At 38.4% G+C, this 125,353-nt stretch overlaps 4 protein-coding genes across 15 annotated transcripts; all 4 read left to right on the top strand.

The window, feature by feature from the left end:
* The first annotated feature begins 4,389 nt into the window (after positions 1–4,389).
* Positions 4,390–24,294, top strand: ZBTB38 (zinc finger and BTB domain containing 38). 10 transcript variants are annotated; one of them, XM_042878340.1, is made up of 3 exons: positions 4,390–4,739; positions 10,046–10,151; positions 20,696–24,294. In XM_042878340.1, the coding sequence occupies exon 3, from the start codon at positions 20,696–20,698 to the stop codon at positions 24,275–24,277; it is 3,582 nt and encodes a 1,193-aa protein (XP_042734274.1). In that variant the 5' UTR covers positions 4,390–4,739; positions 10,046–10,151; the 3' UTR covers positions 24,278–24,294. The 10 variants fall into 10 exon arrangements, 9 of the variants coding, with proteins under 9 accessions (XP_042734274.1, XP_042734272.1, XP_042734273.1 ...); XR_006180402.1 differs by lacking the exons at positions 4,390–4,739; positions 20,696–24,294 and adding exons at positions 5,226–5,651; positions 14,077–14,156; XM_042878338.1 differs by lacking the exon at positions 4,390–4,739 and adding an exon at positions 5,263–5,651.
* A 4,690-nt stretch (positions 24,295–28,984) lies between these two features.
* RASA2 (RAS p21 protein activator 2) lies at positions 28,985–73,892 on the top strand. 2 transcript variants are annotated; one of them, XM_042878398.1, is made up of 24 exons: positions 28,985–29,057; positions 33,790–33,895; positions 38,633–38,736; positions 39,688–39,782; positions 44,375–44,451; positions 51,780–51,863; positions 53,687–53,759; positions 55,001–55,077; positions 56,452–56,550; positions 58,056–58,212; positions 59,352–59,500; positions 60,344–60,458; positions 60,893–60,967; positions 61,574–61,697; positions 62,960–63,066; positions 64,286–64,372; positions 64,454–64,531; positions 64,954–65,027; positions 65,966–66,072; positions 66,840–66,922; positions 67,777–67,985; positions 69,244–69,347; positions 70,404–70,593; positions 71,562–73,892. In XM_042878398.1, the coding sequence occupies exons 1-24, from the start codon at positions 28,997–28,999 to the stop codon at positions 71,587–71,589; spliced, it is 2,463 nt and encodes an 820-aa protein (XP_042734332.1). In that variant the 5' UTR covers positions 28,985–28,996; the 3' UTR covers positions 71,590–73,892. The 2 variants fall into 2 exon arrangements, with proteins under 2 accessions (XP_042734332.1, XP_042734333.1); XM_042878399.1 differs by lacking the exons at positions 28,985–29,057; positions 33,790–33,895; positions 38,633–38,736; ... (2 more) ...; positions 51,780–51,863; positions 53,687–53,759 and adding an exon at positions 55,945–55,957 and having other exon boundaries at positions 55,005–55,077.
* A 6,594-nt stretch (positions 73,893–80,486) lies between these two features.
* On the top strand, positions 80,487–85,926 carry RNF7 (ring finger protein 7). 2 transcript variants are annotated; one of them, XM_042878574.1, is made up of 3 exons: positions 80,487–80,675; positions 83,177–83,224; positions 84,652–85,926. In XM_042878574.1, the coding sequence occupies exons 1-3, from the start codon at positions 80,498–80,500 to the stop codon at positions 84,768–84,770; spliced, it is 345 nt and encodes a 114-aa protein (XP_042734508.1). In that variant the 5' UTR covers positions 80,487–80,497; the 3' UTR covers positions 84,771–85,926. The 2 variants fall into 2 exon arrangements, with proteins under 2 accessions (XP_042734508.1, XP_042734509.1); XM_042878575.1 differs by having other exon boundaries at positions 80,487–80,668; positions 84,652–84,708.
* A 102-nt stretch (positions 85,927–86,028) lies between these two features.
* GRK7 (G protein-coupled receptor kinase 7) lies at positions 86,029–107,709 on the top strand. The gene is made up of 5 exons (XM_042878571.1): positions 86,029–87,723; positions 88,767–89,315; positions 90,056–90,493; positions 102,949–103,220; positions 106,694–107,709. The coding sequence occupies exons 2-5, from the start codon at positions 88,800–88,802 to the stop codon at positions 107,034–107,036; spliced, it is 1,569 nt and encodes a 522-aa protein (XP_042734505.1). The 5' UTR covers positions 86,029–87,723; positions 88,767–88,799; the 3' UTR covers positions 107,037–107,709.
* Positions 107,710–125,353: the final 17,644 nt, after the last annotated feature.

Here is a 125,353-nt window from a genome sequence, read left to right as displayed (position 1 = left end):
CCTCCTTCCCTTCCTTCCTTGTCTTTCTAAAGACTAACTGCCTTCTAATGCTTCTCTGCACTTAATTCAGCAGTGCTGAAAAACATCCCCACCTTAGCAGGTAGTAGCAGGAGTCTGAATTCACTTCTGCCCAGATCACATAACTACAATTTCTGATGGCTTGTTTATATGGACATGGCAATTAAAAATTGAGGTCTATAGAGCACTATGGGAATAACTAATTACAACTGTTTTGTTGTTTGGTTTTTTTTTTGTCCCAACAAGTAAAGGAAGAACTTGTCTAGCCATATAGAGACACAGAAGTAATTGTGGCACTGTCTGGGAGAACTGTCAGACACAACAGACTGAAATGATTCAGTCAGTATTTAGTCTTGAGGCAACTTTTGCAACATGCTTACACAAATTGCTTGCCTTTCGTTCTAGAAATGCAGACTTTAGATTCTATAATCAGTCCTTCCATTCTCACGCTTGTTTTCTACAGCCCAACAGCAACTAGTTGAGGTTTCAGTAATTAAGACAGCATCTTCTAAGTCGTGTAGCAAGCAGTAGATTTTTGGAGGAGAAGGCATTTCCAGCATGAAAGTAAGTGGATGATTTTCTGAATGTGTTAGATCAGAGAATTTACTTCAGGATCCAAGGGGTATTTTTCAAATTAATTTCAAAATGGTTATTCATCAGCTGGGAGTTTTTTTGCTTGTTTGTTTCAGTAGTATAGTAGAATGAAGAGACAAATGTAATCGATACTGCTATATTAGGAGGCTGAAATAGTCATTCCAAGAGCAGGTTTGTTGAAAGGCTGAGGACAGTACCGGTATGCACTTTTGGAAACTCCCACCCTGCATTCCCAGCTGTGCTTCATGTCCCCTTGTCACTGCTTTGCAGGGATGGTATCACAGAGCAGTTGACTACAGTTTCTTGAGACTGGGATTAATTCTATCCTTTGTTTTCTGAGTTGCTCATTTATTTGACAGACAGTTTAAAGAAAAAAAAATGTCTGCAATTATTTCTGTTCATTCATTTCTTTATTGAGCATAAATCTCAAATCCAGCTGTCCTCTATAGCTAGAGGGACAATTTACTCTTCTGGTCCAGCATAGGTCCATGTCAAACAAAAGCAGAAGTAAGCTGATCCATTTAAAACTGAATATGTCATTTATTTATTTTTCCCCCCATAGTCTGCTAGTCTTCTTCCAGATACTTATTTCTACAAGGTTTGTCCTTGGCAGAGCTCCCAATCTACCAGACTGCCCTCTTATGTTTGTTTAGGATGACATGGTGTGGCAGTGCTGTCAGACTAAAATCACTACAGTTTCCTGGAGTTTTGCTTCTGCTACCCAGATGATCTATCTGGGGGATTAAGATGTTTCATCTGAGAAACAGTAAACCACAAGTTGGAATACAAAGTGACACTGGGACTCCTCAATCCTCACCAATTTAGGTAAACTGTCATATGTAAGGAGAGATTAGATGTTGTTGCCCTAGAGTGGTGATAAATTGAGGAATCATATTTACAAGTAGGAAGCTTTACGGTGGAAAAGCTTTACAGTACAAATGGCCTGTGAGATCCAGTGAGGATACTTGAAATAGCCTCTTTAAGCTGACTGAATGAAGAACTGATACAAGCTCATGCCATGGGCTGACATGCTTCTGGCCCAGGAGAGGCCAGTCAAGATTCCAGAAAACCGGCGCCTCGTTTTGAGACTGTTCACAGTTTGGTCACAGATCAGGCTGGAGCTTAAACCCAAGCTTCTGACTGAGACACAATACAGTGTGTAAATATCTCCACAAAATCTGGGCCTACTGTGTGCAACCTGGAAGTGCAGTGTTTTGGACTGATTTACCAAGTTACACAGGATGCAGCTGTAGAACGGCCTAGAATCTGTTTTCTGACCTGAAATTGTGTTTAATCTGAAGCAAAATCCTTGGAAGTCTAAGCCTGGAAAATTATTACTAAGCACTAGAAACAAACCATTAAAGTGAGAGGTATGCATAAAGATTTGGACAAGCTCATTCCTCTGTTCATTTCTTTGCTGTGTTCACTACTGGCAAGCTTTTGCTATTCCCTGAGTCGTAAAACACCTTGCTGTGTCTCTGGTGAAACTGTGTTCTGAGAGAATGGGAATGCTTACCGCAAGCATGAAGGAGCAGATATATTTACTGAGATGCTGCTCAAATCTGCCTTTTTCAGGAAATCATTATCTTTAAGCAAACCTAGCACTTGGTTCCTATGCTGTAATACGGTACCTGTAAACTTAACACTGCTAAAAAGATCCGAATTTTCCCTTCTACAGATTTCTAGGAGCTCTCCCATGGTTTTAAACAGAGTGCGACAGGCCCAATAACATATATTTGACAAAGAGATTAACATTAAGGAAAAAAAACACTCAAAATGAATCTATACATAACAATCTTTTAAGTTTATATATACTGGCATGTATAAAATCAGACATCTATTAATTTTAAAAGCTCCAAACAAAAATATCCAAACACACGGTGGCAAAAATCCTAATTCTGTAATCATGTATCGGAATAGCAGTTGTTTTGGTTGGTCTGCTCTCCCTCTCTGCTGGCTGGATTCCCTTTCTGTGTGACAGATGTGCTATTTATGGAAGGGGATTCTGAATATTTTAAAGCACTGACTGCTAGGATCATCTCCTTCCCAGCCTGTAAAATGAAAGAGAATAAAAGCCAAATAATTTCCCAGAGAAAAATCTCCGAATATCTACCTATAAAATTATTTTTAAAAAGGGGGGAAATTGCCTGTTTTTGACAAGAAGCTATTTCAAATCTAATGCGTACATACCGTGATCTTTTGTTGTTGCTTTGCAACCTTTTCTTATTTAATGCAATACTTAGTAGCAGTTTTCACTGTTAAAAAACAGGCACTGCTTTAGAAAAAATAAATCATTGCATACTTAGGTTCCTAAGAAACCTTGAAAATGTGGTGCCTTGCTTCCCTAGCTGTATTGGCAGGTCTAATGAAAAATAGTGCTTCTCTGTACGTATCTGGCCTCTCAAGAATCTATGTGTTCGAGTGCTGATCAGAAAGCATTTATATCCACTTATATATACGTTCAGAAATAGTCACCTAAAGAAATCTCTCAGTTTATGTTTTCAGAGCAGCCTGCAGTGTTGACTATTCTGGCTGTGTATTGGATGTTGGCTCGCGCTGTTTGGGCTAGAGGGAAGGGAGCTGTGAGAAGGCACTGACGGTGGAGAGTGGGGGATAATTTGCGCTATTAACAGATCTTATGGTTTGTCTAAGCTTAAATGCTGGTTTACTCTTCTGGGAAAATAATTCAGGTCATAATAAACCGTGGCACGATTCTCATTCTCCCTTTGGAGATACACTGACAATGCAAATAAAAACGGTTTTATTTATTAGGCATTTTAAAAAATTCTGATAAGCAGTCTTCAATTTTTCTTTTTCTTTTTTTTGCTCTGCATTTTTTTCCTTAAGTATATGAAATATTCTAATGTATTTTGAGTTATTCTAGGAAATCAGCCTTTTTTTTAAACACTCCTAATCTATAAAAATCTAATTCCCAGAATTACAATCTCTGCAGAAGACGATACCAATTAAACGTATGCAGCAGAACAACGTGCATGTGGTATTAATCTCAGAAGGTAACGAAAAGATGTTAAAAATGAGACATGATTTTAAAAATTATTTTTATTTTTGCAGCTGTAGTTTAATATCTCAAAATTATTTTTTTCCTAAAGACAATGAAGCACTTTAGTAGCTGTACTGACCTCCATGATGTCAGAATGTCATTGTGCAACCGTAGCTAAGAAAAGCCTCTGAGGAAAAAAACAAAGGAGCTTTGCATCTCCCAATAACATGAGATGTGCGTACACTGTATGGAGCATTTTGGAATTTGGATTGTGGTAGTGAGTTGCTGCTTTCAGTGTGATTAGACAATCATTGTTTCGTTTTCCTTGCTTTGACAGCGAGGGTGCTTGTATGCTGCTTAAGTCTTCTTAGTGCTATCTAGGTCAGTATACTTATGCTTTTTTTTTTCTTTTTTTGGTCTGACGGATAACATCTGAAGGAAATTAGCACCAATTTTCCTTTTTTTGTTATATCTGAGGGGAGAAAAATATTTTTATAATTGATCAGAACTGTACACCACAGCACCTACCGTTTCTGCATTGCAGATATTTTTAGCTCTCACACTGCTTGTGGTTAACAGGGTGTAGCGTAGACACAGACAGCTGATCTTGCAGGCAGACCCTGTGCTTGTGTGGTTTGTCAATACTGCTCAGGATTTTGATGGACTGCAAAAGAGAAAAAGCAGAAAGGAAAGAAAAAGAATGTTTTATTTTCGTGAACATTGCATCTTTAGTTATGATATTTTTATATCACAGTCTTTTTATTTTTTAATTCTAAAACTAAAAAATTAGGAAAGCACAGCATCCAGGATTTAGTATGTGCGATACGACATCTTTCTGCATCGACAGGACGCCACCGTAGTCAATCCAGCCTTTCTCCAATAAGCAAGAAGATTTTCTTCGGCAGGCGGACTCAGCCACTGCACAGGCAGATTTTGATAAGAGTTTGAAATGCCTACTACTGTATCATTGTAGAATTTGGAGTTTGCTAACAGTGTTAGTGACTGGAGCTCATCTTGCATCACCAGTTGATGACAATTTTCTTTGTTCCCTCCCACCCAGTTGAACCAAGACTCTGTAGCTGATACGCAATGTCACTTACAACATTAATCAGATACTGCATTTAAGGTGAGCTGTCCCTTGCCTCCTCCCTTACCAGAGCTGTGCTGCAGTATGTATCTTACTCCTGCGAGCCTAAAATGGCAGGCAGGATTAACGTTGCTTGTGCTGTGTGCATGCTGTGTATTGAATTCATTATACCGTGCCTAGTATCTCAAATGTATGTTAAATGGTCTGTGTGCCATATCATGCAGTAGTGAAAACTGGCTTGTGCTTCATTACAGGCTTAGATATTTGAGCATCACCTTAAGAATTCTTTTTCTTTTGCAATGTGGTGAGCTGTTAGCTTGTCATCACATTCAAACTACGTTATTAGCCCTTGGAAAGGGGGAAAAAAAAAAGAAAGAAAAAAAAAAGCAAACCGTGCTTCCAGATGGTGTCACCCTTTTTCTTCTTGCATTTACTGTAGTTTAAATAATGTATATTGTATTGTTAATTAATGTGAATATCGAATTAAAGCACTTGAAACTTACATATTTATTATGCAGGTAGGAGGCACGTCGAATCTATTTTTAACTCTTACGCAGTCCACGTTGTGCAATGGGCTTTGGTTGTCGAGTTTATATTTTCAGCTGTGATATCAATAGGCTGATTTTCAGTAAATGTGACAAGTGGCCTTTGCAGTGGTCAGCTTCAAGCTCTGAACACTCTGAGGAGGAGAAAAAAAAACAACAACCTTGCGTTGCAGTTTTGGAAAACCTTGGATGAGGACATTTTTTTTTTTCCCCACTCCTGCTTTCCCTATTGATAAACTCAGTTCTCCTGATCACGGTCTATTCAAGCTGCTTCCCATCTGGTTTTTGACAACAGCTTCTAAAAAAATTTATCAAGAAGACCAAGAATAGAATTTCTCTCCATCGCTTTTCATAAAAATGGCTGGGTGCACTGCCCTGCTGGCACTGCACTGAGTGATACACGCAGGTAGGTTCACATTTGCATGTTTTACTGATTTCTTCGTCAGTGTTGCAAGAACATGAAATGGGCTTTGGAATGTAGCTTTCAGATTAAAAAAAAAAAATTGTTAATGAAAACAACTGTGTCAAACTGTTGGTTTCAAATGCTGGCATGGCAATTGTTTTTATCTGCTTTGGAAAAATTCTATTGTGAAAGTGGAGCAATCATGCCTGTTAAAATAATCATATGTACTAAGGGCGTGGCAACGCTTCTGCAACAAAAGAATTTTTGAAAACCCTATTGATTCAATCACATTGTAGAGCTGACTGTAACCATTACTGAGCAAAATGCAAAAGTAAAAATGGAGGGAGATAAGAAAAATGAAAAACATTCCAATTGCTGTGAGCGGTTTTCTGCGTTTTGTGCGAAATATTAAATAAAGATTAATATGCTGCATGCTTATTTTTTCAGTGTTGGCTACAAACATGAACCTTCAGTATTCCTTTTTATTTTAAGGTAGAAGGACTTCATATAGAGAGATTGATATAGATGGCCCTGTCAGCTCACACTGTGTATCAGTTCACTGCAGTGTGTTTTACTTCACAGAAAAAAAGGTTACGAAAGAAAAGCTGAACAACCTTAGGTGCAAAACCTGATGTTGAGCATTAAGGATAAAAAGAATTCTGAGTATTGTACTACTTACACCAACTTTTGTAATATGTTTGTTTCAGATTAATACTGGGCCAGAACCAGTTTCCTTGGCAACCAAATCCTTCTAAAAGATGTGATAGTGGAGATGTAAAATGAAGTTATAGTCTTTAATAACAATACCACAATGCAAATGGAAATGTCACAGTTAGGTTTGTTTGCAGTCCAAAGAGGGAATCTGATATTGTTTTGTGTTTCCACGCGGCCATCATTTATTAAACGATGCCGTGTTTATGAAGCTGTGCACAAGAAAAAGCTATTTTATTCCTGTTTTGCACTGGTTGTTTCCAGAAACGTACCCTAGTTTCCTTTTTTAATGTCTTGCATGTAGGTCAAAGTTTGCACTGTGTGTAAATGAAGTGATAGTTTCATTATTACAAATATAAAAGTATCACTGAAACATTTATTAGCAGAGAAATGTAGAAAATCAGAAGTATGTTTAAACCTCCTTCCCCCTTTGCTGAATTCAGCCATGGGAATGCTAATAAATCTGTCTTTAAACAGTGGACACATTCTGATGGTGCACTGAAGATCTGTTTATCCATACTGGAAAAGAACTTGTGTAAGATTGTAAGCAAGATTTTATAAAATAAGCTCACTTGTATTCTATGGTGATTTGCAGACCTCACAGATTTTGCAAAAATTAAGTATTATAATTCCTTATTCTATTTTTAGCCGATATTTTAACAGTATCAGTGAAGTCAATTCTTACATGTACCACAATAACAGATGCTACTAAGTGTCTCTACTGTACTTATAACGTAGTGCATCTCCTTGTGAATCCCCTTTGTACGTGACTTGAGAAATTCTCACTGCTGCAACGAGACTTTTGCAGCAGGGTAGCCATTTTCCTTTCATGTCCTTGACTTTAAAATGACTAAGAGTATTTTGCTTCAGATGAGGACCCAGCACTGCAAATTAATACAAAGGAGGTATTTAGAAGCACAGCCAGTTACATTAATAGTAGCCTTGACAGTTTCAGTACTATCAAACAAATCCTCATTTATTTCCAAATATACCACTTCAGTACATTATAAAGATGCAGAGTAAAACTGTTCAGGAATATGATTGTTGCCATCTATCTTGGCCGTGCTTAATAACGATAATAAAACCCATTTGATTAATAATTATGAGACAAGTTTGATGCAGTGCAATATTTTCCAGTTCCACCCAAAAAAACGGAACTGAAAACGTAATAAACAGCATTTCCCCAGTGATGTATTAAAGTTGGCTTTAATTTCTTATTTATTTATTTATTTACCTCCAGTAGTTTGCTTCCATTGATTTTTTTTTAGTCTGAAACATGACACGGAGTGCGCCATTACACGTAGGTCCCAAAACTGCATTTCCTTGTTTATATTTTGTGTGGTTATTTTTAAAGGAAGTTGCTGAGCTAATGCTATGCAGAAGCAATCTATTTATTGCCATTGATATTTATCTTTAGGGAAGACAGGGTGCTTTGAGTTAAACTGTTTTTATTCTGTCTTTGTGTTCAAATATATCCAGTCCAAGCGTTTAAAGAACGCATAGCTGTTACACGAGCACGCTTCACCACGCTTGTTCCAAATCTATTTGCAAATTTACTCTTTCGTTAGGGGGTGCAAGTCCTCTCGTAATTAATATGACTGGACTCAAGTGTTTTCATGATTCTGGAAAAACTCACTGGCAGCCTATGAGCAGTAATCTCTAGCTAAAGAAACTGAATTATTTATTAAGGAGGATTCTAGTAATTAGCAAGCTGTTTTCATTTTGACTCTTTTACATGGTTTGCTTGGTAGTTAAATCCATCTAATGCAGTGTCAGAACATTGCAGCCAGAGCCACAATACAAAATGTTGTGTAAATGCCATCCATTTTATTCGCTTTGGCTAAAGGGGCAACCAGGGCAGATAGAAACAGGTGCGGTTTTTCACACCTCTAGCACAGCTTCTCAGATGTTATTGTTGTGGGAGAGCATGGGGGTTCTGTACCGTTTTATCCCGGAAGCCTTTTAATAATTATGCTTTATCCATGCAAAGTCCATTTCTGCCTAATGGAAAATCTACACAAAACTTGAGAGAAGATGAAATGAAAAATCATTCAATTAGATGTTATCTTGCTTGCTTTTTACTAGCCTTTCTGATTAAGGTTACTTCTGGCTCTAAACTTCATTTTGATTTGAAAATGCAGGTCTCACAGTGTGGAACTATGTGTTGAGATAATATTTGTCAGACTATTATGCAGGGCTGTGGTAGTAAAGAACAGGTAACAACCCTCTGGGGGCATCTAGTGCCTCTGTTGTATTCTATCAGGGGAATTGTTACATTATGTTTTAAAAGGGCCTTTATTATGTATACTATTTGTTATCAAATTTGGAAATACTTCAGCTTTGGTGAAGTCCCTTTACCGCTGGATTCCTCCAGTGCAGTGTTGAAGTTTCCCATTCAGCACAACATTTAACAGTCATCTGTGTATATAGATGTGCTGATGACTTTATTGGTGTTTGAGATAATAGGGACTTAACGTTAGTCTCCTTCATTCTGGCCTTTGTTACAGGCATCCATGAGCTTTAAAATATTTACTGAAATCAAGATACACTAAAAAACGTACTAAAGTACGTAAATGCTAAAGTATAAAGCTCATATTTTTGCATTTTAAAGCCAAAGTAATGGATCTTGTAGTTCCTGTATGTTATTTACGAAAGCAGGATAACATGTTTGCAGATGAAGATGCATCTGTGTCTACTTCCTGCAATAAAAATGTCCGTCAGCTCAGTCATAGTGCCTTATCTGAAAGGTTTTTCAGTTGCTGTGTGGAACAATTTGATTTTGCTTAGTATATTTGGAACGCAGCCATGTTCTAAATAATTTTAAACTTCTACATGAAAACATTATTTGTGTTTGATGTACAGTAACATAAAATCTGGATGTTTCACAACGATTAGTCATTTAAGCAGGAAGTTATAGAAAGCATATTCCAGAGAGCAAGAGGTGTCCAGAAAAGTCTTGTGATAATAGCTGTGACAAGAGAGGAAAAAAAAAAAAGAAAAAAGTGGCAGAAGGGAAAGAGGAGAAACAAAAGGCCTTCTGAAAGACTGCAAAAAATGCATGGAGGCTTTCAAGATAAAGAATAAATCGTAATTGGTTTTGGCAATTTCGGTGGAGTCAAGGGAGTTGACTGGTAATGACAGTTTTTTCTTCCCGCACCATAATTTGTTTTCTAAATTGGCAAGCTGTGATAGCTAATCCTAGAAACACTGCTTTTCCACTGACTTTACCTTGTGAAACTCGGGAATAGACTGACTTAGAAAGTTGTGAAGCCTTCATTATTTGATATGTTACCAGGTAGAACTGTTGGGAAAAATTTGTAAATAGTTGAGATGGGGGAAGGGCAGTAGAGCTAGGCTTGGCTTTAGTCTAATTTTTTCAGTGGTCCCAATAAAATAATTGGTTTTAAACTTGAAATGATTCTTAGATTTCTTTTTAGGGTATATTTTGAAATACAGTGTCCAGTTTACACTATGCAGGTTAAAGCATAATGAAATAATGCAGGCAGAAGCCTCATTCATAATCCTTTGGTTAACAGTACTGCTTTATTGCTGGTACGTTACAGTCCTCCCAGACGTAGGTTTATAGTCCCACAGCAAAGAAAAACGTAGATGAATTACACAATGTATCTGGAAACCAGTACTTGTCTACTAATTTAGTCATTAAATTTGGATTTTCCACTTTGCAGGCTGACTGACAGCCACAGAGTTCACAAAATTACTGAGATGATCTTGCCGAACAAACCTGTCGATACCACTTCTAAAAGACTTTACTGAGGAACAGCCTGATTTTAGGTGGGTAAGTTTATGGGGTGAACATGGCAAGCTAAATCTCTTTAAAACACACAGAGAAATACAACTGAAATATGTAACCCTCTGAAACCACGTAATTACATGACTTTGGTTATAGAGCTACCTTTCCAAGAATCACTTACAAGACTGCTCTCACTATGGCACACTATGGTACATCACTCATGTAGCAGTTTTGTTGTATTTGTTCTGCTCCTGCTGGGCTTCTGTTGCTATAAAGGTTGGAGAATTAAATCAAACAGAATAAATGTTTGAAACAGGCTGTTACAGATTCTTAAAGCCTCCAAATGTACTGGCAGGCAAGCAAACCTCCTGAGCTTGCCATAACGTTAAATCTGGCAATGGATCCCAGTCACTACTGTTCATTATCGATCTGTGCCATATGGAAAAGGTAGAGGAACTCTCATTACACTGATACCAATTTCTAATACAGTTGTTGTGTATAATTCAACTAAGAACTGCTAATCTCTACCTTAATACATGACTGTAATCAGGGGTAGCAAAAAAGCTACTAATAGTGAGTTGTGAACAGCTCTTTACAAATTCAAGTGCAGTACTGTGATAAAAATATTTCAAAACAAGAGTTTTACATTTTACATGAGATCTACTGGAAATACTGGAAGTTTACTTTCTTTTTACTGTGAATGTACAATAATCATCACCTTGGTTAAATTAAGTCTGGTAGTTACGCTTTAGATTTGAGGTATGTATGCAGTAAGTGAAATAATCAGGGAAACTGATTAATTCATTAATTTTGAATGTAGTCTTTTGCATACAATCACAGAGTATCATTTACGTTACGGCAATTTTTGTTGATTTCCGTGGCACTTTTCACTCAAACTTCACTGGGAAACAGTTTGTTGGATAATAGGTTGGCTTGGTTGGAAGGGACCTCAAAGACCACCCTGTGATATTTCAAAATAGACATAATAATTAAGGCTACCAGGCAACATGCAGAATAAGGAACCAAATTTAAAAACCAACAACAGCAAAAATCTCTGGAATTCCTGTAACGTATCAAAATGTCTTCTGTAGATTACTTTTAATAGACAGTGTTGTAAGACATAGAAAATGGTAACAGACTTTTAGAGACTATAAGATGGCAGTGGTAGTTTAAATGAATCAACCAACCATTTAAATTAGATAAACGTAAGTGACCTGGACTTAAAGAAGCAATACGCTTCAAAATCCAAGTTGGACCTAATTTAAGTAAACTGCTACAGACTACTTGCTCAGTATATTTTAGGTACAATACTGGGCCGTAACCTGTTTCCTTGGCAACCACATACGAATGAAAGGTACGTTAGCAAAGCTGCAGATGTGTGCCACTGAATGCTTACTAAGCAGCCCAGTGCATTTACATATCATGCGCTAATAATAATGCATGCATTTTCAAAATCACCATATAAAAAGATTTCCGTGCATGGCCCAATGTGTATTCCTAATACTCAAAGGTTTTAACCCCCAGACCTTGTGTTTTCTGTGGAAATTTCTTTGTGATTTTGAGATTAAATTGCACTTGCAGTTGACGCACTGAGCTTGGTCTGCAAGTTGAAACCTTTCTCCAAGACTGTGAATGCTTACAGACCTTCTTCATGGCAACAAAATATGGAAATTAAGATTTCCGTTATCTTTCATAAACGTGCAGCCGTTGTAAATTTGAATCCTGCACCAGCACACAGATGCAAGTGTGGTCATTCTGTTCAACACCGTGACAAACTAAAGCCGCTCAAAAAAAAAATAGAGAGCCTGGTGTTGCTTGCGGCTCTCATTCTAACATAGCCACGCAAAAGGTATCACCAAGTGTTGTCTTCCAACAGTCAGTGACAGAAAGGAGGAGGAAAAAGGGAAAAATCTCTATCAGACAGAATGCCAGTTGTTCATGGACTTCCAGGATAAGACTAAGATGTAGCATTTAGGCAGTACTTTCTGTGCAATTGTTTACAATGTGCTATTTTGTTTTATGTTGCTTTATATATTTACATTTTTAAGATTCATGTACTTAAGATCAGTTTACTCTCTTCAGCAAGTTTATACACATTATTTTTGGCCTTTATTCTCAAGGTATTAATTTGTATTTAAAATGAAAAGCGTGTACAGTCCTTTGGGTTAACTATGCTACAACATGATGCATCTTGCAGAAGTCAGTCTAAAATGCCAAGCATAGATAGTAAAAATGGGAGTCTGCAAGTTCTGAGCTTAAATTCAGTCACTCTGGTCAACGGAGAAGTTGTTTGTATGACCAGTAGTTTAATTAAAGCCCTCTTCAAATCCATTAAAAGATTTCCCTTTGACTTTTTTTTTTTTTTTTTTTGAGTATGAAATAAGAAAGGTGGTTTCACACTTAACATAGCAATGTTCAGGAGTCATGAGACTGCTCGGGAGATGCAAGTTGACAGGTTTTTGTGGTTGTTTTTTTGTTGTTTTTCTTATTGTGCCCCATCTGATCTAAGCTTACTGTCAGGCAATGAGTTTTACTTGGGGTAACTGATGTGAGAGGCTGAGCATGCAACACAGACCAGACCTACAGACATCAAGGTTTTCTTCCTGCTGCCAGCTGCTGCCCGCTTACTGCTACAGTTCTCCGCTGCCTGCACAGAGGCCCCGCAACAGCTTTTAGGTTGGAAACATACAGCAGAACAGAAGAAGAGGAGGAGGGCTTGGGTTAGTACAGAATGGAGTCTAGGAACATTTAAGAGCACACAGACAAAGTTATTGTATGTGCCATAGAAACTGCCAAAATTAATTGCCACATTTAAGTGGTGATTCAGAGTAATAGCTATCACTTATGCATTGCTTTTGCTATGCTAAATTTTAGCAGTATAAAAGTAAAATAAATACATAAATAAAACATTTTTAAGGAATATTGGTGGCAAGCGGTGGCCGTTTAACAGCTTGAAGACCAGTTCTAACTTTTAAAATTGGCTGTCCAGCCATCCAGCAGGCCACTAAATCAGCAATTAGCAGGGAAAAGGATTTTGCTTTCAGTCTAGCAAGATTTGCTATGTCAGCTGTAGGAAATAGCAAAAAGTGCTGTATCTGCCTGGTCCCCAGCACACCTGACTGAGAATAATAGTGGCTCCTGAGCATACAATTGGCCTGCTGCTCTTGTCAATTTAGATACTTAGATTTAGATACTTAAAGGATGTTTCCTCTGAAAACTGGAAAAATGAAATAATAGTTGGACTACTTTCATCCTTCAGATAACCGAATGAGCAACAGAATACAACATAATAATTGTCCAAAATGAAATTACAGGTTTAATTTGATAATTTTGTTGACAACAGTAAACACAGAAAAATAGAAAATGCTATCTGTAAACAATAGTCTCAGGACTGCAGTCGATCTGTGCTAGCTGGGGACTCTGCTGTGTCCCAGGAGTGTGGGAGGGCAGAAAGTGGCTTGTCAGCAGCAGAGAAAAAAAATGAAGACTTAAATGGAAATAATGTTGAGAATGTTCAGAGACAGCAAGATGTAAGGTCAGCTGATTGTTAGTAGCCATATGATATAAGCTTTTCTATTTTTTGCTAAAGAATAATTTGGATGTATTTGGTATTCCAGTTGCTTCATTTTCTTATTTATTCTGGTGGAGTGACAATCTTAAATTTATATGTTCAAAAATTGCTTGTATGTGTTTGTTTAGAGTTAATGAGACATAGAATAAGCCATGCCTAAGATGAATTGTCAAAAGCCAGTATACCTTAGAGATATATCTGAAACATGCACAGCTCACTATCTCAAGAATCAAATGATTTCTGCCCGGCTTTCCTGTTCCAGCCAGATTTGGAGAAGCTGGCAGCTGCCACTGGTCTCAGTAACTGTGCTCCTTCCCCTGCTTCTCCCTTCACTCACTGGTCTAGGAGAGAATGAACATTATGCAAAGCAATGCCTTTCCTTTCTTATCTGACAGAAAGGGGAGTGGAACCACTTTGGGCTGGTCTGCCCGAGGCGTGAAGAGCTTTGTTTTTGATCTCAGCAGCATGGCTGGTTGCTCTGACCTCAGCTGTGAGCAGAGGAGAAGGCAGTCCATCCAAAGATCTTTCTCCTGGATAGTCTGGTCTGCTCAAGGCATTGAAAAGGACTTGTCACTTAAGAGTAATTTACTAGATCTGGTAATGCTACACATGTTGCTGTTGCTACCGTTAATAAGGAAAGCTGAGCAATACTGACCGGAGAAGAATATTGGAACACTTCCTCTTTTCACTAGGCAGCCTAAGCTTTTTCCTTACTCCTAAGGAAAAAATACCATGTGCCATGATTTGCAGAAGTGAGATTGTCAGACTCGAGCAAAGCATACATAGATAACCACTTCAGAAACCTTGGGACTGTTTAATTCATTTTAAAGAAGTTTGCTTACAATTTTCTTTACCCCTTGCAGTAATACTATGTAACAAGTAATCCATTTTCTTTGTGTACAAGTGGTTTTATAATGAAGCATTATAATGAGAAGGTAAAATCCGGGGTGTTGCCAAGTTGGCCTTGTAAAGAATTTCTTACTCTGAAAGAGCACATCTGTAAGGAGCTGACGGGATTGCAAATTCAAGTAGCTCAAATCTACATAAGGAAATTAGCACCTTGAATTACAGTACTGGTCAGAGAAAAAGTGATTCTTTTTACAGTGGATTAGCTAGAGTTGCCCTAAGAAAACACACAAAGATAACAATTAAAAACCCAATTTTCTTCAACTGTTACATTATCCATAGATATTAAAATGCCAGGACATTGAACAGCCAAGTACAAATAAGTTAATGTCTTTAAATTGGGGGTATCTGCTGTATGAGTTACTTACGTCTTTGATTTTCAGAACAATAGAAAAAAAGCAAAATTAATTAAGATGTAGTGGGAATTGAAAACCTAATCTTCCTTAAATTTATTTCACATAATCTAAAGAGATAGTTGTGTTTATCACTGCTCAGTAATGCACGGTTCTTTATTTCTTTTATGGGTTTATAACAGGTTTAATTTAATCCACATTATTGTACTTGTACTGACTAAATATTAGTCACAAATACTTCTGTGGCACTTCTTTCATACATCCTCATTAGTACACACTGACATTTATGTACATGCCTAAAACAATACTGAGGAACATTGCATAAGCGATACATGAAGTCCAAGATCCCATTAAAAGTAACCTGGATGTGAGTATGACAGTCTGCTCCATCACGTTCCAGGTGTTCTGCTCCTGACTCAAGGCCCAGCTTTTCCCTCAGCTTTGTGATTCCAAGGACGTGGGGAAGGGGCAGAGACAGAACACCTGTGGGAAGGCTGTACCGAATCTATGGGAGTGTCTGGCTACATCAAGTCCAACTAATTCCCTCTTTATTTAGGCAAACGTTGTTAGTGCTTCTGATGCACTGACAGTACTGAGGTGATAAATAACTAAGCAATACGCACAGAGGATCAGACAGCTGCTTGAAAGAAGTGTCTTCACGAAACCCTGTTTATTTCTGTTGTCAGGTAAGGAAGAGAAGGCAATTGCAAATTCACTTAAGGATCCAAAGAGAACTTATTGCAGGCATGATCATTTCAAGGAAGTATCTCCATTCTTCCTTCTTGCAGTTGCAGAAGTTCAGCGCTGAGCCGCTTCTCTCCTCACACCTTTCTTCACGCGAGAAAGGCTTTGAAGGAGAGTAAAGCAATCCTTCGTGAGGTATAAAGGAACAGGAAACGATATGGACAAAACCGCACTGATGGCAACGGAGCAAAGGGCCGGACATTAGGGAATCGTCCTCAATTCACAGTAGTTGTACATAAATAGCCTGACACGTTAAATGTCACAGATAGAAGCGTTAACGAAACGCGGAGCATTTGCAGCAGAACAAACACGAGACGCAACGCGGCAGCCAGCAGCGCAGGGCAGCCGCCGCGCCGAAGCCATCCCGTATTTCACAAGCCGCGGGCAAATCCGATTACCGGGATTAGCGCAGCAAAATGGCGGCGGCGCCCTCCCGCCTCGCGCCGGCGGGTCCCGCGCTGCAGGCCGCGCGCCGCTAGAGCCGGCACCTGTCAGTCCGCAGCGGCGGGACGCGCCGCCACCGCTCCGCGCCGCCGCCGCCCGCCCCCCGCCCTGGAAGACCCCGCAGGCGTGGTTCTAATCGCCATGTAGCTCAAAACAGTGAGTTGTTCTGCATTCCGCCGTGACGTTAGCGCTTAATCGTTTCTGTCGGTGCTATGAGAAACCATGCTCTGAGTTAACGCGCGTCGCTGCTTTAGCTCGAGATGCGATCTAGTCCGAGTGCGGCTACTGCCCGTAAACAGGAAGCGTCTTCGAGCTGTCTGCAGCTGACGGGCTGCCGAGCGTTTGATGTTTCAGGAGGCTGTTTCAAGACAGACAAGTGTACTGACGTGAAGCTGCCCCGTCGCGAGCTGGTATCGCGTGTACCTGGTAGGGACCGGCGGGCCGAGCCCTGAGCTGCAGCCGCCGCAGCCTTTTGCTTGCGGCCGCTTTAACCAGAAGAGGGCCCGGGGCTTCTCCTGCGCGCGGCCAGCTCCACCGTGTGGGCAGCGCGGAACCCCGCGGGCAGAGCGGCGCCGGCTGCTCGTTCCGGGCCGGGTGCGGGCGGCCGTCCTGCCGCGGGGACGGGGTTCCCCTCGGCTCTTACGGCGACGGCCATAACTGCAGGAGAAGCGCAAGGCTTCTCTGGGCGCTCGTGAAGCTTTAAGGCTGTTTTCGCTCCGAGGAGAAGCTGTCACAACACGTCTGGACTGGGAGTTGAGGGAATGCGTTAGGGATGTAATAACGACGAAGAGTTAGAAGGCCTTCGGAGCGGTTCCGGTGGCTGTGGAAACCTGCCCGCGCTCACGGTGCTGTACCCGAAGGTGCTCCCCTCCTGCTGTCCGAATAACGAGGCTGAGGGAAGAGGCAGGCTGAAAAACTCATCTGCAGTCTGGAGCACTTGCGAGGCTGCAACGTATAGAAGGAGGAAGTATGACAGGGTAGGCCAGGGTGCAAGAATCAGGAGACTGAAATAGGAGCGTTATCGACGTGCTTATAGAAATCATGGGTCACCATTCAGATGTAGCACTAAGCTGCAAACCATTGCAAGCTATTAAGGATAATTAAGATAATCATTAAGATTTCAGTGCATGCTTGAGGCTGTTGGGAGAGCGAGGGGAGCCCGGAGTGGGTGGCTGTGTGCTGTCTGCCCAGAGGGACCAGGGAAACAAAAACAGCCGTGAAAGCAATGGTTCGACATCAAGTACTGAATTAATATCGCTGTATAAGCGGAGATCAGGATCATAGAGCTGCAGGGCCACTTGTTTTTGTTTGCTTTTTGTTCTGTTTGCTTGGTCTTGATGCCTAACCCTGTTTCCGCTGTAGAGCAAAACTGTCCCTGTAAGACAGTTGGATGCTGATGAATGGTCATCACTGCTTGGGAGAACAGGCTGGAAACAAAACCAAGGTTGCCCTCAAAGTATGTTAGTAGCATAGAATGGAGCTGAATGTAACACTAGTATGGTGTGTTTCCATAGGATGAATACCAGAAGGCAGTAACATCTTCAGAATCCCATGTTTGGGATTAAAAACCAGATAAATTCAAAAACTGATGATATAATTGAATGTAGGGCAGCTTTCTGTTTTTTATTTTCCCTAGGTACAGGCAACTGGCTCTGTTGTTCTGTTAATGCGGCCAGCTGGTCTGTCAAGTTTGGGGTCTGAAGGGGAGTAACAGAGTCTGTCTCCATGTGTCACAGAGTGCACTTTCCTGACAATAGATTTCAAAAGTTTAGCAAGAATAGAAAAAAATATTCCTGGATTGCCACTTTGGTAGTAAAAATTTTCTAATTGTTATAGTTGGTGTTTATAGGCCTGAAAGATTTCTTGTGATCTCTTTGTTCGCTTCAAAATAATATTGATACAAAAATCATCAGTAGCTTCTTCTCTCTGCAGTGCCCGTAAGGAGCTGGCTGATGTAGTCCTTGCAGTTTGCTGTATCATCTATGAGGCATAGCTAGCCACATTTTTATTTGGGTGCATCCATCTCTGAACTGTCTGTTAACTTTTAGTCTCTTCATACAACTGTCCTGTGACAGTATTCTCTTGATGTCAGAAAAGGTAATGATATCTTTCAGTAAACCCAGTGACCAAGAGACACAGAGATCAGTCTTTCCCAATGAATTCTGTATTTCTTGATCACAGTAGCACTTCCTCAGAAATTGAAATGCTTTCCCTGTTTCCGCCATAGTAACTTCAAATGGAATGTAAAGTATTCCTAAAATATTCCATTTGTGTGTGTGCTGGGTAGGGCATTCTGATTTTACAGCATTTTTGACAAATGGAAGAAGCAAGACAGGTAAAAGGAAGTAGAGAATCATTACATGCATGAATAAATGGACTGTTTGGGAATTGCTTATTTGGAGATAGAACCAAAACCCACAGGCTCTAAAACTGTAATTGCTCCAGAGTTTCCTGTATAACTTTACAGTGACATAGGTACCAGATAGTTTAGCTCACAGCAAAAAAAAATTACCTGTCCACAAAGCAAGTGATGGTTTCTGCTATCTTTACAAAAGGAATCTGGTGTTTCACTGAGCATGCCTTTATATCCATGATTCAGAGACAACAAAAGCTGTCAATCTGTGAACATGCAAGTAGAAAATGAAAATACTTCTCTTTTTAGGAGGATACATTTTGGAATATCTAGTTGTATAGTAAAACTTGTACAATGTGTTACCCTAGTGTTTTTAGTAGGCCATGCAGAAACATGCCTTGTAGTAAAAAAAAAAAAAAAAAAAAAAGTCTGATATATTTAGCAAACTGTATGAGATGATGTGTCTTTGAGCTAAAACCAGCTGCTTCCTATACGTAAGCGGCAAGATCCTACAGGATAATTCACCAGGAGGTAGAGCTGCATCGTTTATTTCGTATGCTCAGGAAATAACTCTATCAGTAGCTCCTGTTGTGAAATGTTTTTGATGTCTGACAGTTGGTTTCTAGTGCTGTATCACATGAGCAAGTTAGATGTAATCTCTAACGTTGTCAATGAGAAAAAAGAATCAATTATGCAATAGTGGCTGCTGGCTTGAAAAGAAGTATTATTGTAGTATTCTTTCTGTCATAGACTTCATATGCTAGAAACTATCTACAATTACTTAGGGGGTTTCAGAAAGGAAATAGCTATACTCGGTTCCCACGAGCTTTATGTTATCACGCCAGCTGAATAAATATTTCCTAGGTCAAATAAGTGTAAAGAACAAACATGATAAACCATGATTTAGTAATTAAAAGGAACAAAACAGTGCATTTGCATTTACAGCTAGGGTGAGTGGCCAGATAATTAGAGTGAGTGGCCAGATAATCAAAATAATACCAGTCTACCTTTCTCTCTCAGTTACAGCGATGGAGTGATTTCTTGCTCTCTGTGGCATATATATAAGTGGTGTTTTTGAGAATTTGTAATTTGATTTTTCTGAAGTCTGTGCATTGAAAATTCTCAACTGTTGAACTGTCGTAGGAGTTTTGGCTGTTCACATGGGCAGTACCTCCCTGCTGGAAACACCGGCTATGTTGTAAGGTACAAATGTTACTTCAGAGCTCCATCTTAGATGTACAAAATTGTATCTTGTAGAACTACATTGTGTTGTACATGGTTTTTGTTTTTTTACACGATTTGATTTGCAGTGAAATACATGATGGATTTCTGATGAACTATCCAAAATGCAACTAGACCAGCTAGAGCGAGAATATATCACCCTCACATGAACCTTGTTTTCAACAAAGGATTACTTCTGAATATCTTGAGTGAGAGAGCCAGAGTATTCTCAGTCATTGTTAGTTGTTTATGAAAACTTACCCTGCAACTGGAACTTTATTTCATAGGATCTCAAATCCCTGTTTTAAATACCGTCTTAATAAGATGATCAAATGCAGTTGTGTTTTAAAGTCATTCTATGACTAACAGCCTCAGAAAACAAAGCAGTTGTATCCACAGGATCACGGCAAGTCAACCTTCCCCATAACCACTGCCAAATAGCTCAACCACGTGCTGGGGGAGTTTCCTCAAGGGTTCAGTGAGTCATTTAGAGTGAATCTGGGCAAATAGAGCCACTGGCACAAATGAAAGGTGGCAGAAAGCTGGCAGCTGTGGTTGCCAGTGAAAGGCACTGGGTGGGAGCTAGGCCATGCAGTGCAGGGAAGATCACCTGCCTCTTGCTGAGGAGCTACAGGTGTCCCTGCATCCTTGATCTGTGCATAGGTATCTGTTGAAGCAGTAGCACAGCTGGAATAAAATGGGGAATGCGCAGCTGGTGGATGTGATGATGCATCTAAGATTGTAGAGTCAGTCAGCTGGGAGAAAATGATTTCTACCTGGAGATCACCCTATGTAAATAATCATCCTGATGTTCTGAGAAGCCAGTTTACCTTCGATATCGCTGGCATTTGTGAATCTAAGTAACTTCAACATGAAATGCTATGACAAAAGTTGGTATGTTTAAAAGAAAAAAAAAAAAACAACTGTAAGAGAAATACAGAACTATAAATTTGATATGTAATTTAAACAAATCCTTTTTCTTTTTCCTTGTAGATGACAGTCATGTCCCATTCAAAGGATCTCAAGGACGACTTCCATAGTGACACTGTACTTTCCATTTTAAATGAACAGCGCATTAGGGGTATTTTATGTGATGTCACCATAATTGTGGAAGACACCAAATTTAAAGCCCACAGTAATGTGCTAGCAGCTTCAAGTCTTTACTTTAAAAACATATTTTGGAGTCGTACTATCTGTATTTCAGGTCATGTACTGGAATTAGATGATCTCAAAGCTGAAGTCTTTACAGAAATACTGAACTACATCTACAGTTCCACAGTGGTTGTTAAGAGACAGGAGACTGTAACAGACCTTGCAGCTGCAGGGAAAAAACTGGGAATATCGTTTCTTGAAGATCTTACAGATGTTAACTTTTCAAGCTCCCCCTGCCCTTATGCATACTGTGTAAGTGAGAAAGGGACTGTCAAAGAGGAAAAACATGAAAAGAGACACGAAGACTCCGCTGTGACAAATGGACCACGAATTACAAATGCATTCTCAATTTTTGAAACTGAAAATAGTTTGTTTTCTCCACTTGATTTGAGGGCAAACTTTAAAAAGGTATCTGAGACAATACAAACCCCCAACGTCAGCCTTGACAGAAGCAACACTTGCAAAGATGCAGAGCCAGCCAGTACGCTGGCAGAGCACTCCTACGCTGTTTCTTCAGGGGGGGATACTTTTCAAGGAACGCCTCACTTTGAACAGGAAAGCAGCTCTTCGTACAGTGCAGCTGAAGACCACTATGAAAATGTCCGAGCTACGCCACTCATTCAGCCAGTAAAACAAGCATGTAGTACTACTCCAAAAGCAGCCTTCAAGCCCCAGGGTACCAGTTTGGCTGTAGCAAAAGCACCAGCTTCTACGGTAGCCAATGCAGAAGCCCAGCCTGAAACTGTTAATGATCAGAGGATTATTTCCATTCCAAAACCTCAGAATAAAGCAGGAGATCTCCATTTGTCCAGAGAAGAAGAAAACGCATCTGCTAATATCTCTGGGTCTGTGACAACTGTTGTTCCACCTGCTTACAGCTGTAACTGCTGTGCAAAATCGTTCAGTGACAGGGCGTTACTCAGTACTCATCTTCAACTCCATTCAGAGCATCAGGAAACTTTCATATGCAAATACTGCAGCAAACAATTTGCAAATCTAAATATACTGGAAAGTCATGAACAAGTCTGCATGAGATCAAGTAGCTTATCTGTTCACAGTGGGAATGAACAAAATTTTTCAGATAATTATACTGCTACGGATGGAAGGAATGAGAGTTCATATGCAAACACAGAGCCTCTATTGTCTGAAAACAGCATAACTGATTACTCTAATGCAAACTGTGCTTTACCAGAAACGGATCACTTGGTTAAAGTTGTTGATGGGCAGATATTATATACTTGCATAGTTTGCAAACGTAGTTATGTAACGTTGTCGAGCCTTCGAAGACATGCAAACGTGCATTCGTGGAGAAGAACATACCCGTGCCACTACTGCAACAAAGTATTTGCATTAGCTGAGTATCGCACAAGACATGAGATCTGGCACACTGGAGAAAGGCGGTATCAGTGCATTTTCTGCCTGGAGACTTTCATGACTTATTACATACTAAAAAATCATCAGAAGTCTTTCCATGCAATTGACCATCGTCTCTCAGTAAGTAAGAAGACAGCCAATGGAGGCTTAAAACCAAGTGTGTACCCATACAAACTTTACCGACTTCTGCCCATGAAGTGCAGGCGACTACCTTATAAGTCCTACCGAAATTCTACGTATGAAAACGTTCAAACGAGTAGCCAAGTTAATGAAACTGCTTCTAGTAACTGCTTCCTTCAGAGCTCTCTTAGTTCTGAGCTACCACCGCTGAATTTTCAAAGTAATATATTATCAAACAACAGAACTCTTGTCTTGGACACTTCTTCATGTAATGATACGGCATCTTCCACAAATCCTCAGAACTCTTCCTCTTGGGGAGTAGGTATCTTAAATTCTGATCTGCAAAGAGACTTCTTCACAGCTGACAAAAGAGTTCCCACTGCTACAAAAGACTCTGGTTCTCATGAGTATGATTCCTCAGTTGTGTCTTTAACTAATGTGAACGAAAATTCAACCTCTGTAATCAGTTACAGCAGTTCTGCACCCTCTGTTATAATGCACAGTAGCAGAGTTTCATCAGTAATAATGCACAGTAAAACAATCACTTCTGTAGAAAACAGTAAAACAGATTCTTCTAATGCTGTACCTAGTCAGCCTGTAAGTGATGATTGTAAGAATGGGTCGGATAATTATGGAAAATGTATTACAAAATCAAAACCTATTAAGGAGAAAAAGAAAGCACTGCTGTGCAACAGAGCAGAAGCAGCTGAGGATACGCAGCACGTCCAAGGAACCGGAGGTTCATCTAGCAAAACCACTAATACTGCTGAAGAGTCGAGTAAAACTGAGACTTATATTGCAAAGCCTGCCTTACCTGGAACATCTACTGACAGTAACGTTGCTCCTCTTTGTCAGATAACAGTAAAAATCGGTAATGAGGCTATTGTAAAAAGGCATATATTAGGATCTAAGCTGTTTTGTAAAAGGGGAAGAAAATCTAAACATGAGTCCAAACAGGACAATCTAAATGAGGAATCAGAAACAGAGGTAAAAGAGAAAAGCCCATCAAGGCTGTATAGCTCAGAATGCCTGGAGCTGACAGAAATGTGTGATGATGTAAGTGATCAGGATTCCAGTGATAAACCCTGGAGACCATATTACAATTACAAACCGAAAAAGAAATCTAAACAGCTAAGAAAAATGAAGAAGACCAAATGGAGGAAAAAGCATGGAAGCAGGAACACCATTATGGAAAGTCACAGTCCGTGCAGTCGAGAGTATGCACTCAGGAGTGCTCCTGAAGACAAGGCAATTAGTCAAGAAGAGAACACAGAAATGCCCAGTCTTCATTGTGAGCTCTGTGAAGGAGATCAAAACTCCACTACAGAAACTCAAGAACATGTACATTGGCATGTATCTACTCCAAAGCCTTACATTTGTGAATTATGCCAAAAACAATTTCAAAGTCCATCCACCTTAAAAATGCACATGAGGTGTCACACAGGGGAAAAGCCCTTCACCTGCAAAACCTGCGGTAAATGTTTTTCAGTTCCTGGAAATTTACAGAAACATGAACGTATTCACCTGGGTGTCAAAGACTTTGTCTGCCAGTACTGTAATAAGGCATTCACTTTAAATGAAACACTCAAAATACATGAAAGAATTCATACTGGAGAAAAACGCTACCACTGTCAGTTCTGCTTACAGAGTTTCCTGTATCTTTCCACCAAAAGGAACCATGAGCAAAGGCACATACGTGAGCATAATGGAAAAGGATACGCGTGCTTTCAGTGCCCCAAAATTTGCAAGACGGCAGCTGCTCTGGGAATGCACCAGAAGAAACATCTATTCAAAAGTACGGGTCCACCAGATAGAAAAGAACAGTTCTGCAACGAAAGTGCTCAGCTGTTGGAAAATCAACATTTCCTTGGCTCAGAAAGAAGCGAAGGGAAAACCATACAAAATGTAACTCCAGAAGTTACACTCTGAGTGGCAGTTGTGCAAAAGAGAAGAAAAATACAAAACTATATATTGGAGAAAATGTAGGTTCATTGAATGGGGAAAATTCTCCGCAGAGGTAATTTACGAAGATTAAATGTCTTCATTTAAACACATGTCAATATATGCAAAGGAAAGAAAAATAACGCTGAAAAGAAAAACTAGTATTTGCAATAATACAAACTTAGTTTGAAAGACCCCAAATAGTTTTGCCAGAATAGACTTCTAGCATATGTGTAGAGAGGAAGAAGAAGAAGAAAAAAAAAAAGACCAACGAAACTGCTTCTACTTAAAGCTAGAAGAAACTAGCCACTGAACTGTTCTACAGTGCTGTTTTTCAGTCAGAATCATTCTGGACAAAATGAATATATAAGTTCAAATTATATACTATAGAAGGAATTTTTGCTGCAGAAATCATGTCGCTTTTTTTTTTTCTTTTAAACAAAAGTTAATGTGTTTATAAACAAATCGTGATTTAGTGTATTCTACAGTGAAGATGGGCAATGTTTCATCAGTTTGGGTATGCTGAAGTACAGTTGAGTTTTGGAGTGCTTTTCTGTAACTCAACATTTACAAAACATACACAGAAGTATAAACCTTTTTTCCTTTATGTTTTCAGTTTTGTAGTTACCATAATATGCATTAAGTCTCTGAATGCTTGTGCAGAAAGTATGCCAGATTAGAGGCATCTCTGAAACATTTAATAAAGATTCAGTGCAAATCATAGTAGCCAGTCTTCCAAACGGCAGAAGTTCCAAATGATTGAACTGTAAAGTTATTCAGGTCATCTGTTGAAAGAAAGTTGTTCTCATGAAGTAGTATAGTTTGAAGAACTCTATAAAGCATCCACCTCCTTGTGAGTCTGAAACTCCTGTCTTTTAGAAATATCATTCTTCTCAGCAGAAGGAGATAAGAGTCTTTTTCCACATCCTGGTGTAATGCCTGGACAACAAATGACAGTGCAGCTCACAGAAAATGCTTTGATTTTTGGGAGGAAGAGGTAAATCAGATTCTTGCTTCCAGGTATATCCCTGGGGCAGTTTCCATATATAACAGGGATAGGGCCAATCTGTGGGGTTCCTTGTCATCCCTGTGCCTTAAATGCAATATCAGTACTTTGTGTGTCTCAGCATCTCACCCCAGGCAAGCTTCATCTCAGTGTCCCTTGTCCAAGCACAGTAGGCCCAGAGCAGAGAAGTGCCAGCATCAGGTTACTGGGAGAAGCCACGCTGGCCTTTCTGCTTCCCTTCTGCCACACCAAAATGTCACGGTGAGCCTTCTGGCTGCACAGTTTGCATTCACCAGGAATCAGGAGGGTAAGCTTCTGAAAGAAGACATCACTGAAATTAACAGTACAGTTAATCACATTTTCACAAAATAGTGTTAATTTTAACCAAAATGAAGAGGTTTAAAAAGTTGAAGAGGTTAAATGTCTACCAGTTGCATATTATATCACAGGGCTCTGTTGTACTCTATCTGCACTTCCAATTTGTTATGTACGTTCATTGTTACAAAGTGTTAAAAATGTTTTAAGTCTGGACAATGGTCAGTGAACCTCAATTCTATGTGCAAATATGGTACACAATTTGTTTACTTGGTTTTCCAAAATATTCTAAAGGAAATTATAGCTTGGGTATGATAAAACTACAATTGAAATTATAGTACAGTATAGATTGAAGTAATAATGTAGTCCACTTATTTATCCTGTCATCGACGAACGCTGTGAACCCTTTGAGAAATGTTTGGTTTCACAGCAGTTTTGGTTCCATTTTCAATTAGGATAATAGTAGGATAAACACAGGAAAGTATGATGATGTTTCAAAGAAAGTACACGAAGATATTTTCTAAGTGGACTTGTATGATGATAATTATAGACCAAAGCAAATAAGGTAGAATATTTATACATATAAAGATAATTTTACAGATATTTTATATAACTGTATAGTTCATAAGAAAAATATTGATAGCTTGTGTTAGGTTTGGGGGGGGGGGTTTGTATATTTTGATAAAAACACAATGACTTTGTAACTCTGTATATTATCTACAGTTTATAGCAAAGGAGTTTTAAGATGGCAATGTCATGTTTATAGTTCAATTGTGGCACTTTTACTACAAGTAACACATTGAAGTAATGAGTTAAGTATTAATGACCAAATTAGAATTAAAATAAGTGTAAGAGAAAGTAAATACTGTACGTTGTCAAAGACTGTAATTTGCTGCATCTGTATTTTTGTTTAGAAGAAAATATTAAATGCAGATGTTAAGGATTGATAAAGAGTCTAATTTTATTTTTAGAGAGAGTTATTATAACTGTTTTTGCTTGATTAAAATAACCTCTTCCTATTTTTCTGTAAGTCTCCATTTTTTAAATTAATACTTAATCTCTACAGACAAGAGATATGTATCTTCTACCCAATGTTTCATTATAAGATTAAGCAACAGTTACCAAACACTCCCTCTGTTAAAGTCAGAACAGTGAATTGAAACACGCCAGAGCTCAAGGGAAGTGACAGCATCTGCTGGCATCGTGCAGTGATGGTGAACACTGCTGAGGTGAACAGAATCTCCTGTTCGGTACCTTAAAGGAGTCGAAGACAGGTAAACTGTTTAATGCTTTGCAACATCTTAAACCTGTTTTCATGATGACCCAAAACTTTAAAGATCTTACTTAAAATTAAATTCCAATGGTGTCCTTGTGTTACAGATCGTGTATTTTACGCAATGCACTTCCAAGCACTTGGGAATGCTGCCAATGTGCATGGTTTCTTAATTGCATCAGAGAATATGAAGATATGAACAAAACAGAAAACTCTGTACTCAAAGTACTTCCCCCTTCAGCTAGAAAAACTTAAGTTCAGCATTTAAAGTTAAATTTAAGCTAAATTATTTAGAGCACATTGGGATAATCCTCAGTAGAGATGTGTACTTATACAAAGAAAATCAGAAGTTGGCTACATATATATATTTTTCTGTCCTATTTAAAAATCTAATTAAAAGTTACTTCAAAGAAAGGTGATATTAAGTTAAACAGTGAACTCCAGCTGTCATGCAGCTTTCGAGGGTGTTATGGAAGAACTAAAGTCACATATCTCTAAAATATGCAAAATATCTACAAAATTGTTGCAACACAGCTAACCATACCTCTTCCTTCTCTGATCAGGAGTTTTCCATCCCAAAGCTCTCAACTCTGAGCCTGGGTTCACCACTCACAGGTCAGACAGAGCAGACAACCTACTGGAAGCCAACTGTAGATAATCAAATCCCTCAATCTGAGCTATTGAGGAAGCTGTCACTTCTAGCAGGTAAAAATCAGCTTATGTAAACTCATGTCTTTGTGCAAGTTTGTGTTTTGCATGCATACAAATTCCTACATTATGGGATGATGAAGCAGCTCATTGTCCCCTGAGCCGCTCCTGCCACATTTATCTCTTTTCCTTTAACCTGATATGGAGTGTGGGAATGAAGAGGGAATTTCACAGCTGCTGGAAAACCACCAAGCAATGGGGCTGATGTTTGCCTGACAACCAAATTACAGGGCTCTATGGCATATAATAACAGTGAGATTCATGTGGGAGAAATGAACGGTCATGGAATTACAGCAGATGACTCCAACTAGAGACAAATAATAAACGCTTCCTTGAAACCTTCTAAGTTTTCCTTTAGCAAACTGAAGAGCCTAAGGTGAAAAACGGTAGTCCCCTACTAACTAACTTTCTAAAGGAGCCTTTTCCTTGATGACCAGCTGAATGACCTCTTTGCTGTAGGACTACAGCCACTGCAGGGTTTTGTCGGAACGTGTGTCTGCAGAGCCTAGAGCTGCTTCACCTCCACCTTCAGTGCTGCAGTTCCACTGGACCATTCTGCACACAGGGCTGCAGCTGGGCAGAGTGTGGAGCCCAGGCACACCTGTCATAGGTGCTGGGACCAGGGCTCATTCCAGATGGCAGTGAGATCGCAGGGTTTCAGATTAGGATCCATAGCTTCAGGAAACACTAATGTAAACTGTAATGAAAATTAATTCTTGAGGAGGGTAGGCTGAAGCACTTGTAGTCTACCACAGAATCATGAAGGTTGGAAAAGACCCCTAAGATCATCTGGTCTCGCCATCCGCCTACTGCTAATACTGCTCACTAAATCACGTCCTCAGCGCCATCTACCTGAACACCTCCAGGAACGGTGACTCCACCGTCTCCCAGGGCAGCCTGTCCAAGTGCCCGAGGTGAACGCAGAGGTGAACAAGCAGAGGCCCAGCAGAACCCATCAGGCACCCGCGCTGGAGCTGAGTGCTGCAGCGCACCAAGACCGAAGCAGCTGCAGCTCCGTGACGGCTGCAGAACGCCCTATTAGCGTGACGAGTACGGGAGTCCAACACGCTTCGGCTACGACTTCTGTCTCCTGCGAAAGTAACACACGGGACAAAGATGAGCAGAGCCCCGGGGGCAGTCACAGCGGCCCCGTCAAGCGAGCGCCCAGCGCAAGCTGCACACACGGCAAAGGGCCGGGCGGAACGCGGGCAGAGCGGGGCGGCATCACCCGCCCAGGGCTGCCGGGACACGGACCGAATGCGCATGCGCGCTGCCGCCGCGCGCCTCTCTGTGGCGGCCCCCGAGGGCGGGGGAAGGCGGGGCGGGTGCAGGGCGGGTGTTGGGGTCGCTCCTTCCTCCTCGCTCCTCCCCTGGCGCGCAGTGCGCAGGCGGCGGCGCTGGCGCGATGGCGGCCCAGGACAGCGGCGACGAGGTGCGGGTGCTGCAGAGCCTCCGGGGCAAGATTTGTAAGTGCGGGCGGTGCGGGCCGGGCCGCGGCGCGGCCGCGTAAAGATTTGGCGGGCGGGCGTCGTGCCGGGCCGAGGTGCCGCCGCCGCGCCTTCTCCTTCCTCGCGGTTGGGGGGGCGGGGTCGGCTCGCTGGGGGGGGGAGCGCGTTGTGTGCGGCGGGCGGGGCGCCACGCGCTGCGGGCCGGCACGTGCCGGGGGCGGCGGGAGCGCCGCGGGTCTCGGGGGCGTCCGCCGCCGCGAGGGCGGCCCGGCGGGGCGGGAGCGGCACGTCCTGCGCTGCGAGCCCCGCGCCACGCTGTTTGTCAAGCGGCGGTTGCGAAACTATCGATGTTCAGGAAGTCGGTGGTGGAAGGGTGTTCTGGAGCGGCCGTCGGTGCTTCTGCGTCTTTGTGTTGCGTGTGTGTGAGAGAGCCCGGTGACTTTATTTTGATGGTTAGGAAGCGCTGACTAAAAATACCCCCGCGTTCCGTACCGTGGGAAGCCGGGCGGTGAGCACGCGGCGGGAGGGGACGGCGCTGCGGCTGCTCGGGGCGCGGAGGAACAGGATGTGAGCGCTTCCTGCGGCTCGCCCCGCGCCCATTCAGCTCCTTTCTCACGAGGCCCCTCGGCCTTTTTGAGAATGAGACGACGTCGGTCGCTACGGCGTGCGCCGGGGGCCGAGGGACGGCGGTGCGCGACCGCCGAACGGTGCGCGTGGCTGCGGCACCAGGCGTGCTTTTAAACGCCGTGCCGTGCGGAGGAGAGGATTTGCCGTCAGTGAGTGAGGCGGCCGTCGAGACGGCGGGCTGAGATCGTCAAGCCGGGGGGGCTCGAGCCGCAGCGGTGGTGCGGGCGGCGCCCGTGGGGCAGACGGGGCCGGGCGAGGCTTCCCCAGACCTTGCTGGTAGCGTGGAGCTAACGCGGGCTGGTTTTGAGACGGGTCGAAGCTGATGTATTGACTGATGCTGCTTTGCTTCTTGATTTCTGTCCTAGAGTCACAGAATGGATTGGGTTGAGTTCCTACTCCCCTGCCATGTGCGGGGATGCCGGTTGCTAGATCCAGGCACCAGCTCGGGCTGCCCAGGCCCCTCCAGCCCGGCCTTGAGCACCTCCAGTGATGGGGAATCCGAAACCTCTCTGGGCAGCGGTGCCGGTGCCTCACCGCTGTCTTTAGGGTTGGGTCAGCAGCTGACAGTGCAGCGATTCAGGGAGTTTGTGTTCTGTGAACTGAACGCAAGTATTGTGTTAGGCATTAGAAGGTGAATCCCCGGATTTCTCAAAACACTCGAAACTGCTTTTATTGACCTATTTAAGTGTGCTGGATGGTGCCTGCAGCTACAAAGTAACTTTGAATGTTGCCACAGTCAACGACCTGGTGAAAGCGATGGCAAGCTGAAGGCGGTGCACCTTTATGTGTGGGGAGCACTGCGCTCACGGATGTCCCACCCCCTCCTTAGGGTCTGGTGCTTGACGCTGTTAGGTCTGCATTACCGTCACGCTGTGTATCTATTGAGGAAATGATGCGCAGGACAAGAAGGTTTGTCTCAGCTGTGGGATTTAGTGAGTTGCTGTTACAACTAATGTGCAACATGAAAGTAACATGCAAAGCTCAAACTTGTTAAATATTGTGTATCAAAATTCCTGTTGTTTTAACACTGAGCTTTTATTAGAATCACAGCTTTTCCCTCTTGCTTAGGCTTGAGCTGATCTTACTTTGAAGTCAAGCTTTACAGCATAGTGGCATAGAGAACCCTAACAGTGCTTTATATGTACTTTAAAATCCAAACCAAACTATGTAGTCGATAAAAGTTACTTTATTACTGTCATTTTTTGCTTTTTTCCCCAAAGGAGGTTGCTGAGCTAGTTGGCAGTAGTTATGAACTTGCCTTTTCAGAATAAAAGGGTCAGTGTTGTTATTAGTGATGCATTTTGTACTTGTGCTACTAGATTGGCTATGAAGTATGGTGTGAAAATAGCTGTTGTCCTAAATGAGGCTGGTGTCCGAAACTGCTGGGTTGATGCAGTTGCTAAGAAGTGATTTGGCCTTATTGCTGCTTTTAGTCACTTGTGTGTTTCGCTGCTGGAACCACAGGTTTAAATATCTTGCTGTACAGTTTTAAATGACAGACACTGGAAAGCCTTGTGTAGAGCTCTACAGCTACAGGTAAACATGCATCTCTTTCTCGTCTCCCAAGAAAGCTTTCTGAGATGGTTCTCACTGACCAACTTACTGCCCGTGTTTTTTGAACACCCATTTGGAAAGCACTGGTGTACATCTCCATGACATCCCTCTCACTTGCCTTCTTGCCCTCTATGTTTTTGAATTGTGGAACTTACAATGTCTTGACGTTGCTGCTGCTGTTGTTGTTGTTCGGAATTGTGCATCTGCTGAATAAACTCAAATCCAAAAATTCAAGCAAATATCTGATGTTATTCATACATAATTTTTATTTTTTATTTTTAATCTGTACAGCTGGAAGTTTTCTCCCAATTGTAAATGTTAAGAGGTTTTGGGGAAGATGTGACAGCTGTGTGCTTTACCTGATAGGTGAGCTGCAGATCCTCACTCCTTTCCACCCCAAGCTCTGCTCAAGAAATCCATCCTTCCTTCAACTAAACAAATCAAGATGTGCAGATCTTTTCTCTTTTGTAGGAAGGCTTTTAATACAGAAGGACTGCAGTGTAGTAGAGTGAAAAAAGAAGATGTGGATTACGTAGAAATATTTGTTTTTTCTTTTTTAAGAAAACGTGGATTTGTAATATTTGTGTCTCTGCTGTACAGTGGTTTACAGTGCCAGTCAAGTAGTGTTATATCTTAAATGTTTTAAAATAGGGTGGAGAACCTTCAGGGTATTAACCAAAATTATAAGATGCTGACCAGAAGTAACTGAGTGTAAGGTTTATGGTTGCCAATTACAAACATCAGTGTCAGACCCCATCTGGAGATGAATAGCCTCTTGTCCATTTCCCTTTGTTATCTCTTGCATAAGTTTTAACAAGTTTTCTATTTGAAGGTGATGTTCCATCTCATGCTTCTCTGATTTTTTTCTGCAGTATCTCACTAACGGGTCACTTTCAGTTTAGCTTCATTTTGAAATCTAATGGCATTTAAAACCGGTTCTGTACCTATCCCTCAGTCTGTCAACATTGAGGGTGACGTTTATAAATAATACCTACACTTCCTTGTCTCCCACACCCAAACTGCTGACAAGCTCCCTGGTGCTTCAGAGAGCAGAGCTTTACCTGGGGGAGTTACCAGAGTGTACATGGAGCGTCTGTGCCTTCCCAGTGCACGTACCCCTGGCTTCCAAAGGGCAGCAGGGCAGCTCAGCCTGCTCTGTTGAACCATCCTGCTCTTCTCAGTGCTGTTGTGGCTTTTTAAATACCAGACTGACTTGCTTAAACTTAAAGGCCACCACTGATCTATTAGGCAAAAAGAGAAAACAAAGCCCTTATGATTTAACATCTTAGCAGCGTAAACAGTACAGCTTATTTTTCAACATGCTGCTTATCTGCAGTTTTTTCAAAAGGAACAGACGTGTGACAAACCTATCTTCAGGCAGCAGACTTTGGAGGTGGAGGTGGTGTGATATTTAGACATGGTACGTAATGAAAATCAGTCATTCATGTAGCTATGGTCATGTTACACTTCAGTACTTTATCTGAAGTTCAGATAATTTTGATTCCATATTTTCTGGGGAGGGATATCTCCAGTAGGAGTGTAAGAGTGAGTGTGACTGGCAGAACTACTGGCTAAGTCTGAGTCCAGAATTCAGAATTCAGTTCTGGTTGCCTGTGTTAAAGTTCAGAATTAAAATGGCATAAGACAGAGAAGAACTGCTCAGCCATTAAGAGTTTCTTTCCTTTGGAGTGAGGATCAAAAAAACTGGTGTCTATCAGCAGGATATGAGGTGACAGGGGACCGATTCCTGTCTTCAAAGAAGGACGCACCGGAGGGGACGTACTGCTTAAGCGAGTGGACAGCATTGCCATAAAGTTGTGGAGGTGTCTACAGCACTGAGCTTCTGGGCAAGCAGATGGAATATGGGGATGTATTCTTAGCTGTAACCACTTAGAACTAACTATTTCACAAAAAGGCTGCCAGGTGTCCAGCAGAGGTTAGTGCAGTGGCCTACACTCAGCATCCATCTGTTCCTCACATCTCATTGTTCCTCCCATTGGAAAGTTTCTTGTTCTTAAATGTGTTGCATTTAGTTGATCTGTTTTTTTTCCCCCCTTTCCCTAGCAAGCCAGACATTAGGGGGAAAAAAAAAAACACCAATGCATGTAGCTGACTCTTTGGAAATGCATCAATCAACAATAGCTGCTCATTGTTAAAAATGAAGTAGACAGCTTCCTGCAACCAAGCTGTTTAAGGAGAAAATACAGAGCAAACAGTAGCTCAGACAGTTGGCTGTCTGTTTTGGGAGCTAATGCTGGGTTGCCCCAGGCTGGAACTTCTCAGCCTCAGCGCTGCCGGCTCAGGCCAGAGGGGAGGTGCAGATGCTGCAGGCAGCAGTGCTGGTGAGGCAGTGCAGTGTCATCTTCCTGGCAGCATCTTTCCATGTCACACAGGATATAAACATTTCTGGGCACATAAGGGAGCTTACAAATAGAAAGTGAATATGGAAATGCATGTTGAGTGGAAGGACAGACTTTGAATGCCCATTAGAACTACAGAACTTCTGTGTGTGTAACATCCTGTTGTTTTTTCCCCTCGGTACTTACAGTTGTTTCTTTTTTGTTTACAGATGATGCCAAACATTTGATACCCAACAAGATGAGAGACTTTTTCTGTACCATAAATTTGGACCAAGAAGAAGTTTTTCGTACACAAGTAGTTGAAAAATCTTTAAGGTAAGCCTTCTTTTTTACATGGAAGTGGTAATCAAGACAGTCTAAGTCCAGAATAAAAGCAAGATTTGTATCGATGTGTATGTGGCTTTGCTTTTTCATCTCTAAAATGAGAACTGACTTGTGGTGACTACCCAGAAGTGTTACAGCAGTGTGCAAATCATAAGAATAGTGGAAAAAAGATAAAATGGAGGCTTATGGGTACCACAGTGCTTTTAAAAAGGAACATGCTAAAACATTCTGCTGTTACTCTGTTCTGTTCCATTGGGCAGCATAATGTTCTTTTCCTTGCCAAGTTATATTCAAGGGAAAGAAATTTGCTCCATCTGAGCTTTCCATGTCATTTTCTACTTCTGACATGTAGTCACTGTGCAGTGGTGGAATTCTGCTCTTAGTGTCTGTCTTGTAAAACCTGTTTCCAGAATGGAGGAACTTGAACTTTTCCATGTATAAGAGTTTTGTTTGCTGTAGGATGTTCCCCTGAGTAGGCCTCGTTCCCTCCTGCAAGCCTTGTTGCAAGAACTGCAACCTGTACTCTCAAGAATAGCTTGCTGTGCCTCCCCAAGCAGTGCTTAGCTGTAGGTTCTCCAATGGTTTATGAGCTTTAAAAACAGTCCAAAAAGTCACAATAAAATATCTGAAATAGTCTTGAAATATAGTTCTGTGATGACCCATACTGAAGCATCCTTGCAGCTGCATTGCTCTGAAGACCAGAGTGACAGTTTAATGTATTTGAGGAAGGAATCAAACCTTCCTCTTAAAACTCAGAAAGCCTGCTTGAAACGTTTTTGGTTTTTTTTCCCATGCTCCTGCTGTTTGCTGTGGTTTTGTTATCAGTGCTCCTTTTTGTTGTTTGGTTTTTTTGCTGGTTGTTTCCAGATCAGGAAAGCCTTGGTGCTCAAATAGTGCATTCAAAAAGGGAGTTGTTCTTTTTCAAAACAGCTTTTTAAAGTTGCCTTATACTTCTGCACGGGAAGTAAGCACCACAAACATGCAACCAGTTAAATTACAAACAAATTACTTTTATATCCAACTACATGAAATACAGACAAGGGGAATGAGCAAAATATTTGTTCCTGATTGCACTTGACTAATTAAACTGGAAATACAGTTTGATTTCCAAAATAAAATCAGTTTTTTTAGCTTTGCCATCAGATTTCTGTTACATTAATAATTGAACTCATAGAAGATAATATACTAAGAAACAAGACTTGCTACACTTAATTTTTATGCACTTTGTAAAATTATATTCCATTTAAAGGGAGGGAAATATGTTCACTTTAAAGAATTGTTAAGTTGATGCTCTTGAATCACATGAAGTAGAACTAGCAACTGCATAGTCAAACATCAGTAAAAGAAATCACCTTGGATTAAGCTACATTTTTTTAATAGTATTGAAATGTACCTGAAACTTGAGAATGGTGCCAGTAGTATTTCAGAGGGAAGAAGAAAAATCTCACTATAATGAAGTAACATTTTTGGCGGTGTATTAATCAGTGCTCCAAATGGAGAGATTTTCAGGTGATATTAAATTTATATTCCTAATTCTAGAATATTTTGTTAATTGAAAGTCAGTGTTCTGAAGCACTCTTTGCCTACAGGTGCTTTTTAGTCTCTCCTGGCTATGTAGGCAACTGTCCTTGCTCTTCTGTATGACGTCTGTATGAAGTTAAATACACAACACAAATAGGGTTCTGTACAAACTGATGAAGTACAGCAAGGTAAGGCATCTGCTGGTAGCAGCAGCGAGAGCTGGGTGCTTACTGTTGTATTACTAGCATGTGTATAGTTCTGAAGGCTACTGCTTGTTCTGGAAGCTTAATTATACCATCTTGTTGCTTATTACTCTGTTGGTCCAGAGTACTGTAGTAACCCAGGGCTACTGGAAGGAAAATGACAGTTCTGCACTCTGTTAGCTTCAAAACTGTATACATTACTTTCCAGTAAGCTTTAATATGGTATTTGTTTCTTTTTTATATTACTGGCTTTTTTTCAGAAGTAATTCATAGTCTGTTTTTGTTGCTGTATTCTAGCTTGCAAACAAGAACTGAGTATAATCCAAATCGTATTCTACAAGTATCTGCTAGTTGCACATCTGTGGAAGTAGTTATCATTGCAAGCAAATGAGTTTTCAGAGATAGAAGAAATATGAATTAATAGGAAGAAGTTTATGGCTAATGACTCAGTCATGTTTCCTGACACTGCAAGGGATTTCTGTGGATTTTGAAGAAGTTGCATTTTTTTTCCCTGGAAATGTCAAATAAGTTTGAACTTCCTCAAATTTCCATGGTGAGATATGAGGAAATTGGCGGTGGGGGGTGGGAGGCTGTGGTATGTATTGCTTTTTGGTTATTGTTGTTTTAAAATAAATGGTTTTGTTTTCCAAGTTGACCTTTGTGCAAATGTGAGGCTATAGAATTGAACTGTCTGATGTAACTGTTGAATTTATAAAATAACAGGTCTTGCTGTCTCATGCTTTGCTAAAGAATATCCAAGAATTGATTCATAATACATTAGTGATAATCTGGGTAAGGAGAAATGTGTTAACAGAATACATTATTAAAACAACACATTATTTTCTGTTAATGTTTGACAGTGACTGATGTTTTATTATTGTTTTGTTTTTTTTTTGCTGTGTTGGTGAATTTCATTATCCTTAGCCTTGGGATATGGCTGCTACATAGACTGCTGGAAAGCTGTACTGATAGTCTCCATCCCACAACAGAGGATCACTTTCTGGCTGTAGTTATGCACATTAGAGTTGTGCAGGTCTGGTAAAATCAGGAGTTACCACTTAGTGATGTGCAGTAGTTGCATGTCATCATCTGCTCCTGTCTGAAGCTCAGTCAGTGGCAGAGATTCCCTCAGTACCAGCTCGTTCATCTGCTGTTTGCACTTTGTGTTGCGATAACTTTGTTTTAACTGCAGCTATTACTTGTGTAGCTGGTCGAGGAGCCACATCATGAAACCGACCTAAATTAGAAATAAGCCCTCATTTCACCTGCTGTGTTATTGTGTCAATGCAATTTGAGTAAACAGTCAAAGAGCAGTAAGGAAATGGAGGCTGCTCTAGCCTGCACTGCTGCTACAGGTAGTGCTCAGGGATCTGTAGCTGCAGTGGTGCTGCTGACAAGAAGAATGTGGCTCCCTAAGAGAGCTGAATTTTTTGGGTGTGAAATGAGGAGGAGAAGAAAAGAAGTGAGGAGCTGAAAAACTAGGAGTGGGTTTTTCAAGTGGGAATTTCTATGTTCCGTATCAGTATAATGTGAGGTGTAGTAGTGATTCATACACTTTGGAGTCTGTTGTGAAAGTTCTGTGTTTGAACAAAATGGGCATTTTAACTTCTGATCTGTGTAATAATGAATTCCTGGAATTAAAACCATTGAGTCTGAGAATAGACTTGAATAATTTGGAATGCTGGATTTTGCACTTGTTTTTTAACAATGGTTAGCAGCTGTTTTTAATTTATTTAATGAAGCATTTGGTGGCTTTTCTCTGATTATTTTGAGGGGAGATTAGGTATGATATCCTATTTGGACTATCAACCAATGGTTCCCAGTGTAAGCATGTTTGTGCTGCTTGAATAAACTGGTATTTTAACTGTACAACGTCAGCCAGGTACTTTACTAGGAAGCAACAACAACAAAAATTTGGTTGTGATCCAATTGTCATTGTGCAGCTTTTTTCTGCAGAAAACTACCTTGTACATTGTGCATAGTAAAATGTAGTTTTCTGTACAGAGGAAGCAGAGGCTAAAATCCATTTCACAAAGCTGCACATCTGTGCTGATAATACAGCACTGCAAATGACAGTGTATGAAGTCTGTAAGAATCCAGTCATTCCAAAATAGGAGATTTTTTGTGATTGTGTTTTATTTCCAGAGTTCACAAATTGCACTGGCACCAATAGCATTGTAGTTCTGTTCAGTCTTCTGAGATGCAAGCTTCTGAGTGCTGGCTGTGGCTGGGTACATAATTTTTCCTTCAGTTTAATGGGCATATGCATCCCTTGATGGAAGGATACCAAATACATTATGTGAAATGGCTCTGGAATACGGAGGAACTCAGATATTTTCTTTTTTTCTTACATAGAATTCTTTGCAAATACTTGCTGCTGTTGTTTGGTACAGTATGAATGGTTGTAAATATTCTACTAGATTTCTATTTTATTCTAATATTCTATTAGATTTCAGTAGGTGGAGAAGTACAGTGATTGTTTCATCACATACAAGTATTATGGGTTTGAGATGAATGTTTCCCTCTATCAGTTTCACTGTTCTCTTCTGCTTATGGCTTCTTTTAACAGGTCTCAATCTTTGAGCATTAAGCCTGACAGAGGTTAGAGCACAACATGTTAGCAGTTAGTGAATTGGTTCCTGAGTTGTGTTTTACTGTGATTTAACTGGGCACGGAAGAGAAAAATATACTTTTTCTATCTCCAGAAATTGTTTAAGGATGGTGGGTTGGGAGCCAGCTAAAATGATTTCAAGACAGGAAAATGTAATTGAAATTGCAGCAAAGGTGGGACTTTCTCTGTGTGCTCTAATTTCTGTGTGTTTCTTGAACACATGCAAAGGGTTTTTGTGCTGTGTGATTGGATGAAATGGCTGCAGGTGGCTTGGATGACAGATTAACATTGTGGTGGTAAAAAATAAAAAAATAAAAAATATGGCATTTCAATGTCTGCTCTATAAATTACACCAAGTGCTTTCTACTTTAATGTTTTTTTTTTTCTTATCAGCCCTTATTTTGGAGAAGAGTTTTACTTTGAGATTCCAAGAACATTCCAGTGGTTGTCCTTCTACATTTATGATAAAAGTGTTCTACAAAAAGACCTGCGGATAGGTAAGCTCTGCGATGCTCTGCGTCTTGCATAACGTTCAGTTTTCAGTATCTGTGGTTTTATGGGCATAATTGTTAAACAGATGAATTTTCAAAAACGTAGTAGATAGTGCTCCTAAATATTTCTTTGGAGTTTGAAAAATGGGATTTGTTTCCTTGCTTTATTATACTGCAGTTTAAATTATATTATTAAAATTGTGTATTTATTTTTCTAGGCTAATGGGATATTTTTTATTCCTACTCAGTATGTTCTGAAATTCTTTTTTCTCCAATTCTGTTCCAGTGCAGTGTTTGAGTAACTGTCACTACTTTTATAGCTCTAAAGAATTAATTGACTTTGTAGTTGTGGAATAACTCTTAAACCTATAAGTGGACTTCTCTGCCAGTGCAACATGTAAACCTAGTGCTTAGAGGCTGCACAAAACATGTATGACTGAAAAGTTACAGGAGGTGGTTTAATTTCATTGTCAAATGGCTTTATCACAGCTGTTAGTTGCATATAAAGTTGATGTGAAAGCTCTAAGAGTCTGCTGTGGATGTGCACTGCATGTTACTTGAATTGAGGAAGGAAATAATTTGTACGAGGATGCCAGATAATTGGGTATAATAACAGCCTTCCAAATAGCAGTCAGGAGAGCAGAAGGCATCTGTCTTCAAATTGCTGTTTAAATGTTCTTCAGCACCGTTACTGTTCTCTCAAATCTTCGTTGTGTTATACCCAGCCACAAGTGTGTGCTTTCACTTGACCTTGTTATTAGTGATATCCAAGATAATTCATCAGAAGTAGTTTAATTAGCTTTGCATGAACTCTTTTGCTGCTTTATTTCTGCTTCATGTTGTTTGTTTCTATGAGCTTTTCATATAGCATCATCATTTAAAAATATATATATATATTCTTAAACAAAAATCAGTCCTGTTGAGGTACATGTGCTTTTCTTTCCCTCTTTCCTGCAGGAAAGGTGGCAATCAAAAAAGAAGATCTATGCAACTACACAGGGAAAGAGAACTGGTTTACGCTTCAACCTGTTGATTCCAACTCAGAGGTTCAGGTAACCATTAAATTGCACTCTTATCTTTTTAAAATTACCATTACATGTATTTATCTGTATTTAGACTATTTTTTTGAACTGTGACAGTTTAACATCTTTGTAATTCTTGTGAGTCATTTGTCTTTCAGCTTGATTAAAGAGTAATGCTGTCAGTTTTTCTAAACAGTATTGTTTCTTGTGATGCTTCTCAAAGCGTGTAGGAGATCTGAAGCGGCTGTTTGGGAAATGTCTAACAGTATTTTGATGCCAAAAAAGCTTTGATGCAAGGAATGCTATGTAATTTAGACAGCTGAATGATTCAGGATACTACTGAGTAGTTTTTTCCATCTGAAATGTTGATTGTGGAATGTGGAATGGCAATGTCTCCATATTGGGAGTTACTTGTGCTGTGCTCATACATTTATTTTATTCTCAAATACTTTCCACATGCAGCCTTAAATAAGCTGTGCCTCAGAGTTCTACTTTGTCTGTGCTTCACATCCTTCGGATGGGATTGTTGTAAGAACATTTAAGTGTGATGTCCCTACAGCTGTAGCTGTTGCTGTCTGTTCTTCAGCTATTCTGAAGTAAATACAGCCGTGTTCTTTGGAATCCAATCCTGTTGCTGGGATATCCGATTTAGTATATCTTAAGTTTTCTTTGGATATTCCCAAGTCTTGGCTTCCTTTCTGGAATTAACAAGAATTGAACTTGCTGATTCCTACAAAATAATAATAAGGTGGTGGTGGAAGAGATGTGGAAGTTTAGATATTGGTCACTTCTTAAAGCCACCATACTTTGCAGTAAATTTAAGACTTCTAGGATCACAATCCACTCCTAATGCAGGAGGTCTACACCTTCTGTGTCTTCTTCCATTCTGGTTCCACAACTCCATACTAACACGGGTAATCAGAAGTGGAGGTGATTAAAAATGGAGCAGAGTAAAAATACTGTATCCTTGAGTTCATACAAGACTTTGGTTTTGCTGTGTATAAAATATTTCCAAGATCATTTTTATCTTACATGCTTGCACAAGCTTTTTCAATTCCTTTGCTCTTTCTTTTCCTTCTCAAAATAGAGATTACACAAATAACACTGGTGAGTGAGTTGACGTTCCTATCAGCTGCCTTACTTTTTTTTAATCACTCTTACACCCGTGCTGCTTTTGCTGATGCATGGAAGTATGCCACTTAAACTGCCTTGCTGAATAACCTGAACTAAGTAGTGTGGTCCAGATGCTTTAAACTGATGGATAAGCATCTTCGTATTGTCTGAAGTGATGATTTGGTAGCTATAATTGCATCTGGTTTATTACACTGATGTAAAATTTTGATAGACTAGATCTTACATCCCTCTTTAAAACAAAGTTAATTTCAGGCTAAAAATTGTTCTTCTACCCATTTGTGCTTTATAAAAAAAAAAAAAAAAAAAAAAGATGAGGGGGGTGGTCTGTTCCAGTGTGTATAGGAGGAAAGTAGCCTTCTCATGGGCATTAAAAAATGTATTAAATGACTCGACTTGGACTTTTAGCCAGCATCTGTTCTGTGTTATGTTCTTAGCTGGTTTTTTTGTTTGTTTTGCTGCTGGTAACAATAGTAGGAATGGATATCTTTTTTTCTTCAAAATTTCTGCTGTCCGTTAGCTCTCAAAAAGTATAAGTAAATGGAAGAAAACTAAGCAAATAAAGTAGTATTTGAAAAGCTGTGTAGAACAGTGCACATCTAACTGCAACTGGTACAAACTTCTCAGCAAAAAAATCCTTCAAATTTTCTAAAATTCATATAGCCTCAGGTTGCTGGTAAGATGATTCTTGGGATTATTTGCCTTGCCTTTTTTTGATCTCTATATAGCTGGTTTGAAATGAGGTCATAGTATTATACAAGCCCTTGTTCTGTTCTGTTACTTGTAACATGAGAGAAGAATCTTGTAAAAATTTGATCTAGGCTTGCAAAATGTATAGGGGCAAGATGTTCTACACACTTCTAAGGTTCTGAAGGTAACGTGAATGTTTACTGACCTTGTACCATTGACAGGCTTTGTAGGTTTTACAATGATTGCAGCAATATACTTCCATTGTATCCCCCTGGCCTTTTGAAGAATGCATAGGTTTGTTTGAAAAAGTGGAGTCTGATGTTCAGATCAGATTGTGCATTCATAGATTGACATCTGCAAACCTAAAAAAGAGGAAAGGTCTGGGTAGAATGAACCATGCAGGGTTAGACTGTGTTAGTTCTGTGGGCCTGGGCGTAGTGCTAGGATCTCGGTGGTGAGGTGATGTGTTTTAGAAACATGGTGCAAGTTGCTCTAATTTAGTATGAGAAAGATAGAGATATCATTTAGTATGAGAAAGATAGAGATAATAGAGAATGCCGATAAACCTGTATCTGGTATGTAAAATTTATGCACTAATCTTACAGAATTAACTACTATGTGCTGTGCCTACTGTGGGAAGGTTATACAGTTTGTGGAGTCCCAGTTTTCCTTCACTTACTCCTACAAGTCCAGTAGTTTGTGATATTTTTTTCCCATCACGCTGATGGAAGTGGAAAGTGTAGAGCAGAGTTCAAGAGAAATACTGCTGAGTTTCTGATACTGGGAGAGGAACTGGAGCATAACTGTTAGCTTTTCTAACCCTGTTTAATCCACATAATCAGAGTAGCTCCCAGTTGTTGACTACCTCTCAGACAAACAAGTGTGCACATCCTTGTCTTAAATTGAAAGGAGAGAAGATGTTAGGAAGGAAACATATACTGTAAAAAATTGTCTGGTGGTAAACATGCAACAAAACGTGAAATGTGGGCGTGGTATAAAAGTGCCTATTGGCGTATATAAAGTACACTTAGCAGCCCAGTTTTGGCAGGAGAGCTTTAAAAAAACTCAAATTTAGTGTAGATACTTGTTATCTTTTGTAATGTGGAATTAATTGAAGTATTGAAATTGCGGGGAGGAAAAGCGTCTCAAAATACTGTGCTAAAATGCAGTAGTAATTCTAAAAGCAAACCATGCTACTGAATTGCTTCAGAGGTTCTGAATTTCAGGTTAGAGATTTGGGCACACTGTTTTTGGCTTCTCTGTTCTTATGCAAGTCTGACTGCCTAACACCTCCATCTTCCTCTAGTCAGTATCAGGAAAGATCATTGTTAATCCATTGGTAAAATTATAATAGTGCCTACCTGCTTTTAAACATTCCTGAGATCTGCAAGTGGAAAGTGCTTTCACATAAAACGTGCTTATTTATTGGATGGGTTGGCTGATTTCACCGTGCGTGTTATGTCGGAGGCTGATACAGATCTGCGGATCAGCAGCTGTCGTGCTGCTCTCAATGGGTAACAAAAATGTTCTTGAGATGCTCCATACATGTCAGGGGAGTGATCACTTAGCTTTGGTAAAATGGCTGTACTTGTCACGGTGCTAAGCTGTTTAATCAAGCTCTAAATACTGTTCTTAGGAGCAGTAGACTGTTGTACTGCTCCATGCAGAGCTCTTGATTTGTGTGGGGCTTTTTTGTTGAGTTTTGTTTTTTTTTCTAAGAGGAAAAAAGATGGTTAAGCCATTCATAAGGTCTGCTTATTAAATTGTACTTAGGCCAGCTATTTCCATAAATACTAGTTGTGTTTTTGTCCTTTTGCTTCTCATTCAGAAACTTTGCCTTGTAAGGCTGTTGGCATGCTTCTCAGTATCCTGTTTTTATTAGGTAAATCTATTTTTGCAATTGAAATTCTCTGCTTGATAAATATTTTCTTAACGTACCTGTGTTCCAATGCATGTAGTAACAGTTTGCAAAACACTTGGCAGGCATCCCAAAATAGTTATGTTTCCTTAAAAAAGAAACCTCACTTCTCCTCCCATGTGATGTACAGAGAGAGAAATACAGCCTTTGCTGCAGGGGATTGACAATAATGACACTTCAGTTTCATGACAAGACATGCATATTTCAGAAGTGCATGCACTGTCAGCTAGGGCTTTTCTTTCCATTTTGGTACTGTTGGAGCAGAACTGTAGCTGAAACTATAGCTTCAACCCTTTGAAAAATTACAGAATTATCTTCTGGGTCCCTACTCTGACTCTCGCCAAATTCATTGTACTGCTGGACAAGAGTCATAACCACGGACAGATGGTTTTCTGATGTTCCATTTAGCAAATGGATGAATCCCAAATATGCTGAGGAGAGCATGGTACTGATTAAAGGCTGTGTTGCTGTCTTGTTACAATAGTTGTGAAAGCCAGCACAAACAGCCAAACAAGTAGCATTGTTGTTCAGGCAGTGGATGTTGGGAGCGAGGTTGTACTGCTAAAGATCGTCCAAAGGAAGGTGCATATTATGATTTGGAGTTCTTGAGGCATTTTATTGAGAGCATATTCTTCCTTCTGCTGGAAGAATTGCTTTGTTTGAGATCTGTGGAGATTTGACTCGTTTCTACAGTTGAGGATGGTGATGCTTCTATTAATCAGCATATCCAAGATACTTGCACGATACGTGCTTCAGATGTTACTCCAACGTATCTCCTTCAAACAAACCTTAAATGGCTTCTAGCTATAAAGTATATAATTTTTCTAGTTAGTACTTCTAAAATAAAAGTTTTTAAAACTATTTGTGTTTCTGTCTTTTTCAGGGAAAAGTTCACCTTGAATTAAAACTGAATGAACTGATAACAGATAATGGATCTGTGTGCCAGCAACTGGTAGTACAGTAAGAAAATACATTAATCCTTAAATACACAGTTGTCTGTTACAGTATGATGTGATCTGTCCCTTTAAATACTGAATGTCTGCACATTCTGATACCAGTAATGTTTGTTTTTCTCTGTATGGCTTTTCTTGGAGCTTACTGTACTGGAGGCGATGGGTTTGTTCTCCTGCAAAAGTGTTTCACGCCTGCTTGTCTCTGTAGCTCCCAGTGTGCTCACTTCTATTGGGACTCAAACTTCTCACTGGCAAACTTAACATCCAATATGTAAAGACATTACAGCATATCAAAGAGCTTCGTATGAATAATATGCTTTTGGTGTATGTGCTCTCAGAATGGTAGAGGTTACCAGACAAATATTACCAGTGCTAAAGAAAAAGTGGGGAATTATACCCTTTAGGAAACACTGATGACTATGTAGTTTTGCTGTTAGTCTTACAGCTGTGTTTTATAATTTATTTGTTTAAATTTATAATTCAAACTTTTGGAGTCTGAATACACAGTTTACACACTTAGTACAGAGAAGGCTGAAATCACATATAGTGCTCATTCAATTCTTTTGTTATTAAGCAATATATTTAACAATAGGTACAGATAAACTAATACAAATGCAGCTCTGCAAAATGCATTGTATTGATATTCATATTAAATGTATGGTATAGATATATGGAAGAAATTAGTCTTCTCATTTTGGAAGAAGTCCAGCAGCCTTCAGTGTCGCTTGCTTCAGGGAAGCTGTTTAGTTGAGAAGTCCAGTGGAAACCAGTGGATTGCTCTGAGACTGCCAGTGTTTTTTTGGGATTCTTTACGTCCTCATGTTCATGAGTAGGGAGGACAAGCTAGAATTGAAATTTAAAAATGTTTTGTATTCTGCTAGTACTTCAGAGAGAAATGAGACTTTTCTGCACTTCTATTAACAGCTTTTGGGATAGGCCATATGAGAAATAGGTACAGGCAGAAGGTTGTAGATGTAAAGGGATACTTCAAATAAAAACTCAAAAGGCAGTCTGGTTCTTTCTAGTCTTGCTTTCCAGCGTGATCTGTTAACTGATCTGGTAACTCAGAGTAAGGTTTGTTTTGTTGTTGTGTGGTTGTTTTTTAAGTTTCCCTGTCTGAGAATTCAGTGTTAAATAATGTTTGTGTTGCGAAACTGCGATAAAGGAGGAAATTGCGTGGGGTATTCTGTTTGTCTCAGAGCTTCATACTCAGATCAGTTCCAGGGGGCAGGGGAAACCATTGCACTGTCTATTTTGCAATGAAGTTCTCATTATGAAGTTTAATTCAGTTGGAGCAAGGCTTAGCAAAATTAACCTCTTGCTCTTCTGTTGCTTAGTTGATATTGAAGAGGGAAACTAGTTTTGAAACAGAACTAAGGCAGAGAAATTGGTAATGTTTAGTAGAATATTGTAAGCTGATAATGCAGATAAGATCTGGAAACTTGTGGTACGTCAATGTGTATTTATAACTGCAAGATAATTTTGAACATGTTTCTACTTGTGTGGTGGGTGGCAGCTCATATCACTGGAGATCTTGCTGCTCCTATTTTTGTATCCCTCTTCCAGCATGGATTAGAACAGCTTTTTACTTGTGTGCCACTAAAACCGAAAGCTAGCTGGATTGTTATAACTGATTTATTCCCAACCTTTCCTTTAGATGTCCAAGGTGTTAGTTAATTTGTACATATCCGTGCATTCTAAGGTGAATTACTTTTTAATTTTAAATATTTTGACTTTTCATAATGAAGAAAGTTTGCTTAAGAATGTTACTGTTGCAGATTGCTGGTTTCATTAGGAAGTAGGTTACTCGCATACCCTCTCCTAGGATCTCTTTATGATGGAGATAAATGACGAAAAGGAAGCCAGGTTGCTGTCATGGTTGCTGTGCTCACCCACTTGTTGACACGTGGGAGAAAACTGCGTAAAACACTACAGAATTACATCAGCATTTTTGTTTCCATTCAAGGTTATGAGAAAATCAAGAGTTCCTTAAACCAAAAAAGCTCACTAATTTTCAGACATCCTGATAGGCTTGAAATGATTGTACACAAGTATATTCTGTACATGCGAGAGTATGAGAATTAAATCTCTTATGAGATGTAAGTCTATAGGGATGGATTTGAGGATGTTTTTGAAATGGTTTTGGTTTTAAGTGTGAAGAACTTACAGAAAATGCATGTGAAATTCTTTAATAGAACATTTCAACTTTTAAGAAGCGTGTTTTATAAATTTCAGAGGATAGTTAGTGATGCACTTATGTTTTGTCAGTCACCTGGCCCTGAGAAGTTGGTGTATTGTAGTCCTCTAACAAAGCTGAAAAATAGCAAATAACAGAGCTTTCATTAGGTTAAAAAAAGTCACATGAATATTTCTGTCCCTACCTTTTTTGGTCTGTCCAAATCTTGAACAAGCATTGGCCAAAGAGAAAAAAATAATGAGAAGGGTAATTCTTAAGGGGTGAGCTGTACTGTGTGCCTTTTAAAACCATGTTTTGCTTACTAAGAAGCCTTCAATTTGGTTGTTTAGTAACATAAAGAGGCTTTTGAACTTTTACATTTTCTTCTAAAATAAGGGAACTCCAAGTGCCTGTGCTGTCTTCTGTGCATAGGCCGGTTCTTGTGCATTTCCGCTGTGTATTATTTCCTGAGAGTCCAGTTCTGTGAAGACAGAAAATAATTAAGGCATGTTAAGCTTTCTCTAAGATCATGTTAAGCACACACAAGAAGAAGTAATAAAGGGCTGTGGTTCTGATTATTATCTGGGGTTCTAGTGGTCACCCTACTGTGGCTGAACCCAAGTGATTGAATCAGACCTGACTAGGAGGTGAATTGTCTCCCTTCTGTAGACATGTGTGTGGAAGTGCTTTTGCTGGTTTTGTGAATCGTTTACATAATGTTTGTTTTAGACACATAATGTTTGTGAATGTGTCTCCAGTAGGAAGCAGTTTTTACATGTTAAGTATAATGACAAGAGCTGCTGAAGTTGTTAACCTCCTACAGCAAATACAGGAAGGAGAAAAACTTGATTGTGTATAGTGTGTATAATAATGCCCCCTGTCCTGTCCCCCCCCCAAAAAAAACAAAAAAAAACAAAAACAAAAACAACCCAACAAAACAAAAAACAGTCCTTAAAAACAGTGAGTTTGCTCAAGTAGACATAAAGTAGTCTTCTGCAAGTTACACAAGTGTCTGTCTAACTTAGTATTATTTGACCTTAGGGGAAGAAGATACTTAAATACTGTGGCCAGTTTTCTGAGAGTAGGAGCTTCGGAAGCCAGCTGGGGCTTCCAGGTTGTGGAATTATTCTAGAAACAAGATATTTCAATACATGTTTCTCTGGATAGAGTGAAATCACAGATTGAAATTGTATCAGTTAAGTTCTTACAAGTTAACCTGATGAAAGGCTGCATTAGGACTAATTATAGTGGGCTAAGCTCTAAACTTCTGTATTTTTGTATTAATTGGAAACTTACTGTTAAAGTTCACGCAGACACCCACATCACATTTCTGAATTAGAAGTTTGTTTTGTCTCTGTCTCTGGTTGTTTCCTTGTTGGTTGTGTGAATGAGGAGGGGAGCAAGATGACGCAGTAGATTCACTGCTGACTCAACGCGCGCTCATTTTTTCAAAACCGCAGTGGTGCGTTCAGTGGCACGTGTCAAAAATACGTGTGTGCACCTCCCCTTTCTGGAGCCTGTGGAAAAAAAAAACAACAACCAAACAGCCAAGTTTGTGTGACCATTGTTTGCTTATTTGCTCCTGCTGAAACAAATGATACTTGGATGTAGGTTTTTTTTGCCAGATTTTGAGCGGTGGTGTTTGCTTTTTGTATGTTAGCCTGACTTTTAACTCTGAAAGAAACAGTTTCATCTTTACAATGCTAATATAACTGAAAGGCAGAAGTAGCTTATCGTGGCTATATTGCCTTTTCTGGCATTTACATTTGTAAATCAATTATACAGTATAGTATCTCCAATTGAAATGTTACTTTATTACTATTCTGTTAATGTAATATCTGCTCTTTGTAGGGACCGTAACAACATTTAGGAAATGTACAAATCCTAATGGGTGTAGCTATTCAGTTTTTGCACTTGGAAGGCTTCAGTTGGCTTGAATGGCAGAGGTACAGATTTCCTCTGTCGTTATTGAAGGGGTTTGTTGTGGGCTGGTTCTTTTCAAGGACTTATTTCAATCTTAAGAGCTGAATCTATACACATTTGTATCTAAAAGGCTCATATTTCCTGTATTAAAACTGCCCTTACATACCAAACTACCTATGTGTAGTGTGACTGATCAGTCACTTGTACCTGTTCCTTAGTCTTTATGTAATAATGTAGTAGCTTAAAAGACAAAATGAAAGGCCTTTTATATTCTTGTCCATTTCATTAAGCTCAAAGTTTTTCTGCCTTTTAAATGACAATAGCTGTTGTTAGCATAGATAGACAAAAGCATTTGTTAAAGGTAAATATTTACCCCATGCTGGAAATAGTTTTATGAGGATTGTCAGAATAGGAATATGCATTTGCTGTTATTTTCTTACTTGATTGGTCAGAGGCTTCTTTTTTTTGTCCTATAGGACTGTAGCTCTAGCATGTTGGTATCTGGTGGTTGAGAGCATGTTGCTAGCACGAGATTTGCTCACTGCTAAACTTGAGGTGGGGGGGGGATTGCACGTTTCTGTAAGCCTGCTCTAACTGAATTGCTCCAAATATCTTAAAAAAAAACAAAAGTTTGCTAGGCATTGTTTAGGACCTTAGAAATATCTGCAATATTCAGCCCTGAGGGAGTAAAAAGCCACTGTGGTACTGCTGAGTTGATGTAATGGCTTCCTACCCTTAACAGCTACTTGCCTTTCACTGCCTTTGGAGCTTGAGAGATCATTTGTGTGACTAGGCTAATTCAAGCTGCTAATCTGACTGAAAACTGGCTCAAAAGCTGAATAGTTTTCTGTAAGATTAGTAAACAAACTTAGTGATTGGAGCAAGGCAGAAGCCAGAGAAGAAGAGGGATCCTCCTCTATGTGTAGCTGGGATGACTTAGCTGTACTGTGAGTTGAAGTGCCTGTAGCAGGCTCTGGGCACCCCAGGAGAAGGGATGGTCATGATGGACTAGCTTACTTAGACAGAGAGTTGGAAGCAGAAAAGGTTACATAAAATTTGGAACAAATTCCGAGCTTGCTGGGTTGGAGGAGGAGAGGTTTGGGAGTGCTGAGTGTTGTTAGTGGAACTGGGCTGGTAATAGGTTTTTTTTTTTTTTTAAGGTATGAGAACAAGGCAGGCTGTCTGAGCTGTAGCTTGCAGTTCAGCTGGGGCTTGGGCAGCAGGAGGAAAGAGAAGGCTGCAACTGCCTGCCTACACAGGGAGACCGATTGCAATATGAAATTAGCTTGAAGGGACAGTTCTGGGTGATGAATCTGGACATTCTAGTTCTATTGTGCAGTTGTGTAGTTGCCAGGAGAATGTTTTCCTGCTTGCTGGAAATCCAGGTGCGGGTCATACATTGATCAGGAAAGGAGTTAGGAACTTCTTACATTGAGAAATCTGCTCTCTGTAGCTGCTCGTGTCTGTTTGCTACTGAGTTTGAACACTGGGCTGCATGAAGAGAAATTTCAGTGAAATAGTTGAATTCTATCCACTCTGAGTTGATCCACCGTCAGTTTCCTCTGAGGGTCAGATGAGGCTGACTTACCATTCTGCACTTGCTCTAAACAAACACAGTGTTGTAACATTTAGTTTAATACATTTTAAAAATACATTTAGTGTTACAAAATGCCTAATAGTTGGAAAGATCAAGTCGTCGCCACCTCCATCAGCTACTTCAAAATAGCGAAGTTTAGACAGTTTAATTTTGTCAGCACTCTTCTATGTCATGTATGTGTTGGAGGAGGAATCAATTAATGCTTATGAAACAACTGGATGTTTCAAGAACCCCTTTAAATGGTGGGCTTGTAATCACTGTAGGGTTCATTGTGATTCAAAAATTATTGAAATGCTGAGGGCTGCGTGCTTATGAAGTGGAGGAAAAATAACAAATGATTGTGTGGTGGCTCAGCACTAGATGTTCCCTGAAGTGGCCAAGACAAAGGGACTTTTTGGAGGAGAATAGCGAGTGGTTTATGATAGTGCATGCTGCAAGAGGGTGGAGTTCTGAGGCAGCACAGGGGTGTTAGTATCCATTTCTTCTCAGCTTGTGTTTGAGCTTAGAACTTTTGTTGGTCTTCTGACATTGTTTTTCTACACAGAGGAGACATTTACTTAACAGCGTTTAACCACTGCAGCTTCCTTAAACTTTGTGCTTTCGGTTGTGTTACAAACTACTGTGTAACCCCAACCTCCACGTTGTAGTACTTAGAATATGTATTCCATTACTTACATGAATTTAGAGCAGTTTATTCTCTTTGTAAACGATGTAGATCTTTTTTCTCAAACTGGCTGATTAAACGATCAAAATTTATTTTTATTATTGTTTTGCTGGAAAGTTTTTGCTCCAAGTTTGCAAACTGTTTTGGTTTACTTCTGTTGTTTCAACTGTTTATAGCTAATACTCATGTTTGGGCAGCATCTGAAGGTATACCACACTGGCTTGCAGGCACAGCGCTGCTGCTAACCATGTTGCTTCTGTGGTGATTCAAAAAGGTTGCAAAGCTGATCCAGAAAACAATTTGATAATCATCCTGTCCTTTCGTATCAGTAGTGATGGACAGTGCACCTTTTTACCTCTTAATCATCAATGTGTTATAAGCATTAATGGAAGAAAACAGCCTTTTTGAAAGGGCAGTTTACCCTTGATCATATGCTGTTGTGAAAAGTGTTTGGAAATTCTTCAAGTATAATTTCAAGGGTAAACTGTTTTTCCTCCTGCGGCTGGATAGTATGGATGAAACCAAGATATGCTCCAACTATCACTATTGGTTTTGGATGCTAATGCTTACAAATGTAGTTGCTACTATTGTGGATGAGGCCAATAGATTTTGTGGGCCTTCATAAATCAAATTTAAAAACTAATGAAGTCTGCAGTTTCCCTTAACATGGGTGTATTGTTTTAGTTGGAGTTTTGCCATGAATGTGTGATGCTGGACTGCTGGTTTTTTGTTTTGCTTTTTTGAGGAAATTCCAAGAATCTTGTCCACACAGAGCTTCTGAAATCTGACTGTGTGCTTGAGTATTCCTACCTTTTGTTATCACCCACAAATCTGTACCTGCAATCTACGTTGAATTATATGCTGTAAAATAGGACAGGACTGGAAAAATGTTTTTTAAAAAGGGCTTCTTGCATTACATGTATTTTATAACCCAACTAAATTGATCTGCTCTTTCTGATTGCCTTTTTCTTTTAGTATAAAGGAGTGCCATGGGTTGCCTCTTATAAACGGACAGAATTGTGACCCTTATGCAACTGTCTCTCTTGTGGGTCCTTCCAGGTAATGTTTCATATAATAAGAAATTAATCTAAAATGGTGTGATCTTAAACTGAAAATAAAGCAATAGGTTTTAAACAAGAAGTGTTGAATAAGCAGGTTTTGAAATGAGATGACTTGTTTCAGAAAAACCTTAATGCTTTCTGTGTGCATCCTATTTTCACTGTTACTATATTCTTTCCTTCCCAGCTGTGCTTCCAAGATCATAAAGATATTTGATCTCTGTGAGTGACCAATGCAAGCCAAGAACCTCTTGTCCCCCATTTTCTTCAGGCCTCTCCATTTCTAGACCATCTGGATCAGCTTCTTTATATCTTTACTGTACTTTCTATTAGTTTTAATCAAGCTCTTGAATATAGCTATTTGCCCACTCACTTTATGTTTCTTATTTTTCTTTATTTGTGAATTTCTTCGCAGCAAATGCTTGGGAACTGGGAGAGAGCAAGAAAATAGAGGTTCTGGTGAAACCTATGTAGTGCCAGTGCTTTCTGGATGACACTTTCCAAGTATTCAGCTTACTCCCACTTCTTAAATAAGTAATCCTGAATAGATGTTGGGGGTTTTTCATTTATGAAAATCTCATATCATGCATTCACTATCCACAAGTTCCAATAACATTTAACATAAGCTAGCTCTCAGTTGTTCCTTTTCTGCTGCCTCAGGCCTAAATTCACCCATTCTTCATGGTGCAGGGGAGTTGTCACTTTGAGCACAGCATCAAACCTCTAATGTTAAGCTTGTGGGTGTTAAGTACTTTTGAAGAAGTGACCCTGAGTAAGATCTAAGTGAATGAATAGGATGATGGGATGTTTTTTCCTTCTTGGTAAAGGATGTAAAAAAATTTTTTTAGGTGGTGTTATTTTTTTAATGTCAAATTTGTGAAGAGAACTAGTGAGAATCAGTCATTATACTCAAGAAGAATGCTGTTGACAGTCAAAGAAAGTAAATTGACTATTGTCTTCTGCATGAGTCCTGTGATACAGACTGAACTCACACAATATTTATCCCGTTGGTATGGGAATATATGTGCAAATCTGACAGAACTTGGGAAGTTAAGATTTTCCAGTCTCATGCATGTGACTCACATACCATGAGCAGAATATTTATATGGGTAGTGCCCATATGTGAAAACAGTTGGCTGACTGGCTAGGAGACAGTTTCTTTTCTTTGTTTGCTGTTTTTCTTCACCCACATTTTTTATTTGTTCCTTTTATATACCAATTTTGTACTATCATAGTCTGTTGTTAGCTAAATAAGACTTCATTCTTTTATAAGCACTTAAAATTAAAAATCTGTTTTACTTATATAAACCAGGAGGAAGTGGGGAGTATTTGTTTTATTTGTCCTGACACTGCTTAGCATCCAGCATTAACAGAGGTTTCTTGCAAAGGCAAACATTCAGTGGCTTGGTATAAGCCTCTGTCTGTAAAGAACCTGGCAGAACTCCTCAGTTGAACAAGACCAGGAAAACTATGCTCACAACTTGCAGGCAGTGGTAAAGAAATTGTCTTCAAATTTAAGTTTGAAATGCTTCAAGAATTGTTGGCACATTGTACTGAATTCATGCAAGGTGTAGTTGTGAAATGGGCCATTTACTTGGGCTGAAGAGATACATGGCTAAATGTAGGGGCTTGAATTTAACATCTCAGATTGTACGTGAAGATATAATTAAATAAAGGATTTCTTCATTAACCAGTGAACTCTAAAATGACACACAAAAAAACTTTAAACTTAAATGCAGAGGCTCTTCGTGACAAGAATATGTTTATAATTGTATGCTTAAGTTGTTTCTGGTTTTTAAAAAAAAAAATACCTCATTGGAACAGGAGTGACCAAAAGAAGACGAAAGTGAAGAAGAAAACAAGCAATCCGCAGTTTAACGAAACGTTTTATTTTGAGGTAACTTTTTGTGTGGCATTCTGTTTGTCTGTTTTGTGCGATGTTTCAAACAATTTGAAGGAACAATGTGCAGCAGTATAGAAGCAGAAAGCTCTGTTCGAGCACATGAAGGAGCCTTTACTAGCCCCTCAGGTTGAATGACAGTCTTATGTTGCTTGGGACTGCCAGCCAGTAACATTCTCCTTGTAAGCACCAGTGAAGGTAACTTACTATCCTTAGTAACTTTATATAGCATTTGCTGCCATCAGAGTTCTGTCTGAACTTAAAGCTGTCCTGTGGAATTCAACTTAGGCTCAATGCTCTTGAAAATGTTTAAAGACCAAAAAAAACCAAACAATTAAGATCTTATTTCCTTAATGAAATAATGTAGTGATTATTAAAAGAAAAAAGCATGTTTCATGATTTGATTAAAAGAACAAGTTCGTTTTTTTAAAATTAAATTTTACCTCCTCTTGAGTTTGCCCCACAGAAGCCAAATTTGATTTTTTATCTGTAATGAAATACTACATTTGCATGTAAGGATACAGTACTATTCATTTGACTGTTGAAAGTAGTAGAACTTGTGCCTCAAGTTTAGTATAATTTCCTGTGTTTATATAGATCCTAATCCTGCTGTATGCCTTCACTAAAAAAATCCTTGCTTGTGTGTAGAGTAACGCGTATTGCATGTGTTTTACTTGACCTACCTAAGATACTGAGCATCTTTTCTTTAGAAGTAAGATATTTGGATAAAACTGTGATCAAGAAGCACCACTGTAGTGTTTTCTTGATTTCTTGGGGTTAAACTGGGAGTGCCATCCATCAGTCCAGAAATGAGAAGAGAACAAAAGCAAGAGGATGGTGTAACTAGGGCAAGAAAATTGGGTTTATTTGTTGTTTTCTTAAACATTTCAGCTCACTTCAGTGCTTTCTTCTGGCTCATGATGAAGCCATTGAGCTTCTTTGCAGTTTAATGCTATACTTCCTCCTTGATTATTATTATTATTTTTTTTTTTTGTTTTAGATCAATACTGTAGTTCCCCTAGATCTCAGCCAGCCCTCATCAGACCCCAGTGTGAATTTTTTGTTCCATTATTTTCCTCTCTGTTCAAAACCAACTTGTTTGGTGAACTGAACATTTTTTTTTTTAAAGGAATTAGTTATTATATACCACTGTTAGACTCAAGGTTTCCTTGCTTATTTCTTTCTACTAATATAATACAATAGGAGATAGTATGTTAATAGGAGGATTTTACTTGCAGGTAACGAGGTCCAGCAGTTATACCAAAAAGTCCCAGTTTCAAGTGGAAGAAGAAGATATTGAGAAACTGGAAGTCAGGTAAGTTCAGTAGGTTATTACTACAATTAAATATTGTAATTTGAGATAATGAAAGCTATCATACTGTCGAGTAGCTCTAGAGAATTGCTGCTTAGATTTGTACTAACAATCCTTCAAACATAGGAAATTATCTAAGTTTTGTAGTGTGTTGATTACTGAAGGAGTTTGGATTATCAATCAGGACTTTGAGTTTTTGGTTAGTTGTTTGGTTTTTTTTTAATGTAATGATAGTTCATCTAGTGGCCTCAACTTCTTTCCTGTGTCTGTGGGTAAAGAGGCTTAAAGAGGACCTCCTGTTGATACTGGTTTGGGCAGAATACCGATTACAGAACTTGGACGATAAAAGCATACCTGATGTTTGCTTTTGGTTTCAAGTGCAGTTAGCTGTATGTTTAGAAAAAGAGAGAGAAGCCTCTTAAGAACTTCTCAGGGTTTCGTGTTCCTTGTTAAATAAATGCTTGTTTCACTTTTTCCTTGCAAGTGCAAAGAACAGTTCAAAGTATACTTTTTTTGTGCGTCTTTACCCTTACAGCAAGTCAGTCTGTATCTTCTCAGTGTAGTTAGAGCAGTCAAATGCTCCAGTGCTCAACCTCTTTTCTTTATCGTACTCATGCATGTTCATGCACTAGATTTGCTGAATGATAAAATCTTCAAGGCTCGCATAAGTTTCCTAAAAGGCACCAGGAGAATTTAGTGGTTAGTTCTAATAGCCACTATAGAACTAAGTTTGTGCATTTTTAACTATTAGCTTCGAGAGTATCTTAATTAGTGTTGTGTATATCAATATATATGCAAATATACTTAGAAAAGTAGTCATGCCCCAACAAATCTAGTATTAATTTTTTTGTTCTTCTTAACATCTTTCAGAAATGTCAGCGAGGTAAGAAGTAATAGAAAAAAACCAACCGCAAACAATAAAACAACCCAGTGTGCATGTCTGGAGTCTGATTCCTTTTTAAGATTGCAAATATACATGCTGCTCTTTGGGAAAACATGCGCATGTGTCGGTGTGGCGTTGCAGTGTGCCCAGTTGTAGCAATTAGATAGGGATGTGTAAATCTATCAGGTAAAATATTCACTTGAATTATTTGAGAAGACTCAATTTTGGGGGTGGAGGTTGCTCAGAATACATGTTGCCTATAGCACTGTTTTATTTTATTTTTTTTTACTGATGGGAGGTTTGCAAGCCTAACTTTCACCATTTGTTTATTGTTTATGGATTAATAAGCCACTTGTTTGATTTCTCTTGCTTTAATTAGAATGGAGTGAGGTTTCTAACATTTCCTGCCTGTGTGCATGTGGATTAGTGCTGTTAACTGAAGTTTTTTATTTCTCTGGGGAGGAAAAACAAATAAGTCCTGTTGTTATTTTCAGGGTGGACCTATGGAACAATGGAAATTTGGTACAAGATATCTTCCTAGGAGAAATTAAAGTTCCTGTGAAGGTGTTAAGAAATGATTCCTTTCAAGCATGGTGAGAAATAATGGCTCAAAAGTTAATTTAATTCTATGCTGCCTATCTTCCCTTGCAAAGATGTTTTATTCTTATTTTTCATTGGAGTACATTATCCTGCTTGAATTGCAGTAGTCTGGTTCATCTGAATAAGATTACAATTTTGTACACGAAAGGGAGCATTTTCTTGCTGAATGTATTAACCTTACCAGAGGGTTCATGTACCTCTTCTGTTTTGCCAGTCTGTCTACTCCTGCTAAATATGTAATGTATTTGAGTGGAAAGTGCAGAGAGTAAAGAAAAGGAAAGCTGAACATAGCTGTCTGTCAGCTTGCTGAATTTTAGTGATCTGTATATGATTTTCAGATTAACCAGAAAACCTGGAACTTCTCTTGTAATTAAATTTGTTAGCTTTCCAGAATGACTGAAAAGTCAGACAGTATCCATATCTTAGAGTTCAACTTTGATATATCTAAGGTTTTAATCTTAGCATTTGAGTACAATTCTAAATGTGATAAACGCCCATGTCAGCATTTTGCAATACACTAAGTGAAAAAAACAAGATTCGGACTTGATTGTCCAGCACTCTGAGCTGATCAAAAGCCACCTGACCATACTAACATAATGACATACCTCACTTGAAAGCATGCCAAGAGAAAAGTTGCCTTAGCATGGACTTACTGCCACACAGTGTGTTTGTATAGCTTTTTGAATTGGACATGGCTCATGCACACTAGACTTGAAGTGTAGAGGGCCTTCTGTTTGCTAATATACTTTGTATGTGTACTTTGCACGTGAAGATCCCCCTAATCCAATTATAACCTGCTTATAAACATCAGTCTGTGATCTAGAAGCACTTTTTCTGTTTTTATTACTAATTTACGTGAAATGCTTTGAAATGCAATCGGACTACAGAATATAAAGCAGCATCACTAGTACTAAGTATTGGAAAGATAAGCCTGATCCATGCTGTCGAGGCATTCCTTGTAAATTAGTTGTGTGTTGTGTTAGCGTGCCTTCAAGGCAATGCATCTGATTATTAGGAAGAAAAAAGTCCAGTCTCCTAATTGTCTAAGTATACGTGATCATGAAATATTTGAAGTTGGACAGCCAAATGGTGAAATTATTCTATGGTGCCACAAGCTGTTAAAATTTTTTTTGTGGGACTGCACCTCCTGTTGGAATGAAATTGTACTACAGCAGAAGTCAAAGAAAAATTGATTTCAATGTATCTGAAGTAGGAAAAGAGCATGTATCCTAATTGAGGTACGGGAAATCTATTCTGTTTGGGAAGGCACAAGAATAGTAGTATATGTTCTATTATGTGCTGAAGATGCATGAAATACTGCTCCTTTTTTTCTTTTGTCTCAGGTTTTCTTACTGTGAATTTTATTGCCAATTGTCAGACTGGGTTCTTGTGTTACTGAAATAGTTCTATGTGGTATTTTGCATTATTCTAGAATATTGAGATTTAAATTTCATCAATTTTACTAACATTATAATTACCTCTTTTTTTTTTTTTTCAGGTACTTACTTCAACCAAGAGAAAATGGTAACAAGTCTTCTAAAACTGATGATTTGGGATCACTTAGATTAAATATTTGTTATACTGAAGACTGCGTACTTCCGTCTGAATACTACGCTTCTCTAAGAAACTTGCTGCTAAAATCATCAGATGTTCAGGTACTTCTGTTGAAAATTACTTTTCAAATGAAGACTTGAAATGGATTATGCAGTCCTGTATGAGACCACATGTGGAAGTATGCAAAGCTAGAGTTTATTTCTTTGCAGTACTTTTGTCAGAACTCACTGAGCAACTTGCAGAACACTTTGTGTTCCAAATTACCAAAATTGTCTATTTTAAAAGAACCAGCAAAGACAGTGAAGTAAGTGGTGCTGTGTGACTAGAAGTAATTCTTGTGTATTGATTGCTCTTTTCAACATTGTCTTCTCCCATTGGCTGTTGTCAGCCCCTGTATTTAGAGGTTTTCCATGGACATAGACTCATTATTGGCACAGAAGGTGTCTATAATCACCTTTGCTAAAAATGGTCTGCTTTAGAACTTTTTTTCTAATTCCACCTCTTCTGGATTGCTTTAATCTAGTCCAATGTATTAATAAGCATAACCGGATTTTTCACTTGGATACGGTGACAAAGCAACAAGTGCAGTAGATAGCAAAGCATCATGAGCCAGGAATTAAATGACAGTTAGAAGGCTTTATATTCCTTGGTCTTATGTCATTTGTTTATTTCAGTATTGATGAAGTATTAGCAGAGGAAAAGGAAGGTAAAATGGAAGCAAACCTACAAAAATTTTTGCTAGCCAACATTCAAATACTAATTCACTGGAATTCAGGAAGAGCTGGACACAGCTCACTGGCAGATGGTGGCTTTTTGGCTTGAGTACTTTATTAGTTTTGCATTAAATTCACAGCTTTATAATGGAAACAACGCTTAATGAGTGTGGAAACTGTAACTTACAACTACAGTATAGAAAGTCCTGCAAAGGTATATGGCTTATAGTTGTACAGCTGCTGACTGCCTCTTTCTGTCTCTGGGACAAAGCTGTGTTCTTATCCTCTTAGGAGAGTAGAGAAGGTGAATTTCATTCTTAATGTTAAGTATAGAGTTGATAATAATCAATTTTGAATTAAATATTTCAAGAGAATGGAAACTTATAATTTCCATAGCAAACATTGAAGCTTTCTGTTGAGAGGCTCATCTGTAATCTAGCTAGATTTGACTCAATCTGTACTTTACCACATGTTAGAAGAGCACTTAAGTGCTTCACTCACGATTTTTTTGTTCTGCTTTTCCATAGCCAATTTCTGCATCTGCTGCCTATATACTATGTGAAGTTTGTCGAGACAAGTATGATGCTGTTCTGCCTCTTGTACGCTTGCTACTACACCACCATAAGCTAGTTCCATTTGTTGCTGCAGTGGCAGAACTAGATCTGAAGGACACTCAGTATGTATTCCACATCAAGTTATTTCATGTCTTGTAAAATTGTTTGTATTTCCGCAGGACTTAACGATACAACACTGATAAATGACCATGTCAGATCTAATTATCTCATGTAAAACCTGTAGTGTGCTCTCTGTGGTTAGGAGATAAATGAAGTAGACCTGAGTAGTGGCTTCTGAGGCACAGAGTTATGTCCGCAGAGGGGATTTTATCACCACGGCATGGTTCATTTCAAAGCTGACTTAAGCAAGGTTTAATTTAAGATAAAACAGTTCAGCTGTGTTGAAAGAAGTTACTTGTGGAAAATAAATTTTTTATACTGCATTTTGGTACACGCATTCCTTTGTCATATTTTTAACTATAACTGGAGATTAACTAATCTAATTAATTAGACTAGAAAGGCTTATTTTGCACAACTGTAATGAACAGCTATAACACAATCCTAAATGAAGTATATTTTGATTGAGTTTGTCAGTGTAGCTTTAAATTTCTGAACCAGGAGCACTGGAGAAGTAGTAGTATATCAGTCAGGTACAAGTCTTCATTATTTGGGGAATTTTCTCTATTTGTTTTCTCTCACATTCAACACTGAATTATATCTTCCTTTGTCTAGAATTTCTCAGGCTTTTCCCTGCAATTTTTATTTGTTCCTTGTTTTGCTAGTAGCTATTGTTATTTATTCTTTCTGTTCACTGGGTGCCATCATGATGGGCCTGGGTTCCTAGGTTCCGAAATTCCTGGCTGAAATATATAATGAGATGTTTTTAAAAAAGTAATAGCAGGAAAAAATATTACACGCTGTTGTACATGAGTTTGTTTTTCCCCACATCAATTATTTTCTTACAGAGAAGCAAACACAATCTTCAGAGGGAACTCATTAGCAACTCGCTGTGTAGATGAAATGATGAAAATAGTGGGAAAACACTACCTAAAGGTTACTTTGAAACCAGTTATTGATGAGGTAGGTTACTGTACTGAATCCATTTGCATGACTCTGGTGGAGTATCTGGTCTCTTTGATAGGCGTTCATCTAGTTTGCAGTGTGACAGTCATGATTCAGGTGAAGGAATTCTAGAGGAAAATTTAATTGAGTAATAATTGGTTACGAAGTTGCTTGTGAATGATTGGTTAGGAGTTGCTTTTTCAGTTGTGTTGTAGGTGCTTGGCAATAGTCAGTGGCAGTTGTTCCAACAGTGCAGAATTGCCCGTATGATGCTTTATACAATTGATCCATGTAAAAATGCAGATACATAAAATTAGGATGATTGTTGCATAATATCATGTTCAGAACCATTTAGAATTCTATCCCTAGTTCTAGGCCAGTCTAGTTTTAAAGGTGTATTTCCATGCATTCTTTCTGAAAAATGGAATTCTTAACAGTGTTGTTTATTTCAGATATGTGAGTCCCCTAAACCCTGTGAAATAGATCCCATCAAATTAAGAGAAGGTGATAATGTAGAAGCTAATATGGTGAGTTTCTTAATCTGTTTTTTCTAATTTAAGGTATCTCAAATCTAATTAAAAAAAAAAAAAAAAAATGTAAAACACCTCTGTATATCTGAAAATGAGTAACTTAAAGCAATTTCCAAACGGACTAGGAAAAGCTAGAGGATTACCAGATCATCAGTTTATTGGGTGTTTTGATTACTGATATTCCATACATTCAGTTGCTGACATAGCTAACTAGTACTGTTCCAAGACATTTCACTGAGCTTTTGCTTGATGCTTGCCTGTTACTGGAGGATTATGTAAAAAGCAGCAGTAGCTGCCACAAACTAACATTCGCTAGGGATGCATGGGGCATGCACTGTTTTATGTTGTCTGATCATGAAAATGTCTTGATCTGTAGTTTTATACTGCTAGACACTGCTTATGTGTTGTAATGTATCGTTAAAAAATCTGTTAATGTTATTAATCCCATATTAATACAACAAAGCTTCTTAAATGGTGCGCAGTACTAAAATGGAATAACTGAATAGTTGAGCAGTGTTTGGAAAAAGAGTTGTAGAGTTGTGTGTGTTCAGGGAAAAGCCATAGTTGATGGTCTGAAAAATAACATTTTCTCCATAATTACAGGAAAATCTACGCTATTATGTAGACAAAGTATTCCGTGAAATTGTGCGGTCAAGTATAAGTTGCCCTACCCTAATGTGTGATGTTTTTTATTCTTTGAGGCATCTGGCTGCTAAGAGATTTCCAAGTAAGTGTTCTTTTTTAGAAAGTAATAATACATTTGGAAATGATGTTGCCAATGAGATGCTTTTTTTCTGCAGTTATCTTACGGGCACTGTTACAATTTTTGCTTTTTCCCAAAAGGCTTCTGAATTTCTTACCTTACCAATCAGGTATTTAGTTTTTGGGTCAGACTGTATGCTATAGTAAAACTGTGGTCAGTCAGCAAGAACTGTGTTCTCTGATACTGTGCATATTCTTTGATGCACTGCAGAATGGTAGTGAAAAAGAAGCCACCAACATAAGCATAGATACTTTTGCTTTTTTTTTTCCCAATAATGCAGGAAATTTAATTGATTTAATTGAAAGATACTTACAATTCAGAAGTGCTGACCTGTTTATGGGTCCAGTTAAAGCTTTATTACCTTACAGGTCAAGGCTTTGCAGAAGATAGAATAGATGAAATATGCATTTATAATGCTGTGATAAATGTTAGAAAACTTCCATTCTTTCGCTGTGATTTTAATATTAGTATAACATGCTGAGTGTGAAATAGTCAGATATGTAAGCCTAAAATGTCATATATTAGGCCATCAGTTAAGAATATGTTTTTATTATCTGGGTACTGCCTCTGATTAATATTTATCACTGTAATTGGGTCACAAATTCCTCTGGCTAGAACAGTCCTTTCAAAACAAATGACTTGCCAGAGAGATCAGACTGAAGTAGTCATTTAGATTAAGAATGCATCCCCACTATATTACCCAGTAAGCTAAACCAAAATATTGAAGTATTTGGAGCTTCAAAATTACATACAGCCTTGTGCGACTCAGGATTGGAACTGAAGATGTTTGTATGTGTTGACTGCATTTGTTTTGCAGTGTTAATGCATGTGAAATTATTAGTCTTAATTGTAAATAATGTGATAGGCCTTGTTGTTAAGGCTAGCTGCTACAGTATCTTCTCTTTAGGTTAAACATGTACCCAACCTTATCTAGTCAACACAGCGTGTACGTGAATGCTTGAGACGATTTCATTGTTCCTAATGTGGAGCTGATGAGCCAGTTCTGTGAGAACAGAGCTTCTAAGGGAAATAAATCCTCCATTATAAGTAGAATGCTTTTTCCCATGACCACATTTCTCATTTCATGTGCTTCATTGATTTTTCTATTCTTCTTTAAGATGTAAATGTCTTTTCTGACGTTATCTTCTTAACGAGTTTTATGTTGACTGTCTCATTATTTCTTATTGAGCTTAGTGCATGTTACATTTCATGGTTTTTCTCTGCAGATGACCCTCATGTACAGTATTCTGCAGTGAGCAGCTTTGTGTTCCTTCGTTTCTTTGCTGTAGCCGTAGTCTCACCTCATACTTTTCATTTACGACCTCACCATCCAGTAAGTTTTGTGAAGCTTCGTTCTGTTTTATTCATATCCGTCAGATCTGTTTATCTGGCAAGGCAGAAGTTACTTTCACTGTGCTTGTTCCTGGGGCAGTAAGATCACTACTAGGTTGATGCTTTCAGTTCTATGCCTCACCAAAAGAACTAAAGTGTTCACAGTTCAAATGAGCATCAAATTTCTCAATCTTCACGAGGCATTCTCAGGTGATGTAGAAGTGCTGCTTCAGCAAGATGAACAGCAAGATGACTGAGGGATTTTTAAGGCTTATAGCCAAATTGCACTAGTTCTTCCCATCATGGAAGTTAACAGGTTACATTTTTACTTGCAAAGAGTATTTTCATGTGTTGCCTTAAACAGAAGTATTGAAGTGTCTGTAATCAATCTGTACATTTATCTAGGAGGCCAGTAGTTGCACAGAGTTGTCAAACTTTAAATTTTCAAATTGTCAATTAGATGAACATAACAAAAAACAAGAAGCAATCAAAAAATCAAAGATGGTGATGTGGAAATAAATGAAATACCATTTTATTTTCACATACAAAATATCTATGAAGCCTTTTATTTCAGAGGTTATCTTTATTGGGTTATTGCATTAATTTATGTCAATCTACTTAATGTCAAATTAGTTAGACATTATTCCATTCATTAGAGTAAAAAGAGCTGATGGGAATTTATTACTTGTGTTATACAATTTAAAGGCAGCAACGAGGCCCCTTGCTATGGCTGCTTTTCCTGAGAATCCTGAAAATTCAAGTAGAGAGGTTCTAAGTGAGGTGAAGGCCTTACAGTGTTTTAAGTTCACTTTGTATTATGAAAATTTATACTGTCTGTTCAGCAGTAATTTATTGTCTTGTGTTTTGAATAGTTTAGAAACGTGTTTGGTAACAGCTGGGGGATTTGAGGGGTCTGAGATGTTCCATACGGAAAAATATTTTTGTGTGCACTAATATTAAGTTCTTGTGGTAGTGAATAACATTAAATTGTGCAGTGGGTTGAAAAAGCATATATTTAATAAAAAAAAAATCACATTTCAAAACAATCACACATTATTAGAAGACAGCATAGCAAGTGCATTCCTTTTCTTTGGGAGAAGACATGTAATGAAGGTGTCAGATAATAGTTGGTGTTGCATTTTCATTTTTAAATCAATTTTATCTGACGTTGTTTGAAAGAAAATGTAACTTATTAACTTATTTTTGTTTCTTTATTTTAGGATGTGCAGACTTCTAGAACATTAACTCTCATATCAAAAGCCATCCAGACTTTGGGGAGTTGGGGAAGTTTGACCAAAAGTAAACTTGTAAGGCTACTACATTTCCTTCTTGTTTAACAGACTACATTCTGTGAAAGCTTATTCAAGTCCTGATATCTTTTCTTTCAGTCAAGTTTCAAGGAGACGTTCATGTGCGAGTTTTTTAAAACATTTCAGGAAGAGAAATTCACTGAATCTGTCAAAAAGGTACCTTTTAACTAGATATATCTTCTCATAGTTAATGTGTTTCAGCACTCTTATTAAAAGGTTTGTTGATGTTCAAGTTTCTTTTTTTTAAAAAAAAGCCCAATTTATATAAAAAAGAAAAACACATTACAAGTAGAATACACGTAACAGTTGTACACTGTGAGCTAATTTAATTTGGGATTGGTAGTGGGAATAAAAAATAAATTCAAACAAGTTCTATTAGACCTGCTGTTCAGTAACTTATAGAAATTTGGTGTATTTTATGGGCGTTTCTTCCTCTAAGACCCTGAAATGGGTCTTCAGCTAATCTGTTAAAGTAATTGCTTTCTACTGGAAGAAGCTGCATTTATATATTTTTTAAGTAACTTTTGGTTGTTCTGTGTTTCTGCATAGCATCAATTTTCCGTGTATTTTTCCTTAAGTTCCTAGATGATGTTTCCTCTACTGAAAGTAAAGAACCGAGTGGTCTGAGTGAGCCCATACATCTGAAAGAAGGGTAAAGAAAAATGTGTGGGAAAAGAACTGGCTTGACAGTTTTCCTTTATGCCAACATGAGATTAATACTCACTGAAATGTTTGAACTACTGTAGTAATTACAACATTTATTTGACTTAATTCTTTGATAGTTTAGAGCTGTTGATGGAAACCAATTCTGCAGACTTTTCAGTCAACGTGTAACACTTGTGGGGGGAAAATTAGAAGCAACTTTTAAAATCTTTTTAAGTCTGCATTTTTGTTAGTTTGGTTTGTGCTTTGATGATGATTAATTCAGAATTATGAAAAAATGGTTTAAAATAATGTAACACGTGATTACTTTGTGTGATGCTTAAGTTCAGTCAGCTAGATCTTCCTTTATAGCAGGGGAAAAAATAACCTTGTAATTGTATAGTTAACTGTATATTATAAAATGTTTTTATAAATTTTACGGTGAAAATCATTAATTCTAAGAAATGAGCAAGCTGTTTTCTGATGTTGATTAAAAAAAGAAAAAAACAATTGAGAAATTCATCAATTTATGAGGAAAAAGAACTTTGTGTTCACCTGAGAAGCAGATGCAAACTAGGCAAAGATTTTTCTTTGGAAAAAAAAAATCTGAATTTTAAATAAAAATATAATAATTAAAATAGTGAATAAAAATGATCATGTAGTTGATTACATCTTACTCCCTTCTTGAAAATTTCAAGTTTGGGATCTGAGTAAGTGAGTGTCATTCCCCATACTCACTGCTGTTTTTCGCACTCTTAACCTGTAAATGGAACCCTCTACACAATCAGCATACTGGGAGGTAATCTTGAGGACTCATTTCCAGCAAATAGATCTTTAATTGCAATGAAATCGACTGTGTTGCATGATGAGTAATGATGTGCTCTCGCATGGTTCTGAAAGCTCTCTGGAAGATGAAAGTTGCATTTTCGTTTGATTCTGTTGTTACAGAGAAATGTACAAAAGAGCTCAGGGAAGGACTCGGATTGGTAAAAAGAACTTCAAGAAGCGGTGGTTCTGTCTGACAAGTAGAGAATTCACCTACCACAAACAGCAAGGTTAACTGTGTTTTACAGTTACTTCTATTTTCTCAATATGTTCTGTTTGTATCTGAACTTGACTACTTAAAACTCATACTTTTTCATACAGGACTTGATAGATTTGTTACCTTTTGTTCTGTTTACCACATGCTCTTGAACTGAGGTGTAGAATCATATTTGTCTTGTAGAAAGCCTTTAAAGCACAGGTAAATGAACTCAACTGTGCACAATTGAGATTTGAAGACCAAAATAACTGGCAGTTTGAGAGGTCTAAGGTCTGCACTAGGGTAGTGAGATTCTTAGCTCCTTAGGAGAGCTTGAGACCATTTAGGCTGGAAGTAATCTCAGCTCTCAAACCTTAGTTACAGCCACCCATGTTCCTGGGAATTTCTAGTTTAGTGCAGCAGTATTTATTCCTGTTCTTGCAGTAAGGAATTTATTAAACATGAACGCTGGTAACTGATAAAATGTAAGTTAGGTATGATTTTTATTTATTTTTTGTTTAGTCAGTTCTCTGCTTCAGGGTTGCATAATAACTTAAGCAGATGCATCCGTGATAAATGGCAGGTACATTTTCCAAGCCTTTTTGTGTCTTGCTGGGACTTAGTGAGGTTTTTAAGCTCTTGCATCTTTATAGAGGATAGTCAATAATTTTTGTATTTTTTCTCAATCTCAAAAAAAAAAAAAAAAAAAAGGAGATTTTGAGAACTTAATAGAGTCAGTGTGCTGAGTTTACAAAATATTTTTTTGTTTCACACTTGTTATTTGTTTACAAAATTTTACAGATAAGGAACCGATTTTCACTATTCCAATCAAAAACATTCTTGCAGTGGAGAAGCTTGATGAGAGCTCCTTCAACAAGAAAAATGTAAGTCAGAAGATGATTTCTCTCTAATCCTTGATTTGTTCTCAAAATAAGAGGTTCAAATTAGCTTAATAAACTCCTAAATATTACAACAAAGTAGATTTGTTGTATTAACCGGGGTGGGGGGGCAAGGTATTCCGTCTTTTGACTCTTCTGAATACAGAACTTAGCCCAGGGATTCAGACTTCTGAATGGTTTATGACTTGCCCCCCTTTCCAAGTACCTAGAATGCAGATTAAAACTACTGTGACCTTATAACAGAGCACTTTTGTGTAAGGTAGTAGTAGTATGTATTGCATTATGTTCTGATGTAATGAAATGTAATATTACCTAACTTGTGTTTATTTCTTTTGATGAGAAATTCTATAATAATAATCTGAGACAGTTGTTCCTACAGCCTCATTCTGGACCTGTAGCACATTCTGTCCTTACATCAATCCAAAATTGAGGCAGTGATGAAGTACAGCTGTTACTTAGGGTGAGCATGGCTAAAGGAGAGAGACCTCTGGGAGTCTTCTGTTATTCTTAGGATATAAAGTACAAAATCTGAGGTGACATCTAAAGAGACCTGAATGAGGAGGACATTTTTGTGTTACTATTTAAGCCTGTTTTGGATGAAAAACTTGAACTCAGCTGTTGGGTTCTTTTTTTTTTTTTTTTTTTTTTTTTTTTAGGATTCTATAATAAAATGAGAGAGGTAAAAAGTCCTTTTCTCTCTTTCTTATCTCACTTCTAGTTTTAATTCGGCTTTGATAAATAGCATGAGATTTGAAACTTACTTTGAATGCATTCAAAATAGATCAATAATTGGATTTTATTTACTGAACAGAGTTGTGTTTATTGCATTCTTTCTGCAGATGTTTCAAGTACTACATGGAGAAAAGCCACTCTATATCCAAGCAAATAACTGTGTAGAAGCTAGTGAGTGGATAGAAGCTCTCTGTCGAGTAACAAGATGCAACCAGAAGAGACTTAGTTTTTACCACCCTTCGGCTTTTTTGAATGGCAACTGGCTTTGCTGCAAGGCTACAGTAGAGAACACAGTGGGCTGCGCTCGTTGCACTGCGTAAGTTGCTTCTCAAATGAAAATGTGTATGTTTGGTAAGACCCATCACAGATGACTCGCTGTACAACTTGAGAATCTGTAGGCAAGGCTTTCCATCTGCTGCAGTCAGTTACTAAGAACATGCACCTGAAGTACTAGATTTACTAAAATCTGTTCACCACCCTGGATAACGTTATGGGTACCAATTCAGTGTGTAGATCGGAAATACTGAATGGTTTATTTTCCTATGCAGGATAATGTATTTTATAGCTAATGGAACTTGTGCTGACAGTTGGGTTGCCTCGTGTGTTTGTATCACATTGGTCATCTGTAGAAATTTTGCATAGTAATAGTTTTGAAAGTGTGTAGCATAGGGATGTGGGAGTTTTATGCCATGCGTGGTGTTTCCTGACTAAGAAAGAACTTGATGCATGAACTGGTCTACTTGCTCGTTTATTAGCGGTTCCTTTTTCTCTCTTGCTGGCTGTGTTCTGAACTACTAGAGTGAACTGAATGGTATCACGTGGGTCTGTACTGTAACACTGGCTGTTCAAAGCACCTCTGAAACTGGCATTTTTACCTGTTTGTCCTCTATGCTTGTAGTGTGCACAGTTAATGCAGAGCTTGTTGGAGAGAAAACATCAGTGGTAGTTACCTACTTTGTGTTAGAACCTTGGCTGGTGATAATTCTTCCTTTGAGAGCTGTTACATCTAGTGCAAATAAAGACAGAGATGGGATTTCTCAAGTTTGAATGCAGAAGTAGCTCATTATATATATAGTATTTTTTGTGTAATTTGATTCATTCATCTATTACGTTTCTTAACAGCTTAAAAGATTCCCATTATTAAAAATCTTCTTGTTTCTGTCTTTCTGTTGTGGAAATTACCTTGTTCTCTTGTTCTATCAATACTTGAAAGGTAAACAGGTCTTAAAAGCTGTGTTGAATTGTCTGTTAATAACAGTTAATCTTGGATATTTAAAAAGTATTTTAGTCTTGATCTATTGCATAATTAATTCTATTGAGAAACAGGATTTTTAGTACAGCTGTATTCATTGTCCTCAAAACTACTCCTGTTTCTATAAGACTTACAATGAGTGCTGAATTTTCTGTAGGAATTGTGAAGCTATCAGAGTAATAGGCATATTAAAAAGCCTAAATGTAATCAGTTAAATGTAATGTAATTTAAATGTACTTTTAAAATGTAATCAGTTCAGATTTGCTTTCAAACCTTTAGAGAATGACTTGGATTACTCATTTTCTGTTTTTTCATTTTTTAGAGATGTTCCTGCTGATACTCAAATTGAGATTGATGGAGACAGAGAGACAGAAAGAATTTACTCACTTTTCACCATCAACATGTCTAAACTTCAGAAGCTGGAAGGTACTCAAGTAGTAATTCAGAAGAATTATACTGTATTTTTCAACTCTCATTCTTTAGGTCTCTAACATCTACTTGGTCTTAACTATTTACTTGAAAATAGCAAACTAGAGACAGAATATACATAGGTAATGCCTCCTGTTTATTTCCATGAAAACTACATCAGATATAAAGAGTGTGATGACAATATTTAGCAAATTCTCAGCTACAAAACACTATTTTTCATTGTAGCCACTGCTGAAATTTTTACCACCCGCCACCTTGCTGTATTGACATCCACTGTTTGATCTCCATACATGTTCGGAATGCGCCACTGAATGTTCAATTTTTTCTCCTGGAGGAGAATTCAGTGGCACACCTTTCTTTCGTACACAGTTCCATGTCAGATGCCATTTTGCCAGACTTCCCTTCTGCTGCCATCTGTCACATGGCAACAGAAAGTAATGGGATATTGATGGAAAGGTTCGACTTCTATTGCCAGACCACCAACATCTGCCTCTGATGTCATGGGTCAGTATAATAACATAGGAGGCATTATTTTCAGAGCAGTTCTTGTATTTTTTGAGTGTTTAGTACACTAGTAACAGACACTGTTCAGACGTTTCTTAGCAATGGACATCAGGTGTGCACATTGGTGTGCATATTAATATTATAATATTATTCTAACTGAATTTGCGTATAAAAATTCTGAAATAGTCTAAGCAAAGATAGCAATTATAGTTGTTTGCTTTTCTGTCCCTGACCTCATTTTCCTGGCTATGACATGAATTATATGCCACGTAGCTGAGTTACAACAAAACATTGATTTTTTTTTTTTTTTTTTTAATTTTTTTTTTCAGTTAGGAAGGAGCTGAATAATCAGGATGCAGGACCAGTGGAGAGCAAGCAATAGAACAACAAATACATCTAGTTGATACTGTTTTCTATCTCAGTCTGTTGTATGCATAAGCTAGAGTGATATCGCTTTTCAGAACTTCAGAATCCTCGTTTACATGGTGAGAGTTAAATATGTTTATTCACGGCCAAAATCTAATTGGGATTTTGTGATTATTTCTGTAGAGGCTTGTGGAAGCATAGCTGTCTATCAGGGGCCTCGGAAAGAACCAGATGACTACTCTAACTTCACAATTGAAGATTCTGTGGCAACTTTTCATACGCTTAAACAGATAATAGATACAGTAGAAAAGCTGAATGAATCGCATGAAAAATACCAGAAGAAGAGATCGTCCAGTGCTGAATATGGTAGTGAGTAAGTATTTTAAAGGATTTTGACATACAAATATTTACTAACAGAAATATAAGAAGCAAATACAAAAGTTCAGGTAGCAATAACTAAACCAAAATTAGTTTTAGACTACCGGAAGACATGGAGGAAAATAAGGAAAATGAAGGAAAATAATTTCCTTCATTTGTAATAGAGCAGCTCTTCACCAGTTGATAGATGATAGCTGGTGCCAGAAGAATATCGTTTCATCTGTGTTTGTGTTGAGATTCCCATAAACAATGAGTCTGTTGTTTTCTTGCAATCTAAAGTTTGTGTGTGCTTCACGTGTTAACCTGAACTGTCTCCTAACATTCCTTAAAACATTCCTTAAAATATTATGTTTCTTAAAATATAAAGTTGTCTTGTCAAATTTCAGTTAAGGAGTTCAATTGTCTGACTACCTTCTAGTGCTTTTTTTTAACTTGAATTCTTTTTATCAAGCATCAGTTAAGAAAGCTAAATTATCAGATTCTATGTAACTGAAAATTATACCGAAAACAAACATTTTTTACGTACTTTAAGTTCTCTTGTCATGCTCAGTGATAAATGCAATCTTTTAAAATTGAATTTAAAAAAAATTTTTTTTTAAGTTCACTATTGCTCCAGAGCTGATTCTTTTGATTCTCCTCGATCCGAGCTTTTGTCCACAGAGCAACACCAGTCAAATTTTGTTTTCTTTGTTGCACCAGTAATATAAATGTTATTTTCAGAAGAAAGAATGCTACAGTAATCTCATTCCCCTACTTTGATACTGGGCTCAGGTTGTTCCAAACAACTGACAATTGATTTACAAGTTTCATACGCAAGTACATAAAGCTTTATGCAAATCACAAATATCCATAAATTATGCAAAAGAGCAGTTTTTCTTAATGAGTAAAAAAATGAGTGAAAGAATTAAAAAGCAAATGTTAACCATTAAAAATATTTACATGTAATGTTTTCTTTTTTTCCAGAAAAAATCCAATTGGAAAGGTTTCCTAACCAAAACCAACTATGGCAGACTTGGAAAAAAAGAAACTGGAAACATTCTCAAGTGTTCTGTTCTTTTGTTTTGTTTCATTTTGTAGTTCATCATGTGCATTTTCACAAAGTATTTAAAAATGAAATAGATGCTAGTTGTGTTGACAATCTATTTAATATTTAATAGAAAGCTAGCTACTTGGAAATCTGGTCTTTTAAAGTTTATTCTCATTTTGCTGAAGAACTTAAAGTTCCAGGTTCTGAAAGTAACAAATGTGAATAAATCTAAGAGTTGTTTGCTGTTTCAGGACAGAATTTTCTAAACAAATAAGCTTTTTAATGGAAGAAAATCAATGTGACGTTTGGTTGTATTGCATCTCTTAATGCATGTACTGCAAACTTGTAAGAGTTTACCATGAGTGCCTGCCCTGCTGATAACAATCTTGAAATAGAAATCCCAACATACTCTGTCATAGGGATCTGAAGTTTCACACTCAACTCATTTGACTTTTTTTTTTTTTTTCTTATATTAGGTGTTGTCAGAACTTGGTCTAACTAAAGCAGTATGTTGCAGACAGCAGACACCAGAGTTTAGGTTTTGTTGTTTTTTAAGTACTAAAGAAGAAGAAATCAGGGAACTTTTATTATGCCTCCTGTTTACATTTGGAGTGAGTAGTATATGGAGTGACGTGAGACCACTATCAATTTCCTCTGAGGTACTTTTTTAAGGTACATTTTTTTTCTTAATCTGAAAACAAATGCAGGGTAGCAGTGTTCTTCATAAATAAGTTTGCCTATGGATAAAACAAACAAACTCAAATGTGAACTGATTATGGTTAAGTACCAATCAATCTACATCATTCCGCTTATGGTTTTTTGATTAAAAAATATAATAGCTAGGTTCAGTTCATCATTTGACTACAAATCTAATAAATAATCTCTATTATAATCACTCAAAGCACTTTAGATATCTGGACTATCCCAGATTATTTTTAGATACTTTGTAGTATCTGCTTGTTATGATCAGTTCAATGATCAACATTGTTTTTCTTTAAACAATGCTTCAGTGAATATTTTTATATCTTTAGTTATATGAATTCTTATTTGCCAATTAACACAATTTTTAAACTGTCATTCTTGACTCTACTAAGATTAATTTTTGCTCATTTCATCTGAGAAGTTAGGTTTCTGCTGAAAGAACTTATGTATATAACCAGGAAGAAGCAAAGATGGCAACTTTGCTTCATCAGTATTAAATATAATGGTACTCCTTGGAATACTATTTTTAACAATAACTGTATGTGGTACTTTTTATTTTTGGAGCATTTGCTGTGGGATCTTCTGTTGTTTATTTGTTGGTGTGTTTTGTTTTACAATCATGATTTTGGCCAAATTAATTGGAAATGTGACATACAAATAGAGTAGAAGTCCACAATGCTTGAAAACTGTAAGCTGTTTCAATTACTATACGTTTGTAACACTGTTGTAGGGAGGTTTTCTGTAATAGAAGCACACTGGCAAGACAAGATTGAATTATTTTTTTTTAATGAATGTAACTTGTTAAAATAACTATTCGTTTTAACCATACAAACCACAATAGAATGTCTGGGAATCAGTACTGGTATCTGCAAAGCCACAATCATTCAGTCACCTCCACTGTTTTTGCCTTTACTTAAACAATTTTGATGTATTTTCGTTTGCCAACGGTTGAAATTGGAGTGGTGGGAATCATACTAATGCCAAGAAATGTGTTTTGCCAAGGTAAATTGGGTCTATGTAATTGCCATTAAAGTTGCCATTAAACAAAAATTTAAGTGCTTTCATCTGTCAAAGTTAGTTTGTGCTGTACGTTGATTAACACTGTGGCAAAGCATGTCTTCCTTGGGGCCATTTTTTAAAGGTTTCATAATCCAAATTATGGAAAAACACTTTGAACTTTAAAAAAAAAAATGTTAATAATGAAGACAATGCACTTTTTTCTTTGATGGTACTGGAAAAAGAGCAAAGGCCGCTGAATTGTGATCAGTAGGATTTAATTTCTCATTTTTATAATGTTTCAAAACACAGTAGATGTTCTAGAATTTAATTAGGTACAAGTAGGATGATTAATAATTAAAGTTGCCTTCATTTTGATTAGTCTAGAAACATGATGTTATTCAGTAATTAGTTCTGTTGGGATTGTAAATTATCATTAGTTTCAATTTGTATTATGCTGATGTATTGTTGAATGTATTTTTATTTAAATTTTATTTTCTTATCAAGACATTAAAATGTTTTGTAACATTGCTTGAGAATAACTCATAAATAAATTTCAACAAACTCGAGATATGCTGTGCTCTTACTGTGAGGCCTGGCTTTTGAAAATGTAGACTTGAAGACTGACTAAATAGGAGTTTCCATACAGGAGGTGGTTATAACAAAATAAGTATCTGGTATGCAGAAGGAAAAAAAAAAACCAACAACTTTAATTTGAGGGATTTTTTGTGGTCATCTACAGCATCACTGCAGTCTAACTTAGGGTTATGGCTGAGAGAGAAGCGCTACTTCATAGCATAGCAGTGTACATAAGAAGCTTCAGTAAGGTGACAGTTCTGAAGTGTTTACAACACCTAGTCTGATGTATTAAAGGATATCTAATTCTGGTGTTAGATAATACATTTTCTTCCTTTATTTGTTATCTATCTAGGATACCAGTGTTATATACACATCAGAGCTATTTTAAATAGATTGCATATGGAGAAAAAATAATTATTTTTGTCACCTGCTGTTCTCCCTTTGTTTTTAGGTGTTTTTAGAAGATAACAGTGTAGTTATCTTCTAAGTTAGTTATCTTCTTGAGTTATCTTCTACAGTTACTGTGTAGTTACTGCCTTGATGTTTTATTTCCTTGTATGGAGAGCTGACCTGTTGTCACTTATTGCCGATATGGAAGTTCTTATTAGGAGTTAGAGTCCAGACTGTCAGCATTTTGGAATAAATTTATATTAATTCTAAGGTAAGCTGTATTAAAGCCCAGTCTTAACATACTGCAACCATTTGCAGAGATTCAGAAAGTAGAGGAAGTTTAAGATGAAAGAAATGTAGAAAGAATTTTTTCCTTGAGCACTCCAAACAAATTTGTAAAGATTCTCTGGCAATTTTAGCAGTGCTCTGTTCTATTCACAGCTAACGTGAGCATGATGTGACATTAATTCATGCTTACTTGTACATAATTTAAAGTACTAAGTTCTTTAGCATTTACTTACGATGATAAACTCATTCAACTTTTCTTTTATTCCATATGCATGCTCTTTTTTTAAAGATCAGACCAGCAAACAAAAGCTCCCAGAAACAAACAAGCATAACTTCTAGCAGAATGGGAGAATGCATGCAACTTAACTGAGGAACTCATGGGCAGATGCAAAAAGATATGTAAGGTTTGTATGATTTATGCAGACTAGCTTGTTCAGCCTTGATGAGACTACTGCCAGAATGCTTTGTCAGTTACTGAAATTCTGCAATAAAAGTTACTGTGAGAAAAGATTTTGATGTACCTGCATCAAGGTCTGGAACTTGATAATCTACAGCTCTGCAATATCAGAATAAAGTTTAATGTGGGGTTTCCTTTTTCTTTTGTATTGAGGAAATACACAAAGTGTTTCTCTTCTGACATTGAAATTTTTACACAACCATGTTAAACTGCTTTTTACTTATCCTTTACATCGATTTATGTAGACATTTCTAATCTTGCTGCATACGATGCTCCATTCAGTTGCAATAACTGAGCTTTTAATGATTTGAGGTCATAATTATTTTAGCTTATTTGGTATTGCAAGTGCTGTGCAGTTGTGTGTTTATAGCGTAGTTAAGTTTCACCAAAAGGAAGCTAGGAATCTTTATAAAAGCATTTTAGAAACATTCTATGCCTTTCAGAGCAAAGTAGCTTGCTCTAAAGGTCTGTGCCTTTTCTCTCTCATCCTCTATTTCTGGTTATTCTTCTTAAGCAGAACAAAAAGACAATCATAGAACAGCTCGATTTACTGTGACTTGAATTCAATATTTAAAGATAAAAATTTCTTACCCAGTCCTGCTGAGATAGCACTGTAGAAGCATTTGGTTTCTCAAAAAGTGCAAGATATCCCCTCTTTTAGTCCAGACTGGTGTTTGAGTGGAAAAAAATGCACTGTGTCAGGGAGCAAAGAGTGATGAAAAGCAAAAGGCAGCCGATTGTTGATGGAATGTTTTCCTCCTATATGAGCGTGAGGGCACTGTACCTACGGAAGGGTTACCTCAGGAGCCAGCTAGCAGCATGGGGGTGGAAACTGCACATGTTGAACACAGTCTGCAGCTAAGTCTCTTGCAGACCCTTTGATGTTGCTGCTGGGTGACAGAGAAACAAGCCTTCATCGGATGACAAGTGGTCTGCAGACTGTAGAATTAGGAAAAGGGAAACTCCCCTGCAAAAATCAAGGTACAGTCATACAATCATACTCAGATCTGATGTTCATGATACAGTTTTATCCTTAAACCTATGAAGTACTTTACAAGGGGAAGGGTAAGTAGGTACAGTTCAGCCTCTTCTTTCCATGTAGGTGGCAGTACAGTTCTATATGTTGTTTAGAAATGCGATTTAAAGAGTGTCTCTTCATAACTTGACAAGACGATAACCTGCTTTTCAGTTCAGAATGTAGTTCCATTCTTAAACAGCTAAACTCAGTTAAAATAAGTATAATCTTGTCTTAACAGTTAATTTGTTAAAAAAGTTAATAAATGGCATATGAGATGAGCTTTGAGTTTGAAAATTCACACTGTATGGAGGGAATAGCAATAACTGAGCTTCACTACAAGTAAAATAATTAGCAAACAAGATTTTGCTGTAGTATTTCTTGGAATCTGAGCCATCTGTGACCTTTGTGTTGTTGGCCTTGAGATTCAGATTCAGCAGTTGTGGATGAGCTTGAGTGTTGTATGAACAGAGATGTCTCAAGGATGTAGACCTAATGGAGCAGTTCACTGAAGCCAGGAGCTGTTCAGTCTGGATTTCCAGAGAGGTTCCCACACAAAGCCATTAACTTCTTTTGTAAAAACTTCATAAGGATCTCCCTTCTGAATACTAGGTATTGATCCATTTCACTGGATATTTATAATGTGAAACGCTAACTTTGAATTTCTGGTACTTGTTAATCTTTGAATTCTTACCCATGCTTGTGTAAAATTCATGCTTAATCATATCTGAACACTGCAATATAGCTAGAATGGCCAGAATGTACTTCTTTTTAAACTCAGTTTGCTGCTCTTGGTAGCAGTGTGACTACTTCAGTCTCCTGCCCAGCGAGACCTTCCCACTGTCAAAGTAGTATTCAAGCTATTCCACTAATGCAGTATGTTTCCCAAATCCGTGTTTTTATTTTTTTTATATCTGGATGCCTGCTTCAGACTTGTGTCACAAAAACTACATATTATCTTTCAAGTATGTCTCATTTTGGTAGTTGCTTCAGGCAGCTTCAGTGAAACTTAAGGTGGTTTTCACAGGTGCACTTAGCGAGGTCTTGTCTACAACCACAATAGTATAATTAATGCTGGCATTAATGGCACTGTTGAGCATGTTCGTATTGATAGAAGGCAACAGAGAGAACCAGATGATCTAGAGTTTAAGGAACAATTTCGGCAGAGAGCTATGCTTGAATTCTTTTCTTTGGCAGATAAATTAATTTGACACAGTACTTAAGACTTCTGATATACGTTATTCTATTGACAGAGCAAACAGCAAGTGTACTAATACAGTTCAGCCTGCAAATTATTTGGCCAAGATACACAAATAGTTACATAACTGTTCGTTGCATTATCATAAAACTGACATTTCCATAACAATTTTGTTATTAGTAAAAATAACCTCAGATTCTATGTTTCAGAGTAAGCAAGCTGCAGGGGGAAAAAAAACTTCAAAAATGTTGTATGAGGAAAGAAGAAAGGAAAAATAACACAAGTCAGGTCATTTTCAAATGCTTCCGTTCTCAAAAGTCATAGAATCTATGAAAGACATAATTGTACTTTCTTCCAAACAGTCTGCAATAATTACAGTTTTAAGAGGTGCATAGGAAATGAAGGTGATCGTATAAGGGGAAGATAAGTATATAAGTAAGTAAGTTGAAATGGAATTAGGACAATAAGAAGGAATCTGGGCAAGTTTTCTGGTTTGAAATTGGGTGTCAAACACTTGGAGCCTTCCAAGTGAGTATTTGACTTAGAGACAATCAGAACCTAGAATAAATGCTTGGTGAATGATGCCATATCTTACTGTAAAATTCTTGCAGAAATATAATTGATTATAAATTGCATAATATAAACAAGTCCTAATTTTTATAACTGCTATTATGTACCACCCCATTCAGAGTTGCAAAACAAGCTGTTTTTTCACCATTTTATAACTCAAATTGCCTGTGTAGCTATAATTCTATCTGAGCAATCGTTCAATGAGCAATGAGTTCAAATTCCTTTATTAAATAAGCAATTGAGAACATTTTCAGCAAAGTCTGGATGATGTGAACCAATGCAGTCATCCCCTACCCTATGTGAAATAATTAAGTTTTATTTGTGGATTACAATGGTGCCATCTTCCTACACACTACATTCATAATGTTGTGTAACTATACAGAACAGATGAATTCCAGAGGGTCAGGACAAAACTTCTTCAAAACTTCTTGGAATCTTGATTCTATAAACTCTTCAAATGTTAAAATAACCAAGAAATTAGTTACTGGATAGGAAACTCGTTATCTTTCTATGAAGCAAAATATTCACGGGTGCTTGTATCATAACTGCTCTACAACTTGCACTGCCCAGAACAAGTGCATGTTCTTTATTTGTAACAGTAGACAAGGCAGAACGAGCCAGGGTACAAGATGAGAAGTTACCTCCTTTTTACTTTGGAAAACATTTTTCATCCTGATATTGAAAGCAGTGTGTCACCTTGGCGATTTTGCTTGTACAAAAGGGCATCTCAGCCTTTGAGAATAAACTCTGAGCTGTTTTTTCAGTTCAACTTTTATGCTCAGCAGCAAAGCTGGTTATGAGTAATGGCCTCTTGTATCAAGAAGAAATGCAGAAAGACCAGAAGGATGCTTGTAGCATAAAATGAGAAAGCACAGGGAATGGTTGCAGGTTAATACTAGCATTGCCACGTTGTTTAGATCAGTGTTGTTGTTTTTACTTGTGCCAAAGATATCACCAACGTACTACATTTTGATGGCACCCAAATGTAATTACATTATGCTTCATAGTTTGCTCATATGAATTCTTCCAAACTGAAGGGAACTACAACCAGTTTCCTTCCCATTCCTGTCAAGAAAAATTAGAAATGGCCAGACAGATTATGTTAAATTAGAGGGAGGGAGAGACTACATCAGACTAATTATTTTCCTTTTTGTTTTAAATTACTTTCAGAGCCAGTTAACATTTTACATAGGAGACATACAATCTGCTTTGGTTTCAGACATTTTTAATCTGGGAAGATATATTTAATATATAAACATCAGTGCAAAAAGGTATAAAAATGCAATGTATTATCAAAGTAGAATTATGCAAATAAGAAAAGAAAATGTATACAAAAAGCACTTCAAACTTTCTGGATTACTCACTAATTTACGTTCAGAAGTGCCGAAATTTTTATCAATCTATATATATATTTACATGATATGATGCAAATAATTGAATTAAAGTTAACAAGTTTGACTAGGAAGTAGATACTTCAAGATCTTCTGTTTCCTCTGTTGATCTGCTTTTTTAATGGTATTATCAGTTAAGAGATGCGTCCATCTTCTCTTCCTACGCCTCTCAGCTCCTGAGACGTTTTTAAGATGAATATAGCTGAAGTGATCAGCATATTTATGCCTTTACTACCCAAAGCCAGATCTTTGTAAACAAGAAGCACTGTGTGCAAGTCTGCCAAAGTGTACAGCTCCATCTGTTAGCAGTCTTGGCAAACAGGTCACGAGTTGGAATTCCAGAAGGATTTGGTGGTCATCTCCCTTTTGTGAAGGCAGTCCAGTCCATTCAGGTGATGTTGGGGTTATCCAAAATTGCTTTATCTATTGAATTTTAATGTTTTTATTAATGTGTACAATAAATGTGTTGCCAGGTAAGAGCTGAATAATGGAGATAAATTATTTGTTACAGGAAAAACTACATTTCTTAATGAATTATCTTGAATTGTGAAAGGGAGTTAAGGAATATAATCTCTCCCCCTCCTTGAAAATATCTGATTTTCTCAGTCCATATTCTTACATACATCGGTTTCTATACATCATTATTCATGTGCCTGTATAATTAGATATAACCCAGCTGTGACGATCAACAGCAATTGTTCTTGAAGGAAAGCTGGCATACCCCAAAAGTTAGCGTTTTGAAGCCTCACTCAAATTCGGCAGCATTTCTGCTATGCATAGATCATATTTTTTTATTCTAAAATGGCCATGAGGAACATTTCTCAAGTTACAAAGCAGTAATCCAGACTGTTTTTTGTTGCTGTTGTTGTTTTTGTTTTGTTTTGTTTTTTTTTAAGCTTAGCACCACAAGGCGATGCAGGTACCAAAATGGACCACTGGGATGCCCCTGGTTACTGCAGCAGCATTGGCCTACATGGCCTTTAAGGGTCCCTTCCACCTCTAAGGAATCTATTCTATGATTTGGCTTTCAGGCACTGGACATTTGTGATCTGTCCTCGTAAGACACTCGTGGTATTGTGGTATTGTCCAGGAGGCGCGGTCCCAGTGCGTGCAGTGGGAAAACTGAGGCAGGACCACCACTTCCTGAGGCGGTAGCAGAGGCGCGGCGCAGCCTTGCGGACGGCCGCTCTCGGGTGTGGGCCCTTCCCGCCCGGAGCTCCGGCGGCCGCCAGGTGGCGCTGTAGCCCCGCCGCCAAGCGCCGCGGCCGCGTCCCCGCCCCTCCGCCATGGCCGACGTGGAGGACGGGGACGAGCCGGGCGCCCCCCACTCGCACCCGGGCTCCTCGGCCTCCAAGGCGGGAGGCCCCGACAAGATGTTCTCGCTGAAGAAGTGGAACGCGGTGGCCATGTGGAGCTGGGATGTGGAGTGCGACACCTGCGCCATTTGCCGGGTGCAGGTCATGGGTAAGCGCCAGCCGGCAGGGCCCGACCCGCCGTGGCCGCCGACTCCGCCACGGGGCGGAGGTGCCCGCCCGCACCGCCGGCGCTGCCCCGCAGCCGCCCTCCGTCGAGCGACGCGGCTTCCGGCCCAGAGTGGCCGTGCCCCCTGCCCCCCCTTCACCCTTCCGCGCCCGCCCCGGCGGCGAGGGCCGTTCCCGCTTCCTGAGGTGCCCTTCGCGCTGAGGGCCCCGGGCGAGCCCTGATCGCGGCGCGCGCTCACCTCAACGAGGCCTCAGCAGCCCGGCGGGCCCCGCCTGTGTGTGCCGGGACCGCCAGCCGGGGCGCGGCCGGCCCTGCGCCGTGCGGGCTGCGAGGGCTGCGTGCGGGTGGCGGGCGGGCGCGGCTGGCGGGCGCGGCCGGGGCTGCAGTGCTGCCGCCCGCGCTTGTTTTGAAGCGGTGCTGTGGGCGTATAGGAAAAGTAGTTTTTGCTTACCTTAGTACGACGCTCTAATTTCTACTGCAGTTCAGCCCACGTGAACACACTGAAAGGTTTATTGGGAAAATGGGGGCTTAGCTCACCCGATTTTAAAGCGGTTTTGAAAAGCAGCCTAGTCAGTGACCGGCATTAGTGCTTTCTGACGTGTGCGGTGTCTGAGAATCCTTCAAGTTCCTCTGTTATACCCGCATCCGTTCTGTTGCTGTTGTGCTGCTCAGAGCACACCTCAGAGATCAGCCTTCTGCGTTTGCACAGTGAGCAGAGACTGCTGTGGGAATAGGAAATTGGCTTAATGTTCTATGAGTAAGCAATAATTTTAAGAACACGTTTCTCTTCTGAGGCGTAGTTAAAAACAAAAAGCAAGTCCAACTGTTACCCACACATTTGATTTAAAAATAAATCATTTACATTTTTTTTATTTATTAGGCCTTGGAACTGCTTTTCATCTGAAAGTAAGAGAAAATTCTGGTAACCATTCCTGCCGGAATGTGAAACTTGATCATTACTGACCAGGGTTCAGGAGTTCAGCGCTGCCTCTGCTGGACCCGGCCTGGCTCCTGCAGAGCTGCTGCAGCACAGCCTCCTTTGGCTGCGGGCAGTGCCAGGCCTATGCTGGCCCTGCATGTTTGAAGTCAGCGTGTTTGACTGTGGAAGGGAGGGAACTATTAGCCAGCATCATTTGCTGCTAGTTTAACTCCTTGAACCGATGTAAGCAAACTAAATTTTGTTAGCTGGCACCCTTAGAACTGCAGTGCAGGATTGGGGGCAGCTTACGTTGAGGTTGCTGTGTTTTGTGTCCTGTCTCTTTGAAAGTGCAGAGCTAGGGCTGGGATAGGAAAGCTGCTTTCTGAGTGGCTGCCAGTCTCCCCAGCTGACTGCCCCACATATTGGGTGACTCCAGATCAGATTGCTTCCACATACAGTGGAATAGTGTCTGAATATTTCCTGCATGGCCCTTAGTCCTGTGGAAGTTAAAACTGCAGGAACAGACATCAGGAAGCTTTGTTTGCCACTTTACTTTCATCTAAGTGAGGAAAGGGCAGCTGCTTCAGGGTTTCTGTGCTCTTTGTTCTGTATTAGGTGAGAAAAAGAGGACAGAGCAGGTGAATCTAAAATAGAACTACTTGCAGTATCTGGCAGAAATACTCAAAATTCCTGTAGCATGCTGTATTTTTGTCTTCTAGGGAAACGTGATCTAGCTGGTGACCTGCAGGTCAAGTCCAACCTGCGGGGCACTTGTTAACTGTTACCTTCTTTTTGGAGGAAACCAAGAGGGGTTTCCACTGCGTATGCTGCCATAGTAACTGAATGCTTTCTGTTGTGTATAGTATGTGCTTGCGTGTCTGAGGCACTTTGTGTTGGTGCAAAGGAGAAACAAAGCCATTCTTCTGCTCTATACGTGTGCAATATTAAAAAATACTTAAATATTAAAATCCATGATTATCTCTTGAGTTATATTATCGAATTGACCAGTGCTTAAAAACATGTTTGTGTGTGACTCCGAAAATTACATGCAGGTTCCCATAAGTAAAAGTAGTGTATAAAAGAATGGTAGCAGGAAGTGGGTAGCAGTTGTGAAGAGAGATGTAGAGGCCAAAGAAATGAAAATTGTGAATGATTTCCTTAAAAGGAGCTGCTGACATCTGAAAAACAAAGTCCTGTAATTAGGGTTTGGCTGTGTGCTTGCTCTGCTCTTAATGTGCCTGAGTGCCTTGGCACAGACCTGCTGCTTGTATCTGCAAAATGGAGAAGGCTTTTTTTCAGCAGAAGTTAAGAAAATATGGGCAATAGAACTTGTTGGGCAGCTTAGAGTCCTTCTGATCTCTTTCAGATGGATATGTCATTCTCATTCACTGTTTGAAATTTGGGGGGAGTTGTTATTTAATGTTCAAAGGCTGAAGTGGACAACAAAACTAGAGATTTTTATCTTTTGAAATTCATTTTAAAGTTAAATTTTTTCCTCTGTCAAGCATATTCTTAAGATGGAATCTTGAGCATCAGATTGAGTCTTTTTCTTGTTTACTTTTAGATGCCTGCCTTAGATGTCAAGCTGAAAACAAACAAGAAGATTGTGTTGGTATGTAGTGATTTCATTCGCTTGTTTTTAAATTGAAGCCTCTCTCAATAGGGTGCATTTCCATGTTTGAAGGGAATACTGGGTTTGTTAATGCTCAGAATCAAAGTGCTGTTTTGTTATACAGTGTCATCTCTTTACGTTAGTAATATTTTACAGTTAATTTTTTGAGCTCTACTAAATTAGTGTTAGTGCCAGGCATGCTGTGTGGAGCAGGACGCTTTCACGTTTCAGTGTCAGTGTGCACACAGCCATGAGGTTTGGGTTCTCATCCTGGCTGTAACTGAGTAGAGGATAAATGCCTTTGAAGTGGGCGAAGGAGTGGCTCCTTTTTCCTTCTGGGATGTGCCAGAGGGGGCGATGCAATATCCAGAGAATTCTATTCTCAAATCAATTCTTGACTGTTTTAAAGGTGATATTTTTCTCAGTGTTGATTCAGACACAGTTGATTCAGACACTATTGCTTGGTTTTTTTTTCAGTTTTCATTTGAAAAAACGTAATCACTTGAGTTTGCTATAATGCTGTTTAATCATGAACATACTTTACACTGCTTGCCAGCATATGCAAAAGCAAATTGTATCTCAATTCCAATATATTTAAATCGGAAACAGTGAAAATTGTCTCATGTTGTTTTCTTTAGATCTTTAAGTCAACTCCTAAGCTGGTGGTAAAGCCTTCCATGCCCTTGTTCTTTCTGCTTTGAAGCGTATTGTCTCAAAGTTAATTCACTGTTGTTTCTGATGATTGTTTTAACCAGAACAAGAATTTCCTGTTTCAGATGCCTTGCTAAGTGTCTTCCTAAGTGTCCTGTTTAAAATAGGGGAAAACAACACATAAATTACAGCGCTCCTTTGGTTGGTACTCTTATATTTCATTAAGGAAAATGTGAGGTAGTAAGGGAAAAAACAGAGCAACTAATATTTTTGAGTACATGGGCAGTACATAACCGTTTTGTTGCATTGAAGACATTGTAGCCCCAACAACTGATTTATTTTGCCAGTGTAGCTGTTTTGAGGCTCTACGCAGTGTCAAATGCTCTTCCTTGATTTCACAGTTTAAATGCAGCATTTCAGATTTGGTAGCATTCTCTTGTATGATAGTAAGACAGTACCAGTAGTGCATTGGTGATCTTTTCAAACGTGACAGTCAAAATGAAGTGCTTACCCAGAGCAGAATTGCTACTCAGATCTGTTCCAGACACTTTATGCAGGACGGTGAGAATACACATGTGAGAGGCTGTGTGACAGAGAACTGAGAAGTGTTGCCAGGATGACTGCAATCATCCAGTGATGACACATTTTGTCTTTTTAAAGGTATTATAAGTTTGCAGTGGTCTTAAACATCTGAGAAAAATAGCTTGGACCTTGCTGTGAGTGTTGATCTCTGGACAGCTGAGCATGACTAGAACGTGTTCTTTCTTCTCTTTCAGTGGTTTGGGGAGAATGCAATCATTCCTTCCACAATTGCTGCATGTCGTTGTGGGTGAAACAGAATAATCGTTGTCCCCTCTGCCAGCAGGACTGGGTAGTCCAGAGAATAGGCAAATGAAAACACCCGAAGTTTTCTGTTGGACTTGTTGGAGTTCTGTATATTTTATGCCACACGCTCATACAGAAGAGTGGAACGTCTCAGTCGTGGCATGATGTGTTCAGCTTATCTGCTACAGGGAACAGTGTGGTTTTGCTGTGTGCTCTTTGCTGTACTGGGAGGCAGTGGTGAGTCTTATTGCAGGTATTTCCACAACTGAGGAAAGAGAGGCACTGCATTAATAAATGTGTCTGCTAAGATTTGAGTGTTAACTATATCAAGAGCATAGAAATGTGGTGGTGCAGATTATACACCAAATACAGTTCATGTAATGTTTCTACTTAGAGCAATGAGTCAGTTTGAAAAGGAGACCTTTCTATTAAATCTGATATGCTGTATAATTTGGTGTCTGATAAATTATTTTGGTTTTGGATAAATACATCGTTGTCTAAGTAATACTGTATACAAAAACACGTTAAGTGTTTTAGCAAGTATTTTGTTTTTTAATCTAAAATGAGCAGTGTGTGGGCAACACTAGCATTCTCATGTAGGCTTTCTTTATGGCTTAAGAAAATTAGTTGCATCTCTGAAGTCTGTTGCTATTAATATTCTACACGTTTTCTGCATTTGTGCTTACTAAAATTTAACCACATCTATGATTTAAATTCATGTTTCTTTTAAAGTTCATGGACACAAGTACTTTTAATCCAGAAATTTTTGGTACGAAGACACACATTGGATATCAGTTTAGTTGTGGTGTAAACCATGTTGCTGGTTAGCTGTCTAGTATGGAAAACAAAAACAACCATTTTAATGTCCCGAGGAAAGCAGGTACCAATTAAATATAGGAATATAATGTTAAATTGTGCTTTCATCAGAATTCATGTACAGAAATTTCTTCATTGACATTTTATTGGATTACATGTTTGGTTTGGGATGTAAGAGAAAGTATTGTTTCACTGCTGTGGAAATCCTCAATATATCATTTTTTTTAATAGGGTCAGTCCTGTGTGTATTGAAGTGCTTTACTCTCAATATCTGAAGTAATTACTATTAATCTGAACATATGTTTTGTTGGTTTTTTTAATATATGTATGCAACAGAGATTGAGTTACTAAGTCTGTAACAATTTCAGACTTAATAAAATGGTTAATAAACTCGGGTGGAATTGAAGTGATATTATATGCATGTTCTTTTTTACTTAAATTGAGATTGATTAATAATATTTAAGATTAATTCATTTCTCAGTGGATGTGTTTCTGTTTAGTTCTGTTTAAGTATATTTAAAGAGAATGATCTCCATTGCATAAAGTACTTCCAATGGCAGTCTTTGATTTTTGTCATCACGCTTCCATGCAGAGTTTATTGGGGTTTTGTTTAATGGTTGTAATCTTGTTTTTAAAATGTTTTTTATGTTTTAAATACGGCTTTTGTGTTACTGTCAGTGTATCACACTCATGGTTACCATCTCAGGAGATGTCTTTCTTAACATTTAAGTAACAGTAGGGTTGTTGTGGAGTGTTTGGGCTTCATCTTTTCTATTTCTCTGAAGACATTCTTCCTAAGATAATACCTTCTTACATATGGAAATCATTTACTACTTATTCTTCTCTGCCAGAATTTGGTCACAGGTTCCATCCACTAAAATGTCTTCACTTTTTTTTTCTAATCCCACCAGAGAAGTTTTTCCTTCATTTTACTTGGGTTTATGGGTCCGTATGGACAACAGCAGAGTAATTTTCACCCTGCTTTCTGTTCTCATGTCACATACGGGTCACTAAGAGCTGAGAATCATAACTGCAGAAGAATCTCCTTAATGCTGTTCTCCTCTGTTTAATAAATGCTGGGTAGATTTGGACAATTTCAACAAATCTAGCAGGAGTCTTCTCAGAAGTGACTGGAATAACAAATATGTGTGAAGATGATATTGTTTCACTTAGATTTTTTTTTTAAGTGACCTTGTTTACAGGAGCATTGTATGTTGTTGCAGCATACGTTCTATAGAAATCAGGAAAGATTCTAATTAATAGAGCAGAATTCTTTTTGAAGCTGTAAATGTGCCTTTCTTGTGCAGATAGCATAAACATTGTGTGTTTTCTTGTTTGCTTTGATGTGATCAATCACATGGTGGTGTAGGCTGTTACCAGCCAGTCATACAACTTATCTGAGTTTGGGCATTTTGCTAAAAACTCTGCTGAAGTTTAGGACCTGAAATTACAGGTTGTTGTTTTTTTTTTAACCTCCTTTCTTTTTGGTTCTGAGGCCATTACAAACGTGTTGCTGGGGACACCTATTTCAGAACAATCACTCACTGAATTTGATTATTGATTATTTCCTCTAATTTTTTTAGTCTTCCTTACTCTGTTAGTTGCATCATTCAGCCCTTTATGTAACCTGCTCCTGCCCCATGCACGCATACAGCTGGCAGAATTAGACATGCAAAGCAGGCAAGGGTGTCGAACACTCTGCTGTGGAGTACACAGCTTTCTCACACGTGCAGTTTGCAATGGATGATTCTTTCAATCACAAATAGAAAAGCACTCACTTCTGTAATGTCATTTTGTAGAGAATAAGCGTGAGTTACATGTCAGATGGATTCAACGCAGACAGGATTAAGTAGATAAAAGCAAATTTATACTTGTGATAGTAGAGTGACTGAAAGCAGCCAAGAAGGGCTTACCAGTTTTTGTAAGGATTTTGAGAAGTGCTTGTTGTTACTTGATGTTAAGCATCTGGGATTCAACCCTTCAACTTTCTCCAATTACAAAAGTGAAAAAAAAAAAGAAGAAGAGGAAACTCTGAGTAGTTTCTCCCCAGTTTTACTGGAAAAATCACGGAACTACTTCACCTGTAATACTTATGTCTAAAAACTGTTTTCAGAGGCCGAATCACAAGACTCCACAGCAGAAGAGGGCCTAACAGATGCCATACAGGAACTTTTTCTTTCAGATAAAGATGGGGCGCAGACTTCCTGGTGGGTAGCCCAGTGAGTGTAGTCCAGTGGATTTTGGCTTCACTTGGTTATAATCAGCTTTGTGCTTTTGTTGATGCTGCCTCAGCCATGCACTACTGCCATCTTGTCTCCTTGTCATCCTGCCACTTGTCATCATAAGACAAGCTCAGCAGGAAAGTAAAGAGAGGCCACAGTATCATATGGAATGTCTTGGCAACATTTGGCCAGTCATTTGAAGTGTGTTTTTCCTTTTTTTGTGGGTAGGAAATGAGCTCACAACTCCATGCTGCTTCATATGTAGGGATCATTATTTTTAGAGCAGCAGCAGATCTGAGCCTCTGCGTGTAATCCGCTTTCTGTTCCTTCAGATGGAGTGGCATGAGGCATCAAGGTCTGCAGGAATATCTACGGAGCTCAGAGTTGTTGCTGATGAGTAACTTGAATTTGGAAGTGAGGCAGCTCAGAGCTCTGAGTGGTATGAAAATGAGAAGCTCAGGGACTGATAGCATTCAGTATGTCAAGAGCAAGGGTGGCAAGAGGCTTCTCTTAACTGTGGCTGGTGTGCTGCTGGGTTTGGACTGTGCTGTTTATGTTACAGATGGGAATCATTGCATGTTCTCAGCAGCCAGCATCTGCCTACAGAGGGGACTGTGGCCTAACATCTGAAGTTATCAGGGTCCATTCTGAGAAACAGCAGCTGAACTGAGTCTGTTTGGTGCTGCCAGTCAGGTCTGTGTAGGGTGTCATCCTTTAGCTATAGATAGCAAACTCAAGCTCCTTACAGAGAAACCTCTTACCAGTCACTTTCCACAAATGGTGCATGTACCCAAAGGTACTTAGTGAAAATCCTTGAGAGGTATTTAATGCAAAAGCAGTTAGTCTCTCTGGTGCATTTGAGAAACGTGCACGCGCCACTAGCAGGAAGGAGTGCAGGGCAGTCGCAGCTCAGCTCTTGGGCCAGTTACTGATTTTGTCTAGCCAGGCTCTGCCACCCCAAGAGCTTGCCAAGATGTGTGACATGGGGGGGGCTCGACAACCTGATTGCCAACACAGCCTATCTGCAGGCCAGGAAGAGTGGAGAAGGAGACACCAAGGAGATGCAGAAGAGACGTAAGAGCCTCTCACTGCCCAGGATTGATCAGTGTGGAGAGGTTAGGCAGTCCATTGCTGCTGACTACGAGAGCATCTGTGAACAGCAGCCCATTGGCAAGAGATTCTTCAGAGACTTCTTAGAGACAGTTCCAGAAAATTTGGTAGCTAGGGATTTCTTGGATGAGGTGTCAAACTGGGAGTTGGCAGAGGACAACATCAAGAGCAGTACCATGGAGAATATTATCACCAACTTTCTTAAGACAGGCTCCAAAAATTATTTGTCTTTCATGAGCTCTGACTTGGTCAGCAAATGCCAGGCAGCCACTGAGAAGGACTATGAGAATGTTATACAGCTGGCTAGAGATGAAACCAAACTCTTCCTTCAAGGCAAGCCCTTCCAGGACTTCCAGACTAGCCCCTTCTATGACAAATTCCTCCAATGGAAAGTTTTTGAAAAGCAGCCAGTAACTGAGAAATACTTCTATGAGTTCCGAGTGCTGGGCAAAGGAGGCTTCGGAGAGGTAAGAGCTGTATCCTTACAAAAGTGGGTCATCTCTCCCCTTCTGAGATCAGCAAGTGGGTTTGAAAGATGAACTTGGTAATGATTTTAAACACATTCTGAAGTTTTGCAGAACTTCAGCCTCCAGGTTGTCCATTTCTCAGAAATTCACTTTATCCGTGCTCTCATATTGACTCCAGAAGCCTGTTATTGGAGAGCTGCCCTAAAAATTTTGTATTCTGCATCTGTATTACTCAAGATGCAGGCTTCTATACAAAAGCTGACGTGACTGTCTATACAGTTAATCATTAGTCTTTTTCTTGGCACTGTTTTGGCCTGCGCTAATTTGTATACTTGCAGATAATTCTTAGGTACAATTTAAAGAATATCACAGGTCAAGTTCCGTTTCCAAAAAATTCTGAATAAGATTAACTTTTCTGAGAGGGAAAAGAGATGCAAACTGTACTTACTGCTTATTATGATGGTCAGAGAATGAATTCTTCTTTGTTTTAATGAATCATACAGTTCTGTTGTTGGAGTCCTCAGATCTTTCCACAGTTGTATACTAGTTCTGAATAGAACAGATTGTATGCTTGCTTTTTCCTTACTTCCTCTACTAATATACCCATCCATGCATGTTACCACCAGTACCTACTAATAGGCATCAGTGATTCCTCAGTTCCTGCCTATTACTGGTCTTGATATTCTGATCTGTACTTGTAGCATTGCTTCTTTACTTTTCCATGTGCATCTTGTTTCCAGGTTTGTGCCATTCAGGTGAAAAATACTGGCAAGATGTATGCCTGCAAAAAACTAGATAAGAAAAGACTGAAAAAGAAAAGTGGAGAGAAGATGGCGCTACTGGAGAAAGAAATCCTGGAGAAAGTCAACAGCCCTTTCATAGTCACATTAGCTTATGCCTATGAGAGCAAAACTCATCTGTGTCTTGTCATGAGCCTCATGAATGGAGGTGATCTGAAATATCACATCTACAATGTAGGACAAAGGGGTTTAGAATTGAACAGGGTCATTTATTACTCAGCTCAGATCACCTGTGGGATTCTGCATCTTCATTCCATCAAGATCATTTACCGGGACATGAAACCGGAAAATGTCCTCCTGGATGATAACGGAAACTGCAGACTGTCTGATCTTGGATTGGCAGTGCAAGTCAAAGAGGGAAAATCCATCACTCAGAGGGTGAGTAGAAATTCATTGAACACGGGCAGAGGGAAAGCAAGCTGTTCTATTTCTAATGCGTTGAGTCCAAGACTTAATTCCCCAGGATTTGTTGCTTGCTAAAGACCTTACGTGGTCATTTCATTCTAAGAGACAGGCGGTAAGAAGATTTGGTTAATTATGTCTCTGGACGCTATATGTAGTAAAGCAACTTCTCTTACACAAAAACAGAAGAATCAAGTTCATCTGTTGTTTCTCTTAAGATAAACACTTGAACCACTCATATTAGAGATGCTAACACAGCCTAATAGTGTGTAGTCTGGGATTTAACTGATGACTTGTTTGCATAGTGAAAATCAGTTAAAGAGATGAGTCCCGTTCTCAATTTTTGTTCCTAAAAGATTCTGAGATCTCAGATTTCTCCTGAGTGGTGGTACTGATTGTACTGTGGGTGTTCGTGGTGCTGCACAATAAACAATTGAATCCTCCCCCTACAGATTCATTCCTGAAAAAATCAGCAGACTCAATGGGAGTTTGAAAATGTGCATGCCTGTGTGTATGTGTAGGAAGACAGAGAAAGATAACCAACTGGTTTTTACTGTGTGAATTTCTGTGCAGCACCTCAGCTGTGCCTGTGGTCACCCCAGTCCCTATTTATAACAGTATCACAAGGTTTACCTGAGGAAGATGTACTCCTGAAATTAAAAAATTGTTTTTATCCTGAAGTATATTGACCTTAAAGATGTATATTATGAGTGACTGTGTCTAAAGTACACTAAGAATGTGAAGAAATTGAAGCAACACTATGAACTGCAATAATTATACTCCCCGCATCTTTAAGGCACTGTAAAAGTTCAGTAGATGGAGAGGACCTGCTAGTAAAATTTTCCATCATGTTTGAGGTACACACATCTTTTTGTGTTGTCACTTCATGCAATAATTTGTACTTGGAAGGATAGATTTTCTTTTGACAATTAAAATAATGTTATTGTTTTTAGTTCTCAGTCAAAGATAATAGAGAAACTGATGTTTTAAATAGGAGATTTTAAAATGAGGCTGCACAGTTTTAGATATGAGAATGCAGTTTCAGTGGCAGCTAGGACAGATTTTCAAGTAGAAATTATGTGTGGTGGTAATGTTTTGTTTATGAAGATGGCATTTTGATCGGAGAGCACAAAGTATACTTGCTCTGTGAGCCTTTGCGAATTACAGTTGCATACTTTTATTATGGTCAAAGTATATTTTTGTTCAGGGCAGTGTTTACTGCTTGCAAATGTGTGGGCTTTGGTAAAAGGAGAAAAAAACATATTTAGAAATGTGTAACCTCTTGTATTTATTACAATACAATCTCAGAAGCAGTGGTGGGCAAGATAGTTGTTCCTCTGTGCTTTCCATGACAAAGTCATCAGGTTGTTCTGTTGCTGGTCGCTGGTTTTAGTAGCAGCATTCACCATTATATGGACGCTAAATTAGAGTATGAGCTGCAGTGGATATACTCTGCAATTGCAGCATGTTAAAAGGAATTTCTGCTAAAGGCAGCTTTGTTTTCTTTTTGTTGGGAACATGAAATATGAAAGAGATCATGATAATTTTTTTTCTTCATTTTGTGTTGTAATTAGGAGAAAATTGAAGTTACTGCTGCAAAATATGAACTGGTAATTACTAATGTTTATAGCAATGTTGAACACAGGAAATTCTGAATACAGCTTTACAAAATTTAGTGCATGTATCAAAATAAAAATGGTGCTGTTAAATTAATTTGCATTACATTCTGGCCTAACATGGAGGGAGTTCGTATCTCCTAGCAAGCTTTTTGAGCATGACTCCCAAATCATCAGTTCTTTAAAAGCCTTAAGAGAGAATATATTGTTATAGACGCCTTTGGTTCCAAGGCAGATTTTTGAATATGATCAGTTGCACCATTTTGTAGACAGTTTTATAAGGTCAGATAAGCTAAGGCAGAATTTCTGCCTGTTCCTCCCAGGCAATTCTGTGTTGTGCCCCAGGTATCGACTGAAGTGCCAGACATCAGAAGGCAGATTCCATATTCTGGGTGACAGTTTGACCTGATGGGGCAAATAACTTTCAGTCACTCATCATAAGGAAAACTCTACTGATCAATAACTTTTTAAAATTTCAGTTTATTCATTTGAAAGGAATCCTTCTGTTTTGACGGGATGCTGTAATAGCCTGGACTTCATTCATACCTCTGGCATTTAAAAGCATTTCTGACGTTAATGCCTTGTAACCATCTTTTATGAGGTGGTTCTTCAGTATAGTAGAAGTACTGCTCTATTGCACGATGAGAATAAAATCTAACTCTGCTTTACCCATATTCATAAATCTTTCTACTGCCTCAGAGTAGTCAGCAAGTGGCACCAGTACAGTACAAAACTGTGGGTTAGCACTGCAGTGCAGCTGGTGGTCTTGGATTTTCATCTGTTTGGAAGAATTTTACTTAGCCAGCCTTGCACATCTTAATGAAGATTTGTGATTATTTGTTGTAAAGAAGGGAGATTTTTTTATTTCTTCAGAGAGTGTCTGTTGTGGTCTTCCTGTAAGATGATGCATTCAAAAACAAGTTGGAGTTGTCTTCTGTCTAATGAAATTTTGCAAACTTCATTTTTTTCATCACAGAAATTTCAGTAGCATCAGCACGTTTTGCTGAAGTGTTGTTTCAGGGGAAGAAATACAATGTTCTTTCTGGTTTGTATTTTAATAGTTCACTCCCACAGAACTGTTTTCCACAACGCGATATCCCATTATTCAGTGAAGCTGCTTTTATAATGAGACTGTATTCATTTAGGGTACGGATCCTGCTTTAGTCCCTTACCCTTAGAAGAGGCAGAATGGTGACTTTTAAGAGTACTTTCCTCCAGTTTGGTTTCTGTAGACAGGAGCTAAAAACATACTTACATTGAAGGAACTCATGGTTTTTTTCAGCAGCCAAAAAACTTTTCTCCCCAGTGCCTCAGGGTTTTCTTCCAAGGTGCTGATCTTTTCCTAACATTTCCAGTTCTTCAGTTGTTCAGTGACTCTACCTTGTAAATAAGAAAAGTAAAATGGAAGACTTCCATGCCTTCTGCATATCATCAGGAGCTAACTAACTGCTCTCTTGATTTAGTTTTCTTCTTGATTACTCTAAAAATGGGCTAGTGACCTATATTCTTTCTATACTGCCTGTAATATTTCTAATAAAATTCTTTAAATTATACATTAACCAGGTGCATTTACTTGAGTAAAGCCTTGTGTGCATTTTTTTATAATTTGTTTGAAGATATAAATGAGAAAACGAAGTTTTCAGTAACTACATTTGCCTATTATCTTCCTTCCTGGAATAGTCTGCTCTTCTACAAAATTGAGTTTGGAAAAAATGAAAGTCAGATCATTGTAATACTTTTCTAGATCAAATCAATAAAAAGGGAAGATCTTGTCCATGCGTTTTTGTGTGCCTGAAGTCAGCTGGGATTTTAAGAAGATTTGAGCACCGCTCCCCTGTTGACTCAGGTGTACTTACTTACAGTTGACTAGATGTTCAAGGCAGCATTGCAGAGCACCCTGAAATGCACTGATTGTCTGGTTTTAAATCTGATCGCTTCAGCTGTGTGCATTCAAAGTGGACGTTGATCTAAGACACCTGCTTGGTAAACGTTCCTCTCTGTGTGTTTAACTGTAACTTGGCTGTTGTGAAAATACCTCCTAACACCTCAGAAGTAGTGAAACAAAGTAGCAGTTTTCTGCTCTCTGCCTTTTTTTCATTGCTATACGTTATGAAGTAGAAAGATGTGAATAATTTCATTGCTCCTTATGCAGGGTTGAGTAGTATATAACACATGAATTTATTTGAGCATTTTCTGTAGTCAGTTCAAGATTTAAAAAAATACAATATTTCCATGCATTCTGAGAATTTGGTATACTTCTCATTAGTGTAGAAACCATTAAAAGATAAATTTGCTTCACCTTCAAATCATAAAAAAAATTCCTACTGTCTCATGTACAAATACCTACCATCATGTATGGGCTGGAGGATCCATAAGTCTCCTTTGTAAATCTTGTTAGGTGATTAGATTGTCATGGGGCACCAGTGATAGGCTTATTAATGAGTTCCTGTTTTAGACATTTTCAAGTTCTCAGTGAAAATTTCAGTGAAACTGAAATGCAGTGTTTCTGCATTGTTTACCAGCCAAATATTGTATTCTCTGTGCGTGGAAATGTTCCATGAGTTTTAGGTCAAGTCTTCTTATAGTTTAATGTTTAATTGTGCTACAGAAAAACTATTCTGTATATGACTTTTTAAAGCTTAACATAATTGAAAAAGGAGCTCTGGTATCCTTTAAGTATTGTCACAGAACGAACTCCATTTGGGAAACACCTATACAAACTGTCTGTAACTATAATGCATAAAATTACCCTACTTTCAGAAGCAGGAGTTTATTGGATACCCAGCCTTAGTTTTTCCCCTCTCAGGTACGTGCATGAACCTTTGCTGTCTACCTAGAAATGTATATATGCTCACTTAGTCAGGCAGAGTTGTTACAGCTCTGAAAACAAACTCTTTGTCAGAGTTAATAAAATTATTCAGGACATTAAGAAATATCATCATGGCTTTTCATGCAAGTGTGCCTGCAACATCTGTTCTGACGTGTTGATCATATAATGTATAAAGCTGGATTGTGTGATAAAATTACTCCCTTTTTATATGTTGACATTCTTTTTCTTAAGTTGAAATGGGCTACTAAGAGAAATGGAGAGCCTTTGAAGTTGCTTTTACACAAGCAAAATATTTTTGCCTAGCTGTGTACTCATTTGACTACCATATGCAGGTCATCAGTGCAAATACAATTACTTGAGGTTGTCTTGAGTCTTGTCTGAGGAACTGTGATGTTGAGAGGGTGGATATTAAGGTGTTGGTTTTTTTCCCATTATGAGCAAGATAATTTCTTCAAGAGCTTGCTAAATGCTTATGACTGATTTGGAACTAGTTCTTTTTGCATAAGATGACAATGAGGAGTCTCCATCTCTTACACCATTTTTTTCTGTTTGAACAGTGTGATTGAGCATGCTTTTTCTGGAGGTCTGTACAACTTTTTCTCATTATACGTCTTGAAATTTGCGTGTCAGAGTCAAATGCTTCTGCCCTTACCCAAAGGATTAACAGTATTTAATTTCCTGAGAGAAATTAAAGGAGCAAGCATTTTTCTTCTCTATAACACACTTATATATTCCGTATATCCAGTTGTGGAGGGCTCCGTTCCATTTTTTTTTCAGAAGTCAGTGCATATTTGCTATTCATTTTGGAACAGACTTTCTGCCTGTACTGGGTGTGGGTTGTGCACAAAGCAACTGTTGCATATAAGTTATGAAGTCCTTTGGTGAAGGTGTGTATGAGCCAGGAAGGCTGAATACAGGAAAAAAAAAACCAGCATAAAATAAAACAAGATAGAAATATTTTTATAATATTAATAAAAATGCATTCATATCTTCGGAGGTTTCAGGCTTCTTCATGGTCTTCCTGTGCTATGTTTTATATATTTGAAGGACATGATAATATTTTTATAGTAAAAACATGTTTTGGTTAAAATCTTACTCAAAATGTCCTTTTGCCCTCCTGTATGTTTGTTTATTATAAGATTCTGTTTCTTAGGAAAACAAAAGGAATTCTATTTAGATGTTCCTGAAACTTGCAGCTTAATTTCAGGACAGATGAGAAATGGAGAGGAGGGTTCAGAGCTGCAAAATGAAAAATAACGAAGCGTTTCTGCAGCTGCCCTGTGGTCGTTGTCACATTACGTTCTTATTAGATAAATATTTTATTCCATAAAAATGTCTTTCTTCAAGTTTAAAAAAAATGGCAGCTCTTCATTTGTTCAGAATTAACAACTGTGGCTGTGATCTTACACTTTCAGAACCACCATACAGCTGATGTAATTTGAAGTATCACCAATATGGCTGGTTATATTTATCTGGAGGGATTTTCTTCTTAAAAATGTCTGTACTCACAGTTGCTATGAAGGGCATTACAATGATAGATGCTTTCCTTTTTTTTCCTCTGAAACGTGCACTTTACAGAATGGGATCTTACCACTGTGGCTGCTGTTGTCACTTGAGAATGAAGGGAACAAAAATGATTTTTGTGAGAACTTTCTGCATCCTGCACTTTTTGAAAGTGGCAGAAAGGATGTTGTAGTCATCTAAAATGAGAAGAATGTGGGGTGTCCCATACAGATAATTTTCCTGCACAAGGCGTGCTACCCGCCAAGCATAGCTTTCCTTCCTGGGAAAAGCTATTGGGGTCTTTTTGAGACACAGCATGACTTTGAACCTCTTTCTTCCATCAGTTTCATCTGATGGTTAACAAATACTGCAGTATGTTCCATGAAAAAACGAGACGAGATTCCTTGTGAAGTTTCTAAAGCTGGTAGAAAGCTTAATTAAACTCTCTGAAGGTGAGAATGCTGTGTAAGTGCTAAAACTAGTTTAATTTTAGCCAGTTCTTTCCAGAATGATCTCTTTGATTAAATCATCTAATGGGATTTATTTTAGTCAGTGATGTGCATTTTGTTGGTTAAGAAATGCAACATTTGGCTGATGAGGTTTATCTTTTAAGTTGTTCATTTGACAGCTCTGACCAGAAGCAGGAACTGTAAGCCGTAGGTTGGGGAGGTTTAGTGCTTCTGTTCATATGGGGCCATGTGTGCAATTCCATGTACTATGAGGAGTGTTCCAGGTAACAAACATTATTCTGTATTCTTGCACTGACTTGGCTATGTGGGCCAAGTCTTCCTGGACTCATCTGTAGAGATGGTTGAAGTCCTGTGGTTTCAGTGACAGCAGCCATTTGGAGTTGCTGTCATTTGTTGCTTAACCCAGAGGCTGTGCCAGCAGTGGGAGGCTGCTACCTGTGCCTTGCAGGCCTGCTCTTACATTGTGCAGACACTGAACATAGCATTTGTGATGTCCTCCTCTGAGAAAGCCACCTATACCTCATGCTGCATGAGCATTAATTAGAAAGAGCTTCATAGAATATATATGGAGCCAAGTGGATGGAATGGTTCTCGTTTTTAATATTGTTTATATAATCAGCACTCATTAAAAAATAAGAGCATACCCATCTCTGAAATGCAGTATTATTTGCACTTTATAAATGGAAAGTGATTACCAGAAATTGAAAGAGAAGCAGCAGTGCACAAAATTAGAAGGAAAATTGTGTCACAGGAATAATAAAGAACCTCAGTAATGGTTGTATACTATTTGTGTAGTTAGGGGGACAGTACCAAATGTTTTGCCTGTCCCATATGCTCAATCCTTACAATGTCTGACTGCTTCACTGTCTGTAAAGGCACTTCACCAGATAGGTACATTGGTGGGTTTGACGCTGGGGATCTGAGGCACAGATCGTGATGTACGTGTGTTCACACAGGGAGCCCAAGGGGAGAAGCTCTTGAGTCTAGAGATACAGCTGGTGTCCAGTGAGCAGCTGTCCTTCCTCAAGCCGTTATTCCTTTCGTTTTCATACAGCATGAAGCTGAACTGAAGAACATGCTGTAATTGTGTCTACTTTCTCCTGCTGTGTTTGAGCACAGAAAAGCCTGTTACAAGGCTTTCTCTTTCACTTGAACAACTTATGGTGATGAGGTCAATGATCACTGTCATTCAAGCTTAAATTAGTGAAAAATGGTCATGGACTTCTTTTACTACTTCAGTTAGTGACTTTGATTCCGGAGATAAATTTTGTTTCCTTTTTTCCTATTATATTGCAGAAATTAGGTTTTCTCCCATTTTGGTTTTAACTGGATTTTGTTAAGACAGACAAACTTCCCCAGCTAAAATTCTGTCCCTCTGTGAAAGTGATGGAAGAAACGTCAGTGTTGAATTTCAGGTGAACCTATGGGATTCACAGACTTCTAAGTTCCCATGAAGTTTCAATCATTATTTTTTCCTGGTACTCTGAACAGACTTCTTTGTGTTCTTCTGAGCCAGCAGCCCATCAATTTGTCTGAAAGTTAATGGAGTCTTTCCTTTTGCTAAGCATTAACAATATGCTGAAGTCTTTGCTCAGTGAGACTTTTCAGAGGTGCAGTTTGTGCTAATCAGATTAAATTTTATGTTCTGTTAAAAGGTAGCTGCCTAGTCATTTGGTCAGCTGGCTCGTTACTGCATCAACATGTAGTAAGGAAGTGCGGAGGAACTCTTTGTTCCTCATTCTCCTCACAGTGAACTCTGGGGGGAAAACGAAGATTGTGAAGGGAATGGCAGAAGAGCATCAGTTGTTCTGTGCACCTCAGGCCCATTAAGTTATGTGCAGAGAAGAGTTTTCTGTTTTCTGTGGTCGGTCACTTCATTCCTGCAGGGTGTGTTCAGGCAGCGCTGAAGGAGCGGAGGAACAGCTGGAGGAGAGAACAAAGCCGTCAGTGGCACCCCTTGGAGGAAGGATGGACTAAGCCCCAGGAAACAGCTGATAGAGCTAAACTCAGCTTGTTTTTTTTCCTCTGTTCAACAGTTCTTGTGCCATGGCAAACAAAGGACAGACGTTCTGATTTGCTATACTGTTTGCTTTGAGATATCAATTGAATTTGTTTTGCAGAGATCTGTGGGAAAAGCTAGAGGGTTCTAAATCCCGTTTCTCCCCATTTGCCTGTTTCTGTGATAATGAAAACTCTGGACAGCTCTGTTTCTTTCTTCCTGTATTTTTAAGAAGCTGGGATAGTGATGTTGTTCAAAATACTTTCCCTTCTTGGGACAGTAAGCTGAATAGGATGTAGGGGCAGGAGCTGCGCTATGCACCACGTTCTGCTGGCAGTCCAAGTACCCTCAGCTGTACTGGGAACCCAGTGCACTTAGTGCTTCTCAGGGTCACATCTTGTGTTGTTCAAAGACTATAATTATGTGGCCTTTTAAAAATTTATACAGAATCACATTTCACAAAAGAAACAAGGTATCTTTCAGATGACTCAATTCTACTGTGTCCTGTCAAACCACAGTAAAAGCAACAATTACACCTAACAAAATTTCTTTGCTAATGTATCTAAGAACATCACTTGGTCATTGCATTTTAGATGATTATTGAAATCCTGCTCTTTGGGCTGTTTCCAAGCTGGGGAAATTGAGGGAAGTAGATCATTTAATCCTTGTCAAAAAACAAGTATATTAAAAATTTTTTAACAGAAAAATATTTTTGCATTTCAGACAGTGAATGCAAATGAAGCATTCTGCTCACCATAACGAAAGGTTGTGCTAGATGGAGAGGAAGCAAAAAAAATGGCCAGCATTGCACTGACTGAACTTGGAAAAGCCATGTGCGGTGGCATATGATTCTGCTTTCTGTGGGATATTATAAACTGCTTTGTCTCCTAGTGAGAGTTGTGCAGTTTGACAGCTCCATTCGCTAGGCTGAGAATGTGTTTCTCTCATACCTGCCTAAATAAACCTTTCCTGAGTCGTTGAGGCTGTCCTTCGTGCTGCCGCAGAATCTCTTTTCCTTGTAAGATTGTAAGAGTTTTGACATCTTGTTCTAGTAATGATTACTGCACAGATGTGAGGCTGTAGCTTCCTACCAATGCCATCTACTCCTCAAAAATACAAGTGGGTCTTCATTTAAAAGGTTTATTTTCTTTCAGTTCCACGGGTTAAATAATTTCTGTTTCCTGTTCTGCATTTAAATACTTAGGGTTTTATCAACTTTCTTCCTAAATGAAATATTTTGCCAAAGCTCTGCATTTTGAGCTGCTGGCAAAGGACTAAAATTTAAGCTCTTTTCTTCCTTTTTTTTTTTCATATTACTTTAAAAAAAAGAAAAAAAAAAGAAGTTGATATATGTGTGTCTGGCCACTTAAAGATCACTGATCAATACTTTGGAAATGTCTCTGTTTCTAGTGGGTTTTCTTTGGATTTTCTTTGTTTTATTTTCATTTTAGGGGTCATGAGATTATACTAGATTGCTTTTTCTCAGCCTGTTCCTTTGCTATTAATCCTAGAATTAGCAATAATCTTCAGGATGGAGAAAGATTTATTTTAAATTTAGGTTCAAGTTTTTATGAGTGTTCGTGAGAAAAACGGCTCACCTGGAATACTTTGACATAGAGCAACAACATTTATTTCAAGGTTTCTTTTGAGTTGGGTCAGCACAGAACAATAATAGCTCAGAAGATTTCAGGATACCAAATAGAGTGTTGAAGATTAACTTTCATTCACACTCTAACCAGGTCCACCATTCCCAAGGAAAGCTTTTGTTGATCCATCCCTGTTTTCAATCAAATTGTTCTCATCCGGTGTTTTAGCCTATATGCCCTTGCTTCCTGTTTTTCTAAGGATTATGTCATATTGCAGTGTTCTCTATAGTGTGACTTACTGAAGGCTCTGTGTGGAAGACACATATGGAAGAGATCGATCTTACTTGGCACCTGTTTCTTCTGAAAAGCCAAGTGGGAAAGAAAGGAGAGGCAGTCTGGGAGGGAGCTCTCTTGAGGCACCTTGTTGGCCGCAGGGTGACATGCTGACTTTTAAATGACAAATTTATCCAGTTCCTGTATGATGATGCTAACTGGCAGCAAAGCAGTGTCTTGTCAGAAAGTGCTGTCAGGGCACCTTGTAATGATGCTGTGATCCGTCAGTTGTTCAAGGCATTAGTACCCTAAAACCAGCTCCATCTCAGTAAAACTAAGAACGTTTATTGCTTCCCAGAAGAAGCAGCAAAAATATTCCAGAAGCATAATCAGTGTCTGTGCTCTCTAATGCACAATGAGCTGTCTCCATCCTTTTGTACCAACATTTCTCAACTGTTCTCAGCCCCTCCGCTTCCTTCCAAGTTTCTTGATCTTCAGCCAGGTGGGCTGGGGTTCTGCAGGTCATATTGGAGCACTTCTCCTTTCTGTGTGGCAAAGTAATCACACACAAAAATTGAATGCTGTCAGGATTTCTCTCAATATTAACTTAGATGGATCCAATGCAAACAGTATAAATTATGTGAGGAATGATTTGTGCTGCTGTCATGGCTCCCATTGAACTTCTGTGGTTTTAGTGGGGGAGGTACCAGTTCACTTTTAACCCTTTCTTTTGCTTTCAACCTGGCTGATACATTTTTTTTTTTTTTCCTCATTTCACTTCTATACATCAATCAAATTAAGGACTTTGCTTTGTATCTCTGAAAAATGTAACTTCATTATTAACTGTAGCATATATGCCATCATATGAGCTGGTAAGAGCTGAAGTTCATAGTGAAACATGACTTGTGAACTAAAATTCACCTGTAGGGCTTTTATTCTTTTCACAAACATAGTTTTCCCAGATGAGCTCTAGTTTTAGTCACACCTTTCTCACTCTCTTTTGCTTCAGAGTGAATCTCTGTCACGTAACCGAGTTCTGGTGGTAGTAATGATGACCATCTTGAGTACGTCTGGGAGGATTTTGTACAAGCATTTTGTTTTCATTTCAAATGGTAATACTACTAAAGCTCAAATAACTTCTGACATAGTTATCAGCATTAGCTGAATCTGGCAAATACATGAAATAAGGTCTAGAATTAGATGTGGTAGAGTCAGTTGAGAGAATGCTTTGACTGAAATTTCATATACTGAGTGATGTAACAGTGCATCAGGAACTGTATAGAGTGGCTCACCTTCCCTTCCATCCCTGGTAGATCAGCTTACTGAAGAGGCAGCAAGAGCTGTTGTGAATACTGTGGAGTCTGTCCCCCAGCTGGGAATGTGCCAGGCCTGTGCCTGGGGGAAGGCAGACAAATTCCCCTCTCCAAGAGTGGTCAGCTCTTCTTTTGGAGGCTTGATTAGTCCTTTCCTTTATTCAGAGCTTTTTCCAGTCAAGCAATAAGAACTAGTTTTTTCACCTAAATAGAAGTAATTACTAATTACAATTGTCTTTGGTTTACTTTCATACAATGGTTTTAAGAGTTTTTCTTGGCCCTTGATGGTCATAGTTCCTTGCAGAAGACAGTAGGGAATGTGACTGATAACTTCCCACCACAGCTTGGCTGCCAGCTCCAAAATGTTCTCACTGGCAAGAATCCCCTTGTTGGAGCAGAGTTGCAACCACTGAACAGGGAGAGTGCAGAAAGTAGCCTGATATTCATCCTTTTTCAGTCTTTTTAAAATGATTGTATTGTGTTGTGTTGTATTTGCAAGACAAAACTAGTGATGTTCTTCAGCAGGAAAAATGTTAAGATGAAAGAAGACACATAAAGATTAATTTTGAAAGACACCCCTTTATGCAGAAATTGTATAGACGTTTCACCTTTGAAGAATGCATTTAAAAGTTTTTTCCATAGGCTAAGATGTTTAAGGACAGAAATAGTCCTTGTGCTAAAACATAGTTGCTGCTCAGTTTCTAGATACAAAGCCAACCTATCATTTGTATTACTAATATTTTTTAAATTATAGGCTATTTAATCTTCGCATTTTATCTTTGTAATCTTTGTATTTCATTATTGACATTGTGTAATAAATCTGTCTGTATGTTTGCTGTAGGCTGGGACAAATGGTTATATGGCTCCAGAAATCCTGAAGGAAGAAAGTTACAGCTATCCTGTGGACTGGTTTGCTATGGGATGTAGTATTTATGAGATGATTGCTGGGCGAACACCATTCAAGAATTTCAAAGAAAAGGTCGATAAGGATGAGGTTAAACGAAGAACTCTGGAAGATGAGGTGAAATTTGAACATGCCAACTTTACAGAGGAAACAAAAGATATTTGCCGACTGTTTTTGGCTAAGAAACCAGAGAATCGTTTAGGAAGCAGGTATGCCTAATTTCTCACATTCAGAAAAAAAGCTGCATGAATGCCACAAATAATAAACAAATATTATAAATAATAAATTATAAATTTTAAATTTATTAAATTTTATTTAAACAAATAATAATTTTTACACAAAATTAGGTTAGATCTACCCTTTCTACAGAGTACTGAATTTTCTCCTTCATTTCCAGGAAGAGAGGTGGAAGTTTTTGAAGATAAAGTGGAAATAAAGAGTGTTCTTGCAATACTGTAATTGTCCATCCCTACCCCAGACTACCCACAGGAGTTCTTTTGTTGTTATTTTGAGGGGTCAAACTCTGCAGTTCTGGGAGCTGGGAGTGGCCATTTCTCTTGCATCTTCTTTCCTAAAGCAGAAGGTATTTACGTAGATACCTGAATCTATGCTAATGTAGGCTAAATGCAGAGTCTCTGTCTATATCACTTACAGGAATGATGTAGGCAGAAATCCAGATCTGCAGTACAGATTTTCTGTCTTGCAGATGCCTAACTTACAAGGCTGCGTCATTGGCTTCTTACTGAAGAGACCATTCTCTTTACTCAATTGCTTTTAAAAATCTGGTAGAGGTTCCTGATTTTTCTGACTCATTCCAGGAACAAATGAGAGAAAAAGAATATTGGACACAAATAAGAGTGGTTTTTGGGACTTCAGTGATGGCTTTGAGTTGATGAATACTGATGGATTTGTCCCTGACTTAGCAATTTGGTCAAGTTATTTCAACGAGTCTGAAGCAAAAGCAGTGACAAATTATTCACTTAAAGTAACCACGTTCCCTTAGCTAAACTGCAGTTATTCTGCCTGTTTACTGTTGCATTAATTCTGAGCAGTATCAGAAATGTTCAAGGATAAATAATTGCAAGGGTTGTTTTTAAGGTACTGCCTTTTAAAATATTGTTATCGAGATGTGTTGTAAAAATGTTTGGATGTATCCTGTGTCTGGCCATGACAGAATAAAAGCCTTTATGTACGTTTTAAATAGGGAGATACTATTCAGGACAGCTCATCCTTATGTAAAGATTAGCACTGTAATTCTAATAAGGACAATAAGACCTTGGGTTATCTACATAAGTGCCTGTTGCATAAGTTAAAGCTGCTAAAGGACAGCTTTAATTTGTACACCTGACCTTTTAAAATATCTCACTTTTTAATTGAAGACTTTATTTCCTCAGTTAACCAATGGCATTAAGTAACACTTTTTCTGTGCTCTAGCTTTTTGGGATTCACATCTCTGTAGCCCACATCTTCCTGTATGTACAGTGATTTTCTTTTTTTGTGGAGGAATACAAAACTGACGGAGTTTAGATGAGCTCATTTGTTCTTTCCTCTAAGTTATATAAACATGCAGTTCACAGAGGAAGAGCTCAAAATCATCTGCAGTTAGTTGGAAGATGCCTCAGTTGGTTCCAGTAGATGGCGTTCCTGTAGCTTCATGTTTTTAAACTTTTTATGTTTCTAATGGTGACAGAAAATACATCAGGAAGAAAAACACCACAGCAATCCAGCTGGAGCCTTCCCCAACATCTAATGCTTTTTGGTTTATGTTACAGAAATGAGAAGCAAAATAAAGTGAAATTTTTGTGAGTACCTCTGTCTAATAGGATTGTCGGCACTATTAGCTCTCTAGTGTCACAGGGCACTAATTAATCTGAGCAGCAGCTCTAATGCCCTACAGGCTAACAGCAAATGTAAATAAATCACATCAAGCTCGAGAGCTGTACAGGTACATGGTATTATCACTAGCTAGTTAAACTAGAAGTTGATTTTGCAAGATTATGCATATGGAGAGGCCGTTATCTCTATTGGCTTAATCTATACTTTAATAATTATCTTCATATAGCTCGTTTGGATTGAAAATGTCATTATTTCATTGGTTAGGGTACCAGGATGGCAGCATCTACTGTTCTTCAGGCTGTATCTTACCATTATGGTCATGGTGGAGTACAGTTTTTAGTGGCTGGTGGTGACTTTCTCAGAGGAACCAGGCAGCAGAAGCACAGAATTATGGTTTTCTAAGGGAGCTGAAAAGGGCAGCTGGCAGTTTCATCTCATCTGTGCCTTATTTCAACCAGGGCAGGCCAGAAGCATGGCAGGGAGGTTTATTAGAAAATGGCAGTAGTAGCAAGCCAGAGAAGCTGTTCTGTAAACATCCTATAAGGTCTTAAAGATTTTCTGTGGTCATGCAGGTCTGCTACTTGTGCATGGCAGTTCTTTACATCTACAGTGATAAAAAGATTAAGATTTGCATTACAACTTGTTCATAGAGCATTCTCTAGAAATGCATGAGGGCTTAAATGTTTTTTGCTAAGTATTTTTGTAAGGAAATGGAGAAGGACAAAAAGGAACAATAGCAACTATCGTTTGTTGAAATTAAGAAAAAATACATTTGATTATTACATTTGATTATCATTTTAAGACCCATGAATTTTAAAAAAACAAAAACAAAAAGCCACAAAAAAACCTACAAGAAAACAACAACATAAGCATGAAAAAAGTAAAGCAATCCACCCTGCTCCTCTTTTAGCTGTAATTCTAAATACAAACTTTGTGTGACTTGGTGCTAGAGTTACATTATGGGCAAGATGCAAATCTAAAGCTGTGGTCATTGATCATGCTTTAATGACCATACATTTGAGGCTCAGATTATTCTTAGACTCATAGACAGGCTTGTAGAACATGATACAGTGAAAGAATTCACTGTTTCTATCACATCAAAAGTCATACCTGAGGTCTGCAGTTGCTCTTTTTAAAGTGTACCTAAATACATGTATTTACAGTGTCTTGATTTTATTCTTGGGTTCTAAAGATACTTCAAAAAAATTGTGTTTGTGACAGAGGTGCGCATACTCTTGCTGATGCCATAATTTGTGAGTCCCTTTGCTCAGCGATAAGAGTAGTTCCGTTAACTGACTCGCTAAAGCTACTTAACTGGGCTTTGCAGTTAGTTGCTTTAAATTAAGAGAACAAATGCCGTTTGTCAGTTTCCTGTTCAGACTGTTTTTCATCCGTCAGTCGCTAGATGTATTAAACCAGACTGGAATTTACTAGATGTTCTTATCCTTTTATGTCCTGAGCCAACCACTGGACTTTTTGTTGTTGGCCAATCAATCCAATACTTCCTATCCCCCTTTTGCAAACTCTTCAGCTCCAGTTAAAGTGTATCTTTGGACGTGGGTATCTCAGTGTACTGCCAGAAGCAGCGCTGCTGCTCTTGCGTGGCATCTTGCCCAGACTAATTTACCTTGAGAGATAGAGAAATGAATAATGGGATCGGGATGTGTTTGGTTGCTGTTCAGTGCAACACTGTTTGAATATACTTGAGCTGTGTATGATTGCATTGCTTTGTATATATTTAATATATCCTTAATTTAAGATGCTCTCATGTATACAACACAAAGACAACTGTATCTACTGGAGAGCAAAATACTGCAGTAATTAATAATCTTTTGCTTTATTGCAGAAATGAAGATGATGACCCAAGAAAACATAGCTTCTTCAAAACAATAAATTTCCACAGGCTAGAGGCGAACCTTATTGACCCTCCATTTGTGCCAGATCCATCAGTTGTCTATGCCAAAGATGTTGCAGACATTGCTGATTTCTCTGAAATACGAGGAATTGAGTTTGATGACAAAGACAAGAAGTTCTTCAAAAAATTTGCGACTGGTGCTGTCCCTATACCCTGGCAGGAAGAAATCATTGAAACTGGACTGTTTGAAGAACTGAACGATCCTAACAGGGTAGATTCTGGCGGATATGCAAATGGAGGTGAAGCTAAGTCAGGAGTTTGTTTGTTGTTGTAAATATCAGATTGTTACCAAAAAGATTAGAAACAACTGCAGAACTTTCCGTATTCTGACACTGCTTCAGAAATTCAGTGCATCTGTTTAAGAAGAACTAATCAGTGTAATATGGCATTGACAGGCCGTGTAGACCACAAGCTGTATTGACCGTATTAGTTTCCTTTATCCTAGCAAGGGAGATAATACTTTCGTTTTACTGGAGACTTAATCAAGATGGACTGTATTTCTGTAAGGAGCTTAGAATGATAGAAATTCTGAAATACAAAAAGCAGTCATAGAGTGAAGAGGCATCTCCTTTGCAGTGTTACTGACTCTACCATTTTGAATACAATAATTTATTGACTTTCTGTCTATTTCCTTGTCGTTTCTATTAATGTTTCCTCTTTGTTCTACAGTTTTCAGGATATACTTTTTAATATTTGGGTAATATTAGACAACAGACTCAAAGCCTAGGTCAAACTTGGATGCTTATTGGTTAGCCAGTCTGTCTTGTTTTCCTAATTTCTGTTAGATTTTTGGTTGGTTTGATTGCCATTGAATGTAAAAGAAGGCTTTACAGGTGGCTGTAAAATGGGACCTTCAGGATCAAATTTTTTCAAAGCTGATTTTAACAGAGTGAAGAGAAGCATGCCCCAGTTTAATTGAATAAAACGTTTATTAGGCATATTATGTATTTATAAGTGAATATCCATTCTTTTTGACAATCAGTTTCAACCTTTTATTAGATCTCCTGATAATAATTCTGTATTTTGCTGATAAATTAAACTATGAATAGACCAAAGCAATTTGTAGCCAGCTCTTTACAAGAAATATATTTTCATATAATACAAACATTAATTCACTGACAAATATACAATATATGTATGCAAGTTGACATCTTCATCTTCAGCTGCTCATCGATTGTTATGCAAATTTTGAGGCATCTTTTTATTATTAATTTTATTACAATCTACGTAGAATTAATTGGAAGCATTTAAATGAATGCTTGCTAATGCTGAAGTCTATTATTTGTGAATCACATCTTATTGTATTCTCTGGTAAGAAGATAATAGGTGGTCGTGTTTTTCTAACTTCTGAATTTGATTATGTATGTCGTTTACTGTCTTTTATCTTGCTATAGTTTCCATTGACTAAAGTGGGATTAGAAACTACTCTGAGTCCTAGAGGCTGCTAATACTTTTTGTATTTTTCACAGAGCAAATGTCCTCCTTGGTTCAACTATCTATTTTGTATAGACACTGTGCTATTCAGAAAGAGGAGTAACCGTAGATAAGCTGTCTTCTATAATTATATCTGTTGTGCAAACATGGCTTCATTGATTATTAATAATTGAATACCTCATTCCAAATGGTGCAATAAAAAAAAAAATTCTTTAGTATTAAATATTTTAAGTGCTTTAGTCACAGGCAAATAATGTGTTGGAAATACTTTGTGTTGTTCTTCATTTTCTGTGCAGAGGATTAAGCTGAAAAAGAATTGTTCCTTTCTTTCCTTTTAAATTTGCTTTTCCAGTGTTTTATATTTATTTTTTTCAAGAGGAAAAAAAACCCCAAAACCGTGAAAAAGAGCATCAGTGGATAATTCTGTTCACAGATTGTTGTGAATCTGTAATTGTCTGCCTTTGGGAGGAAGACTTTCTGTAAAATGGTGTAAAAGGAAATAAGCTGAATTCTGACTTGGGGTTTTAATTGAGAAGGATGATCCTGGAAGATTGCCATAATCATGGGAGGTTGAGAGGAAAGATGATCATGTGGATCTGTCAGGGTGGTCTTAGGCTAAAATATTTATTAATTTAAGAAACTCGGGCAGAAAATTTGATTATGTCTAGATTTCAGCAACAGCGGTGTTGTTACAGCTAGGAGAGGCCTAATAGTGCTAGTGGCGTAGAGCATCGAGCTTGTGTCCTGAACTGCTTTACGTCTCACAGCTGTGCAGATGCCACTTCACAGCCTCTCTGAGGCCATAAACCAGCGCTCTGAGTTGGCTGTAGTTTTTCTAGCACGTAAATGACTTCTTCAATATACAGATGTTCCCATAAGGAAAGAAGTTATGTATAGACAGAATCAGAATTTAATGTGATGTTAGTCGTAAATCCTCTGTGGTACCAAATGTTGCAAGTCTGTGGTTTTCAAAATATATTGCAACACTGAGGTTTGTGAATTCAGGATATCATCTGTGCATAATATTTTGTTACTTAGTTTTTGAACAGTTGTAGTGTCAATAAATCCCAGCAACATCTTTACCAGTGAGATGCTGTAATGTTAAGTGTTCCATGAATCATTGGAAGAAGCACATTAGTAGTTTGATAATGCACCATTTGGCACTATATTCCAGAAGAAAATGAGTTAGTTTGACATTATTGGTTTTCATTTTCTACAATTCTCTATTTCAGAACATGGACAATTTGTATTTGCACTGTGAAGAGGTAGAACAGAACAGATGTTATAAATGTATTTCTGTTAGCGTTTTCAGAGCATCTTTTAAAAAATTAATTTCAGCTTCTTTTAAGGACTCTGTAAAGTGCAAGATTCTTTGCTTCTTCCTGTTACTGTAAAACTGTTTGTTATGCTTTCAGGAACACAGTTACTTTTAACATCTTGTTTCACCTCAACAAAGGAAAGGCAGCAATCCTGAAAGGTGTATGCCTCTGATGAACTGTCTTAGTGAAGCCAATGATGCTACTTGTGTGAGTAAATTTCAGTGTTTGTGTGAGTTGGAAGAACTGAATCATTTTATAATAGAAGGATAGAATAGATGTTTACAATAGAAAATGGGGAATGAAGTTGTGGGAGGAGAATAATCTTGAGATTGTGAGATACTTCTGGCAAAAGTAAATTATGTAATTTGAAATTGCTTTTTTTCTTCAGGCTTTCTCCTCCTTTGCCAGCTTTATGGCACCATGCTTGTCTGCCTCTTTTCCAGGCATATAAAATGCATTTCAAGTGTTAATCTAATCTGAAAAACTAAATTGTGAACTCTATTGGATTAAATGCCATCCCTCAAAGGCTACTGAGTACCCTGGTCACTCTGTAGTGACTGTTGTTACAGTGCTTTATAAGACAAGTGGTGCTGTCTTTCCTGCCCTGTTTTACATACTGCTGCTGTTAAAGTACCTGATAATTTTAATTGAAGCTGAAATGGGAGGTTCATAATAGCTTAAAGTCTACTCTTATGTGAACATCTTGTGCATTACTCTGGCCAACTCTGAAGAAAGGCCACTAGCAAAGAGAATGTAAAAGGAAAAGCTTTCCAGTGCATCTCAAGTCCAGACTTTCTTTGCTGCCCTCCCAGGTACCATTACCTCCACCAGTCTCACTGAGCTCAAAGAGTCAAAATAAGTTTTAGTATTAACCTAATTAAGTCATTGAAGTTGAAAAATTCAACTGAAGAGCAGTTCACTGAAGGGCAGTGAAGCTAGTGAAGGGTCTAGAGCACAAGTCTTACAGGGTGTGGCTCAGGGAACTGGTTTTGTTCAGTCTTAAGAAGAAGAGGCTCAAGGGAGACCTTATCGCTCTCTATATAACTCCCTGAAAGGAGGTTGTGGCAAGGTAGCTCCCAGGTAACAGCAATAGCACAAGAGGTACTGGCCTTCACTTGATTTAGATTAAGAACTAAGATCTCAGCAACTATAGCTCATAGCATGACAGAACTGCTGTAGGTCCTGTCGCTTAGGTTTGTTTGTGTGGAGTTCTCTGTTGTTTTTGTTTTGCTAAAAGAAAATTCTGGTTTTTTTCATGTGACAAGCCATCAATTCTGAAATCTAGATAAAAGAAATAATTGACATTTTATGTTAGGAGGCGTATAAATTGTTATGGTTAAAGGTCATTCATGATCATTTCATTTTAGAGAGAACGTTTTGAATGTTGCACTATGATAGCCTTAGGGAGCTTCATTAGACACGTTAAAGAATGCATGGAGAGAAATTGAAGGCAAATGCAATTAAGCGTTAGGTTATTTTTTTATAATTAGGCATTGCATTATTACAGCAAGTAATTTCAAACCCAGTATCTCACTTAAATTTGGCAATCTTACTGTTGCTTTGGGAAATTTGGGGTTTTTTTGTTTTTTATTTTCTTAGCTTTGTTCAGGTTCAGACAGTTAATGCAAGTTTCTCATCAGCGCTTTTCAATTGCAGAAGTCTGAATAAATACTCAGTATTCATAAGGGAGGAGAAGTCTCTTAGGCATCTCTTGCTGTAAGAGAGGAGGAACAAAAACACAGGACTGTAATTGCAAGTACCTGGATCCATGGTAAATGGGCAGATAAATGATGACATCTGTGCTGCACCATTCACATGAGTTTGTTTCTCTTGCATGATATAATATTGTTCTTAAATTTATTGCCACATCTGTATCCTCATCTGTTGTCTACAGAAGGTTGGCACGGTTCTGAGTGAAGCCACTAACTTTCAGGGAAAGTTCACTCAGAATTGTGCCAACCTTCTGTAGATAAAAGGGAAAGTTAGTCCTCCAGCTTGGACAGACAAAATGTGCCACAAGACAAAACAAAAAAAATGTTGTTAACAGCCTTTCAGTCTGCTCCAATAGGTGAAGGATTTTGTGGGGAAAAAAGCATAGGAAAAAAACATGAGTATCTCTGAAAGGGCATCTGGATATATTAGGTCTACTCCTTTCCCTCTGACATCTTTGGAGCAGCTAAAGTGGTTAAATCCTCCCTTTGCTATTGCCCAAGTGCTCGCACAATTGATTCTAGGAGTTGTTCTAGCCTGTTTGTGGTCTTTGTGTATGCTTTTCAATGCCTGAGCTTTGTTAGTAGGCCAACTCCTTTCAAGTGTTTTGGTTTCTGATTAATGTACATAAACAGGGTGCTATTACAACATTTGGTACAATGGCTTATGAGGAATGAAAATTTTCATTTTTCTTCAGTGCACAAACATTCCTTGAAGCTAAACATAACTAATTAATTTTGACATGTTTTATCAGAGCTGTTCTTTGCCAAACCTACATGTTGGCCTATATGATTCATTCAGGTCATTCTGACAGTTATATTGTGCAGAATGGAAAGATACAGCACGGCTGAACTCACACTGTACGCATATCCTAATGATGGGAGTTCCACATGGTGAATGTTCCGGTGATTCATGTTTTTATAAAGAATGCCAAAGGGATGACTCTGGATGTATCAGTTGTCATAACTTGTAGTTCACTTAACAATAGTGGAGTAACTGTTTAAAAAAGCAGCTATTGTACAGGAACGTTTAGCTAGGTTTGCTTTGCAAGGCTTCATGCAAGCATGACATAGGATGTGCTAGACATGTCTCGTGACTTCTGAATTGCTGAGGTAAAAGTTCCACTGCAAGTAAGAACAGATTTGTTGAGTGGTCCTGTCAGCACACATTCACACAGAAAAACATGCTGTTCTGACTGGATGTTCACACATGCTGTTCTGACTAGATACCTTTTGAACAATTATGAAAGCCAGTTATGAAAGCTTTGTTGTAACTGTGCTGCTAGCCTGCAGTACTCAGTTACACATCTCTCTGTGGAAATACCTTCCTAGAACTGCAATAAGCAAAATTGTTCCAGTCTCCTGGACTTCTCAAGAAGAGGCAAAGCGGAGTGTAGTCATCATAGTGGTTGTTTCTGAGGGCTTAGCCTACTTCTGATGCCATCAGTGTGCAAGACAGACGTAATATGCAAGGATATGAAGGTGGAGAAAAATAAGATGGAAAAAAATGCCTGCTGCATCGGGTCAGTTCAGTCAAGCTGTTAGGAATACTTGTCCGTGTCAGATGGTTGTGGAGCTGTATCTTGGTATTTCTGTGATTAGAATAAAACCAGTGAGACAATGTGTGCTACAGTATCAAACGAGGAGGCCCTAGAGCATTCCAGGTGGTGTTCTTTGATGAAGGAATTAAGTTCATGATAAGAAGTATGGGCAGTTTTTTTTCATGATCAGTAACAGTTACGTGACATTCGTCAAGAACAAGTAGCACCCATTATCAGTTTAGCCAGTTCCTTCTCATAAACTGGAGACATGTGCCTGATTTGTAAATAAGTCCAAAAGAATTTTGCTTCTGTTCCCAAGGCATAATATCAACAGGATATTGGGAAAAACAGGAGGTAGCTCTCAACTGACCTTATACAGAAAGACATTTGACAGAACAGTTATACAGTGGCTGGTTTGTAGGTCTATTTTCTTCTGCACTCATTATGCAAGAACTATGAAGCTGGTCTGAAAGTAGCCTTTTGGCAGAGATGTTTATACTGACTAATATAGGAGAATTTTCTTTTAGTTGTTTTGAAGGTGTCTGTTTCCTCCCTCCTCTAGTCTGATTTCTGTACTATCGCCCATTACTACTGGTATGTTAATGCATTTCTGGGGACAGGTGAGAGTCTATTTTTGACCACAAAACAATGTTGAATTCTCTTTAAAAGAATAAAAAAGAGATGCATTGAAAATCAACAGTTGACTCTTAGGACTGGTTCCATCCTAATATTAAGTGAAGTTTGAGAAGATCGGTGTAAGTAGCCTTCTACCTAGAATAACTGCAAAGGTTTGAATCTGGATGTTTGATGAAAACAGGCTAGCTGTGCTGCCACACCCCAGTCAAGACATAAGCTTTTGATTTCCCATGTTAGCATACTGAAAGTGAAAATGGTGCTGAATTCTGGAACCCAGCATCAAGTGAATAAACTGTCAGAGCACACTTGCAAAAAGAATTGAAGCTGAAGGGTATAGCATTTTGAAGTACAAACTCTGAGAAGCCATGGAAAGTTTGTGTAATGACTAGATATTTATGCATCTAATGCTACTTAGATCTGATTCTATTTAAGAAACAGCAGCAACATTATCTCTCATTTTTAATTTAATAATTCTGTGTTCCTCAGTTCTGATATTTAGAAAAAATAATGCAACTTAAATGTGGGCAGCTGTTTTCCATAGCAGTATTGTACAAGTGTATCTTTTTATAATAATACAAATGGAAGAAGAAATTAGAAAATGTGCTTTGTACGAAGTGCTGTTTGTGTGCTGCTCAGATAACATGATAATGATCCATTGTCTGACTCAGCCTAAGAACCACTATTTCATCATGCTTTTCTTTTAAGAGAATAATGAGGATTCTCTGTTAAATCAAGCAATAAGTTGCTTTTCTGAATTTCCTCCAGGTGATCTTTCTCATTTTTGCAGCTCTATAGTGGGCACATTTTTGCTTTTTCCTCATCTTCATGTGTCAGTTGTGAATTAAAACATTATTTTGTTTTTGATGTGATTGAAAACATAGTGTCAGGCCTCTTAATTCATGAACCAATGCTAATCCAGAATCTGCTGCCCATGAGAACTAAGAGTGAATAAGTGTTCTTATATTCAGTCTCACTTCAGACTCCTGCCATTCTGGGCAGGGAAAGGGATAAAGAAATGGATAATCTCTTCACAGTTTTCCATATACTTTGTATAGAGAATAGTGGATCGAGTGTTTAAAACAAAGAAAGGAAGGAAACTTTGATTCCTTGCCAAACCTCCCTGTTACTTACCAGGCTTGTTTGTTTTGCTGCCAACAAGCAGTTTCCTCACCTTAAGCAGCTCCTTTTCATCTGTGAAATGAACAGCAGTGAGAGAAGCAGAATGGCACCACTGTAGGAACTTGCTTTAATTGACATAAGGACTGATTCCCTTCTGAATTTAAATAGGCACCAGCAGACACACAGCACTGCAGGTGTGGGCTATTCTCAGACCATCATTACTGTTTACTGTTTTTCTTCAAGTATGTAGAAGTTGTTTGTTTTGTGAGTGTTCATCTCCTACCACACAGAAGTTATTTAATTGGTTTTGCAGTTTTTTGAGGGGAGGAATTGTAATTAACTGAGTTTTATGTCTCCTCTGTCCCTGAATCTCAGGTGGCTCCTCTGTGGCCCTTGTTTTTACTGAATGGACTCAGAGAGAATTTGCTAATCAGAGTCCCAAGGAACTGCTATTGCTCCAGACTGTAAGCTGTCATTCCAGATTGACCACGATCTTGACATTATGTGGAAAATAAATATTTTAAAATTAATTTAAGGCAGGATATGCAGGGCTTTAAATCTTTATTTGAATCAAGAATGGCAGCAAATGTTTTGTTCCTGCAATCTTCCGGTAAGGAAAAGGAATACAGACTCATTCTGTAAAAGCTATTATTTTAAGTGAACAATGAATTTTGTTTGACAATAGCAAGGGAGGAAATACTGTTTGAATCTTTTTAACAAGCTTGCAAATACAATCACATTTATAGTAAACCAGGAGAACAACCCTTTTTCTTTTCCCCTTCTATATATCTGCAGTTAATGCTTGAAGCAGCAGAAGTGATAGCTAATGAAGAAACTATATTTCAGACTTCAGCATATATCTTTGGGTCACGCAGATGACATGAAAGTAGATAGATGATTGAGAACAAAACAGTGCACTTCTAACAGTAACCAAAAAACATTCATGTAGTCTACATCCAAAGAGCTACGAACTGAACCATGCCCACCAAGTTAGCTGCAGTGAATGCTGTGTATTCACCCCTCAGAAGGACGGTTTCCCTCTGAAGTTCTTAGTTGCTCAGCGTATGATTTAAAGATTACTGCAAAGCCCTTTGTACAGTTTCCTGCTTCTTGTGAAAATATAAATAGTTTTATCGACTCAAAGGGCTTATATATCGTATAAAGAAGGAAGGCAATGGAGAGAAAGATGGAGGGAGAGAGAGACTTGAACAGCTTGAGAGTGCAGTGTATGTGCTTGGTAGAACTCAGTAAAAAAAATCTTTTTATTGCAAGAGTCTTTGTGGTCACAGATGCTTATCTGTATAATTCTAAGTGATGCCCTCAGATTTTTTAAGGCTGTTCTGCTGCTTCAAGTTCAGACAGCAGTGTTTTTGTTGTCTTTGTGCTCAGTGTCAACAATTCTTAAAGCAGGGAGAAATTCTATGGAAGAGGAGGTTTGAAAAATCATTTTTAACTGTACATTTGTGTTTAGGACTGCACATACCTTCAAGGATAGAAGTTCCTCTTGTATGAGCAACAGCCATGAGCTGAATTAATCTTCACATTTCCCTAGAAAAATGAGCTTTATGAAAGGAGGATTTTAAAATTCATATGAATCTTAATTAGCTTATTGTCTGTAGAAACTGATTCATCATGTATGATTGGTATAGAATTTATTATTACAATGTATGTCCCAAAAGAAGTGGAAATCATCCCTCTAGGAAATAGCAGAGTATGTGTGTCAGGACAAGATTTTATCTTTATTGTCATTACAAAGTTAGAATACAAGATATTCTGTCTTTTTTTTCTTTTTCCTGGAGTTTACAATCCTAGCCTTAAAAATAGGGAAAGGTTCTGTACAATTAAAGGACAATGGAGATCATATTTGATGATTCAGAAGATAAGCGGTGGTCAGGAATGTATCTCCTGGGTTTACATTTTAAGTGTCTCTTACTGATCTTTTCCTGCTATGAAACTGTGCTGTTCAAGAAGAACTCAAATAATAAAGGATGTGCTAAAATAGAAAAAAAAAAAAAAAATTGTAGCTGAAGAATTATGGTTAAATTAATTAGGAGTTATATATTGCTGACAAGAGAAGATTTATAATCATACATCTCATGTATCATTCTTAGCTGATTGTTCTACATACCTATGAATATATATAGTTGATAAATATATACATGATCTATCATATAACACTTTTAGCTGACAGACCCCTGAGTCATCAGAATTTCCACTGTCTTTATTTTACAGTGAGTGTGCTGGAAGAAACCTAAAGCTTCCCATCTTTAATTTGTATTTGATGCAAAATTTCAAACAAGAACATGAGAGGTCTCTACAGGGCAGAAAGCTGAGGCTCATCAATGTAGTCTGATTGATAGGTTTGCAAAAGAACCCTCCTGCCCAGTGTATCCTACTGGGGGAATCCGTCTACTCAATTTTGACTTCCTCTGAAGCAAGTGTCAGCAGTTTCATTATGTAATTTAGGGCTTCCTTTCAAGCTCCTATAGAAACACCTGTATATGTAGCTCTGGATCTGAGCCTTTTCTCTGCACTAAGCAACCCCTTTTGTTTGTTTCAGCTTTCCTGCCTGCTGCTCCCTGCTTGCTGTGCCTCTCTGAATGCTCTCCCACCCACTGCACCAGAGCTGCTTCTCCAGAAAGGTCACTGCTTCTCTCTGCAGCTTCCCTGTGCTCAGAAGGCCAAAGCCAGAATGGGGGAAAAGGTAGTCTGCCACCCTGCTTCCCACTCCATTTGGGTGGAATGCATATGTAGAGTAAGGCTGAAACAAATCAGTGCAGTCTTTGTCCCATTGTAGTTATCGTTAGCTCCAATGTTATTTTTGCACCAGTATTTTAATCACAGGATAAGAAATCTGTCCACAATGTAATTAAAATGTAAAGATGATTAAAAAAAATATATACAATTTTGTAAATAAATACCCGGCAGGAGATTAAAATTACATCACTGTTTTTGCAGCAAGATAAAAACATCTGCAAAGTTCATGGCTGAGAATTGCTGTGAGAATAGGTGCTGTGTCTTAATTGTACAAAAATGGCACTAATGGCAAAACCTGAATCATGACTGGCTTCCCCTAAATCTAGAATTTCTTAAGTCTGTGTTAAAGAACACAACTTAGGAACAAATACTGACTGTTGTTCCCTTTGCAGCGTAATGACAGTTCATCCTCTCAGTTTCTGGTGTGGCTTATTTGTCTTCTAGTTTACTTTAAGGGTATGTTACCTGTAGATCAGCATATTTAGATAAGGTGAACCTCTCAATCATTTTAATTCTCAAGGATTAAATGAGGAAGTTTAGTTTAATGGAAAAATTTGAAGCTAAGTCTTCTTCTAAGAATGATTTAAAATATCAGAATATCTGTGTATGAGATAAAGCTTGTATATAGCTGGTCTGCACTGTGGGTATTGATGTAATGACTTAGGATGATAACAAAAATCTGATCTCTTTGAGATCAGATTTAGTAGTTTAAAATTAACAAAGGAGAGGAGACTGCACAGGTATACTTGTATTTTATAGGGTAGATATTTAGTATTTCCTGGTGTAGTATTTATTTGAACACACAGATACTGAATTTAAGAAATCTGCTGTACAGCATACATGGTGTTAAGAAAATGAATTCTTGCCTGTTGTCCTCCAAAACAAACTATGCAAATACCATTTCCTCTTCAGTGACAGCAGTGTTTTAAATAGGGTTAACACTGTTGTTTTTTTTTCAGCTGCCACAACAGGGCAGCAGCAGTGATTCCTCTCTACTAATGGTCTTAGTAACCTCTTTGTATGTGCCGAATTTCAATAGTCCAGTTTGGCCTGAGGAGCAAGGGTAATAGCTTTACAGCAGCCTTAAAACTATAGCTGTGTTCAGTGCAGTAGTCAGCTATGCTCAGTATATTAAATACTGAGAAAACAGCAGCAGTCTTTATAGCACGTACAACATGGGGTTCCTTCATCAGATCCATAAATTCTCCTCCACACAGAGTAAAACTGCCTTGAGATTTCTGCCAGAAGTCAGAACCAAGATGACTGTAAGTACTTTACTTTATTTGTACTATGGCATTATTAAAAAAAAAATCAATTTCTGTGTTCTCAAATTTGTTAAAAAGTAATTCTTATATATATAATCAATATGTCTTGAACTCAGTGTTATAATATGCAATTATGTTTGCACAGGTCTGCAGATGAGCTTTTATTTTAAGTTCTGTTTATCATATAAATAAAAAATGAAGACTGGTGTTACAAGAACCAAGTACTCATTACAATTACAGCTGGAGAAAATGGCAAGAAAAATGGATGTAGAATATTTCTTTTCTATTTTAATACACAGTTTTTTAAAGGTTTTATTTTCTCATAGGCTCTGTGGCTATAACAGACTGCATTTTGACAGGCTTTTCTTTCACTTTTTCAGTGGACTAAACCCTGCTCCTCCTACTCAAAAACTATTCCTGTATGGGTGGTATCCCAGGAGGAGGCACAGGAGAACAGAATGAGGAGCATGCACAATTATATGAGCACTTCAGTGTGGATTTTTGTTTTAATCTTTAATAGGAATCTGGAAAACAAACAAACAAAAAACTATCTGAGCCACTATGTATTAAAAGATCTGCATTTTACTGTCATCTGGTAAAAAAAATACTGTTGTCCCCAGACTGGAGATCAGCAAAAATTCATGGTTTAGGTTCATTTTTCTTTCAAAGGAGTTGGAGGCAAAGTGAACATTTTTAGATTGTGTTATGGAGGCCTGCTGTATGTGCTTGTTCTAATGTGAGAGAAATTGGAAAATACAATTTAAAAATAATTTTGAAACTTTATTGGTGGTGGTACTTTTGGGAAAATCCAGTAGCTTTTACTGGGAATCAGATTTACAGGAGCCTGCAGAATTAAAAAAAATGGGTATATAGAGCTCATGTAGCCTTGATCCTCTTTTAGTCCTATAGTATTTGTTTATAAAACTGTAGTACAGATGACAAAGTGTATCTTCTGCTCCTTCAGAACTACAGGTAGCTAACATATTTGCAATTGAGTATTTTGGTTTTTATAATTTTGTTTAAAATTATTTAATACTTTGCTGTAGGACTAGTAGAATCTTAGAAAAATGCTGTGAAAAGCCAGACCGCAAATGGAGTGAGCAATGATGGAATTCCCACACATTTAGACTGGTAAAAAGTAAAATTAATAAAAATTATAACTGTCATTTTTCATTCTCAAAAGTTCTCTTTTTTCCAACTTCCTCTTATGTAATCATAAAGATACACAGATTGGCATAAAAGTTGACATTATCTCGGTTTGTAAATCTTGTGACTTTGTGTGGGCATTCCAGGACTGCACTTACTATAGGCCTACTCCTAGTGATCAAATCCGTAGAGAAACAGGTGGGTGCAGGACACCACTGAAAGAACGCTGAACATCTTCACTGTCGTTTGTGCTTAAAGAGAGATGAAGGTGGTTTGCCTCTTAGCAAATGTAGCTCTTGTGGAGTGGCAGAAAAATGTATGAAGAGTTAGTAAATAACCCCAGATGAATACATTAGTCAAGAGCTGTTCCTATATACCAACTTGTCAAGTATTTTTTTTTTGGTTTAGTTTGATGCAGCCGTCACATGTAATATATGCTATTTTGATTAGGAAGTAAAATGAAACATAATCCTAAATAAGTAGCTTATAATATGTCTTAACAGTTAAAGGCAGTGGTTTATATAACACGGTGAGCTTTCTGCTCAGCAATACATAAAAGCTAGCTTGCTCTATTTTTCTAGCTGATGTATGCTCAGCACTAATAATAGGCCTTACGAATCACAAGCATTCATTAAGTGAGCCAACAGATGTTTTAAAGAGACAATAGTTGAGATCTAGACTGTTTGAAGTGAACAAGTAGATGTTGTTAAAAATAGTGAATCTTTACAAAATGTTACAGTAACATGCTGCTTAACATTGAAGATGCAAAACCAGTATGTTAATTAGTGGATTAGTGAAAACACCTTTTGAGACCAAACTTAAACCTGTCGTCTTGGTTTTGAAATGAATTTGGAATGCTTGACTTTCTCATGATTGCCCCAAGGGAAAATAGGACAGTTTGTTTGTTTGTTTTCTCAGGAAGGCACAGTTTAGACATAGCATTTGGTTTTCAATGTAGAGCTGTTTTGCACTTAGTTATCCAGCTGGCTTGTTAAGGGTACAATTAAATAAATGATTTGCTCTGGATCACTAAGTGAATCAGTGACTTGACTGGGAGAAAAAAATTGGACTGGGAAAACTGAAAATACCAGTTCCCATTGCAGAACAGTTTCTCAGTAGCACTTAAGTAAATTAGAGGGATAACTTATTGTATTTCACAGTCATCCACACAAACCACCAGCAATGTGTAGACTAAGTTTCCATTGGTAGAGAAATGTGAATGCAGAAGGAGAACTGAATGAAGTTAACTCTTCATGTGATAGATGTCTGAACAGATTTATCAGACCAAGAACAGATGATAAATCAAAATTTATTTTTTAAAGCTATTTGTTTTTGTAGATATCACTGCTAGGGGAAAGTTCAACTGAATAATGAATCTTTCATGTTTAGCTTTATTTTACTAGCCTAGTAAAATTGTGTAAAAAGTAAAAAGTAAATTGTGAATTGCAATTCTAGGACTTTTCTCATTTATAATTATTCAACTTGGTGTGGGTTTTGATTTTGGGTTGGCTTTTTGCTTAATTAGTTTTTCCTATTTTTGGCAGCGTGAAGTTTTGTCAATACTATCATGCTGGTATGATGACACTGATTTTTTTTTTCCAATAGGTTTAATTAATGCAAATGGCTTTTGCCTGTTGCATGCATAGATTGCTGGTTGCAATAATAAGATGTCATCTTCAGTGATGACAGAAGGCAATCAGGCACGCACATGGGCTCATAATTAACATCACAAATTTTGCTGGTAGTGTTTAGTGGTAGTAAATGAATAGTGAAAATTAGCATATTCTGATTTGGTTTCAGGGGCAGGATGTGAATGCACTCCAGTGAGGATAAAGGCTCCTGCAACAGGTTTCAAACCTCTCCTTTCTTCCAGATCACAGCTCACTTCTTCAGGCCTCTCACTCCCTCCAGCATTATTTTTCCACCAGTTTTTCATCTTCCTAGCCTCCTCATTTCTTCAGGCTGAGTCTCCTGGCTAGGCCAGTGCTGGCTTTCTCCTTGGCTTGCTGCCTGAGTCCCCTACTGAACTCAGGATGTGGTTCTGCCAATCTAATTGTGGGCTGCTACTGAAAGAAGTACTCTCATTCCTCTGACTGTCTCCCCTGGTCTCCCTTGTGAGCTGAGTCAGGGAAGTAAATTTGTATGATTATATGACTGATTGTCTTTCAGATCAGCTTTCTTAGTCACTTCATGGTGTAAAATGAATAATGCTAAAAATTACAGCCAGGGTTGGAGGGGAGAGTGCAATAAGGTGAGAATGGACCATCTCTTTCAGCAGCACTTCACAGCTAAAGTGAGTTTCATCATAAAACTTTATTTTCAGCTCCAAACTCCTTAGTGTGTCTTTCATTGTGCGTTTCATCTCCGCTCTGTATCCCCTCCTCTTCAGACTCTTGATTTGTCCTTGTCCTTTTTGCTTCTGTCTCATTTGTGGACCAGCTGATGCCAGCCATCTCACCCTACATCTTTTTCTGCCTCAGTCCTTCACTGGTCTCCTGCAGCAGACACTGTGTCTTCTCACCAGCATGGCCCATGGTCCATCACTCGATTACTGTTGGGAAAGTATTTGCTGGAAGTGGGAGAAAATTTGGCAGTTAAGACTTTATTTTTATAAACTTTTCTCAAGCCATTTTTAAGAGGCTCTTCTACTTAGCTATGAAAAAGCATCTGAAATTTAACTGCTTGTGCTATAAAATGGTCAAAATTCATGTCCTAGTAGATATGAAATTCCTACCAACTGAGCTTTCCTCATTTCAATCTGTTTGTGTTAAAAATAAGCTGTGAAATAGTTTTCAACAATAGTTTGAGAGGTTTTTTTTCCCCTACTGTAAACAAATGCTGAATATCTGGGCAACAGTCTCCTTTGCGTAATGCAAGTCAGCTCCCATTGACTTCACAGGAGTTATATATGAGAGCAGAATCTTGTCTCTGTGAATAAAGGAGTTTTTTCAACAGTGAGGGGGCTCTGCACAATGAATGCATTTTTACCAGCCCTTTCTGATTCACTGGCAAAGTACCAAACACAAGAACTGTTTCTGTAGTCTTTTTGCTCTCACAATGACCGACATTTTCTTTTTCATTTTTAGTGGGAAGTCTTTTGTGTTGGTTTTTTTTTTCCTCGTGAAAGTTTGTCTTATGTTTCTTGCTATTTTGTACAATGGAGTGGAGTATTTCTCAGTCATAGTATTTTTGAAATCGGTTCCCTCTCTGACTTTGTCAAATACCAGTTCTTGTTTTATTCTACCTAAGGACAAAGAAGCAGGCTTGGGTCTGACTAAAGGATGCATCTCTTGCAGTTCAAACACTGGAACTGAACTGGACAGGCTCCTGTGGAAGTTATAGTAGCCATCACTTGCCAATGTTGTGTCTGGGTGTCATACACCCTAGGCACACAGCTGGAGAAGTGGATGGCTTTGAAGTTATCAGGAACTGTCTGATGGACCTTTAATAACACAAAATACATTTATTGCGTGCCCTCTGTAGTGTCTTCTATACTATAGCAAATGTGATTCCTTTTGTATTTTATTTTCTCCCTAGACTTGTGCCTGACAATTAGAAAAATAACTCAGCAGATATCTTCAAAAGGTTGGAATTCTTGGTGTTATTTTCCATTTTTAATGTAATCATACATTATTCTCTTAGTAGGTCAAAGTGGTTTTCTTCCCATTGTACTTGTGAGAACATGTATTACTAATTATACTGTTAAAAGATCAGATGTCTAGATAAAACTGCCCTTCCAGAGAAATAGTGAACTGAGGACCATTCCTAGAGCTGACTGCTCTGTGAGGCAGTGAGTGTAAGCAGTAAGAGACCCCAAACCCGACAGTCACAGAATATCCATATTCAGAACAACCAGTGTTAATTGTTCATTTCTCTCTGTGTAATGCAACCAAGTATTTCAGCACCCATCTGACTGAACGTGGGCAAACTGTGGACAGAAGAGGCCATCAGTGTTGTATTCTGAACTGTGTCTGCAAGTAGGTGATACTGCTTTTGACCTGGAATGGTGGGCTGTGGTGAGGTTTGATGTTATGCAAAGTCTTGCTGTCTGCTTGTGCACAACTGGATTTCTTCAAAAGCTGAATCAAAACCTGTCCTGGAAAAAGCTATTTAATCTCATGTTCAAAGCCAAGCAAAGGTATACCCAGTATCTCTCCTGATATAAGCTATGTAAATATTTAATTGTCCTCACAGTCAGGAAATGTCAACACTGGGTTTGTCTAGCTACAGTTTCCAACAAATGGATACCATTCTGCCTTTGTCAGCAAGGTTGAAAAGGTCATACTGTTGAGGTCTCTTTTCCATGTATAAACATCTGTTCAAAGTAATCAAGCCCCCTGTCAGTTTTATTTATTTCAGACGCCAAATAAGCAGAAATATGTAAACTCTGTATTGTGAAGGCTTGTTTTCTGCTCCCTGGATCATTTTTCAGCACTCTTCCTCATCACTAATATTTCAGTTTTCCTCCAAGTATAAACATCAGAGGTGTGTGCAGTTTTTTTGTCGTGTTTCTTCACCAGTGTGTGCATAGAGATCTAATAGAAAGAAGGCATTTGTCATGCACACCGGATTGCATTGGTTCTTTTTGCATCAGCATTATTTGTGCTTGGCTGAACCAATGATTCCCCAGGTCTTTATCTGGGCCGCTCTTCATGCAGCCATACCCCACGTGTTCCTTACGTGTCTGCTTGCATCTGTGTAGATGTATTGGATTTAACCATATGACTCAGATAAGTCTGTAAAAATAGTCTTTCCTTCTCATTTATTACTGCACTGATCTTTTTGTCCTTACTAAACATTACCTCTGTAAGCCTTTATATAACCACCTGGGCTGTTACAGTTTTGGAATCAGCATCCTAAAGGATGCCACCAGAAATGCATCAGTTCAGTGATACCTTGCCAGTGACAACAGCATTTTGAAATGTCAGTGAGCTAGTTTTTAGGGTGGTTATTCCTATATAAATCAAGGGTTTGGAATCAAAGTGTCTTATGGCACTAAACCAATGGCTTGCAGAAGTCCAAGTTTAAAATGGAAGTGCAATTAGTTTTATCAGCTAAAGATTCAATTATTTAAAAATAAAGATCTTTGTTTCTACTTGTCAGAGCCCTAAGCACACTAATGGGCATTAATTGCCCCCACCAGCCTCCCTTGGCCTTTACGCCCATGGCCCAGGAGCCCCATTTCACTCAGATGGGGCTGCCAGGGAAGCACTTTCCCCAACCCAGCCTGTACTGGCTACAGCCGTGCTGCTGCTCAGTGCCAGGGGCTGCGTGCCCTGGGCTCTCTGGGCCCCGTGCTGCCCCACTGCCCCCCCAGCTTCAGGGTGCCTGTGGCTGCCCTCCCCAGGGGCTGCTGGCCTGCACTGCGCACCAGCCCATTGTGTGTAAGAGATGATGTAGGTCTGGGAAGGGTCAGTGTCTAGCTAATGACTTTATATTTCCATGTGCCAAAATATTTACCCTTTTGCCTTTCAGAAAGAGTTTGTAGTGGCTGTGAGGACCGCTGCTCCATCCAGATCAGGCTGGGATGTATGAGGCTGCTGAGTAGTGGTGACCTCAGTGAGCTGGAGCACATAAGGATTGCTATTTTAAAAAGTTATGGTGGTTGGGGGATGTTAGTTCCTCTGAAATCCAGTTTTAGCTTTTATGTGATGTTTTGTAAAGA

Source organism: Lagopus leucura, unplaced genomic scaffold (genome assembly GCF_019238085.1).
Source record: "Lagopus leucura isolate 7727_CA_CO unplaced genomic scaffold, USGS_WTPT01 Super-Scaffold_100021, whole genome shotgun sequence".
NCBI classification, from domain to species: domain Eukaryota; kingdom Metazoa; phylum Chordata; class Aves; order Galliformes; family Phasianidae; genus Lagopus; species Lagopus leucura.
The sequence above is the reverse complement of the archived record's forward strand: the minus strand, read 5'-3'. Positions and strand labels throughout refer to the sequence as shown.

Excerpts from the sequence above, each read along its gene's own strand:
- ZBTB38 (XM_042878340.1), top strand. The coding sequence starts at position 20,696 with ATGACAGTCATGTCCCATTCAAAGGATCTCAAGGACGACTTCCATAGT.
- RASA2 (XM_042878398.1), top strand. The coding sequence starts at position 28,997 with ATGGCGGCCCAGGACAGCGGCGACGAGGTGCGGGTGCTGCAGAGCCTC. Across the intron at positions 44,452-51,779 it reads TGCCAGCAACTGGTAGTACA|TATAAAGGAGTGCCATGGGT; the intron begins GTAAGAAAATAC and ends TTTTTCTTTTAG. Across the intron at positions 63,067-64,285 it reads ATTTACGACCTCACCATCCA|GATGTGCAGACTTCTAGAAC; the intron begins GTAAGTTTTGTG and ends TCTTTATTTTAG.
- RNF7 (XM_042878574.1), top strand. The coding sequence starts at position 80,498 with ATGGCCGACGTGGAGGACGGGGACGAGCCGGGCGCCCCCCACTCGCAC. Across the intron at positions 80,676-83,176 it reads TTGCCGGGTGCAGGTCATGG|ATGCCTGCCTTAGATGTCAA; the intron begins GTAAGCGCCAGC and ends GTTTACTTTTAG. Across the intron at positions 83,225-84,651 it reads CAAACAAGAAGATTGTGTTG|TGGTTTGGGGAGAATGCAAT; the intron begins GTATGTAGTGAT and ends CTTCTCTTTCAG.
- GRK7 (XM_042878571.1), top strand. The coding sequence starts at position 88,800 with ATGCAGAAGAGACGTAAGAGCCTCTCACTGCCCAGGATTGATCAGTGT. Across the intron at positions 89,316-90,055 it reads GCAAAGGAGGCTTCGGAGAG|GTTTGTGCCATTCAGGTGAA; the intron begins GTAAGAGCTGTA and ends TCTTGTTTCCAG. Across the intron at positions 103,221-106,693 it reads GAGAATCGTTTAGGAAGCAG|AAATGAAGATGATGACCCAA; the intron begins GTATGCCTAATT and ends GCTTTATTGCAG.